Genomic DNA, 138043 nt, shown 5'->3' with positions numbered 1-138043 from the left:
CTAATAATTCCATTCTTGAGCACATACTCAAATATTTGTACAGGAAATTGTATAAAAAGTGTGTGCTTGCTATCTATTATTATTTATAGCAACATTGTACATAATAGACAAAAGGTAGAAACAACCGGAAATGTCAGGTCCTGGTAAGTGGGTAAATAACATGATAGACTCATACAATGGACTACTATTGGGCAATAAAAGGAGATGAATTGCCCAGACACTGCATAGACCAGTCTGTAAAACATGGCGCAAACTGGAAGCATCCATACACACAGCCATACACATTCCAGAAATTGGTGGACACAGGGTCTCATGTAGCCAAGTCTGGCCTTGTTTTCGATATGTAGGTGAGGGTGACTTTGAATTAATTTCTGATCGTCCTGCATTTGCCTCCCAAGTGCCGAGATGACAGTCATGCATCGCCATACCCAACCACATGGTTTTGATTGGACATGCGCAGAATAGGCTAACCATCCAGAGACAGGGCAGACAGGTGGATGGAGGGCTGGAGAGCTTGCTGGGTGACTACTAGAGTGACGGAATGTCCTTTGTGAGAGCTGAAACATTGTAGCAGTAACTGACTCAAACTGGGCACAGGGTCACTCACCTGCAAATCCAGTTACTTGAGAGCCTGATACAAGGAGACCATGGCTTTAACCTAGGCTAACACAGTGAGAACCCCCATCTCAAAGAAAAGCATGGAGTCTTGGGACGTGGAGACTGGACGGTCAAGGAGTTCAAGGTCACCCTTGGCTACATAGCAAGTTTGAGTTCAGCCTGGGCTACATGAGAGTCTGTCTCAAAACAAAAAAAAAAAAAATCAAAAATCAAAACAAAACCCAACAAATACAGAACGATGTATACACAGGCATACAGATGTATCCATGCTATATGTCTGATTGTCTGTCACTGCCTCACAAGCCACTCAAATCCAGTGGCATAAACCAACGACCAACTGTCTACATTCGCAAGTGTCTGGAGGTCGGGGGTTTGGACAGAACACAGCAGAAACTATGTTAGCTTTCAGAACTGTGGGTTCTGCTATGTATAGTGCATTTGCACAACAAGGAATCGTTTGAATGGGTGAGGGCTGGAGTAATCTTGAGGCCTGTGCACTTCTGTTAATGTCTAGGTTCAGTGACTCAAAGACCAGGTTTAGCTGGGCTGTGTTTATTCACTTACACACCTTGAGCATCTGAGGTATCTTCATGGCATGGTGGCCTCAGGTAGCTGTGCTTACTGTATAGAGCAGTGGCCCTCAGCCTCCCTAGTGCTACCATCCTTTAATACAGCCTCATGTTGTGGTGACCCCTGTCTTAGTTAGGGTTTTATTGCTGTGAACAGACACCATGACCAAGGCAAGTCTTATAAAGGACATTTAATTGGGGCTGGCTTACAGGTTCAGAGGTTCAGTCATTATCAAGGCAGGAGCATGGCAGCGTCACAGCATCCAGGCAGACATGGTGCAGGAGGAGCTGAGTTCTACATCTTCACCCAAAGGCAGCCAGTAACAGACTCACATCCTCTGGCAGCTAGGAGGAAGCTCTCCAGACCCACCCCTGACAGTGACACACTTCCTCCAACAAGGCCACACCTTCTAATAGTGCCACTCCCTGGGCCAAGCATATGCAAGCCATCACACACACCTCCAACCAAAAAATTATTTCATTGCTACTTCGTAACTGTAAAATTTTGCTACTGTTATGAATCATAATGTAAATAATTATCTGTGTTTTCTGATGGTCTCAGGGGGCCCCTGTGAAAGGGTCATTTGACCCCCAGGTTGAAGAGATGGGAAGGGAAGGGAAGGGAAGGGAAGGGAAGGGAAGGGAAGGGAAGGGAAGGGAAGGGAAGGGAAGGGAAGCGAAGGGAAGGGAAGGGAAGGGAAGCGAAGGGAAGGGAAGGGAAGGGAAGGGAAGGGAAGGGAAGGGAAGGGAAGGGAAGGGAAGGGAAGGGAAGGGAAGGGAAGGGAAGGGAAGGGAAGGGAAGGGAAGGGAAGGGAAGCGAAGGGAAGCGAAGGGAAGGGAAGGGAAGGGAAGGGAAGGGAAGCGAAGGGAAGGGAAGGGAAGGGAAGGGAAGCGAAGGGAAGGGAAGGGAAGCGAAGGGAAGGGAAGGGAAGGGAAGGGAAGGGAAGGGAAGCGAAGGGAAGGGAAGGGAAGGGAAGGGAAGGGAAGGGAAGGGAAGCGAAGAAAAAAATTTTCCATTAATGCAGAGGCTATAGAGCTCCAAGAACAGAGTTTCAGAAAGATCATGGGCGTTTGCCTGGAACATTGGCCTGGCCTCTGAAGTCACCGAGCGTCTCTTCTGTCACACTTGGTTGGTAAGGTGGCCACACTATATTTCTTTGTTACCTATTTTTGTCATGGGGTGGGGGATATCTGATGGAAGCAACTTAAAGAAGAATTGACTTTAGCCCACAGTTTCCGGGGATTTCAGGTCACCCTGGCAGTTGCCATGGCAACAGAAGCAGCTTAGCCTTTGTTGGATGGCGCATGGGGATGCTGGTCTCTTCATGGCAGCCAACCCAGAAATACTGAGCTCAAACTGGAACCAGCAGCAAATACGACCTTCAAGAGCAGCCCCTCCCCCGCCCCCGTGACCCATTTCTAATAATGGCGCCCCCCATTTCCCAAAGGTTCTACAACCTCCACCCACCGGCTGGGAACCCAGTATTGAAACAATAACCTCTGGGGGACATTTTACATTCCAACCACGGTGCTCTCCCCTCGCAGCCCCCACCCACTCATATCTACCTCATAATGTGAAATGCATTCAGTTCAGATTCAAAAGTCCCCAGCATCCTAACCGTCCAATGATCTTCTCTGAGACTTGAGGCAGTCTCTTAGCTGTGGGGCCCTGCGAAATAAAATAAATAATAATAATATTAATAAAACTAACTAAAGTTCATACTTCTGGTATCCAATGGCATAAACCTCCTTACTGCAAGAGGACTTGGGATCTAGTTCGACAGTCAGCAGGGAGAATCTCAAGTTTTATAACTCCATGTCCGGGCCTGGAAGCATCATCTAGGCTCCCATGGGCTAAATTGAACCACCCCCTGCAGCCTATAGAACAATACGACCTCTCTGATGAGTGTCCACACCGTTCCTCAGTAGATGACTGACATACCGTTCTTCAACATATTGGGCCTTCTAATGAACTTCAGGCTTCACCTTCACGGATTGGTTTCACTTCAGAGACTTCCACCCTGTAACGTGTTGCCTGGCCTCACCGGCTCTCCTCTACAACCTTGCCACAAGCCTTCCCACCACTCTTGCATTCTGCATGTGTGTAAAAGTAGTACCACCTAAGTGGGGTCATGTTCTGTTATCAGTCCATCCCAACCGCTGTTTGTGGTGACTGGTCCCCAAGGCTGCTTAGTAGCCTGACCCTTTGGGGTTACTCTGGCTCTTTAATAGTCATAGGGAGGAAACAATGTCATTGAGGAGTGCCTCCTTCAGCTGGCTCCCAGGAGAAGAAGCAGTTGGAAGCTGGCTGCATGGGGGTTTGGGGGGGAGCAGTCACATCTCCAGTTTCTTCCAACTTTCAGAAAGCTTGAGGCTGTGAGATGGGAAGCATTTTGCTGAAAGGCAGGTTTCTCTGATGGAGCTGGCAGGGAGCAGAGCTCAAGAGGGCCTCGCTCTCAGGAAAGTGCCCGTCCTGAGCATCAATGGGCAGGAGAGCCATTTAGCATTGTGTCCATGACCTTCAGCCCACTGCACTCCTAGGGAAGTGGATGCAAACAAAGGCCCGGGAGCTCAGTGACTCAGGTCTCAGGGATGTTTTAGACACTAATGAGGGCTGGAGTGAGGTAATGGATGGAAAGAGATTGGGGGAAGGGGAAAGGGGGGGAGGAGAGGGGAAGGGGAGAGGGTGAGGGAGGGGAGCAGAGGGGGGAAGGGGAGAGGAGGGGGAAGGGGGAGGCCAAGAACAGGGGCACTTCCAGAAGGTCTCAGAGGATCTGAGACTCCCTTCTATAACCAGCCTTCCATGCCGCCCACCCAGGGCCCAACTGGGCCATCTGAAAGAATAAACTTTGGTCACCAAGACACATATGTCCTCCAAAGTCAGAAAAGGGACAAGGGCACACACACAGAGTCCCCCATTCCTGAGTATGCCTTGAGCATGCACCCACACGTTAGCCAGGAGCATCCGTATGCAGCACCTACCTGGGGAGAATATGACAGGACATGTGGGGGAGAAGGGGCCGTCCATGGGGGCCAAAGGGCCTCCTTCCAACTGATTCCATTAGGCCCCTTCGGGTGACAGTAAACCCTGTGGTGTCAGGCAAAGATGTTCATGCTGTGGATGTTGTTATCCCAAACAGGTGGAAAACAGCCACCAAAACCATCATCCCACACTTACCTTCCAAAAGAACATACCTAAGACTATCAGAAAATTTGAAAAGCATGTGTGTGTCTCTTGTGACTAATTCCCATCCAGGAACTGTTGGACATTCCTGTGTTTTTCTTGGTCTCTATCCTCCTGCATGCCGGAGGCTGAGTCAACGGTTGCCTAGCCTCTTTGCTACTTTTCCTTTTGCTGCAATAAAGTGTCTTGACAAAAGCAATGTAAGGGGCTGGCAAGACAGCTCAGCAAGTGAGGGCAATTGAAGCCTGAAGATCTGAGTTCAATCCCTAGGACCCACACGGCAGAAGGAGAAAACCCCAGTTTCCATATACATTCCTGCAGGCATGAGAAACACGTGTGCGCGTGCACACACACACACACGCACACACACACATACAAACACACATACACACACTCACACATACACACACACATACAAACACACATACACACACTCACACATACACACACACATACAAACACACATACACGCATGCACACACACTAAATAAATAAAAAATATATAATATATAAATACATGTAAAGAATTAAAGTCACTTAAGGAAAAGACATCTATTACAGCTCAGTGTTCAAAGGTACAGCCTGTGATGGGGAAGTAAAGGCGGCAGGAACTTGAACTAGCTGCCACTCTGCATCTACGGTCAGGAAGCAGTGCGTGCACACTGCTGCTCAGCTCCCTCTCTCCACTTGCATAGCCCTGGTTCCCACCCAGGGAGTGGTCCAACCTACAATGGGTAGGTCTTTCCACCTCAGTGAGTGACACCAAGACCATCCCCACAGGCATGCCGTAGTGGTTTGAATAAGGGTCCTCATAGGCTCATTTATTTGAACACTTGGTCCCCAGTTAGTGGAACTGTTTGGGAAGGATTGGGGGTGTGGCTTTTGTTAGAGGAGGTGTGCCACTAGGGGTGGTCTTTGAGATTTCAAAAGCCCACACTATTCCAACTGGATCTTCCCTGACTCATGTTTGTGGATGAAAGGTAAAGTCTCACCTACTGTTACAGCCTTCCTGCTGCTATGCCTTCCTGCTGTTATGCCTTCCTGCTGCTATGCCTTCCTGCTGCTATGCCTTCCTGCTGCTATGCCTTCCTGCTGCTATGCTCCCTACCATGACGGTGTGGGCACTATTATCCTCTGGAACCATGAACCAATTAAATGTTTTCCTATGTAAGTTCCCTTGATGGTAGTGTTTTGTCTTGGCACTAGAAACAGAACTAAGACACATATGTCCAGAGCCCTAACTCCCAAGTGATTCTAGATTCCTCAGGTTAATCAATACCAGCCAACACACCTAGCAAGCACTCATCCTTGGTCTTCATTCCCAGCACCATTTACACAGAGTATGGTGGTGCATACCTATAGTCTCAGAACTCGGGATGTGGCTATGTGGAGAGTTCAAAGCCAGCTCAGACTGCATCAGAGCATGTCTCCTAAAAAGAAAAGAACCTACTGGGTTGCTCAGAAGGTAAAGTGCTCCCCACACAAGCTTGATGATCTAAGTTTGATTCCTGGAGCCCACACAAGTTAAATATTGTAGGGCTCGGCAGTTAAGAACACTTTACTGCTCTTGCAGAAGCCCCAGGTTCACATCCCAGGACCCTCATAATGGCTACAAATCATCTCAGAGAGTAGAAACAGCAAGATTAGGGGTTCAAGGCCAATCTTAGCTACACAGTGGGGTCTCAAAACCCAAAATGGGGTGCTGAAACAATAGCTCAGTCAGTAAAGTGCTTGTCACCCAAGCATGAGTTCAGTTCCTAGCTCCCAGGTTAAAAAAAAAAAAGTTGGGGATTTAGCTCAGTGGTAGAGCACTTGCCTAGCAAGCACAAGGCCCTGGGTTCGGTCCCCAGCTCTGGAAAAAAAAAAAACTGAGCGCAGTGGCACATGCTTTTAATTCTAGCACTGGGGAGGCAGAGACAGGAGGATACCTGTATTAGTCAAGTACCAGAGGTTATAGAGTTATTAGAATTATTAGAATGACTTACAGGCTGTGGCCCTGCTAACCCACCAATGGCTGCCTATGAATGGAAGGTCCAAGAATCCAGTGCCTATGAATGGAAGGTCCAAGAATCCAGTAGTTGCTCAATCCACAAGGCTGGATGTCTCAGCTGGCCTTCGGAATAAGCCTGAATGCACAAGAAGGAGGCTCTAACGCCAGTGAAGGAATGGACTTACTAGCAAAGAGCAAAAGCTTCCTACTTCCTTGCCCTTATATAGCTTCCAGTAGAAGGTGTGGCACAGATCAGCAGCCAGTCTTCCCATCTCAGAAGATCTGCATTAAACTGTTTGAGAGGACTTTTAGATACTAAGGTCATATAAATGAAAAATGTCTGCCATCGCACCAGCTAGTGCTTAACAATTTCATTCAAGTCCTAAGTATGTGGTGCCCTGCTGTTACTTTCTTTGTCAGTTGACCATTGAATTCAGACTTTTTACTTGGTTTTAAGTATAAGCTAAACAAGCAATAAAAGGGGGGAATGGGGCGTGCTAGCATCTCGTTATGCTCTCCCGAGGCTCTCTGTGCCTCTGTGCATTATTACTATTTAGATGCACGCAGTGCTAGCATGGCACTCTGGTCTTCACAAATACTGCAGTTTTTCTAGAACATACTCACAAACCAATAAATGTCACAGACAACAACAACAGAAGATCTGGATTGAAGGGGTGTCTTCCCACCTCACAGATCCACATTAGAAGTGAATCTTCCCATTTCAAATTAAGCAACAACCCCCCCACAGGTGTGCCCCATTTGGGAGTTTTAGTTCATTCCAGATTAACTAAGTCAGGTTGACAACAATAAAAATAGCCATTGCACTCTCTGTGGGCACTAGCCAGTCTTATTCCTAGTTGTCAAGCCCCATGTCCCATGTGTCGGACAAGGAGCAGGTGTCAGACGCTGGGAATATTCTGGAAAGAACAGTCTTTGCTCTAGAAGCTTAAGTTCCAACGAGTGACTGAGACAGACAAGAAAATAAATAACCAAATAAATGCACAGTTTGCAAAGCGTGAGAAGTACCATGGGAGAAAAAAAAACTCGCAAGAATCTCTAACACGGTGTAATACTGGAAAATTATCAGGATTATGATAATAATAATAAGCATTTCGGGAACGAAACAGGCAATTAGACGCTCTCAGAAGAGCAAAAGCTGTGGAAAGAAATATAATCAGTGTGGGAATGTGTCTTCCCCTGAACAATATTTACATAGCCATAATGATTTAACTAAATGTAAAATGTCAGTTTGGAAGTAACAGATTACCTATTACCTAGTGGGAGAGTCCAGGAAAGTCAGTAGAGGGGTTAAAATGCATAAAATACATTTTAAAAAACTGAGCTCCAGGTGCTGGGATAGGCGCCTGTAGTCCCAGCACTGGGGAGGCAGAGGGGATGGGAGGTGGGGGCGGGTGAGCAGTGGGTGTAGAGTAATAAAATTGTTGCTTTTCACTCCTTGTTTCTGCTGGTTTAATGCCACTTTGTTGCCAGGCCCTATCCCTGACACTGGAAACTCAGAAGTAAATGTAACAGCCCCAAAGGTACAATACCAAAATCCACACAATGTTGTAGAGTGGTAATCAATATGTAAAAAGCAGATTGGGGGGGCAGCATGGAGATCAAAACTTGCTCAGAGGTTACAGCTGCTTGCCACTAGACCCAGTAACCTGAGTTCAGCCTCTGGGACCCACATGGTGGAAGGAGAGAGCCAAGGCCTGCAAGTTGTCCTCTGCTCACACGAGTGCCATGGCACATGCTTCCCCACAGCAGGCATGCATGCCCGTGTGTGTGTGTGTGTGTGTGTGTGTGTGTGTGTGTGTGTGTGTGTGTGATATTTGACAGAGAGGAAGAAGAAGAATTTTGGTTTTTATTCATTGGTTTTAAGATTTGTTTAGTGTATCTGGATGTCCGAGTACCACATGCATGCTGGTACCCTCAAAGGTCAGAAGAGGGTTTTGGATCCCCTAGAACTGGAGTTACAAACAGTTATGAGTCCCGGGGTCTGAACCTGTCCTCTCTCTGCGACAGCAGCAAACGTTTAACCACCTTGTCATCGCTCCAGCTCTTCATCTTTTTTGAGATAGCCTCATGCAGTCCAGGCTGACCTTGAACCCTTGAAGTAACTAAAGTTAGCCTTGAACCTCTGATCCTTCTGTCTTCATCTCCCAAATACTAGAATTACGTGCCTGCCCCTCCATGTTGGGTTTACACTGTGCTGGATATGAACCCAGGATTTGGTGCACGCTAGGCAAGCACCCTAGCAATGGAGGTACAGCCACAGTGCCTCCATTCTTTTTAGTATCTGAATAAAACTTCATCACATGGCTTATTTTATTCATATATCTGAGCTGTTCCTCATTTAGCTGTCATAAGTAGTGCTGTTCTGAGCATTCATGTTGAGTTTTCTGTGTAAATGTTAATTGCTTCTCTTGGGTTTAAGCCCAGAAGTGCCATCGCAGAAGTGCCATCGCTCATGTGCCGACTTTAAGCTTTACTTTTTTCCCTCTGAAGATTTTGAAACATTATAAATTTTATTCTTATTTATGTGTGTATTAGAGGTCAGAAGTCACCAGATGCCCAGGAGCAGGAATCATAGGCAGTTGTGAGTCACCTGACCCGGAGCTGAGAACTGAACTCAGGTCCTCTGCAAGCATGCTGCTTACTCTTAACTGCTGAGCCCTCTCTTCAGCTCCCTCACCTCCTTCCCTTTTGTGGAGATGCCATCTTATTATATAGCCCTGGCTAATCTAGAACTCACTGTGTAAACCAGGCTGGCCTCCGCCTCTGCCTCTGCCTCCTAAAAGTTAGGGCTAAGGGTGTATGCAGCCACCACAGACACTAGTTGTTCTTCTTGTCCTTATTCCTCTTCCTCCTCTTCCTCTTCTTCAAGGTTTTTCTATAGGTGGACAAGTAGTGGTGGCTCACACCTTCAATTCCAGAACTCAGGAAGCAAAGGCAGGCATATATCTCTGAGTTTGAGGCCAGTCTGGTCTACAGAGCAAGTTCCAGGACATCCAGGACTCCCTAGCCAGAGAAACCCTATATAGAAAAATAAAACGAATTGCCTTAAAACATAATTGCTCAGTGTTGGAGAGATGAGTCAGTGGTTAAGAGCTCTTAATGCTCTTGTACAAGACCTGGGTTCAGTTCCCAGCACCAATGTCAGGTGGCTAGAAACCATCTGTAACTCCAGTTCCAGGTAATCCAATACCCTCTGGCCTCCTCGGGTGGCCCATGCCTACCCATGGTGTATGTAAACTCCTACAGGCACACATATATACATATAAGTGAGCCTACTGTTTTGCACTGTGAGCCCTGCATATGAATCTGCACAAACCGGGCACTGCTGCGGGTATGCTGCATCCTACAGCAGGATGCACTGGACCACAGGACATGGACACTTAGGATATCAACGGACATCCCATCAGCATCACATGCAAGCATGGATCTCAGCCAGTGACAGAGCCAGAGTTGGGGCCAATCTAGGGCCAGTAGGGCTAATTCCCACCACAAACCTCTGAGCACAAGGACCCCTCCCTTCCAGAAAAAAAAAAGCTGGTTTGGTTCCTGGAACAGCTACAAGCCAAACTGTCACACAAAACTACTTGTGGCTTCCAACTGAGCCCCCCTCCCCCATGGGAAAGTCTTGAATGGTACACTGAGTCCGATCTGAGTCGATTTGTTTCGATTCACCAAATGTACATAGTACTCTGCATAGTTAACATTGTGCAAATTCTGCTCCAATTGTTTGAATTCTGCCCCAGTTGTTTGCAAGATATATAACTCTCTGTTAAAGTCTGCTCAGGGTCGTCTCCCCTTGAAGTGGGAGGACCCTGGCATGCCGGAATTAAACTCCTCTTGCTTTTGCATCGATCACCGTCTCCCTGAGTCTTATTCAAGAGGTCCTGGAAGAGGTTCAATTCGGACCTCACACCAGCATCTATTTCTGACCTGAGTGGTGAGTGAGAGGATCAAGGAGCCTGCCAAGTGCTGAGAAACCAGAGCTGCCTCAGAGGCCCATGGAAGCAAGGCAGGGTATGGAGTTGTAAGTGGGTGCGGTAGAGCTGGCGTGCTGACTGGCAAGGCACTAGCAGACCTCTGCTGCCACCCAGGGGATGCCATTGGGACTACGGAAACAGTTGTAAGAGGCTGGAGAGGAAGCACAGCAGCCATAGTCGGGCGCGCTAGTAGAGCAAGCCTTCATTTTAGAATCCATGGGGTTGCTGCCACATGGCCTCAGATGAGGCACATCACTGCGGATCTGGAATTCATCATCATCCTGTGGGCATTTCTGGCTTTGAACTCCATGGTTCCTGACAGACAACAGGGCTCTCTTGTGAATTCCAATGTCCCCAAATGCAGACGGCTTTTCCTGTGGAGGTTTTTGCTTCTAGTGGAGGGGTCTCCCTCGTGCTCTGGAAAGGGCTGGGAGGTTCTGATTTCTACTGGTTTGAACTAAAAACAGCTCAGTCCAATCCGGCAAGCACTTCTTGAGAGTCCTGGGTGCAAATCCACCGTCCTCGTCCACATGGATAGTTTCAGCAGCCTCCTGATCAGGCTCCTGACCTCTGTGATCAATCCTCCATACAGTAACTCACCGAGCAAAAGAACGGAGAGGCAGAGACCGCTGGAGTCCTGTATCCCTGCAGGTTCTTTATCGCCAGTCCACAGATACATACCCCACACGCGCACTCTGTCGCCACAGGCCTTTGCACATTCTGGCCTAACTTCTCCCCCACGTGTTGTCGCTGTTGTTTAAGGAGCTTTGAATTTTACTTTAGGGTTCCGGAGATCTAGCCTAGGCTACATGCTAGCCAAGCACTTTATTGTTGCGGCCATGATATTAACCTTCACTTTAGTCTTGCCTAGTTAATTTCCTAGAGGTGTCTATTGAGAGTTAATCTCATCAGAGGTTTCCCTGACCTTTGTATAAAATAGCACTTGCAGGGGCTGGGGAGACCGTTCAGAGAAGTGCTTGTAACCATACTTTTTGGCTACTTATATTTACCTCCCTTTTAACCTTCTCCACTAGTCCCTCCCAACCCCCCAACACTTGGTAGGCTAGAAAGGTTAAGGGGAAAGGAGGTGTAGATCTCTTTAGACTACTTCCTGCTGACTAGGGGCATTGAGTTCCCAGGGGCAAGTCCAATTGGTGTCATCAGGATACTTCCAACCAGCAAACCAGCAAAGTGCAAACTCAGCAAACGCAACGACAGGAAGCAGCAGCAAAGGGAGCAGCAGCCCACACCTCTCTCAGGGCTCTGGCATCCTATACCTTCTCAAAAGTGCCCAGAATTCCAAAAGTAAACTATCTTTACCTGGCAGAATCACGCCCCTGCCAGAGCATGACACAAATCACAGTCAGTCACTGTGGACAGTCTGAAGCAGCCCCCTACCCCACACCTGGGATGAAAGCAAAAACATAGTCACATAACTGTTTTTTTTTTTTTTTAATTTTCACTACAAGGGCTTACAAGTGTGCATCTAGACCCCCAGCATCTAATGAAAAGCTGTATGCGACAGGTAGTAGATGCCTTTATTCCCTCGATCTGGACAGAGGCAAGCTGATTCCTGGTCAGCCAGTCTAGCCAAATTGGTGGGTTCCAGTTTCAATCAATCCCAGTCCTTCTCTCTCAGTCCCCTCGCCTACTCTATTTTCTTCACAATATTTATCACAGCCCTCACAAGATCTGTTTATTTATCTTTCATTCATCCATAAACACCACACCACACCACACACGAACACACACACCATACCACACACACATACACACAGCATAACACACACACACACACACACACACACACACACACACACACACACACACCATGAGCTTCAGGGAAGGAAGGACTGTTGTTCAAGGTCTGTTCAGATTGGGCATTTGAGCCTCCTAGGCAAGACGAACTTGTCTGCAGCAGTCTGGAGGCTAGCGAGCCTTAAGTTTTTTTTCTGGAGAACAGGTGGGGCTTTCCTGCTGAAGGTCTCCTGAAACAAGGCTCTCAGAGAATGGTGAGTTCAGAGAAGGTAATTGACTGGCTGTGCTTATCACACAAAAGGCAGAAAGACAGCTTGGGGTGGCTCAGGGTCCCAGTCTAGGGGTTGTAATTGGAGTGAGGGGAAAAAGGCTGATTCTTATTTCTGTGAAGATCTCCAAGCAGATAGTTCCTCAGGCTTTCAAAACTCTGCCTGGAACTTAGGTGGTGACTATATTTCCACAGTAGAACAACCCTGCCCTCTGGTGGCCACCTCAGGGGCAGAGGCGCCTTGGGACCATTTAGCCAAAAGGGAGAAAAATTCTCTCTACTTAACCTAGCTTCCATACAGATGTGTTAGAAGGCATAACATATGGAGCTTTGAAAAAAATCCAGTAGATGTTGGAATGCACAACTTTAATCCCAACACTAGAGAGGCTGAAGCAGGACAGCCAGGAGTTCAAGATAACTTGCCGAGGATACATAGTGAGTTCAAGGACAGCCTGGGCTACCTGAGACCCTGTCCTGAAAGGAAGAAGAGAAAGGGAACAATAGTTATAGAAATCTCTTTATCTGGCCATGGTGTACACAATCCTCAGAACTCAGAGGCAGAGGCAGGTTTGCAGCAGGCCGGATGCTGGTCTGATCTGATTGTGAGTTCCAGATCATACAAGGCTACATAGCAAGACCCAGTCTCAAAACAAGAGTAGGCATTGTGGCTCCGGCCTTTAATCCCAGAACTTGGGAGGCAGAGGCAGGTGGATCTCTGTGAATCTGGGGACAGTCTGGTCTACAGAGTGAGTTCTAGAATAGCCAGAGCTACATGATAGACAGACCCTATCTCAAAAATACCAATGTACAAACAAAGAAACAAGCAAACGCCACAGGGGCTGGGGAAATGGTTCAGTGGTGAATAGTGCTTGCTGCTCTTCCGCTGGACCTGAGTTCTGTCCCGAGCACCCACATGGTCCAGTGCCTATAACTCCGTCTCCTGGGGTTTAACACCGTGACCTTCTTGTCACACACACACACACACACACACACACACACACACACACACACACACACATTAAAAACAACAAAAATCAAATCATCTTTTGAAGGTTTGTTTGAGGGCAAGCAGTCACGGGCATGAATGCTTTTCTGTGTTGTGTCGTCAGAGAACATGGACTTTCCGTTTCAGGTCTCCGCCTCCCATCTCACTGAGAAATCTGGGTAATACTAGACTTCAAGGGATAACACCACGTGGGGCTCAGGGGCAGGGAGCATCAGGCTCATGCAGATATGTAGACCCTCTGAGCCATCTCGCTGGTACTTTGATAGGTGGAGGGCAACTTCTTTCTTTCTTTCTCTCTTTCTTTCTTTCTCTCTTTCTTTCTTTCTTTCTTTCTTTCCCTCCCCCTCCTCCCTTTCTTTCCCTTTCCCTTTTTTCTTTTCTTTTTCTAAGACAGGATTTCTCCTTGTAACAGCCCTGGCTGTCCTGAAACTCACTCTGTAGACCACCAGGCTGGTCTTGAACACACAGAGATCCACCCGCCCCTGACTCCAGAGTGCTGTGATTAAAGACCACCCCATCTGACACCGCAGCCAGCCCTTACATCACCCCATCACAGTGGGCCCTGATCAGATCCTTTTTATACTCCTGGTGCTCCTGGAGTTTCCACTGTGCTTTGTTCCCAGTCAAGTATTTACAGGGCACCTACGACATTGCAGGCATTGGCCAGTGGTAGAATGAATAAGACTCTGTGTGCAGCTTCTTTCTGTTCTGGGTGTAATCATCTTGTGCTTTTCTGCCCTGAAATCTTCACTCTGTGTCACAACCTATATTGTCACACACTTGGCAGGAAATCATTGCTAATGGCCGCAGGCGGCCTCCGAGTGAATGCCCTCAGCCATTTGTCTGGTAAACAGCCTGGATAAGTGGCTGCTGCTTCAGATCAGAATGAGGCAGAGTGAGGGGTGTTTGGTCTCTGCAGGAGTGAGCTCAAGATGGTCATTACCAACAGCCTCCAGGTCCTCCGCCCCATGCCGCAGAGTTCCAGCAACAGTCCAGTCGTCAAAGCACCCAATATCCAGAATCCTTTCAGCAACAGCCACCTTCAGAGTCTGCACTAGAACGGATCAGTGACAGACATGGCTTAAACCAGGGGCCACTTCCCTGTTAGACGCTTGTAGTGAGAATTTTGGTTCCTTTAAAATACATAAATATAATAAGAATATGTTTTTGTTTTAATCCTAGGCCAGGACTATAGGGCTGCTTCAGACCATCCACAGCCGCTGACTATGATTTGCCTTGTGCTCTAGTGCCCCTGTAAATTTGCCAGCCGCAGATAGTTCCTGTAATTGTGTGACCTTTGGGATTCGAGGACTTTTCAGAGGATATATAAATGTTAGAGCCCGATGGTGGGGGCCGTTGGGTTGCTGTTAGTAGTCATGTGCAAAGAAAAAACAAGAAGAAATTGGATGCCCTGACATCTAAGATCAAGCTCACAGGAAGTATTCTACTGATGATAAGGTTGCTCTCTGTCCCCTCTGTCCTGTTTTACCTCCTATCAGGGAGTTCAGGGGTTAAAAGGAAGGGTTGAAAGGTGGGAGGAAAAGCTCACAAAAAGAGCCAAAGCCCGGCATTCATGTTCAAATGGCAATCCTACAAACTCAGGAAGCAGAGGCAGGAAGATCAGGAGTTCAAGGCTAGCCTCGGCATAGCAACCAACTTAGGCTACACGATACCCTGTTTAAAGCAAGCATTTTTTTTTTTTTAGATCCCTTGTAATAACCACTTAGAAAGGACGCTGGATGAAAAGAATGCATTCATACTGCCAACACAAGAAGAGCTGTTTAGAAATTCATTACTGAGAATCCTCTCTAAATGAAAGACGAGAACTTGAAAGATAGAAAAGGATTGCATAGGGGCTGGAGAGATGGCTCAGTGGTTAAAAGCACCTGACTGCTCTTCCAGAGGTCCTGAGTTCAATTCCCAGCAACCACATGATGGCTACAACCATCTGTAAAGAGATCCGATGCCCTCTTCTGGTGTATCTGAAGGCAGCTACAGTGTGCTTATATATAATAAATGAATAAATAAATTTAAAAAAGAAAAGGCTTGAATAAATACAAAGATACAAGTTGGGGGGTTGCTTTTTTCTTTTTTTTTTTTTTTTTTTTTTGTGCATGATGTTTTCAGATGCTGGTTTCTGTACGGAAGTCTGGTTGGGATCCAGATTTTTCTTTTTTCTTTTTTTTCTTTTTCTTTTTTTTCTTTCCGGAGCTGGGGACGAACCCAGGGCCTTGCGCTCGCTAGGCAAGTGCTCTACCACTGAGCTAAATCCCCAACCCCTGGGATCCAGATTTTGGTATTGTCATTGTGAAGCAGTTCCTGACTCAGCTTTTGTAAACCATTGTTCTCCATCATCTTCTGATTGGTCAATACTGGTCAGCCTATAGCTGGGCAGGAGAGGAAAAGGCAGGATTTCTAAGCCCAGAGAGCCAGGGAGAGGGTCTCTGCTGGACACTGGGAAGTTCCCACTGGGACACAGATGAAGAAGGCCAGGGCCAGACCAAGGTGGCAGGTAGTGGGCCACGTGACTGGGAAGTAGGCCACGCCAGCATAGGATGGTTAAAATGACTCAGTAGCTGCCCCGGTATCATGCCCTTTATATCACACTAAATATAAAGGGCTCTGTGTCGTTACTAGGGAACAAGGGAGGGCATAGAGAAAAACCATCCTTTTGTAAATACATTTTGTCTTGACTGAAAGAACCGTGTTGTGCCCAGGGCAAGTGTGTAATCCCAGTATTTTGGAGGTAGGTAAAGAATTGGGAGTTCATGGTCATCCTTGGCTACATAGAGAATTTGGAGGTTACACATGATCTATTTTAAATAATGGGTTTGGTATCTGGGCAGTGGTGGGGGTGCACAGCTTTAATCCCAGCACTGGGGAGTCATAGGGAGGTGGGTCTCTGTGAGTTCGAGGCCAGCCTGGTCTACAGAGCAAGTTCCAGGACAGCCAGGGTTACACAGAAAAACCCTGCCTCAAAAACAAAACAAAAAGGGTTGTGGATTTAGCTCAGTGGTAGAGCGCTTGCCTAGGGAGTGCAAGGCCCTGGGTTCAGTCCCCAGCTCCGAAAAAAGAAAAAGAAAAAGAAAAAGAAAACAAAACAAAACAAAAACAAAAACAAGCAAACAAAACCCACATACAAACACAAAAACAAAAAAATGAAAATTAAGGCCATGATGGTTTAGATAACGAAACCCTGTCTTGGAAACCCAAATAAATAAATAAATAAGCTTAATTAATTAAATTAAAGGTGGTCTGTGTATTTAATCCCAGAATCTGGAAGATGGAGTCCGGCAGATCACTTTGGGTTTGTTGGAGGCCAGTGTGGTCTACATAGTGAGATCCCAGTTAAAGGGGGGTGTGTGTGACGTGTGTGAGGAAATGGTTCCCTGAGTTAACCTATATATTTGACAGATATGTTTTATCATAGACAAAACCTTCTGTCCTGTCTTCCCCTTTCCCACGCAGGACTCCCCCTCTGCAGAACGGGGGCTGGTGCAATTATGTTGTATGTGATTTATGTTGCTCTCCCGTGAGGCCAAGAAAACAACGCTGGAAGTCATCTGGAAGATAAATAAGTGAAAAGTGGCAATAAACCTCTTACCAGGTGGCAAAAGTACAGTGCGAACCTGTGGCAAACTTGGCCAGAGCTCAAAAATAGGCAGAAAAATCAATAAGACACACCCGATCGGAAACAGATCCACTAAGTGCGGACATTTCACACTAAGTGGCTCAAAACCGTCAGGGAAACAGTCTATTCAGTAAACATCGCTGGAGACAGGTGATCATGCAGAGAGCAATTAAATGTGGACGCAAACCTCTTTTCCTTTACGTTAGAGTTGATAGAGGGCGGGTTCAAAATGGAACCTGCAAAAAACGGGAACGTAGAGCGTGTGGGGGAGAAAGCGGGGTACGCGTGTATTAATCTGAGTCTTTAAAATATGAAGGTCCTTGCGAAAACAACATGGCTAGGCAGTAGATGTATACTAATTTTCTTAACTACAAAGAAGGATTAGAAATCCATAAAGCAGACAGTGAACCTAGAAGACAGAGTGAAGAAATCGATGCAAGATAGCAGTGTGGAAAGCCCAGCTCAACTCCCTACTGGGATAGCTCAGTGGTTAAGAGCACTGACTGCTCTTCCAGAGGTCCTGAGTTCAATTCCCAGCAACCACATGGTGGCTCACAACCATCTGTAAAGAGACCCGATGCCCTCTTCTGGTGTGTCTGAAGACAGCTAATATATATATATATATATATATATATATATATATATATATATGTGTATATATATGTGTATATATATATATATACATATGTATATATATATGAGAACAAGGTTCTGAGACCTAGGTCGGTCTGCTGCATACAGATGCGTCCATGTAGCTATGCACAGACTTACAACAGTTCCAGAGAGAAGCATCCAGGTGCTTGAAAAATGTTGGATGGGGCTAGTATTGGATGGGGGTAGTAAAGTCAGTTGGCTCTAGGCAGTAGGCTACAGCCTGGGGGTGAGGGAGATGCCCTTCTGGGCTTTCATCTAATATGCCGTGGAGATGTCTTTTCCTTTTAAACATTCTCTAAACTCATTTTTACTTAGCTGAGTGGCGGTGGTGTACAATACTTAGGAGGTAGAGCCAGGCAGATCTCTGAGTTCAAGGCCTGCCTAGTTTACAGAGCGAGTTCCAGGACAGCCAGGGCTACACAGAGAAACCCTGTTTGAATTTTTTTTTTCTTTTTTAAATTTTAATCTGGGTGTGTGATCATGAGAAGAAGGCACTGGGTCCCCTAGAGCTGGAGTTACACGTGCTTGTAAGATGCCCAGCTCAGGTACTGGGATCTGAACTCAGGTCTCCTACAAGAACACAGATATTCTCCAGCTCCCCACACCTTTCCAAACTAAAAGATTTTTTATTTCATGCACCTGCACGTATGTGTTAGAAATGAGGTTAGGATCACAGAAAGACCACCACTTCAAACGAAGTAGACAGGGCAAAGTTTACTCTTGATCAAGAGGGTGTGCTGAAGCCGGGAGTAGCAGGGCTCACCTTTAATTCTAACACTGGGATGCAGAGGCATGTGGAGCTCTGGGTTCGAGGCCACTCTGGTTTACAGAGCGAGTTCCAGGACAGCCAGGACAAAGGTATGCTCAGAAAAGCAGACACACAGAGACAGGAAGTGGACTTTGTATTCTAACTCAGGGGGTAAATGAGTCTTTTCCCCTTTGGCTGGGGTCTAACCTCACAGTTTTACTGACTGAGACACCGGAAACAGGGGAGGGGAGGGGCAACTACCCGGGCCATTGGATTCTTGAAATGCAGCAGTGGCCCCTTATGCAAACAAGTATTTTGCTGCTGGTGGCAGTAAAACATTTGCATGAAAAGACACAAGGTGGGGGAGATAGCAGATCGGATTTCCAGTCCTAAACACAAGCTTTATAGTATTTAATAGAAGAGACTCATATTTAATATTCCTTAAATATGCAAGCTTACTGCATGCATGAAAATATAAACCGGGGCCCAAGTGGGACCACGTCGGGTGTTTTCTCCAGCTGGTCCTGGGTTGGTGTCATTGGGTCTTCTGTCTTCTCCCCCACCCCCATCCTCCTCCAGGCTTGCATAGCTCACCCTGGACTAGCCACAGAGGCTCCAGACACTCCGGCACGGGCCAACTAAACTTCACCAGCAGGAAGCCCGGCTTGTCCCCAGAACCTCTCATTCAAACCATCCTGTGCGCCTAAAACACGCTCCCCGTTCCCTGCGGTAGCACAGAGCACCGTCCCATTCTGCAGGTCCCTTCCTGTCCCTGCCACGTGGCTTTGCAGAGGAGAAGCCAGAGGCGCTAGTCTCACCCGGTGTGTCCCAGGAGACCCCGAAGGAGGGTGACAAGCGTGACAGCTCCTCCAAGTGCTCTGGGCTGCTTGTCATTCTGCCACTCACATTCCAGGCGTGACACTGTGTGGGTAGGAACAGGTGGGGGCTTCAAGATTCTTCCCCACAGAGGTGGATGCTAAGAGGCTGGCAGGGAATTTTTGGTGGCTGTGAGGAAAGCCAGTCCGTGTAGGAAAGGCAGGGTTACCCTGACATCAGCTGAAAATGCAAATCTAAAACCTGCAAAGGCCCAAAACTCTGCCTGGCAACTCGACATCCGGGCATTTACCATGAAACACGAGCTCCCAGGAACACATGTGGAGTGAGCGTGCGCCCCCAGAGGCCATGCTGGAAGCCTAGAGGCCGGAAAGCTGTTGTGCAGCTGCAGAAGGACCTTCCACTGCTGAAGTCTAACCTGATAAATGCTTTAAGTAATAGTACGAAGTTGACCAGTGTTCCTGCAGAAAACAGCAGTTTCACTCCCTCCCTCTTTTAAGGTGTGTGTGTGTGTGTGTGTGTGTGTGTGTGTGTGTGTGTGTGTGTGTGTGTGTACGCACTCGAGTGTGATCTCCCCAGCCTTACTTTTTTACTTTTACTTCGAAAGGGTATTTATGGTTTTTGTTGTTGTTATTGTTTTGTCTCCTGGGGGGATTTTCATGACAAGGTCTCAGGGAGCCCAGTGTGCCCCCCACCCCATCCTTGTTTCCCCAAACCCTAAATTATCAAATGACACCATGAAACAACAGGTTTTTGTTAATCAAATGGCAGGCAGCTCCTTGCCTTGAGTAAGCTCTCCCAACCCTGTCTTGGATGGCCCTTAAGTATTTAGGAATAGCTTTCAGAACCATGAGTGTCTTCCCGTCTTTCCTGAGCCTTGGCATCAGTCTTGGGAGATTGAGACTGGGTTGTCCCTATCTGTATGCTTCCAACAAAGAGGATTTGCAAAACCCTCCTGCTTCTACTTAGTGTCTACCTTCTTAAAAGAGTCTTGGGCTGGAGATGGTTCCTTGGAAAAACCTGCTTGCTGTGTAAGTATAAAGACCTGAGTTCAATCCCAAGAACCTATATAAAAAGCCAGGTTTCACACCTATAATCCCAGCACTGGGAGGGGGGGGTGGTGGTGGTGGTGGTGGTGGTGGTGGTGGTGGTGGTGGTAAGGGACTGAGGGCTAGTGGGTAGCGCAAGTCAAGTTGCTTTTATCACACCCAATTTTATGCTCTGACTTCTAGACATGAATGTAACATGTACACTTTCCCACTGGGATTAACACATGTGTGTTACAGGTTCAGTGTGGCTTGTCTTTCTCTGCATTTCTCGGTAGCAGCATTGGTGAGGCGGGCCTTTGAGGCTGGGGTTCTATATGAAGTTGGTATTAAAGTATCTCTTCTGCCTGTGTCTGTTGTGACAGACAGCATGAGGCCCTGGATCCTGGACCCAGCTTTCAGAACAGTGAGCCTGGCTTCCTTTCTAAATCAACTCAGCCCCAGGGAACTTGTGGTGCTGTGGAGAACAGGCAGAGGCACGGGTGGGGATGGCTCACTAAGGGCCCAGTTTGTTTCTTGCCAGACAGAATCTCTGAGCTGGAACTCAAAGCCTGCCTGCTGGTCTCGTTGAAGGAATCAGGCAGAAACCAAAATGTCCACTGTGACTTTCTCCAATTGGTCTCAGTTCTGGGAATCTATTTCAAGGGAAAAAAAATACAAAAAGGGGGAAGCCAAAACATAAAGATGTTTATTGAAGCTCTATTTATAGCGAAAATAAAATATATATAAACAAACATTCAACAAGAAAATACCATGCAGCCATTTGAAAGTAAGATTCCACATCAACATTGAAAAACATCGAGAAAAGAAGTAGAGTAAAAGCCAAATATACATTTACAACCTTGTCAAAGGGAAAAAAGCAAGAAAAAGTGCCCATGAGAAAACCTGTCTAGCCGAGCTTTCCCCATCTGCTCAAGGATCCCCACACAGTGTGTCTGCTATCCCAAACCCGCCCAAAAGCCTGGGGGAGGAGACAGCCTGAACAATCCTTAGGAGTGGAAACCCAGGCCAAGCCTACTGGCTACTCCCGGAGATATGGGGGACAGACAGACTCTGCATTCAGACTGACCTTCTAGAAAGGTGAGACAGAGACACCATGGGCAATAACACCTCAGGCCATAAGGCCCTGCCAGAGAGCCTACACTCAGACCAGCAGTAGCCTGTTGGCCACTGGCCCCAGCCCTTGGGTTACCTGTCACGTGTTGGCAAAGATTGCCTTTAAACCCGAGGTTCTTCTAGGGTTCCCCCAGGGCCCAGCTGTCTCCCTCCTTTCCTCACTTCTTCCTTCTGAGCCTGGCATCGGTAAGTCCCCACTGGTTCTCCTGCCACCTAACCAGGATGCTGATCTGCTTCCTGTTCTGGTCTCAAGACATCTGCTGTGTCTGGAAGTCAACCAGACAACTTCATCTTTGTCCGACTCTTTGATCTTGAGCCAAACTCCCTCTGCCCTTGGGTCCCAGCCCCTAGTTAACACCCACTCGAGAGCTGCGTTAGAAATCCATTCCCCAGACGCCCCCCAGATATTATGCACACCCACTTCAGCCCACTGGAGGACCGCGAGCTGTCACATCAGGGGAAAGGAGTCGCAGGACAAAAGGACATTATGACGGTGCTTTTCGTTTTCCATTTTTCTTTTTGCACAAAAACAGTCCATTTATTCAAGTGTTCTCCAGCACAAGTACATTAGAAAGGAGCTTTATTATATTCTTCTGGGCACAAAAAAAAAAAAAAAAAAAAGAAAAAGAAAAGTGATGAAAGCGGAACTGACGGACTGTCTACACCTGCTGTACGCATTGACCTTTTTAATTATTTCTTCAACAGCTATGTCACAAGCATCACGTACACAGAGATACAACGGGACACCGGATGGTGCGGCAAGCTGTGCGCAGCCCCCCACACCCCTCCTGGCTGCCCCAGAACCAGACTGTGAAATGTACAGTATTACTGTCAATAAATAGAGAAGCAACCCTAACAAAAAAATACAGTGGTAGAAGGAAGCTGGGACCAGGGAAAACAAACGACAATTTAAAAAGAAAAAATAGGAAAAGAGAGAGATAGGAAGAGGAACGGAAAGAGGACCGAGGGGGACTAGGGGAAGGTTCTGGAAGGTCCTGCACTTAGCTGCGTGGAATGTGGAGTAAAAGTGCTCTGCCACCGGGGTCAAAGCGAAATCGTCTGTAACAGTAAAAGTTATTACCAAACCAGCCACGGAGTTTATTTTGTAGTATGAATACATGATTTCCCACAAGTAAGCACCCGATACTTCGATGCCTCAGCTAAAACACGTGAAATCGTTCACTTAGTTTTCAAGTACAAAGTTAAAATGCCTTTTTAATAATAATATATCAGAGTAAAATAATAGTCTCTTTTAAACTCCACTACAAGAAAACAAAACAGAACATCATTGTCCAGACAGCAGACTTAATTTAACAATATATATTTTTAATAAAATGTGTTTAGCACCGTGTGAGTCATCCCCTCCCTCTGCATATTCTAAGGAATTTCAACTTTTCATTATTGTTGTTTCTATAGAATTCTAGGGCCGGACAATCAAATTAGTCTGTAAAATGGGACTAGGTGAGACTTTAGACCACTGCTCATGTCCTCAGGCTCGGGGACTGGGTGGAGTTAGGAGGCCGCTTTATGAGCCCACAAATGGGGTTCATCCCAATGGGAGAGCCAGTTACAGGAGTTCCTGGGGTCCCCTAGAGAAGCTGTGCCTTCCTACCAGCAACGGCCTTCCATACATCCCGATCTTGGCCTACCTCTTGGTCTCAATGCTGAAACTCCAGTGTCTGGCCTAGAGACTTGTCTCCAACCAAAGGCCAACCTTAGCTGTTGTCTTGGAAGCCTGAAAGGACAAGGCCTTTCCTCCCAAAGACCTCGGCTTTCTCCACACAAACATATGCGAGCTCACAATGACCCTGACCAACCCGAGTCCTTTCCTTGGGGGTTCTTCCGAACCAGCACTGCTCCTAGCATGGGTACCGACCGGATGGGACAGGACCAATCAGAAGGGCCACAAACTCCACACACCATCACAGGGTGACAGGCTTCGGCTGTTCTCTGCCAAGTGAACAAGTGAGCACGGCCACCTCATCACAAGTGCCAAGCTCAGATGCAAACAAACACAGGCCTGCTTGGAAACACAGCTGCAATGGTCACACCGTCCCAGCTCACAGCCAGGACCCCTACAGTGACCGGTTCTGAAGACCCTATAGTGTCACAGCAGCTTTGCACCAACCGGACAAGCCCGGGAATTTGCTTCTACTCTCTGGACAAACTGCGTAGTAAATAGAGAAACCAATAATCTGTATCTTCTTGTGAGCACATTTCTTCAAGGTGGCTCAGACTAATTCCTAAACCAGCATGTGATGACCACAGCATCTCCAGTACAGAGATGCTATTGGGGAAGGTATATGCTTTTGATGTTGGCCCGCAAGGGCCACCAACTCTACCTGTTGCTTCTGCATCCACACTTCTGGTCATTTGCCAAAAGCCACAGGGGTCTTTATGCCTGTGGTTCTACCTGTGGGACTTTGGCTTTCTAATGGGTGTTCACAGCAGGGATCAGCTTACTGCAGGCTCCCAGGCTTCTGGGTCCTGTGGAGAGGAATTAGCACCAGCTTGGGACCCCGCTAGCATGTGTGCCTCCTCAGGAGGCCTTGGTTCTGTGACCCTGGCACTAGCACCAGCTACATCCCCTGGCAAGGGCCACACACAGATCTTGGGTGTGAGACTTCACACAGCACCAGCAGAGGGGTGGCTGTCACTCAGTCCCCCAGCACCTTAGTTTCTAGGGGAAACAAGACTATTCTTTGGAAAGGAAAGCCCGCGGGGAACCTTTGGGGATCCTCCCATCCCATGACCTGACTCCAGCTTCAATTCCACCTACAGTGAACTAGCTCCTACATGCTCTGCCAACTCCCCACAGCCTCTGCTCAGCTACCACAGCATCCTAGGAGCTCTCCTTGGAGGTGACCCTAGAAGCCCCACTTGGGGTAGAGATGGATGAAGACCAAGCAGGCGCAGTCACAAAGACCTCCCCAAAAGATATTGGGGGCTAACTGGACTGGTGCCTACACACTATGGTAAGACTGGGCTGGAAGGAAAGCTAGTGAAGAGGCCCCATGGGAATCTATTAGGGAACTTGTCAAGTCAGTATCGGCCAGCCACCTGGGAGCCTCTACTCAGTCCCTTGAGAATGCCACATCCATTGACAGAGACCCCTCTTCCTGAGCCCTCACATTAACCCCAGGCATTGGGGAGCACCAGGCCCAGCTGGGGTGGCATGAGGCTCCTGGGGAAGGCTAGCTTCTTCACATAAGCAGTGGGCAGAGGTGGGAGGACCTTGAAGACAGTCCTGACAGGAGCTGGGAAGACCTTGCCATTGCTAGTTGGGGAGGGAGCACCTTAGACTGCCTAAAGCAGCCTTCCTCCCCTCCAGTCCTCCTGCATGGTGCTGGTGGACTCCAGGTCAGAATGGAGCCCTGCTGGAGCAGGGGAGCTATCACATTTAGTATAGGGACTCCAAGTGGGCAAGCATCCCCTCTCCTGGATGCCCCAGCCCCATAGTCACTACCTGCCACGGCAGGGAAAACTAGCTGTCATTTTAAAACTATCCAGAGAAAATGAGCAGAGGTGGGCAGGACCACACAGCCCAAGAGGTGTTACCAAGCCACCAGCTAAGCTTACTCCTGAGCAGTGAGCAAGGGGACAAAGCCTTTGTTTAGTTCTAACACTAATTAATGATTTGCTTTACTCCAAAAGTGAGGTACACTGTCCCATTTTAAATTTTTTTAATATTTTATGTTCCCAATGGAAGACCAATGGCCAAGACAGATTTCAGTTCGACTTTGGTTGGGGAGAATAGGTAGGGGGAGTCGAGGGCTGACTTGACTGGTGCCTAGAGTTGCAGGTCAGTAACCACAGGCTGCTAACAGAAGAATCTTTGACATCACCAGGGGCAAAGGGTATAGAACACAGACCTGCTAGAGGAAGCACCTGCTTGGATCAAACCTCCTCCTTTTCCTGACTTCAGCACCTAGCAACTTCTGGGATCGAGTCTACCTGTCATCAGGGCAACAGATGTGTGAGAGCTGCAGAGCGACTCCAGCATCCTGACCCTGGGGAGAAGTGTGCTGGGAGCTCCCTGGTGTGCATCCAGACAGAGAGAAGTCCCTGTGCATGTGTCAGACTGATATACTGTTTGTGGGGCTGTCTGCGGGAGGGACCCAGGCTCAACACAGAGCCTGCTCCCTCCAACCCCCACTGTGTAAATTTCTTATACACGACCCTATCTATGTATTTATACAGGGCCTATCACAGGCCCCATCTTTCTAGGGATGCGGTCTCGGGACCATGTGCTTGACAGCACACCTCCCAGCCTCTGCTGGTCTCAGGAGGTGCCGTCCCCCCTCCCATTATAAAATATATATCTCTATATGCCACATATCTACACTCCATCCATCCAGACAAGCCCTCACCCCGGGGCCAACAACACCTTCCCTTCCCACGGCCAATGCCAGGCTGCCCTGGGTAGGAAGCAGAACAAAGTGTGAGCGCACAGGCCCCAGGTGAAGCTGACTCAAGGTAAGAGCACAGCTATCGGACCAAACACTAGAAAAGAAACACACGCCACTCCAACCACGCACACAAGGAGAGAGGCTGCCCCGGCCTCCCTCCAGCCCTGACACACCGGACTCACGAGGAGGGAAGAAGAGAAGAATGACGGCCCGGAGGGCGGGCCTTGGAACTCCCTGGCTGCCTGGCTTGGTGCTGTACTGCCCAGTGGCCCACCTGGCCTGAGGGGTGGAAGCCAGGGCACCAGAGCCACTGGTCCTTAAAAAAAAAGAAAAGAAAAAAAAGCACCTGCCACCCCCCTGCACCTTGGTTTGAAACCTAAAGGGAAGGGTGTTGGGTTTTTGTTTTCTCAAAGAAAATCTTAAAATGAACAATTATAGCCAGAACCATAAGAATAATTATAATAAAGGTGTCATCAGCCTCCCAAGTATGAAACTGCAGTCTTTAGAGATGACCAAAAACATCACATTCCAGGACCGGAGCTGCCGTGTGCACAGGGGGTAGTGGGGGGCCTCATAAAAGAACACACAAAAGGCAACTTAGACAGAAAGCACCAGTACGTTTTGTATGTTTTTTTATTTGCTCCAGGTGGGGTTAATGGCGGATCACTTTCCCTCACTCTGGATTATTTCTTATCCCACAAGGGGGCCTTCAATGTGGCTGACAGATTCAAAATCAGGGACAACTTTTTTTTTTTTTAAGCCATTTTTCTGAGGCAGTCGTTTTAGATTCATATTCAAAGGTTATTGCACGCGAGTCTGGATAAATTCCACACTCCGCTTCCCCAGGTTCCGACCACCTCAGCTGAGCCCCACTTTTGGCAGGAGAAGCTAGGCATGGGGTGGGGTGGGGGTGGGGGCAATATGGTTCCTCCTTTGGTTTGTTAAAAACCAAGAGGGACAAAAAAAAAAAAAAAAAACGACACCCTCTAGCTGCTTCCCTCCCCCATCCTGGGCTGAAACCCTTTGCACAGAGGGCCAGGTGGAGGTTGATGTTTTTGCTCATCTCGCTGTTTTGAAAGCACCATTATGAAGTTGGGATGTACAGTAGTTAACAGTACCTTTTATATATATATCTCATATCTATCGTATATATATAAACTGTAAACAAGAGGTAACAGCGGCTTCTAGAAACTGGTTTTCTTCAAGGTTTCCTGTGTGGTAGGCACCTGAAATACTGTAGAAAAGTGTCTGGTGTGGTATTCTCAGCGCCCTGCTGCTAGTTGGGTTCTGTTCTGCATGACCAGGGATGGTGCTGTTGAGACCGCTCGGGGGCTGCGAGAGGAGACTCTGCCTCCGAGGGTCTCTATTCTGTTCCTGTTTGTGCTCCTATCTGATCAGGCTAGAGACAACCAAAGAGATATATAGAAAAGGAAAAAAAAAAAACAATATTTTAAGTTTTTATAGAATTTTCCCTCTCTCCCTTTCCTCTCCAAGGCATTACTTTTTGTTGTTACTGATTTTGCTGCAATTAACTCTCTTGTTTCAGTCACAGCAAGAAACAAAAACCCAAACAAACAGAAAACCCCTCTGAAAAAAAGAGTAGAAAACAAAAGGTTCGCCTCCTAGGACCGGAGGGGAGGAAGGGGAGGGGCCTATCCTGCGTTTTAGTTAGGACTGAAGATGAACATTGAAAACTCAAGAGATGATGTCCAACCCTTCTGCAAGGCCAAGCCCTCCGGCATTTCCTCCTCTGTGGTTTGCTTTAAATTCCTTTTTCTCTTCTGGGTGCTGAACTTCTCTCCGTCCTCTCGTTCTTGGTGTTTTATTGTGTTTTGTTTTTTTGTTTGTTTAACTTGGTTATCATCACTACTTCAGTTTGCCCCCATGTCCCTTACACACAAGCAAAATATTCCTTCAGCGGAGCGAAGAGGTGGCGGATGACTGGCACGCTCCACGATCGGCCCAGCAGTCTCTGCCTCGCCAAGCGGCTCATGTTGGAGACGTCTGTGTAGTGGACAGGGAAGCCAAACACCCTGTGGGAGGAAGGCAGAAAGGGCCCAGTGAGTGTGGGTGAGACGGTGGGTGTTAGTTTACTCTGAATTCCTATCATGGGCTGCCCTGTTCTTCATGGCAATTCAGTCATGGGCCAGGCTTCCTGTGGATTTGAAGATAGGTAGTATAATCCCAGCTTCAAGGGGTCACATTTACCAGAAACAAAGGCAGTACTTAAAACAAAACAAAACCAACAAAAAAAGCCCCAGATCTCTGAAATGCCTCCTCTGGATGTGTTCAACAGACTCCATGAGATCTGGAGGCGCAGGCAGCCAGAGTCTGAATACAGTCTGATTCATCCCTAAATAACCTCACTGTGAAGAGAGGGGTCTCAAAGAATGGGACGCTCCCCTGACTTGGTGAGTTCAGCGGTTCCCATTGCCCAGGTGTCTGTGAGAACAGCTTTTCCCCCGCCCCCCCCCCAGAACAGCCTTTGTCTAAATCCTACTCAAACCCAAGCAGAGCCCACCCAGCTGTGTGCCATCTGTGCAGTTCACAGCCATCTAGACTGGCTTTCAAAGCACACACGAAATACCTAGTATCCAAGCCCAGGAAGCCAGACTGTGTTGGGATGTTCTAGTGGGCTCTTTGGGTGACTCCAAGACCCTTTGGAATAGGAACCCAGCCACAGAATGTACAGGTCCTCTCCAGGAGCCTGGCATGCTGGGAAAGGTTTGTTAAAATTCACTCACAAGGAATTTGGGGGAAATGAGGATGTGGCAGCTGACGCAGAGTCTTCCTTCCAACCCAGCCCTGGCCAGACGCAAGCACCCAGCACGCTACCTTTCCATTTCAGTGCACCAGAGGATGTCTTCCTTCTCATTCATGAAGACAGGGAAATGCTGGTCTTTGCCCTGCTTTATGGAGTTTGACCTGGTGGTAATGGTCCTCACTTTGCTGAACTAGAAGATAAAGAGGCAGAGGACTAAGCGGCATCATAGTGAGCCAGCATCACTGGCTGGTCCCTGCTGCCCTTCCCACTCAGAGGGCACTTGGGCAATCTTGGTCTAATCAGGCTAACAGGACTAGAGGCAGCAGCTGTGGCTAGCCCCCCCACCCCAAGTCTTCCAAGCCTGTGGCTCTCTCAGGGGGAGCAACTTTCAGGCAGAAGGATGTCAATAACTCAGCTGCTCACAGGCCCATTGTAGAGACCTGCAGTCTAGAAAGCTAGACTGTATGGGCGGAGCCTAACATCTGAATGCTCGTGTGAGCATTCTCCAGAGAGAAACTACTTCAGAAGAGCCCTCCCTCCGTGCTGCAGGCTTGTAGGTCCTAGCCAAACACGAACAAAAGCATCTTTCTTTTTGAAGAACCATTTTATTAGTTGAAGAGAAAAACTCCAGAAAAGGCAAACTAAATCTCAGCAGCAGCCTGGAGGAAGATGAAGGAGAGGGGGAAATGCCATGCTGTGTAAGCAGGCATGGAGATCAGACACATGGTATAGACAAACAGCCAATGTCCAGGAGGCAGGATTTGGGGGGGGGGGGGGAGAGAAAGCCCAAAGTTTCAGAAAGGGCAGACTTAGGTTCTAGCCAGCAATCAAAAGCAAGAAGCACAGAAGACAGGGGAATCAGTACGTGGGGAGACCCAGACAACCCTCGTAGGGACTGCGCTGGCAAGTTGAGACCTGGGACACCCAACTTAAAAAGCTCTGAGGCTGGAGAGATGTCTCAGTGATTGAGAACACTGCTCCACTTCCCAGTACCCACATGGAGGCTTGCAACCATCTTTAACTCCAGTCTCAGGGGATTTCACAACCTTTTCTGGCCTCTCCAAGCAAGCATAGATACAGTGCAGAGAATATGCAGGCAGAACGCCCATACGCGTATACAAACAAAAGCCTCTGTACTTCCCAGAACCTTGTTAAAGACCCCACAGTGCCTACCCAGGGTGGGATGGACGAAACACATCAGGAGAGGCTAAGGGTCAGCATGCTTGGCTCAGTCCCTGGCCAACTGGCTCTATGCTCCCACACCATCCCAAGAGGTCAAATGGGTGGTGTGCAGCTCGGCCACGCCCTCCTTAGCCTGCTGTCCTAGCACCCACCACACTGCCCGGGTGCTGAGGCTCACCTTGGCTATTCTGCCGTGTTCCAGACACTCTTGCAACTCCAGCTTATCATTCACAGTGGATGCCAATGGCCTAGAAAGCAAGAGACACCATAGAAGCACAAAGCAGGAAAACCCTATCTAAGTACCACCCCCTGGCACAACACACACAGCATAACCGTCTGCATACCGTGCCTGCCCACAAGCAACCAAACAGGCCTTAATCCTTACAGGCAAATTTAAAGGGGGTTTCAAAAATACATACCAGGCAGCTAACACCTACCTGGGGACAAAAAGTACATAAGCCACCTGCATCTTGCTTTCTGGTGGTTTGTTTTAGGGGTGGGTATACTGGCTGAAACTGATTGGAACATAAACCTTAAAAAGGCACCCTTTATAAACAAACAAAACAAAACAAAAACTCCTGCAGGAAAGAGCAGCACCAGGGAGGTGTTTGAGGCTAGCCCAAGACAAAAGTTTTTCTCCATCCAAAAGCTAAGGGTCTGTGTTGCTGTGTAGTACCTCAGGGCAGAACGGGGGATGTGAGGCCCACTTTTGACATTGCCCTTTCCTAGGGTAAGAGATAGCTGGGTACCATCCCAACACTCAAGAAGGGAAAGAAGCGGGGTTGGGGATTTAGCTCAGTAGTGGAGCGCTTGCCTAGGAAGCACAAGGCCCTGGGTTCGGTCCCCAGCTCCGAAAAAAAAAAAAAAAAAAAAAAAGAAGGAAAAGAAGCATTGAGGAGCCCCACGTTTGAAGTCAGACTTAGACTATAGAGAACCTGTCCCAGACACCAGGCTGGGGTTGCAGCTCAGTGTCCACAGAAGACGCTAAATCTTCAGTATCCATTTTCCCAAGAAGGTATTTAAAAAACAAACAAACAAAAAAAGCACGTCAGAGCAGCAGCCTCAGCAAAGGCAATCCTGGCTGGACACTCAGTTTCCCTTGGGCCGTCTGTCCTGCCTGTAGCCCTGCAGCCCCTCCTCCCATATCCCCCATGCCAGGAACCATAACTAACCTGTTCATGCCAGGAAGGTTACCCCAGAAATAACGGGCCCTGTGTGCAGCAGACACTTCTTTGGCGTCGATCATCACGGGGTTAGACTGTAAAACAGGAGATTGTTTCAAGGCGACCAAAGAGGAAGTATTAATTAAATACTGCTGGGTAACCAGGCTGCCCAAGAGCCTCGACTCCCCAGAGGAACTTCTTTCTTAGGAAGTCATACGCTGTAATGACCTGAAGACCCAAGGTCAGAACATTCCCCATGCGATTGCTAGAACATTCGAGACAGACCAGCATGATCCAACGGAACTTTCTGTAATGCTAGGAACGGTTATTGTTCCAGTAGCACTATGGGTGACTCCTGTGTGCTTAAAATGAGGTTCACTCTTGGAAGAATGGCCACAAGGCTGGTGACTCTGTAAGACCTTAGCAGAGCAAGCCCGTTTGTGTACTATGCCCTCACATTCACCATCTGAGTTATCACTGAGCTTGGGCTGACAGGAGCGTAAGCTGAGAGCCCACCACAAGAATGCCTTGGGTAGCAGCAATCCCCTGTGTATGGCTTGTACTTGGCTCAGTGTCAAACTAGGGGCTCACATAACAGGAAATGAAAGCAAAGACAAGCAAGCCATGATTTTATCTCAGATATCACAAGACCCCCACGAGGGTGCCAGAGCGTGGCCATCGGCCATTCTGATCAGAGAAAACTGATTTTGCAGTTCTCTACAGAACCGAAGTCTCAGGACTGGCCCCAGCCCATGTGTTCTAGCACTGCTTCTTCTCTACACGGGAAGACTTCCTCAAGCTGCCCTTGCAAGGAGAAGCCACCAGTCCCCAGCTCCAATCCCCCAGCTCCGCAATGCAGACACGACAGGGATGAAGCAGCAGTCACAGGGAGAAGCCATTAGTGAGCTGGCCAAACCGAGGTTGCAGTCTATACCTCAAGAAATCTCGAGATGTCCCTCTTGTCACTAACGCCCATGGCCACCACATTCTCAAAAAGCCAGAAGAAGGGGCGATCATCTCCCTCCTTGGGCCGCGCGTCATGCAGGAGGCGGTAGAACTCAAAGAAGAGGCGGCCCGTGCCCTCTGAGAGGTTGGAAGAAAGAAACAGCCATTAGCTGGGGCTGTCTGCATCGCACAGTAGTGAGGCTGGGCACGGTCAGGGCGGAGGGAAAGGGGCCACCGGAGGAGCTGCCAGGGCAGAAATGTCCAAAGCAAACTCCTGAGACCTAAGTGCAGAAGGCACAGATCAGAAGGTAGAGGAGGAGGAGGAGGAAACCTACCGTAAAGTCCCTTGCGGGCAGGGTTGACGATGGAGAGGTCATTGCAGGGACTGCCCCCAATCACCAGATCGAATGGGCCCCACTCCTGGATCTGGGAGGACAAAGGTAATGTGATGGGCCTGCTGTGCACGGGCAGAGGTGGAGGGGGGACCACCTATGAGTCTAAGAGTCAGGAGAGCCTAGAGAACTTCTAGGCTTATCATCTCAGTGAGCAAACAGACCCAGCAAGGAGCCCAGGAGGTGCCAAGCCACCCCTCTAAATGGCAGCCTTCCCTGAGGTGGGGAGGAGTTAATTGTGATTAATCATGTGATTGTCCCCCTGGGATTGGATCAATGAAACTGCCAGCACTCCCTTAAGCCCCTGAAACTTCCCAGAAGCACTTAGATGACAGGAGGCCTTCTCCAATCCACAACATATTACCACAAACAGTCCTGACAGCACTGGGGGGGCAGCTGGAGCCCCGGAGAGCACTCCACCCCCGCCCACTACACAAGTTGGGCCTAAACAGAGTCTTCAGACCCTCTAGGCAAGAGTTCTATGTTCTACCTTTGGCTCTTAAATCCCCATTTCCAATCCGCTCATCGCCCAGAGAGGCCACAGAAGTAAAATGGAAAACGAGGAAGAAAGGCCGGAGGAGAAAAGGAATAAATGAGAGGAATGGAAGGAGTGGATGGCGGTGTCCCCAGAAGCCGAGGGCACTGGGGGGGAACAGACATCCCCGCGCACGGACATACATGCTTCTGTGTGACGCTGCGGACGTCCCCGACGTACATGATCTTTCCCTGGTGCCGCACCATGCCCACTGTGATGGAGTCCTCGCACACCTCGGAGGCGATGTAGCGGTCCACTTGGATGCCCAGGTCCTTCAGCACCAGGAGCCCTGTGCCAGCCAGCAGAGGGGAAGCACTGTCACCAGAGCCATCCACCTGATACCTGGTCTTAAGACTGATCTTGCCAGCGTACACGGGGTCACCTGTAGGCCCGAGTCTCACCTTGCCCACGTGACGATCCCAGTATCTTTTCTCAAACCAAAGCGGATCAGCACAGACAAGCACCGTGACTACACTTCAGCTTTGCCTCAGTGAAGGGTGGTCAAAGCCAGGAAAGACCAACCAAAACGGCAGGCGATTTCAGGTCCACAGAGGTGGCCTTTGCTTAGTGTCCATGTGTCACATGACACAGTAGCATGGTGCCTGCTGTAGCATGGTTCACTACTGGCCCAGCTCCCCCAGCAGTCCCCTAGAACCAGTTTTCTGTGGCCAGGCACCCGGCACTTCAACCTGTTTATTTATGGCTTTGGATTACCAAGGTCAAATCTGGGTCCCTTCACTTTTCTTTCTCTCAACTAGCTGTTTCAACTTCCTTACAAACCTCTGCTGCCTACTGATGCAGGGAAGCAGTACCATAGCCAGAGAGGGACAGTGACAGCATTCCGACTGCTCCCAACAGCTCCCCCAATAGCTCCCCAGGGAGCCTCTATAATCTTAGGTGTAACAGCATTGACTTTTAATATTTTGTGGACAGGGCCTCACTATGTAGCCTCAGCTGGCTAGATCTTACTATGTTGAGCAAGCTGGCTTTAAACTCAGAGATCTGCCTGCCTCTACCTTCTGAGTGCTGGGGTTAAAGGTATGCACACCATGTCTAGCTCTAACAAGCAATAATCAGTCATTTACTGTTTTATTTTTGAGACACAACCCTGGGAGGCCTTGAACTAGCTCTGTAGCCTAAGCGGAATGAACTTCTGACCTATTCTGTCCAAGTACTAGAACATGTATCATGCCTACTACTTTCTTTCCTTCTTTTTTTTTAGACAGTGTTTCATTGTATACCCCTAGTCATTCTAGAACTTGCTCTGTAGACCAGGCTAGCCTCAAACTTAGAGATCTACCTGCCTTTCCCTCACTCCCGAATGCTGGGATTAAAGGCGTGTGCCACCACTGCGGGGTTCATGCTTAGTTCTTAATCATTCAGTTTTATGGGCTACATAAACTTACTACTTCCACTATCGGAAGAGAAGCAGACCCTCAGGCCCCCTGCCACTCACCTGTAGCAATCCCATCAAAGAGAGATAGCACCCGGATGGGCTTCCTCTTCTCAGCTGGCACAGGTGGGTAAACCTTCGGGGGGTCCTAAGTGGTGAACACCATTGATCAGATCCATGCTGGGACTACCCCTATCTCCCCATTCTGTGTTAGCCCCTCCAGCTGAAGATGACAGGCCTTCCTTCGAGACAGAGCTCACACACACCTCAGTCCCTCTTGCAACCTGCCCAGGCCCCACTGCCTACTCAAGGGCTGTCACGGAGGACTAGTCTCAGAAAGGCATGAGTGAGACCACAGCCTAGCCCCAGCACTCACAAATTCCTGGTCGTGGTTATTGGCGAAGAACATCTGGAGTCGAGAAGGCCAGTCCTCCCGTCTCCGCAGCAGCCCATACGTGCCCTTGTGCCCACACATGTAGCAGTTCCAGGGGTCTTCCTTAATGGCTGCTTGGGCAGCCCCTGGCCCCACCAAGAGATCCACACACTCCACACAAAAGCACCTGGAAGAAAGCGCATCAAAGAGGGGACAGACTGTCAGGCCTGATCGGCCACGGTGCAGAAGGAAGCAGGAGTGCTGGTCCAGAGCACGCGGGTGGACAGGCAGTGAGGGCCCAGTGGGAAGCTCTGAGGAGACCTCACCTGCAGCAGTTGTTGTTCCCACACATGAGCACTTCGCGCCCCCCACAGCAGATGGTACAGTAGGACTGGTACCCATCGTCATCGTATTGGTAAGCACACTCCAAGAAGCAGTTCTAGGGAGGATGTGAAGGGTCAGTGTGGAGTGCAGCAGAGCCAAGTGAAGACAGGCTCCGAACCCAAGGACGGCTGAGAGGGGAACTACACAAGACCTCCATCCTGCAGCCGTCTACAGGTCTCCCACCTATCATCAGCTTGTCTGACCCGCCTCTACCACCCTCCCTTCACCCATTGCTCTAAGTCCCACTCCTGCCCACGTGAGGACAAGACTCAAGTATGAGGGGATCAGAACGAGCCCCAATCTTTGGAGCACGCGAGGGTCCACACCACATCCAGTCAGGTGCTGGTTTCCAATGCCACGAGGTGGGTGGGTTGTTTCCCTACCTTACAGTTCTGGCACATTCCACCAATGAAGAGTGGGTGCTCCAGGGTAACATTGAGGCTCCCACATGAGATACAAATGTCTGTAAAATAATGGGACGCCATGAGCATCCATTCCCTGGAGTTCCTGCCCACCTGGGGCCAGAGCCCAGCTAAAACAGGATCCACCAAAGTGGGTGTCAGAACAGCAGCCAACACTAAGAAGTCACTCCCATAATCTCAGCATCTGAGAGGCTGAGAAAAATCAAAGATCAGCGTGGACTACAGAGTGAGTCTAAGGCAGGCTCAGTCAGTGAGACTCTGCCCTAAGACAAAGCAAAAATCTGCAAAGAGCTGTGAAGAGCGATGGCTCGAGCCAGCATGAGAGTCCAAGTTCAGACCCCGCATCCACACCCAACAGCCAGGTATGCTGCACCAACTGGACTCAGCGGGTTATGGGGGTTGGCAGACAAAGGTAAGAAAGAAGCATGTTGCAGTAAGTCCAATGGAGAGGCTGAGGAAGGCACGATCAAGAGACGCTGAATACACATGAAAAATTTAAAGTTAAAAAGAAAAAAGGTGCTGGGTGGTGGTGTGGCCCATTAGTCTAATCCCAGGCAGGCGAATGTCCCTGTGAGTTTAAGGCCAGCCTGGTCTACAGAGTAAGTTCTAGGACAGCCAGGGTTACACAGGGACTATCTTACAAATCCGAGAAGGAGGAAGAGGAGGAAAAGAATGAGGAAGAGCAGGAAGAAGAGGAGGAGGAAGAGGAGGAGAGGGAGGGAGAGAAGGAGGAGGAGGAAGATGAAGAGGAGGGGGATGAAGAGGAAGAGGAGGAGGAGGAAGAGGAGGAGGAGAGGGAGGGGAAGGAAGAGGAGGAGGAGGAAGAGGAGGAAGAGGAGGAGAGGGAGGGGAAGGAAGAGGAGGAGGAGGAAGAGGAGGAAGAGGAGGAGAGGGAGGGGAAGGAAGAGGAGGGGGAAGAGGAGGAGAGGGAGGGGAAGGAAGAGGAGGAGGAGGAAGAAGAGGAGGAGAGGGAGGGGAAGGAAGAGGAGGAGGAGGAAGAGGAGGAGGAGAGGGAGGGGAAGGAAGAGGAGGAGGAGGAGGAGGAAGAAGAGGAGGAAAGGGAGGGGAAGGAAGTGGAGGAGGAGGAGGAAGAAGAGGAGGAGAGGGAGGGGAAGGAAGTGGAAGAGGAGGAGGAAGAAGAGGAGGAGAGGGAGGGGAAGGAAGAGGAGGAGGAGGAAGAAGAGGAGGAGAGGGAGGGGAAGGAAGAGGAGGAGGAGGAAGAGGAGGAAGAGGAGGAGAGGGAGGGGAAGGAAGAGGAGGAAGAGGAGAAAGAAGAGGAGGAGGAGGAAGAAGAGGAGGAGAGGGAGGGGAAGGAAGAGGAGGAGGAGGAAGAAGAGGAGGAGAGGGAGGGGAAGGAAGAGGAGGAGAGGGAGGGGAAGGAAGAGGAGGAGAGGGAGGGGAAGGAAGAGGAGGAGAGGGAGGGGAAGGAAGAGGAGGAGAGGGAGGGGAAGGAAGAGGAGGAGAGGGAGGGGAAGGAAGAGGAGGAGAGGGAGGGGAAGGAAGAGGAGGAGGAGACCATCAGGCATGACAGTATAAGCCTGCAATCCCAGTGCTGGGGAGGGAAGAGGATGGGTGAATTCTTAAGAGCTCATTGCCCATCCAGCTTAGTTAAAATTTCTGAACTTTAGATTCAGGTTTGTCTCACAAAATAAGGTGGAGAGCAATTGAGCAGGACCCCTGACATCAGTCTATGCCCTCCACAGACGCATGCACCCACACATCGTTCACAGGCCCCCCACATGTTTTTGAAGGCAGCAGTCGGTCCCCCATCCCCGAAGCTCTGCATCCTTCAGTTATTCTAGGCCTAGGGCACCATGAGGACAAAAGCCATTCACGAGAGCAGGGTTCTTTCTCGGTCCATCCAAGTTGCCCTGACGACCTCCAATGCTGTTCTTTCCTAATTCTTCTAGATCTCAAGACCCTGGAGTTAGCATTATCACTGGACCAGGGGAGACAGATCCTGCCTTTGAGAAGGTGAAGGCTGAAAGAGACAACTTCAGTCAAGGCCACAGGACCAACCTCCCCTGAAGGGTTTAAAACCCTGAAGGACTAGGACTAGAAGCATCGGACGGATGGAGGGGTGTGCAGACAGCCCGAGTCACAGCCTTCCCAAGAACCCATGCCAATGCCACTCTACACACTAAGCTGTGTGAGGAGCAGGCCCACCCAGTCCCACCAACACTTACCCTCGATGTTTCGGCACTTCTGGCGCACCTCATACACGAGCCGTTCTGCAGAGGATGCAAACCTACATTAGGGGGTTGCCCAGATGATGTCCACCCCTCAGAGCTCCCAATTCTCTCTCCAGAGCCAGGTTCTACCTCTTGTGCGTTCATCAATGATCTCCTTGACCTTGGGTTTCTCTGTTGTGCTCTTTCTGGGTTTCTTGGCTGGTGGGGGTGGGGCATAAGCAGCTGCCTCAGGCTCCACCCACATGTCGGTGTAAACTTCCTTGTAAGGATTCTTCTCCTCTGTACCAGGAAGGCAGCGGTCACATAGTTACAGGCTGATACTAGCAGAGTACTCACAGTGGGAACCATATTGCCTCAGTGGCTTCCCACACCCCAGTTCTGAGAGTCTGGTGAGCCAATGGATGACAGGGTACTTTGGACTCGCCCAGTAGCAGCAGCACACCCTTGGGGTGACGGAAGCCTCACATGCCATTTCTATTCTGCCCTACTGTGCGGGCTCTGTGACTCTCCAAGTGTGGCTTTCCCAGTGCCAGCTGCACCAGACCAGACCACATTTACCTTCTGGTGGCTCCAGGCCTTTGGGACCAGAGGGCTGGAAGCCGCCAAGGGCCCACTCAATCATCTGCTTGTTCTGCACCTCCACAGCCTTGCCAGTGTCACTTTCATCGCTGTCATGACATGCTGGGAACAGCTTCCCTGCACGGCTGCTGGCCACCTAGAAGGGAACAAATGTAGGGACAGGCTAGAAGTCAGGGGAAGTGTGACTCAGAGCAGCAGAGGTGGGCAGGCAGTGGGTAGGAGGACAGCAGGGAGCCAAGGGCCTCGGGCTTGGCTAACACAGCTCCGCTCCGACTTCCAGGGGTCCGGATAGTTAAGCTCCTTGGAGCCGCTCACCTGGAGGACTTCGTAGATGGCTTTGCGGTACATGGGCTGCTTGTTGTAGGTGGCCTGGTGGAACGCACTGCAGAAGGAGCTCAGGGGCATGAGCTTCTCGACACACACCTAGGGACCAAGCCACCCTTAGTTTGTTCCTTTCTTTTTTTTTTCTTTTTTCTTTTTTTCGGAGCTGGGGACCGAACTCAGGGCCTTGCGCTTGCTAGGCAAGCGCTCTACCACTGAGCTAAATCCCCAACCCCTAGTTTGTTCCTTTCATAGGACACAGTCTCCCCCACAGTCCTGCATGGCCTAGCATGCACTACGGAGCTCAGGTTAGTCTTGAACTTGTAACCCTCCAGCTTTAGCAGGGAATACTATACCCAGTTGTCCCCTATACAGTTAAGCCACGTGCCTTGTAATGGTTATGCATGAGGATCATTAAGAGTCACTGGACCCTTGGGGGACCAGAGACAAAAGTGACAAATGGTAACAGAAGAGCCGAGATCAAGAGTGGGAAAACGCCTATGTGAAGGGCTCCAGCAGCTGACAGACCAGCACGCTTTCTGCTCAGCTCAGTGATGGCTAGTTATGGCTTCTTCCACTAAAAGGAGGGCAAGCAGAGTGCATTTTTACTGCCTGTATTCCAGACGGCACCCAGCAGAAACCAGGCCACAAGACCAAGACCCCTAATTCTCTCCCCCGACCTCCTAACCACCAAGCCCGACTCACCACTGAGAATTTGCCATCTCCGAACCACATGACCCAGCGAGTGCCTTCGGCTGCTCGGCTCCGGCCTGTCATCCACCAAGACACAATTCGGCCTGGCCACCAGGAGAAGCCCCGGAGTTTCCCCCACACCAGCTCTCCAATGCCAAAGCCCCGGCCATCCTGGAGCCCCAAGGAGCAAAAGTCAATACACAGCAGTCCTAAGTGCCAGCCACCCTGAAACCTCCCAGAGCTCGACCCCAGTCCTGGGAATCTGAGGGAAGGCAGGGGCCCATGAAAACAGGTCACAAAGCCAATCCAGGAACTGATATTCTGGAAGCAGCCAGTAATAGCTGGCAGACCAGGAGAGAGCTGGTCAAGGCTGCTAGAGAACAAGCTGCTCACCTCATACTCGGGCTCGTCATCAGCTGCCTTGGTAGCATTCTTGTCCCCAGCATCAGCCCCTACTGGCTCAGGGGTGGTGGCCACAGTGGGAGATGCAGGGTCCGTGGGCTGCTGCACTGCAGGAGGGCTGGCCTCCTCCACCTTCTGGGACTCCCCAGAGGCCTGGCTTTCCTCCACAGCATTCATTACTGCAATCACCTTGGCTTTCTTCTCAGCCTGGGGAAATGGGGGCAGAAGTCATCTTGACCCCTCCCGGAATGAGCAAGGCTCCGTGAGACTCAGGGACCTTCAGCCCATCAGTGGTCTGGAGAGAGTGGCTTTACTCTAACAACCCAAGCAGCTCACCATGTGAATAAAAACAGCTGAAGCTGGAAGAAGGCCTACTCAGCTTTCCTTCCTGCCTCCGGGGAAACCTCCCTCTCGGCCCAGTGTCTATCCTCTGACCTTTGGAGGGCAAATCTCACATAGTCCAGGCTGGTCTCAAACTTGCTATGTCGCTGAAAATGATCCTGAACTCTCAGTCCTCCTGCCTCTATTTCTTTTCTTTTTTTAAGATTTACTTTATGTATATGAGTACACTGTAGTTGTACAGTGAAGACAGTACAGCTGTCTTCAGACACACCAGAAGAGGGCATCAGATCCCATTACAGATGGTTGTGAGTCACCATGTAGTTGCTGGGATTTGAACTCAGGACCTTGGAAGAACAGTCAGTGCTCTTAGCCGCTGAGCCATCTCTCCAGCCCCTGCCTCTACTTCTTAAATTCTAGGATTGCAGGTATATACCACAAGGGCTGACTTGTCATAGATTAATTGTACACCACTGTTCAGGCAAGGATCTAGGCTCCAACTCTTTCTGTCTTGCTTCCCAACTGAGAAAGTGCACCTTTCCGGTTTTCCCTTCAGTTTCTTTTTGACAATCAAATCCTTCCCACCCACCAGTTTCTAGGTGACTTAGAGTACATCTCTGACAGTGTGACATAAGGCTCTGTAAATGCCTGTTCCCATGCAGCCAGCAAACTGCTGTTTGTTACACGTGCTCGATCACTTGCTCAGGACACTGGATCAGGAACTGTCTCTGCCATGCTGCCAACAAGCCGAACCTCACCTATTCTCACGAAAAGATCCTGTCCCTCCCTCTATCTCAGACAAAGGACTGTGAGCTGAATTCCTTCTCAAAGCCAGGCACCCTGGTGCATGCCCTTAATCCCAGCACTTGGAAAGCAGGTGGATTTCTGTGAGTCTGAGGCCAGCCTGATCTATAGAGTGAGTTCCAAGATGGCTAGTTACAAAAGACAGACCTTGTCATTAAAAAACAAAAACAAACTTGGAGTTAGAGAAAGGATTAAAGGAGCTGAAGGGGTTTGCAACCCCATAAGAACAACAATACCAACCAACCAGAGCTGCCAGGGACTAAACCACCATCCAAAGAGTACACATGGACAGACCCATGGCTCCATCCACATATGTAGCAGAGGATGGCCTTGTTGGGCACCAATGGAAGCCCTTGGTCCTGTCAAGGCTGGACCCCCAGTGTAGGGGAATGTCAGGGTGGGAAGGGGTGGTTGGTTGGGTGGGGGAACACCCTCATAGGAGAAGGGGGAGGAGGGATGGGAGAGGGGGTTTGTGGATGGGAAACTGGGAAAGGAGATAACATTTGAAATGTAAATAAATGAAAAATATCCAATGAAAGAATAAATGTAAATAAAACATCCAATAAAACCAAACAGAAGTAAAACAAACCCCTGCTCAAGGATCCCTAGAAAGTGCAGGCTTGACACCAAGTTCTGGGGACCGTTACAGCTCACCTCCATTTAGGCACACTCTACCTAGGGCACGTGTCCTCCAAAACTCAAGGTTCTGCACTTATCTTCACTGTATCAGAAGGGACAGGGCAGGGAGAGGAACCATGACCCTTTGGGGTTTTGGCGACAGGATTTCTCTGTGTAGCCCTGGGTGTTCTGGGATTTAGTAGACCTGGTTGATCTCAAACCCAAGAGACCCGCCAGCGTCTGCCTCCCTCGGGATCGCAGGCGTGTATTTCAACTCGGCCCAACCTTTGAACCCGGAGCCTCGTGCATGCCGCCGCCATGTGCTCCACCAAAGCTCACTTTCTACCCTAGAACCCGGAGCAATGAAAGCTAACTCGCTCTTAAAGACTAAACATCCATGCCTCGGGATCGGGGAGCGCACTCAAGAGTCGTAAAGGCAACTTTTTAAAAATATTTTTTTTTTTTAGTGATCAGAAAACAACTCGCAGCCAAGTGTAGCATGCACACCTAGAATCCCCACACAGGCAGAACTGCTAATTGGGAGGCCAACCTGGGCTACCTTGAAATCCCTCTTGAAAAAAAAAAAAAAAAGAATGTAGTTGGGAGTTTTAGAACTGCCCTTACACGCATGGCAATTCAAAGGCAGCTGACTGGCCCAGCCTGTGAGTTGCTCCACCTCACGTCTCCACTGCAGGGTTTCTGGTCACTTTCCTGACCTGATTAAGAACCCGAGGACTCCAAGGCTGCTGGCCCCAGCTGTCAACGCACACCTGCCAGGCTGTGCGGAGCGGTTCACAGGGTCACCTTTTAGGTGAGTAATCTGGTACCATTTTGCTCCAGTCCTCATGTTCTTGCCTCGGGGCAACAACCCAACTTCCTGTGATCCCTAAAACGCAAGGGTGGTGATTTTAAGTGCTTACTATTGGTTCAACAAATCCGAATGGAATGATACAGCTGGGAAGTTAGCTCGGGCTAGGAAGGAATGCAGGGCAGTTACTCAACTTTCCCCAGCCCCACCCTCACCTGGCGGGCTTGCTTTCCCCTTCCTTGCAACAACTAGCTATCACCTCCCCCAAGGAGGTGCACCAAGGTTTGGCTTTGGAACCAGTCCTCCTTTTTCCTCTTCTGGATCCTCGGCAGATGTTACACACAGAGTTACACCCCTGCCCAGATGTTGCCTCTCTCCTCCCATCATGCCTTCTAGAACTTCTGACAACCACACCAGATCCAACTTAGGCAGCTGTCTCCAATGACCCAGAGACCCTGCATTGCAACGCCTCAGCCAGCCCGAGGCATGCGGCTTACAGAGGAAAGGGCCTGCCTGCAACCATTTCCACAGCAAGGAATAGCTTGTAGGCAAAGGCTCCTTCCCAGGCCACCAGGTCTCTAAGGGAGTCGTGCCTGCCACCACCCTCATTATTCCCCCACAGCTCCTTTGTCTTTCTCCTCACCCTTCACCACAGTTCGTAAAAATTCTTCTCCCACAACTTCCCCAGCTTGTCAGATGCCGCTGCTGATGGCTGTTACAGCATCCCCAACCCACCAGCACAGAACATGTGCCTAGCACAGCTTGGGCTAGCAAAGAGGAAAGGGGCCTCCACCAGGACCAGCGCGGTAGAGGGGGTTAGCAGCAGGAGGCCAGAGGAAAGGGGAAGAGGGGGCTGCGCGGCCGGTGGGGGAGGGGCTCATTAGAATAGTCAGCCTGGCAGTACAACCACCTTCCTTCCCACGTTCACTACCTCTACTCCCCAAGCAGACAATAGGAAAGGGAAGGGTTAACTAGGGGCTCTAGCATTTGGTCTCTAAGCCCTGGAACTGGGCAGCGTCCAAGAGGGGCACAACACCATCCCCCAATACCCATAGCTTAAGGAAGCCACTTGGCCTAGAGTTCCTCCGGCCCAAGAAGCCGCTGGTAACTCCAGCCTACAGCTTCTCTGTCCAGTTCCACCTCCTCAGGCAGTTGTACCCGCACTACCTCTCTCAGCGACTCCCATTCCAAAGGTCAGGAGGTCTGCCTCTGCCGCCAAACCCACGCGGCTTTGGGCTATCTTAGTGTCACAAAACACCAGGCTACCTCCAGAACCCTGAGGGTCGCACTAGTCCCTACCATAACTCACCACTCCTTTTCTGGTTGCTGGCCTAGTGATACAGGAATATTGGGGTGTACTATGGGAGGAAACTGTCTCTCTCCAGAGGCCTAGAGTTGGTAGGGCCTTGAGGCCAACATGGTCCCCCAAGAAAGCACACATCAGAAACTACCAGGAACCCATCAAGCCACCAGGACAGCCCAGGCTGCTTCCAACCTAACTCCAGTCCTTTACTGTCTTCAACCGGGACGTCTGCTCCCAGCCTGCAGTAACCGCTGTCCGGGCTGATCTTTCTGTGCCCTGAGCATGCCAGGTGACAATTGAGACCAGTGACGAGTGAGGCCTTGAAGCTCCTAAACTCGAGTGAGTGGGGCGACCCAAACCAGCAACCCCGGAACTCAGTTGGGCCGGAGGCTAACTTGACTCTTTGCAACACTAAGGGCTGCGGGGATCCTCCCACCGCCCCCACCACCTCCCCGCCCCCGGTATCCCCAGGACTCTGTCCAGGAACCTACCCATAAGGCCAGGTGCAGCCCCTCTGCAGTACAGCTCAGGTGTGAGCCCCGGCCCGAAGCTCTGTAAATAGCTGCCCGTCTGGGGGGAGGGGCAGGGGGCGTTGGGGCTGGGGGCGGAGGGGGCCAGAGGGAGGGGGAGGGGGCGCTGGGGGGGAGGGAGGGAACATTTTCTTTGTCTAGAACTCCAGGTCACGTGGGCCCCACTGGATTTCCTGGTTGGCTACGCGCGGGCCGGGGGAGGGGGCCGGCCTCCTACGCTGGCGCTGGGCCAGCCCCTCACCCCGGCCCGAGGGGCGCGGGGGGCCTGGGGGCGAGGCTGGCCAGTCCGTTCCCAGGGCTCCGCCCCTCCAGCCAGCGCTATCGGACGGGCCCGCTCTACCCCCTTCCCCCAACTCTAGGGTTGGGGGGGTCGGGTGGCATAGGGAAGGGGGACCCTGGGGGAGGCAGGGTGCGTGCCCGCCGCGAGGGACCCAGAGCAGCGGTGGTGGGATAGGAGCGCTGGCTTCAGGCAGCCTGAGAGTGCCGGGAGAAAGTTGCAGAAAGTGAGTTTCGCAGAAGCAAGAACAGAGGAAAAAAAAGAGCCGAGTGAGTGCGGGAGCGCGCAAGCGAGTTTACAGATTAGAGATGAGACTCGGAGTTCAGGGAAACGCGGAGTTTATGAAACGCAGTTTAGGGAAAGAACGTTGATGTTAAGTGGATAGAAGGTGTCCCACGCAGGTTGAGGGAGCCCCGGAACAATAACTGCTGGAGAGTTAAACCCCATCACTACATTACAGGTGAATGGGGGGGGGTGCTTTAAAAGCGTGGTTGACAAGTAGACTTTTGAAAACTTCTTCCCTCCCAGTCCCCCAGGTCACACTGTGTGCCTAGCTTGGTTGACTCATTTTTCTGTTCGTTAAGAGCAAGGCCTTCATTCACAGCCAAGGCATCAGCAGCTGTTAAAGCCCGTGGTGTGAAGTACACCTGTAATCTTAGGATGTGGGAGACCAGAAATCAGAAACTCAAGGTCATCCTCGACTAACACAAGTTCAAGGCCAGCCTGAACATCACAAAACTCTGTCTCAACAATTATGGAATAGACATACTCACACGCTCGTGCTGATGTCTCCTAGAACCACCAGGTGAAGCTGAGGCTATTTCATTCCTAAGCAAAGGTACACACACACACCATCCCCGCCCCTCCGTTAGAGGGCTGAAGCATCAGATACAGACATAGACACTTGTTCCTGCTCTCAGGAAGTTGATAGATTCCACTTGACTTGAGGAGATAGGAGAGAAAAATCACTGAAAAGCAAACTCTATGTGGGTAACTACCCAAACCACCAAGCACTTAACACAAGGCTGCATCAAATGGAGGACATGGGTGAGAGATAGGTAGGACAAGAGAGATCAGAAGATGAACAGGATTTGGAAGAAGCAAGCAGGTAGGAGGCAAGACCCACCCTCTCAGTTTTGACTACAGCTAAATGGCTGAGTAGTGAGAATGATGTTAATCACTGAGTGGAGATAGTCTGTAACAGGGCAGATGTTTTGGAAAAACAAGGTGAATGGGTATTTTACAAAGATTAGCCAGGAGTCAGTTTGCAATTAGAACAAAGAACTGAAGGAGAATGCCTCAGTGGGGGGCCGCTATCTGTCTGGAACGCTTGTGGAAGACCTGCTCCCACTGCCACGACCTTGACACAGACCACTTAACCCCAACATGTCTGTTTTCTCCTCTGCAAAACAGGGTGATGACATCAGCCTAAGAGCCTGGAAAACCAGCATCCTAAAGACAATGAGGTAACACCCCAGGTGCCTGGCTCCCAGCCAGTGAGCTAGAACATACCAGCTAGAACAGATGCAGGCGTAGGTAGAGGTGAAGGGATGAGCCAGGAAGGAGAACTCTCCAGCTCACCCTTCCGGAGACCATCAGAGCAGGTGGGCAACTGAAAAGGCTTTCCCCATGTCAAATTTAAGGGTCCAGGGCCAGGTCTCATGGTGCACTTTGTAATCCCATCCCCCCAACTCCTCCCCCATGGCTCCCACAGGAGACAGAGAGACTGGGAGATCACTTCTAGTAAGTCATTTCATGTTTGAGGCTAGCCTGGAACTCTGGCTCAAAAAAACAAAAACAAAAACAAAAACAAAAATCTTAGGAGTACAAAATTCCCCTAAAAAAGGAAGAGCCATTCCCTGCTCCCCCAGTGAGCCCCACTGCCCCAGTGCACCTTTCAACACTGTCATAGTGGTACCTGTTTAGGCCGCCCAAGCCGAGAGGAGAAGCCGAAAGGAGAAGCCGCGAGCTTGGGGCTGTGGTGTAGCTCCATGGCGGACCACATTCTCAAACCCTGGTTTGTTCCCTAGCACCTTCCCACCCCTGGAAGGGAAGGAAGTCCTGAATTGACTCCTCTTGCTGCCCTCTGACCTTTCAGAAATAAAGGACCATAAAAGACTTGCTCACTGCCATCTCCACAGGCCCAATCAACACCTCAGACCTCTCAAAAAAAAAAAAAAAAAAAAAGTTCCTGCTCCTTAGCTTGGCTGCAAGCCATGCTGACTTCTAACTCATTACGTAGCCAAGGCTAACCTTGAACTCATCTTCCTACCGGTGTGTACTGCTACATCTGGCCTTCAGGTATTCTTCAGACAAACTTCCTTTTATTAAGCGCCATGACCAGTATCGTGCTCCAAGTGGCAAAGAGTGTGTGTCCTTGACAAGTCAGGAAGCTTCCTTTCTCCTGTATGCTGCTTTCCTGGGACGTTAAAGCACTAAACAGGAGCTGGGAAAACTTGGTTTTCCAGCCGCACAGAGGTAAGGTGAGCCTCCGGGCCATATCATTAAGCAGAGAGCAGTACTGCCTGGACGTCAGTGGTGAAACGGGTCGCTTACACCAGCTTGACAAACCCTGGCTCTGAGCTCAGCATCTGTAGAATGCAGTGACCTAGGGAAGGAAGAGATTCTGTTGCTGCCTGGACTCTCAGGACAGGCACCACTGGGAAGTCCTACCTCTTCCCTTCCTTCTGCCCACGTGTACTCACTGTAGACACCAGACCTGGAGACATAGCAGAGGCTGTGAGGTCGGTGTGATGGGTATCTGCTCTGAACTTGCCCCTCGGTCCGCAGAAGCCTCGGTGTGAAGCAGCCAGCATGCCGAGTGATATTCAAGGCCCCCCACAACTTAGAGGTCTCCCTGATAACAGCTCCTGGCTCCACCCTGAACCCACCTGCTGCTGACTCCCACAGGGCCCTTCCCTTTCAGCCTCCGCCAGTGGAAACCCTGGCTAACTTTTAGGTGAGCTTACCCGCTTTCTCCACCAACAAAGTTCCTCTAACTCTGGGCTGTCCGTGTAAGTAGCAGCTAGCTGTGTGTAAGTTAAGTGAATTTTTTTTCTTTTTTCTTTTTTTTTTTTTTTTTCGGAGCTGGGGACCGAACCCAGGGCCTTCCGCTTGCTAGGCAAGCGCTCTACCACTGAGCTAAATCCCCAACCCCGTTAAGTGAATTAAAATTAAGAATTAAGCTGCAGTTCCTCAGTTGCATCAGCCTTGTTATACATGCTGAAGAACCACCATTCTGGATACATGCACAGAATACAGAACAAACCCATTATCACAGAAAGTTCTGGATAGGGCTTCTCAAACCCCCCTCCCCCCATAGCTCTCCCCACTGTGCCTTATCTCCCACTCCTATCTTGCTCCCTGCCATTGGCTTTGCCTCTTAGGAAGAGGGCTGGACTCATCATCTCCATAAGATTACAGCTCCCTAGAGGGCAGACACAGAACCTTCCTCTGCTTCTGTGGAAATTAGGGGCAGAGCGCCCTGCTAGCCACGGAGGAGGAGTAATGCAGCTGAATGCAACACTGCTTCAGGAGTGTCCTCTGTCTACATCCATCCCTGCGTTCCAGCTGCAGGCAGATCCTGTCCATAGCAGGCAGACATTCTAATGATTGCCAGGAGTCCTGGTTTAGGGCTCTCCAAAGCTGCCAGGAAATGTTCGTTTTCCTATTCCTGTGCAACCCATATGGAGGTGGCAAGCAAATGACCAGGACTGAGCTGCTGGCAGTGAAGCTAAAAATAGCCTCAGAGCCAACAGTGTGGAGTTAGCAGGACTTGTTGCTAAGGAGACAGCCACAGAGAGAGCAACCAAGCAGGAGAAAGTGTCAGACATTCACCAGGAGAGCAAAGGCTGGGCTGGGGGACACAAAGTTGACAGGGGGCCAAGACTCCCACCTGGAGATGGGCTGCCTTCTGGCAGCTTCTGACTACTGTTCAAGTGGGGTAAATATTCCCCTGTCCCTCAGTACCTCGTCTCCATGGCAACCACCAGGGCTGGGGTAAAGTACCAGCCCCTGGAAGGGAGGCCTCTGCCTGGAGCTAGTTGTTATGGCAACTTCTCCCCTTTCCAGTCATTCTCTCCCTCCCAGCTTCCCCTAAGGGATGAGGTGGGGGGTCAAGACTTGGCTTAAGCAATGGGACCAGGAAACACCTGCTAAGCAGCCAGGGGCTCCTGGGAGCCCAGGAAGGCCAGCAAGTCCACTGGGCTACATCTCTTGTCCCTTAGTCCTTCACAGGTGACCCTGCTAGAAAACGCCCACACTCGCTGGGGTTTAACCCCATCAAGATCACCAGCGAGGGAGTTAAAAATACAGATGGCCAGGCCCTGCCAACTGGGATCGGTAGGCTCGAATGGAGGCCAGGGCTCTTTTTAAAACCACTGTAGGTAATTCTAACATCAGCCAAGTGTGGGAGCTTCAGAAAGCTCAGGTTGTGGGCTGGTTATCAGGGAGTAACTGAGTCCTCGAGAGGACTGGGACCACCAGAAGGGTCAGAGTCACCAACTGAGGAGAAAGTGGTCTAGAAAAGAGGGACACTCATGCATCGAAATGCAGGGGTCGGGGCTGGGGATTTAGCTCAGTGGTAGAGCGCTTACCTAGGAAGCGCAAGGCCCTGGGTTCGGTCCCCAGCTCCGGAAAAAAAAAAAAAAAAAAAAAGAACCGAAATGCAGGGGTCCCAGGAGGGTCGCTGTACTCTGGCTACTGTCTGACTAGGCCCTGTGTTGAAATCAAAGCAATGAATAAGCTGTTCCCTGTGGTGGAGGGCAGAGGGTGGGGGCTGGGAAGCCTGCTTCCCATTGAGTGCAGAAAGGTAGCACAGATCACTCAAGCTAAAAGAGAAATCCATCTTCAAAGGTAGAGTGAAAGGGTCACCATGGCAACTATGGGGTGCCAGCCTGATTGATTCTACATAGCCAGCCTGGACCTGGGCCCTGCATTAGAACCTTGATCACAGCTCCTAAGAGTAGCATTTGGCCCCAACGTCACACACCCTGCCCCAGTAACCAGATCCATTTTCTGGAGCCAACTGTGAGTCTGTCTGAAACCCACCTACACCAAGACGGCTGAGTCTGGAGAGCCTGCAGTGGCCAGGCTGGGGAGGAGCCCTGGGGTGAGGGCTGGGAAAGAAGGTGGAAGGGATGAGCTGCGCTCCTGTCACTCACAGCCTAACTGTGTGTCCAGGACCCACCACACACAAACCACAGCCCTCATTCAAGACAGCATGCAATTAGGTGGTAAATTATGTGGTAGTGATGCTTCCTACATGTGCAGAGGGAAATCAGAGGCTGCCAGAGCCAGCAAAGGCAGGAGAATTCCAGGGATGTAAACCAGGAATAGACAGAACCTCCAAGCTTTTCGGGCAGGATGAGCAGATCTACAGCTCACCTGCAATGGCACTTTCTTCCTGGTAGTAAGCGGCTGGAGGAAGGGTGTGAGAAGCATGAGGTAAGCCAAATTCATTCGTCCTTAGAGACAGGCAGTGGCCTGGACCTGCTGGACTTGAGAGAATTCTCATGAGCAGCATCTAATGCAGAGCTAAAAGCCAGTCCTTCCTTCTTGCTGACTCCTTGACTCTGTCCATCCTGTGCATCTGACCCAAGCATTCCCCAGCCCTACCAAGCTCCCCGGATCCCGTCAGTCATTCCTATGCTTGGAAACCCCAATCCACCAGGTCTGCCTGTGGGCTCCTGCTACCTCTTCCTCCTGCCACCCTTACCAGCCATATTCTGCCCACCTCCCTGCAGCTCTGGAGCCAGGCCCCAGACCAGCCTCACTTTGACCTGCTGTGCCAGGGCTGCTAGGTCTGCACTGCTCCTCTGATGCCTACATCTGAGGGCCTGGGCAAGAGAGACCGAGGAGACTTCAGGGTGGGGGAGGCTATGCTGCACAGACCCAGGCCTCACCAGACAGTGATGACAGGATTCTAAGTGACTACCTAGCTTCTCTAACCAGTCTAATGGGTCTAGAGACAGCATCTACCCAATACAGACGGGATCTAAGGAAACAAGAAGGGCTAACACTTGGGCAGAGAGAACCGAAGGTAAGTTTGCTCAAGTGGACGTTGTGACCCTGGAGAAACCTGAGTCTACAGAGAGGTGCTAATCACCCCCCAGCAGGGAGAGTGTGCCAAGAGGAACGCAGTGTACTGCCCCTCCCCCACCCTTTCTCCAGAATCCAGGGGTCAGCGGAAGAGGCAGAGGGACCACCCTTCTGATTCAGGCATGCAGACTCTCCCAAGTTTCAGGGTCCAAAGACGATGGGAGGAGCCCAGAAGGCTAGCTTGGCTATTGCCGGAAAAACGACGGGGTGGCCTCCATCTCCATCCGGAAGAGGAAATTTAAATCAAAGCCGGGGTCCTTTCCGGCCTCTCCACCCCCCAGGCTTAGAAAGTGAGAGTTACAACCCCAGCAGCGGCGCCTTCCAATCACCTGAAGACCTGAGCTGCCACTCAGTCCCCAGTGTAATTAATCTGCCCCAGGCGGGTTAAACAAACAGCTCCTGGTGACCCTAGTGCTTAGCTAGGCCCTCTCCATGAAAGTGAGGCAGCCTTGGGGGCTCTGGGCTAGGTTCAGTGCTGTTCATTTCAGAGGCCTAGTGATTTCCCAAACATGAGTAAGCCCAGGCCCGTGGGCCAGGGCTGATACCCAGGCTGCTGAGGCACTGCCCAGAGACTGGTTTCCACCGCTCAGAACAGGTCTCTGGATGCCTGCCCAGGTGATGCAGAACAACACATACTCTTTCCATTGCTGCTGCTGCTACAGTTTTGTTAGAGTCCCGCTCCTGGCCTCAACTTCCAGGCTCAGGAGATCCTTCTACCTCAGGCTAGTGGGACAGACGGCACACCCAGCTGAGCACTGGCTTCTGTCCGCATCCTTGGGATGTAAAAAGTAAGTTCAACTAAATGTTTGCTGTTGAACTTTTGCTACCCCCCCACCCCCGACCCACCCAGTTCCCTTGCCAATGGCATCGGTTTTTAAACATACAGAGGAATGAATTGTTCTTTTTGTTCAGGCCGTCTGAGCTGGGATACGAACAGACACAGGCGCTGCCTCTCTGTTGATGGAGGCTGGGAAGAGTGGCAGTTATGTGGTAACATAGAGCATAGAGCGCTGTGGCGCTGCCAACAAGAATACTGCACTCCTTGCAGCTGCCGTGTGAAACCTGAAAGGCCGGAGCTGGGACAGCTGAGAAGGGTCCCCAGGCCCGGTGGGTGGTGGCTCACACCTGTAATGCCAGCACTTTAGAGACAGGGCAGGAAGATCAAGAGTTGGATGTTACCCTTGGCTTGTCAAGGCCAGCCTGAACTGACGACCTTAGACAGACCCTCCTCAAAAAGAGCAAAAACAAAAGGAGAATGTTCTGTGCTGGGGCTGGCCCAGCAGTTCCTCAGGAAGCCCACCTGTTGGTGAGCCAGAAACCTCTCCCTTCCTTGGTCTTGCTTTCCTTGCTTTGGGTCTGTTTTTCTGATTGTCCCCACAGTCACTCATGGTCTGTGACAGCTACTGGAAAAAGTAGCCTTCCCCAAACCAAGCAAAAACAAAAAACAACAAAACAAACAAACAAAAACAACAACAACAACAAAAACCCAACCATGTCCTTACTTTGATGTATCAGGGTATTAACCTGTGGCCCCAGCTGTAGTTCTGCCCCTCCTAACTCACCCTCAGTGAAGGTTAAATGTAACGCCATCTTCACTTCCTCTGCTCCTGCACACCCCTCTCTGAGTCCCCTTAGATCACATTAAACCATGTTAAAATGCAGCCGGGTCCTCTCTGCTCACAGCTGCAGACTGAGCCCAAATTTCTCACCATGGCAGGGAGGTCCCTGTGATGTAACCAGCAGTTTTCTCTCTCCTCACATACCCTCCTAACCCTGTACCATGTCTCTTGCTGTCTCAAACACGTCAGCATGTCCCTCTCTCCTCTCTGCCCAAGGTAGTTCCAGTTCCGAATTGTCTCCAAGGAAGCCTCTTCCAGGATGTTTTTCTCAAGCAACCCTGCCCCTCCCCCAAGCTGTGGTCCTCTGCTCCACACAGCTCAGATCAGCTCTGCCTGTAATACAGCCTTGCTCAGAGCCTGGCAGCCACCTCTACCATACGGCATGTGTCTCTGGGACAGTCTGTGTCATTTGTCTCTTGGGCCACTAGCACAATAAGCTGCGTCTTTAGTCAATCCTGAGCTAAGCTTGTTAACTCTCTCTACTAAAACACAGAATTCTTTGTGGAGCTAAAGAATCGGAGGGCTCGCTCTCCCCAAGAGTAAACATCACTGGGACCTCCCCTGGGCAGTGGACAAAAAAAAAAAAAAAAAAAAAAATCATGTGGGTTTTGTTTTGTTTTCCTGGTTGCTTATTTTGTTTTTGTTTTTTTGAGAAAGTCTTACTTGGTGTAAAACTCAAAGTAGACCAGGCTGGCCTAGAACTTGCAATGCTTCTTTTGCCTCTGTCTCCTGAGTGCTGAGATTGCAGGTAAATGTGCATCACCATGCCCAAGTGTTTAGGACAGTGTTGTGTAGCTCTGGCTGGCCTTGAACTTCTGGTCCTCCTGCCTCTTCCCTCCTAAGTGATGGAATTCAAAGTGAGCACCACCACATTCAGTCTTTGCGGTACCGGGAATAGAACCCAGGGCTTCCTGCATGATGGGTAATCATTCTACCATCTGAGCCACAACCCCAGCCCTCTGTCGCTTCTGGGTGTTTTGCCTGTGTGTATGTCTGTGCATCATGTGCATGCGGTGACCATGGAAGCCAGACAGGGAGCCCCAGCCAGATCCCTTGGGAGTAGAGTTACAGGCAGTTGTGAGCTGCACTTGGATGGGTGCTGGGACTAGAACCTGCAGAGGCTGAGGCCGGCAGATCCCTTGGAACTGGAATAAGCCTTACAAACCTACGCATGTGGGAGCCAGAGACGGAAAGGTCTTCTGCAAGAGCAGTCAGCACTCCTAATGTCCAAGCCTCTCTCCACCCCTTAAATTACACTTGCAGATGTGCCAGCGGATGTGCCAGCGGATGTGCCAGCATGCCAGGGTGGTTTTAGTTTACGCATCTTCTGTTCTTGAGACAGGGTCTCCCTGTGACTGTGTAGCTCTGATGGGCCTGGGACTCACTATATAGACCAGGTTGGGCTCTAACACAGAGATCCATCTGCCCCTGCCTCCTGAGTACTGGGACTGTAGTCATGAGCCTCCATATTCAGCTCTGGGTCTTTAGGATCTGTCTAAAACAACAGAGAAGGGAGGGGCACAGCCATGAAGAAGGGAGAGCAAATGTAACCATTTTTATAACCCTTCTCCTGAGGGTGCTCCATCTGCACATCTCTAGGAGGTGCTGGGCTCTGAGGCTCGCTCAGAGGGAGCCGTGGATCCTGATTCCAGCCCTTCCCACCCCAGATAATAAATGTCTAGAATTCCTGTAATTGGGCAATCTATTTCTATCACACTAGAAATCAGGGAACTGAACTGATCAACTAATCTGGAGCAGAAGCTAAGACCAGGCTTCCGGAATCCCATCCCAACATTATCCTAATCCAATTTTTCAGCTTCAGACGTACAGTCCTGAGAAACAGCCAGTCAAGGGTGGGGCGAGGGCACAGGGAAGCAGGGCTGGGAGAAGCACTCAGCCTTTTGGTAAAGCTACTTTGTGTCTCAGCTGCAAATGCTCCTACCCAAGAGTGAGGAAAATGGGGTCGAGAAGCACCCACACCACTGGCTGCTCCTTTGCTGAGGAGATCACACCTACTACCCACCTCATCTTCCACAGCCTCTCACAGAAGGCGTCCTTCCCCAGGGTGCTACAGGGTAATTGCTTATTAAATGGCGTATGGCCCAGCAATAGGTGACCCTCTGGACACTCACCGGCTGTTCTTCCTGGGCAGACAGGAAGCGGTCTGTCACAAGCCCAGGTTGTAAAGCAAATGGAGTTCACATTTGTTAAAACCCCCAGAAGCAGAAGCTGCAGCACAAATGGTCGATAAACATATGAAAAGATAACCAAGGGTCTCTTACCCTCTGGGGTGTGACAATTAGAGTCATAATGAGATGCCCTGTCCCACCCACTCCATCAGCAGAACGCAGCCGCTAACTAACTGGCACCAAAGTTGAATTTCAGGCAGCTCTTTCTTAGCAACTTGTCGGATTTTGTAAAATGCAAAATGCACATTCCTCCTGCTTGGATTTCTTTTCCTAGGGGTATGTCTTACCGACAAACAGAAGCAGGAAGAAGCTGGCTACCGCTAGCGTGCAAGCAGACCCTGCTTCAATCCCTAGCACCCAACTAATAATCCAGGCACCTAGGAAGTAAAGGCAGAAAGGGCTGGAACTTAACAGGATATCCAACCACATACCAGGCTTGGGCCAGCCTGGGCTACCTAAGGCCTTGCTCACACACACCAAGGAAGGGTACTGCCCCAGCATGCCTGGATAGCAAAGGACTGTGGCATAAGTAAGAGTCTGGTTAAATAAAAGCATGACAATTCATACAGTGGAAATATTCTAGTAATTATGTGGCTAAACTGGCCAGTCTCATTGTAAGTGAAAAACCAAACTGTAAAATGAGACTACAGAATGGCTCCAGTCACAGAAGCACAAACCTGTGAGGCAGGCTTTGACCCACAGCCAGAAAACTGTGACGTGTATACAGCAAACAGTGTGTGTGTGTGTGTGTGTGTGTGTGTGTGTGAGAGAGAGAGAGTGTGTGTGTGAGAGAGTGTGTGAGAGTGTGTGTGTATGTGTGTGTGAGAGTGTGTGAGTGTGAGAGTGTTGAGAGTGTGTGAGAGTGTGAGAGTGTGTGTGAGAGTGTGAGAGTGTGTGTGTGAGAGTGTGAGAGTATGTGTGTGTGAGAGAGTGTGTGAGAGTGTGTGTGTGTGAGAGAGAGTGTGAGTGTGTGTGTGTGAGAGAGAGTGTGTGAGAGTGTGTGTGAGAGAGAATGTGTGTATGTGTGTGTGAGAGAGTGTGTGTGTGTGAGAGTGTGTGAGAGAGAATGTGTGTATGTGTGTGTGAGTGTGTGTGTGAGAGAGTGTGTGAGAGTGTGTGTGTATGTGTGTGTGAGTGTGTGAGTGTGAGAGTGTTGAGAGTGTGTGTGAGAGTGTGAGAGTGTGTGTGTGAGAGTGTGAGTGTGTATGTGTGTGTGAGTGTGAGAGAGTGTGTGAGAGTGTGAGAGTGTGTGTGAGAGTGTGAGAGTATGTGTGTGTGAGAGAGTGTGTGAGAGTGTGTGTGTGTGAGAGTGTGAGAGTGTGTGTGTGTGAGAGAGAGTGTGTGAGAGTGTGTGTGAGAGAGAATGTGTGTATGTGTGTGTGAGAGAGTGTGTGTGTGAGAGTGTGTGAGAGAGAATGTGTGTATGTGTGTGTGAGTGTGTGTGTGAGAGAATGTGTGTATGTGTGTGTGAGTGTGTGTGTGAGAGTGTGTGAGAGAGAATGTGTGTATGTGTGTGAGTGTGTGTGTGAGAGTGTGTGAGAGAGTGTGTGTGTGAGAGTGTGTGTGAGAGTGTGAGAGTATGTGTGTGTGAGAGAGTGTGTGAGAGAGTGTGTGTGTGAGAGTGTGAGAGTGTGTGTGTGAGAGTGTGTGTGTGAGAGTGTGAGAGTATGTGTGTGTGAGAGAGTGTGTGAGAGAGTGTGTGTGTGAGAGTGTGTGAGAGTGTGTGTGTGTGAGAGAGAGTGTGAGAGTATGTGTGTGTGTGAGAGAGTGTGTGAGAGAGTGTGTGTGAGAGAGTGTGTGAGAGAGTGTGTGTGTGAGAGTGTGTGAGAGTGTGTGTGTGTGAGAGAGAGTGTGAGAGTATGTGTGTGTGTGAGAGAGTGTGTGTGAGAGTGTGAGAGTATGTGTGTGTGAGAGAGAGTGTGTGTGAGAGAGTGTGTGTGAGAGAGAATGTATGTGTGTGTGTGAGAGGTGTGTGTGTGAGAGAGTGTGTGTGTGAGTGTGTGAGAGTGTGTGTGAGAGTGTGAGAGTATGTGTGTGTGAGAGAGTGTGTGAGAGAGTGTGTGTGAGTGTGTGAGAGTGTGAGAGTACGTGTGTGAGAGAGTGTGTGAGAGAGTGTGTGAGAGAGAGTGTGAGAGTGTGAGAGTATGTGTGTGTGAGAGAGTGTGTGTGAGAGAGTGTGTGTGTGAGAGAGTGTGTGTGTGAGAGAGTGTGAGAGTGTGTGTGTGAGAGTGTGAGAGTATGTGTGTGTGAGAGAGTGTGTGAGAGTGTGTGTGTGAGAGAGTGTGTGAGAGTATGTGTGTGTGAGAGAGAGTGTGTGTGAGTGTGAGAGAGAATGTGTGTATGTGTGTGTGTGAGAGAGTGTGTGTATGTGAGAGAGTGTGTGTGTGAGAGAGAGAGAGAGAGAGTGTGTGTGTGTGAGAGAGAGAGAGAGAGAGAGAGAGAGAGAGAGAGAGAGAGAGAGAGAGAGAATGTGTGTGTGTTTTGAGACAGTATCTCATTCTGTAGCCCAAGCTAGCCAGGACATCACTAGGCAACCCATTCTGGCTTTGAACCTGTGATCTAATCAGCTGGACACGGTAGCTCACCCCTAAAATCCCAACCCTGGGGAAGTAGGTTAGAGGGCTGGCAAGTTCAAGACAGCGTAGCCTGTTTTACAAACTCCTGTCTCAGAAACTAGTAGACATGAGGCCAGCAAGACAGCTCTTCCAGCTAGACCCAATGTAGGCAAGTCCGGGACGTGTGGAAGAAAGAAACAGACTCCACGAAGTAGTTCCCTGACCGCTACATGCACTCCGTGGCATACACAGGTACATACACACTAATAATCTGCCTGTGAGGTGGCACACGAGCACTTGGGAGTCAGAAGCAGGAGGATATCTGTGAGTTTAAAGCTAGACTGATCTACATAGAGAAACCTTATCTCATAATAATGACAGCAGCCAAGCTTCTGTTCATGCCAACTTGTCAAGGAACTTTAAAGTTTGCACGTTCTTTAAGCCACACATTTCTGTGTTTAGGATTCTTGCTCTACCTAGCCCACTGCAGGCATGCATGTCTGTCTGTCCACATGGAAGGTCCTCAGTTTGGTGCTTTAGTCTCAGACCCCAGAGGGGGTAATCGATGAAGTATCACTTGCAAAGTGCCCCCTAAGGTCTAGGAACAAAGCTCCCTCCCTCCCCTTCAGGAATGTGATAGTTCTATTCCAGGCTGGACAGCCTTGGGTGGAGGCAGGGTCTTAAGGCCACAGATTGTTACTCTCACTATGCAATATTATCTGATAAGTATAGAGACACTTGAGCCAGGGCCCATCCCTCAAGCTGGAGTCAGGGAAGATAACAGATATCCAAGAGACTGTCTGGAATATGGGACTCCTGCCCTAAAGTGACTTAGAATCTGGTCAGGGTGAAAGGATTAATGAGTGAGTCCTACCATCTACCATGGAGTCCTAATGCTAGGCTAATTTGGGAGGTCACAAGGTTGAAACCTTGGGAAATAGCCAGAATCTGTACACATGACTGGAGGCAGATAGGGGTTAGGGCATGAGGGAGCTGTAGTGGGTTCTGGAACAGGGCATGGTGTTTTATTATAGCAGAGCTGACCCAAGACAATAGCTTCCCCTCTCCAGGAAGAATTTCCAGTCAGAGATGAAGGAAATGGCCAGCTTTCCTTATCACCTATGTTAGTTCATTTTGTGCAACTTAAACTGTCATTTATTTACTTTTACAGACAGGTCTCACTTGCTATGTAGACCAGGGTTGGCCTTGAACTCAAAGACCCACCGGCCTTGACATCTTGAATGCTGGAATTAAAGGCATGCATCACCTTAGCAATCATGGACAGGTGAAAAGTATAGCTCTTACCCAATAGCTAAAATGTGAATGACGAGCTTGGAGGAAGGGGAAACTAGGTTGGGAAAGCAGCGTCTATCTGCATGTGGTGCTGTGGTGCCGAGACTGAAGCCAAGGCCTTGCTTGCTAGGCAAGTGCTCTCCCTCTGAGCTAAATCCCTGGGAAATCAGCTTGTGGGGTGAAAAAGATCTCCTAGGTAAGGCAGATGCAGAGTAGGGACTAATGGAGGCTTCTAGAAGGGCATACAAGCCCTTCAGACTTGAGCTTCACCCTGCCATCCAGGAAAGGCCTGGGGACTTCCCAAATAAAGCAATCTCTTTCTGAAATGCTCCCTCTACTCCCTGAAATCCTAGCTCACCCGCTAAGAACCCAAAGCTGCCTCTAGCTGATGAGTTAGTCTGAAGCCTGTTCCGAGCACTGTGTTCTCTGTAGGTCACTGAGCTAGCAGGGCTTCCAGCACAGGGCTCGATGATGTGCCTGAAGGAAGTTTTAAAGCTTGTGTGGGTGCCTCATTCCAAGGCTAGGAGACGCTGGCTGGCCTGGAAGCAGGTGCTGTAGGTGCTGAAGAATGGGGGAGGGGTATCAGGATTGGAGAGGGCAGGGGGTGTAGCCAGAAGTGGGGAGGGCAGGTAGTTAGACTTATGAAAGCTTTTCTTTTCTTTTTCTTTTTTTTTTTTTTTCCGGAGCTGGGGACCGAACCCAGGGCCTTGCGCTTCCTAGGCAAGCGCTCTACCACTGAGCTAAATCCCCAACCCCGAAAGCTTTTCTTGTAAATCTGTATATTGGGGAAATGAAGGTGGGTGGCAAAAGCACACACGGTGAAACCAACTTTGGAGGTAGAGGCCAGGTCAGTTCAGGTGAGCCTTAGTTACATAGGAAAACGAAAACGACAAACACTCAAACAAACAAAACCCAAAGTCAAAAGCTGCAGGTATGCGTCATGAGGATCAAGAGGAGGCGACCCAAGGGTTATCCTAGTTAAGAGACAAAATACATTGCTGAGAAATGTAGGGGCTGTGAGCTTCAGGGGCACCAGGCCAGCCCAGGGAAGCAACATCAGAAGAAAAGCTCAATTGAGCCTTAGAGCTGAGAAGCAGGCCTGGGGGCTGGAAAGTTAGCTCAGCACTTAACAAGCATTTGCTCTGCAGAAGGCCCAGGCTTAGTTCCCGGCACTGTGGTAGCTTAACTAACTATCCATAACTCTAATGCCAAGGAACCCAACATTCTCTTCTGACCTCTGTGGGCCCAGCGCACATGTGATACACAGACATATGCAGACAAAATAGTCAGATGCATTAAATTAAAAAAAAAAAAAGAAAAGAAAAGAAAAAGGAAGTGGGCTGATACCATCACGTTCCGCTCTGTAGTCCGCAAAGCTGCCTGTTTCACCAGCAGGGAGTTAGTCCTGCACGGTCCCTAGCTGGGTGTGGCATTTAGAGCCCAACTCCTTGAGATTAGGAAACCTAAACTCTAATCCAGTACTGGCCCCACTCCCCACAAGCCCTGGGGGCTTGTGGCCAATCAAGAATCAAGGGATGTGTAGTCACCATTTAAGATCTGTAGATCTGGGCTGGAGAGATGGCTCAGTGGTTAAGAGCACTGACTGCTCTTCCAGAGGTCCTGAGTTCAAATCCCAGCAACCACATGGTGGCTCACAACCATCTGTAAAGAGATTTGATGCCCTCTTCTGGTGTGTCTGAAGACAGCTACAGTGTACTTATATATAATAAATAAATAAATCTTAAAAAAAGACAAAAAAAAAAGATCTGTAGATCTGAAGAGGGTGGGAGGGACTTAGAGGAAGAGAGGAGGGGGAGGGGAAAAGAGGGGCAGGATTAGGTATGGGAGGAGATGGGGGAGATGTACAAAGGGTCAGGAAATTGAACAGAGGTGTATAGCAATGGGGGATGGGGAACTGGGGGTAGCCACCAGAAAGTCCCAGATGCCAGGAGAGCAAGAGTCTCCCAGGACCCCACGGTGATGACATTAGTTGAAATACCCCACAAAGGAGAGGGAGAACCTGTAGAGACCATGCCCATCTGAAATTTTAACCCAGAACTGCCCCTGTCTAAAGGAAATACAGGGTCAAAGAGTAGAGCAGAGACTGAAGGAAAGGCCATCCAGACACTGCCCTACCTGAGGATCCATGCCACATGCAGCCACCAAACCCAGTCACTACTGCTGATGCCAAGAAGTACTTACTGACAGGGGCCTGATATGGGTGTCCCCTGAGAGGCTTTGCCAGATCCTGACCAATACAGATGCAGATGCTCAAAGCCAACCTTCAGACCAATCACAGGGACCCCAATGGAGGAGTTAGGGGAAGGACTGAAGGAGCTGAAGGAGCCTTATCTGGCATCGATGGGAGGATGGGAGGAGAGGCCCTTGATCCTATGAAGGCTTGATGCTCCAGTGTAGAGGAATGGTAAGGTGGTGAGATAGGAGTGGGTGGGTGGGAGGGGGAGCACCCTCATAGAAGCAGAGTAAGGGGGGATGGGATGGAGGTTTGCAGAGGGGAAACCGGGAAAGGGTTTGAAATGTAAATAAATAAAATAATTGCATTGGAGATCACAAAGTTCATTTCACTGATAGAAAGTACATTTTGTTTTGAGGTTGCCACACTACAGGTCATAGGTTCCTCTAATAGTTCAAACTGAATCCATTTTTTTCTACTTTTCTGTTAACACCTAGAGGTCTTTGTGATGGTTAGGATGGCAAAGCAAAGCCCAAACCTAGCAGACTCACTAGAAAAGCATTTAATAATTGCTGAAGCGCGCGCGCGCGCGCGCGCGTGTGTGTATGTGTGTTCCTAAATTTTTTTTCTTCTGAAACAGGGTCTCACTATGTAGCCCTGGCTGTCCTGAACTCCCTAGGTAGATAAAGTTGGCCTTGAACTCAAAGAAATCAACTGGCCTTTCCCTCTTAAGTGCTGAGATTAAAAATATGCAGCACCAAGGGCTGGAGAGATGGCACAGACGTTAAAAGTGCTGGCTGTTCTTCCAGAGGTCCTGAGTTCAATTCCCAGCAACTACATGGTGGCTCATAACCATCTATTGTGAGACCTGGTGCCCTCTTCTGGCCTGCTGGCATACATGCAGGCAAACACTATATATAATAAGTAAATCAATCTTTAAAAACATGCACCACCACATCTGGCCAATGTTGCTAACTTACTTTTTTTAATTATTATTTTTGTTTTTTGGGGGGGATGGGGTCTTGCTGTGTAGTGGGAGAGGAGCTTGAACCATGTGGTGTCCTATAGACCAACCTGGCTTCAAACTTGTATCTTCCTTCTCCAGTCTCCCAAGATCACCTATCTTATATATTCTTACTTTAAATTTTTAAAATGTTGTTTACACTTATTTATTTGTTTATATGTGTGCTGCCTGTGATATTCTCTCTCTCTCTCTCTCTCTCTCTCTCTCTCTGTGTGTGTGTGTGTGTGTGTGTGTGTGTGTGTGTGTGTGTGTGTGTATAGAATTCTTTCCTGTGTGAGGCTCAGTGACAAGTGCACTTACTGGCTAGAGTCAACTTGACCACTCAAATCTTTTAAAATTTTAGCAAGAACCTAAATTTGATTTAAAAAACAAAAACAAAAACTTCATTTTCTGGGAGTGGGAAAAATGTTTCTTACTTTGGCTCTGGGTGGCCTCCATGTAATACTTGAGGGATACCAGGCCCAGGTCACTACCTCAGCACCTTTGTCTCAGGGCTCAAGAGCAGAGGCTCAAGAGAGGTGAAGCAGGGGCTGGGGATTTAGCTCAGTGGTAGAGCGCTTACCTAGGAAGCACAAGGCCCTGGGTTCGGTCCCCAGCTCCGAAAAAAAGAACCAAAAAAAAAAAAAAAAAAAAGAGAGAGAGAGGTGAAGCAGAGCTTCTCTGAGCCCCAGGGTCCCGGGAGGGGAGAGAACAGCCTAGATCTGAAGCCGTACTACACAGTCTTAGTGCTTCGGTTACAGGCATCTGCCCCTCTCAGACCTCAGCCAGGCTGCCCTTTCTCCAGACTTTCAGAAGGATGATTTCAGCCTTCCTGGATCCCAAAGGAACTAGAAACAATAAGGCAGCCATGTCCCCTTCCCTTGTTTGGAACTTTCTCTAGGACCAGCAAGCACATACTGTCATATAACCTGAGGTCAAGACCCTGCTTCCTTTCCCTCCCTGTGGGAGTGGTGCCTACCACCCTCCCTTCCCGCAGCTGATCTCAGAGGACTAATGGCTGCCTAGGTCTTTCTGTGGCTTTCCACTCCCTTGCCCTTTCACAGCTCTGGGTGGCTGCCAGCTCCCTCAAGCTTGTCCATTGTGGGGCATGCTCCCAGGTCGAGGCTACTGATGGGGAAACCAGCTCTCCTGGACACACCTCTCCCAGTCTCCTGGGGCAACACCCAAGCCCACAGCTGTAGCCCTGCCTTTCTCATTGCCCCAAAACGCTCGCATCTCTGGGCACGAAATTCGGAGACTCTGTCTCTCTGTCCTCTACTGAGGAAATCTGAGGCTCTGCATCTCTGCCCTCTACTGAGTAGGCTCCACAGACCCCATCTTCTTGGTGTCTGCAGCCCTGGGCCCAGCCTCCAGCTCCTTGGCACCTCACACTGAACTCTCCATCCCACCAGCCAGTCCTCCTATCAGAACAAACAGTACAATGCTTGCCTGTGCCCACGCCAGACCTGACAGTGTCCACCACAGCTGTAGCAATTCACTGACCTGTTGTCAAAATGCCCTTGATCCCCCGTTGCTACGGCTGTCACCCGTACCTGAGTCATTTCACTGTCCATGCTTCTCTAGACACTCAAAGAGTGCAAATGCCACCTCTTCCAAGAGCCCTGCCTTGCCCTTGCGCTGCAGGTCTCACCCTCAGAACATCAAGTCCATCCCCAGGTACCAGAGCGCTGCATGCACACAGTTTACTTATGTGCACGTACTACCTCATATCCATAAACACGATGAAGGACAACCGAACTTCATACTGCCTAGTGGTAGTTTCCTGGAAACACTGGGAGTTAACCCTAGGGGGAAACAGTCTCAGCTGTGGCCTGACAGAAGTCCCCCTGACTTTTGGTTTGCCAGTTCCACACTAGGCACCAGGGATAGAAGGCGTCTCACCTCCCTTTTCCAACGTGCCAGCCACTCATCCCGCTTCCGTTTGCTGATGTAGTAGGGGTCCCCTGCCTGGAAGGTGAGTCTTGGCATGGGCCGCTGACGGAGGCTGGACTCCCACCCCAAGCCACCACGCAGTCGGCCCCGGGAGCCCTAGGACAGAGAGACAGACAGGTATTAAGGTGGGCACAGAGAGCCTATAGGGCTCTCTCCTCCTGGAGGGGAAACTGAGAGGGGTCACTCATCCCAAACAGAGTATAGAAATTCTGGTTCCTGGCCAGAGGGGTTGACCAGGAGGAGGGAGGGACGCATGAACAAGGCAGTGAGGGGAAGTGCTTGAACCCTGGAGGGGGGGTGGGGATGAGCTGGCTGCCTCACTAGGGGACTTCCAACCTCCACCCCCACTTCCTCTCCCTCTCACAGGGGACAACCAAAGATGGGGCAGGGACCCACCCTCGGGCCCCCTCACACACACTCGCCACAGTCCGTCAGAGAGGTGGCTTTCTTCTAGAATCAGGATCCACAGAGCCCCTGGGGGTGAGGAAAACACTTGCCTCCATTTTCATGGATTCGATGTTGGTCTGCTTCTGTTCTTTGCCTGTGGAAAGGGAAGAACAATACGACTGTGACTTGAGTCACAGGGGTGGCTCAGAGGAGCCTGGGGGCCTCCAAAGGGTCAGGGTCCTCCTAGCGTTTACTTGTGCCTGTGTCATCCACGCTGGCCATACCGTATGCCAGGCTGGCTCCAAGGACTCAGAGCAAGACCTGGAGCAGAGATCCCCGTCCAGGTTCCAAGCCCAAGAACACGGGAATCAGAAAAAAGTCAGGGCCATGGTTTCTGGCCCTGGACCCTGGTCACAAGTACACAAACCAGGCTTCAAAGTGGCCACCACCTTCTGCTCACCCCCAGCCCTCACTCAGAGTGAGGAGCAGGAGGGTGGAGGGGCAGCGCAGGGGTTGAACTGAAGAAGCCAGACTGTCTTCACTTCTTTGTGTGGTACACAGACAATGGGCCAGCAGGAATAGACCCCAGGAAACAGCTCCATCTTTTTGGAGTCTGTCTCTTCACTACACATAGTTCTAAAAGGTATGGCCCTGTTATCAACAAGGAAACTGTCTACTCCTGGCTCCTTTTCAGGTTAAGATAAGAATTTGGGGCGCGGTTTTCTATGTAGCCCTGGCTGTCCTGGAATTTGCTCTGTAGACAAGGCTGGCCTCGAACCCACAAAGATCTGTCTCTCTTAGGTGCTGGAATTAAAGGTGTGTGCCACCCAGCTCAGGCCGGATTCTAACCACCTCGAAATGACCCCCTAACCTCTGCTATTTCCTCACATGTTCTAAGGATTGGTGTGGGCAATGAGTGCATGAAACAGGGCTGGGCGTACGGTAGGTACACGTCAACATGTCTCCGTTCTCTAAGGGACTCCCTGAGGCATATGCTTCTCTCTCTGTTCTCTTGGCTTTTCTCAAAGTTCCCTGACTGGCCACTGCTTCCGGTTCCTGGGAGGGACATCTGGGCTGGGAACAGCAGTCTCCACAGCGCCATCTTTAGGAAGGACTCTGTGCTTGTCTCGGCCCGACATGAAGGCAGCTACATCTTCCTGCCATTTCTGCACGCTTGCCAAGGCTCCTCTCCCAGGCAGCCCCGCGGCAGCTAGCTGTATGGCCTTTCCTATTAAGTAGGGAAAATTCGGACCTTTCTTCACCTGGATGCCTGAATTCTTCTTTGAGACTGAGAAAATACAGGGCTAAGGCCTAGAGCAGGAAGGTCACTAAGTTTGGCTCACGTAGCTTGGTGTGCATGGGGGTGAGGGGTTGAGGGTGGGTGGGTGAAAAAACAAAGAGCCCCAAACGGAAAAAACAGCCCCTGTTACATCTCCCAGCTCAGGAGCGGAAACCACCCGCAGCATTTATGGCTCCAAATCTTTAGCCTGGACGTTTCCCCCACTGTCACCAGACAGGACCTGAGGTTCCTCTCTGCACCTGCCCAGAGTGCTTTAAACAGCCACGCGTGCTGGGCTCCATCTACAGGGGATGAAGGGGGGGGAGGGAGGGAGGGCAGAGCCCCTGCTGGTTACCCTGCGGGCTGTGGACCCCGTGGTAGGCAGGCATGTCGCTGGGCCTCGTGGAGGCAGTGCGTGGGAGGAACGTGGTGGCTGTCACCCATGTGTGGTTGGGGGAGTGTGCCCTCCCAGTACAGGGTACATGGTTGGCCTTTTAAGGCATGTCTCACCCACCACGTCTCTTTCTCCCTGCTTCCTCCATGTCCTCTCTCCCACAAGTCGGCTTCCTACTTCCCACAGGGTTCCCCCTCAAGCCTGCCCGGGGCCTCCCACCTCTAGGGCAAGCCCCTCCCTCAGACCTCAGTGCTCAGCCTGTAACCCAGGCTGCCAGGAAGGGGTGCCTGTCTGGATCACGGGTTCTACTCCTGCTGAGGCTGCAACAGCTGCAGCAGAAACCATGCAGCAGTCAGCTGAGGGTGGTGAGCAAGGATGCCAAGCTGGCCCAGGCTATTAGACTGCATATGGGACCTCCCAAATACAGCTCCCTCCTACCCCAGTGGCTTTTGACTACGTTTACCAGGAGTGATTTATTCATTAGACTGTAAGAAATTTTGTCCTGAAAAGAAGACATGGTTGAGTATGCTGAATATTTCACAAGAGGCATCTGAGGCCGGGTGAGCCGTGCTGTAATCAGATTTCAGGGCTTCTGACTCTTTAGAGGACTACCACCATTATAACTTGTTTCCTTTGCCAGGCCTCCAGCCCTGAAGTCTCCCAAATGGAGACTTCTTGAAAAAGTTTCCAACTGGCTTCTTTCTGGAATTTTTTCCCTGACAGACTGCTAGTGCCTACGTGAGCTTTCTCACTGTCAGCCACACACACGCACACATGCACACACACACGCACACAAACAGGCACGCACACTCTTTCCCTCTCCAGCCTGGCCAGTAGACCACAAACTGGCTGTCTCTGAGCACCAGGGCTCTCACTCCCATATGCTCTGGACTCAGAGTCAGGGTCCCTGGGCTAGGTGCCTGTGTGCCTTCCAGAGTGGCGCTGGAGGATAGGAGCATGACGCCAAGGTACCTCAGGTCCTGGGAACAGGGGAGGGCAGGGGCTTCAAGCAGTTAACCTGTTGGCCAGAGCCTATCCAGTAAAGACTACCCCGAGTTCTCCTTACATCGAGACATTGTCCAGGTGAAGGGCAGGGCTAGATTTAAGGCAAGCATGGTCCCTTGTGCATTTGTGCTCTGCTCAGTCTGAGCAGAGCGGCCTTTTGCTGAATGACTCCCCCCATTCCTGTTACCAGGTTTTATGTATTCTGGTCTGGACTCAAAAGCTATCAGAAGCCAAGAGTGACCTTGAACTTCTGATCCTTGTGCCTCCACCTACCAAGTTCTGAGACCACGAGTGTGAGCTACCACACCTAGCTTCCCTACTTTCTTCCAAAGCAGAGACAGTCATGTCTTCCTCATATGGCCCAAGGCTGAAGTGAGAGAAGAGGGTCCTCAGGAAGCATGAGGAGCTCTGAGGTAGAGCTACAGATTCTGCACCATGGCTTCCCAGGTACTCCGGACAACAGCTGGCTGGAGGACCCTGAGCTGAGAGGGGAGAGCACATTGTGCAGCAGAGGCAGGCACAGTGGGCTTCCAGGGAGGATGGATGAAACTCTGAAAATAGTCTTGAAATGAGGGGAACTATGTCTTCCTCATCTGAAGTCCTCAGCTGAGATGCAGTCATAGTCAGCTGACTGCTGGAGCTGTGGCCAGACCCCATACACCAACACACAGGCCAGAGCCTCCAAGAGGCCACTCTTCACCTCTCTTGGATGTTCAGGGTCACCCAGGAGTGAAACTCCCCCTTCCCCAGGGTCAACTGGAAGTTGAGACTCGGAGTGTGCCTATCATGCCTCCTCTGAGTCCCCAGACCAGGTCATCACCTTTTCTTGAACATTTCTTTACCTCTCAGATCCCTGACATTTGGGTGCTTCCCTCCATCTGTGCAGATCTGTTTTGCTTCCTCCCCACATCTGCAGTGGCTTCCCAACCTCTCATCCCACCTCCCAGACCTTCCGAGCCACTGGGGAATCTAGATGGAAAGTTATCTTTTCCAATCACAGCCTGTCAGGTCAGCCGTGAGATGGCAGCCAGAAAGCCTAGTTTGGCCATCTGCCACCCACTGCCTGCCACATCCTTCCCCCTGGCTCTCTCCACTCCAGTCTGGTGACTTCTGTCAGGTCCCTGATACCATTCTCACTTTGGAACCAGTCTGTTCTCATTGTCTTCTTCTCCCACAGCTCCTGTGGTGGGCTTCAGCACATCCCTTGATTATGGCAGGAGAGCCAGGGCCAGCTTAAGTTCTGAAGTCTAGCTGCTTGTGCCTCTGTGTCTCTCCCCTTGCCCCAGGAGCACTGTCCTTCAAGCACAGCAGCACATTTGGTTCTGTTGTCATTGTTTGTGTTGTTTGGGAGGGAGGAGGCTGACCTAAAAATTGATAGGCAGAGGATGATCTTGAACTCCTAACTTTCTGTCCTTCTCCCAAATCCTGAGATCTGGGCACCATAGCAGTTCCTCAGTGCTGGGGTCTAACCCAGGGCTACTTGTCTAGTCGTAAGGACACGTTTAAAAGCACACAGTCTCTAGCCAACTGTGAGGTCCTTGAGGACGAGAGCCAGGTTCTGTTCAGGATGGTTTCCACAGATCAGCACAGGACCTGGCACACTCCAAACGTGTTTAATGAACACTTACTTGTTGGCTGACTAAGTACCTAAGAACTAGGATGCAGACAGGGAAGCCCTGAAGTTAAACACATCCTCAAGGTCAAAGAACAGCCCTGTAGCTTTGGCTCCATCCTCCCCAGGTGAGGTGAAGGGCACAGTATCTGGCTAGGAAGGGCACTGAGCTCTCCGGCACAGGCGCCATTGTGAGCTGCAGGGGGGTATCTCTGCTTCCTGTTCCGTCTCTGCTCACGTTCTCTCACACTCCTAGAGGCCTGGGTAGCCACACAGTACTGAGCACAGAGCAGAGCAGAGAGGCTCAAGAGCAAAGGCTAGCCCGTCCTGGGTTGGTACAGTGCTTTGCCCAGCATAAATAAAGTCCTGGCTTCAATACCCTGAGCCTAAGCCTGAGAACCGCATAAAAACAGAGATGGGCAGCCAAGATGACTCAGGAGGTAAAGGTGCTTGCTGTCAGAACTCACAGTCTGAGTTTGAACACCATCCCAGGGCTTTACGTGATGGAAGGAGAGAGAGAACAGACTCCAAGCTGCTCTCTGACCTCTTCATGTATGCTGTGGCATGCTCAAGTGACCAAGTGACAGACAGTCAGACAGACAGACAGACAGACAGACAGACAGACAGACACACACACACACACACACACACACACACACACACACACACACACACACAGAGTAAAATCTGCGTTGTGGAGCCTGATTGTGCAATCCCAGAACTCAGGAGGAGGAGGAAGAAGTATCAGAAGTTCGAGGTCCGGGCTAGGCATTGATAGTGCATGCCTGAGCCCCAGTACTCAGGAAGCAGAGACAGGCCAGTGTCTGAGTTGGAAACCTGGTCTACACAGTGAGTTCCTCCAGGCCAGCCAAGGCTACACAGTGAGAACCTTAAACAAAACAAAACAAAACAACAACAACAAAAATCCACAAACAAAAAGTTAAGTATTGGAAGCCAGAGGCCAGGCCTGGAGGCCATGAACAAGTCACTCCCTAAGTTGTACTTTCTTCCTGGACTTAAGATGGGGCTCACCAGACCTCGTGAACAAGATCATCCGGAAGAGGAAACAGAACAAATGCTCAGTGCCTCAGAGCGTGCTGAAATGTTTGCTGAATAATGAATGAAAGATATTTCAAAATAAGTTTGGAAACCTCTTTTCTGGAAATGTTCCCTCTTCTGCATTAATATTAGGCTTGGATTCATGCAAATACGTTATGCCACTTAATCAATTTACTCATCCCATCATACGCACTTGGAAGGAAGACTTTTTGAAATTAAAATGCACATATGCAAAACACCCTGGCAGGGCCCCTGGGATCAAATGTGATAATGGAGGAGGAGGTGCTGTGTAAACTGTGAAGCCGGTACAAATGCAGGCTGTCCTCAGTACTCACTTGTTTACAGCTTGCTTGGCCCTGAAAGCTCTGGCTTAACCTGAAAGAGAAAAGTGGGCGACTTTCCAAAATTCCAGGGCTAGGCCATAAAGTCCCCAGATGGGAAGGTCTGAGCAGGGCTGAGGGCTGAGGGCCTCCTCCAGCCCTCCCCTCGGCATCCACTGTCACAGCCACGCTTTCTATGGAGTCAACCAAACTACAGTGTCTGGCAAGATCTCTGCACTGGGATAGGTAAACTCAGCACCTGTGGTCCTCAGGAGCCAAGGCAGGTCAAGTGTAAAAGTAAGTGGGCCAGGGCTGGAGAGATAGCTCAGTGGTTAAAGCACTGTCTGCTCTTCCAGAGGTCCTGAGTTCAATTCCTAGCAACCACATGGTGGCTCACAACCATCTGTAATGGAATCTGACACTGTCTTCTGTCATATTGGCATGCATGTAAATTAAACACTCATATATGTAGATAATTTTTTTTAAAAAAAGTAAGTGGGCCAGCTGGCAGTGGAAGGAAACTGAGGCACGAGACCAGTACAGGAAGAAGGGGGGCACCTATTACCTCTATCTAGCATCCCTCTGCATTGTGCAAACAACCCCACTGTTGCCTGTTGCGAGAGCCAGCTCCCCCCACTCCACGAAGAGCCAAAACTCCAGATTTTCATTTGGAATTTCTTGATTTTTAAATACTGGCAACTAATTTCTAAATAACCGTTTAGCACATTAGGTGGGCCAAGTAAACATTATGGGCACATGCTGTATTGATCTAGTAGCTTCTAGACCACTGCCATGGCCCCGCCCACTTTGCTCATCATCCTGAAACCTGCCATAGACTCGTCTGTGACTCTTGGGAGCCCAGAGGACCTGGAAGAGGATCCCTCAGGCTGAGACTCACCCTCTCCCGCAGAGGCTCCACGGCCTTCCTTGGTTACGCAGCAGCCATTCTCCACTGCTCTGGAGGCTTCTGGTGGGGTCTCAGTTCCCTCTCCTTCAGCTGGGGCCCCACCCTTCTGCCCTGCAGCTGGGCTCCCCTCCTCAGGTTGGGGTTCACTCCGCTTCTCCAAGTCTCCATTGGGTAGCAGATCTGAGGGCCCAGAGTCCTGGGCTGTGGGCTGAGACTTGGTGGTCACCGCTGGGTCCTTGGGGGTGTCACTGCTTTCCACCTGGAAAGATGAAGAAGGGCAAACATAAGGACCAGACCTTTGAACGTTTAGGGGATCAAACAGGTGGGCCAGCCTGATCCCACCACCCCAGGATACCCCACTGCATTCCATCTCACTAGAACCAGGACTGGACTTCCCACTTCTAAACAGATGATCCTGCAGCTGTGTATGCAGCCCAGTTGGCAGAGTGCTTGTCTAGCAACACGAAGCCCTAGGTTCAGTAGTCAAGTACTGTGGACAGCAGGCCAAGCGTATACACCTGTGATCCTAGCACTCACCATGCAGAAGCAGGAGGATCAGAATTCAAGGTCATTCTCATCCCACATTGAGTGTGAGGGCGGCCAGGGCTACATGAGATCCTGGGGCTGGCAAGATGGTTCCATAGGAAAAGGTACCTGCTATGCTAGCTGGGTTGCCTGAGTTCAATTCCCACACCAAAGAGAACCTACTCTGCAATAACGGTCCTTTGACTGCCAACGCACTCATTGTGTACGTGCCTATACACAGATGAACATAACAAATAAAAACATAGCAAGAAACTAAGACTAAACAAAAATGTCCCTCATGCTCCGCCATTGAAACTGGACTCTTCCTCAGAAAATTCAAATGCCACTCAACCAATTCCAGCTACCTGAGGCTGGCCTGACTTCAGCTCTCATAGTCTTCCTTCTATGCTCTCATGGTGTGTGTGTGTGTGTGTGTGTGTGTGTGAACATGGTCCTCCATAAGAAGCATCCTCTGGGGGTTGGAGAGATGGCTCAGAGTTTAAGAGCAACATCTGCTCTTCCAGAGGTCCTGAGTTCAATTCCCAGCAACCACATGGTGCTCACATCTGATCTGATGCCCTCTTCTGGTGTGTCTGAAGACAGCTACAGTGTACTCATATACATAAAGCAAATAAATAAATCGAAGAAGTATTATATTATTATCATTATTATTATTATATATTATATCATCATCATCATCATCGTTATCTGGATCTGATCTAGCTTCATAGCTTTCTGTCCCCCAACTCAGGCCCCCAAGAGGTTCTCAGACCAAGGCTACCCAAGGCCCCAAGCATAGGCCTGCCTGGAAAAACAACAGGCAGCTTCCTCCCCTGGTGCCTGAGATCCAAAGCTGCTAAGGTTCCCACTGGTAGAAACCAAATCACTCTGGCTGTCTTCACATTGTCCTGGGACCCCAGTTCCCTTTCAGTATCTCTCAGCTTCTCAGGGAAACAAGACGAGATGCCACAGTGTGTGTGAACCCGTGCTCTGTGTCCCCTCATCCCTGTGTGTGTGTGTGTGTGTGTGTGTGTGTGTGTGTGTGTGTGTGTGTGTGTGTACGCGCTGTTCTTGCTCCTCTGGAAGCAAGTGGTCGGAACATCTTGGAAGACGGCAGGTGACTGACTGGTTCAGGGTCTGCCGGCTCGCAGGCTCTAGGGTGTGCTCAGTAATCCTACACTTACAAAATGCTCCCGGGTACAAAGGGCAGAACTGGCTCAGCAGGCTCCAGGGAGACCTGAGCCAGGTGTGGTGGCACATGCTAGGCATCCCAGATTTCAAAGGCAGAGACAAAAGGATCAGAAGCTCAAGGTCACTCTTACCTACATAGGGTCTGAGGCCGACCCAGCTACCTGAGACCCTGTCTCAAAAACCAGCTCAAACCAACAAAACAAGGCTCCCTTCTCTTTGATTCCTTTTTTTTTTTTTTTTTTTTCCGGAGCTGGGGACTGAACCCAGGGCCTTGTGCTTCCTAGGCAAGGGCTCTACCACGGAGCTAAATCCCCAACCCCCTCCCTTCTCTTTGAAAGGTGAGGTGACAGTGCTTAATCAACAGGTACTTGGCCTGACTCTTTTGTTGTTCTCTGTTTCACAGGGTCCTGGCCCTGGACTCATTATATAGATAAAGATGATCCTGACCCTCTGTCTTTGCTTCCTGAGCGGTGTCCTCAGACAAACAGCACGTTATCACCTTGCCCAGACTCCTTTCTCTATTGTAACAGTGATGGGCCAGGTGTGGTGGAACAGAGGCAGAGGCAGCAGATTTCTTTGAGTGCTAGGTCATCCAGGACAATATACTAAGAGTCTGTCTCAACAAAAATACACAAATTTTAATTAGTAATTAAAAAAAACAAAACAGACATACGGGGCTGGAGAGATGGCTCCTCAGTTAAGAGCACTGGCTGTTCCTCCAGAGGTCCTGAGTTCAGTTCCCAGAAACTACATGGCGGTTCACAAGCATCTATAGAGGGATCTATCTGATGGCCTCTTCTGTCTGATGCATACATGCAAACACAGTGCTCATATATATACATAAATAAGTCTTTTTAAAATAATCAGACATACATGATATATTTTTGTGTGACACAGGCCTCAAACTCACTATGTAGCTAAGGATCACCTTAAACTCCTGAACCTCCTGCCTCTGCCTCCTGAGTGCTGGGATTACTGGCACACAGCAACGCACCCAGTTTATGCGGGGTTTGGAATTATACCCATTTCTAGGCAAGTGCTCTACCCACTAAGCCAAATCCACCGCTCCATAAAAAATCTGAATTGCACAAACCACAACTAAGTTGACGAGATGGCTCAGCAGGGAGAGGCGCTTGCTGCCAAGCCTGAGGACCTGAGTCTGATGACCAGGACCCACAGCTGGAAGGAGAGAACCAGCTCCTGCAAGCTGTCCTCTGACCTCCTCCATGAAAGTATCTGTCTGTCTGTCTGTCTGTCTGTCTGTCTGTCTCTCTCTCTCTCTCTCTCTCACACACACACACACCAAATAAAGGTAAAAAAAAAAACCTTTTAAAGAAAATAATTGTTTTAAAGGTTAAGTCCCTATATTAACACCCCCCAAATTATTTTCTCCCTGAAAATCATTAGCAACTTGATAAACATCGTTTCCAGCCCTCATCTTTGCCCCCCAAACAGGGTCCCAGCATGTGGTCCTGGCTGATCTGGACCTCAAGGAGCTCTGTCTGTGCTCCAGAGCGCTAGAATGAAAGACGTGGAACCATACACCATCCTTTTAGACTATTGTTCCATCTCAGGCTAGAGAGATGGCTCATGGTTAATGGCTCTTGCAGAGGACCTAGGTTCAATTCCTAGCAACCACATGGTGGCTTACAACCAGAACTCCAGTCTGAGGAGGGTCCAATGCTCTCTTCTGACATCCACAAGTACCAGCATGGCAATCATAGTCACATGCTGGGAAAACATTCATATACACAATTAAAAAGCAAAGTAAAGGGGCTGGGGATTTAGCTCAGTGGCAGAGCGCTTGCCTAGGAAGCGCAAGGCCCTGGGTTCGGTCCCCAGCTCCGGAAAAAAAAAAAAAAAAAAAAAAAAAAGCAAAGTAAAACAAGGTTTCATGCAGTCTAGGCTGGCTTCAAACAAACTGTATATCTGCGCCTGGCCTTGACTCTTCATCCTTCTCCTTTGTGTGTCAAGCGTCGGGGCAGCAGGCGTGTGCTGAAGGGCTAGGTTTCCCTTTTAGACTTTTCACAGTCACACGGAAGTTACGAGTCACACACACAACGGGATCCAAGATCATGCTTTGTCATGATACCCAGAAGGTTCTAGAGCTCACCTCTCCCCTGACAAATACAATGGCACCTCTCCACACCCGCACATATGGCTCTCCCTCCTGCTCAGTGGATGCTCCGTGACTCGAGCCAACTGTGGGTACTGGGGCTGAGCCTCTTCCTGCTGTGTCGAGCCCTGTGACTTCCAGTTCCCTATAGCTAAGTATATCTGTAGGGCAGTCCCAGGGGACTATGTCTAGAGAGAAATGCTAAGCCCGCTGCTTCAGAAAGGCCCAGCACACAGCTTGAGAGGCACAAGCGACTGGCCCCTCACCTCACAGCCTCCATTCCGTGTCTGGGATGGGGACTGTGAGCTCACTGCTATGGGTGAGGAACTGGGAGAGGTGGAAAATCCAGAGTCTTCGGACTGCCGCCTCCTGAGGGCCAGCAGTTGGCCTGGTTGATCCAGCAGTCTATACTTTGAGCTCTCATCTGGGAAAGAGAAACTGCTGAAGAGCTGCATTACTGCATGCCTCAGCAGCTGGGGCTTCCCGGAGGCTGCAGCACAAAGAGGAAGTGCCAGTGGGAGGGAGAAAGCCTCCACAGGCCGTGCCAGGCTGCTGGGCAGCTGCATGCGGAGAAGAGGAGCAAACAGATGACCACCCACTTCCTTTAGTCCCCAGCTCCATGCCTTGTGTCTGAACCACCTCAGGGCAGAAACTGTACCTCCCTGTGTCCATCTGTTACTCTGCAAGGTTGAGGTGAGTCACACATGAGAGAAGGCCTTGCCTCACTGTCCTGGTGGACACTTCCCAGGGACCAGTGGTACCACAAAGCCAACATGTACTACAGGGAGGGAGGCATAGGTTGCCCTTGGACAGAAGCAATCTTTCATGGCTGCTCTCTCTTAGCCACTTGCTGCCCCTACAGAGCTGCTTAAGATCACCCTAGAGGCTTACTTCTTGTCTGAGGATCACATGGCCTCCTCACCTAAGGACTCACTTCCTGTGATACCAATCCCATAGCCCAGGGAGCCAGGAGTGCTAGCTCTCGGTCTGGCCACAGTCTTTCCATCACACTGCATAGGTGCTTCCCCACCAGCCCTGCCAGGAGGACCCCTCTGCAGTAGCATCTGATACACACGGAAGTGGGAGCTGGTACACAGGTGGATGAAGGGATGGGAATCCGCCACACAGCTGTAAACCTGGGATCAGCTCAACGGCTGAAAGGCCCGACCCTTCCCACTGGCCCACACCACCACTACCTCCATGCCCCATGTTGGTGCTGGGAATTAAACCCAGAGCCTTTCTTGCCTGTATTATGCAAATGTCATCAGTGAGCTTGATCCCAGCCCCACCATCACCAAGCTCTCTTCCCAACACCCCGACCCACTCCTGCTTAACTCTGGTTCCTATTTTGTTTTGTTTCTTTGAGAGTGGGTCTCACCTAATCCAGGCTAGCCTCCTGCAGCCCAGGTTAGCCTCCTGCAGCCCAGGCTAGCCTTAAATTCCTGATCCTTATCTCCCCACCACTTGTCCTCCTGAGTGCTAGAATTACAAGTGTGAGCTACCACACTAGGTTTATACAATGCTGGGGGTGGAACCCTGGCTTCACTTGTGCAAGGCAAGCACTCTACACATTGAATTACATCTCTAGTCCACCATTCCACTTCCTTCCACTGACCTGGGGTTCAAGTGAATTCATGACCCCTACACCATAGCTGTCGCCCGCTTCTCCTTACTCTCCAGAACCCTAGACTAAGCATGACCTCTCCCTAGGACTCTTGGGACCTGGGCAACAGGGCAGAGTAAATCTGCCTACAGAAACTACCCAGAGGAAGGAATCCAGACTGCAAAGTAGTCTTCCAGTTTCTGTTGGGGGAGCTAGGGGCTCACTAAAAGGGGCATTTCAGAAACTGGAGAGATGGCTCAGAGGTTAGGAGCACTGACTGCTCTTCCGGAGGTCCTGAGTTCAATGCCCAGCAACCACATGGTGGTTCACAACCATCTGTAATGGGATCTGATGCCCTATTCTGGTGTGTCTGAAGACATCTACTGTCTATATATAAAATAAAATATATATATATTTTTAAAAAAGGCTGGGGTTGCATTTTGAGCAGCCAGACCTTCGAGTCTACCTTGAGTGCCCTTCCCTCCCCTGTCCCTATCAGCTCCTAGACTCCTGGAGCACAGGGACTTGGTTTAAGTCAGTTGGATGTATCATAGAGCAGGCCCATAACAACACTCCATAAATATTCCCAATGGCTCCATTAGTGACAAAGACTGGGTTAAAAGTTCAAACACCCAGCTCATGAGCCCAGAGGGAGCTCTGGCCCTGCGGCCATGTCAGAGTGTCACACCAGCTGTTTCTGTTTGCTTTACTTTGACAGTGCCTCTGAAGGAGACAGCACAGCCCTGAGACAGACATTCCACTGGTCACTGCTGGCCATCTTAGGAGGCACCAAGCACAGCTGCAGGGGACAGCATCAGAGAGGCAAGAGCAGCAGTGAGTACCTTCTCCTCTGCAGAACAAGGGGCAGGAGGACGCTCTGGAGATTGTGACACTAACATCCCAGAATTCAGTCAAGCCTGGTCCCTTTGCCATTGTCTGCCTCCCCTGCCCATGCATCATTCTGGGTCTGTAAGCCCTGCTGACAGCCTATGCCCAGCTCTCAAAGCCCTCATCACATAGATGGCAGGTGTGGACAGCTGCTGGGTCCAACCTCAGCCCGAGGACCAGTAGAGTCCACTGTGGCACTTACTCCCAGAAGTTGTCACAGTTTGCTGACCTTTGTCCCTGCCAGTAACCATCCTACCTTGTCTCTACACAACTTTCCCCTACTTCCCTGCTGCCCAGCACCCTCCTCAGCCTCTGCTTCATGCCACACATTCTGAGCAGAGTTCATGGGTGGTTCCTTCTAGGGAAACACCACGACTCCCCCTCGGGACATTTGGCAATGCGGTTGGAGACTGGTTTGGTGTCACGTGTCACACGCTGGCAGCTAGTGGATACAGGTCAAGGACTCTGTTACACACCCTAACATCTACCATGTCGAACCTTAAGTAATACATAAAAAAACAAAAATCTAACAAAAATAATTCCGCGGTAGCTGGCTGTGGTGGCCCAGACCTGGTAATTCCAGCGCTTGAGAGACTAACTATAAGAAGATTGCTACAAGTTCAAGGTCAGGTCTGGGCTATGTAGGAAGACCCTATCTCAAAAAGTAAAGATAAACAAAATAATCCCCCAAATCCATGTTGAATTATATACAAAAATTTGTCATTTTAACCATTTGGAAATATACATAGACTACACTCATGTTCTGTGACCAACACCTCACACAGAAGTTCTGCACCCCTGAAGCAGTAACCCTCGGTCTATGCCTCGCTCCCACAGCCCTCGATAGATGACAGATGTGGACAGCTGCTGGACCCAGCCTCCTCCAGAGGACTGGTAGTGTCTACTGTGGCATTCCCTCCCCCTCTGCCACAGCAGGCCACACTGTTTACAGAGCTCCACTCTCTTCTCCCAGCATTCGCCAGGCTGAAGTAATGGCTTCTTTACAGTGTGCCTCCCTTCTAGGCTGTGTGCTCTGCCTTTCCTTTCTCTACCCCAGCCTCCTAGCACCCGGCAAAGAACCTGGCATCCATTCTTTAATAAAATCAATAAACTTAATTATCTCAAGGCTCCTGAGGCAATATGTGGAGTCCTAGCTCATCTGAGGAAGATGGCTCCCAGGCTGGCCTCGGCTCACACACATCTCTCATACTCTTCAGCAAAGTTCTCAGGGTGACCCAAGTACAGGACAGCCATCTGAAGGACAGTCCCCTCCCTGGTGGAGTCCTCCTCACAGGAAAGTAAGGTTTAACAGTTAAAAGGTCAGCCTCCAGTTCAAGGGGGAACTAGGGGTGAGTCAAGGAGCCCTCTGCAGGGCCTGGCTAGATGTGTACCAGTTTGAAGCTCCTGCCACCCACCCCACACTGCAGCCAACCTTGCTGCAGTGAAACTCTGACCCATCCTGCCCCAGGTGAGGCCATGCCTCTCAAAGCCAAGGCAAGGGTCACACTCCCCAGGGGGATTAAAAGTACTATGCTCATTCTACCCCACGGTCCAGTCCGTGTCACTCCAGAGCCTTTGCCACTCTTTGGAGAGCCACAGCCTATTTAACCTGTCCCTGCTTAGCATTGTGTCCCCACACTTGGTAATTCACGGCCATTCCCCGGCTTCCCAGATGATGTTTTCCTGAGATGGAAAGAACTGCTGTGTGTTGCATCTGTTAATTTTCTTAATGAAAACAAAACAAACAAATGAACCGCCACCACCACCACCACCACCACCACCACCACCACCACCACCACCACCACAACAACAACAACAAAAGAAACATCTGACGAAAGCAACCCACGGAAGGCAAGGTTCATCCCAGGATGCTGCCCATCACAGCCTCGGGAGCTGGAGGCAGCTGGTCACATCCATCACAGCCAGGAAGCAGAGAGGAGTGCTGGCTCTCTCTGGTTTTATCCACTTCAGGATCTCAGTACATGTAATGGTGCCTCCCGCATTCTGGTTGTGTCTTCCAAAGTCAGTGAACCCAAACTAGCATCTCTCACAGACACACCCAGAGGTTTGTCTCTTAGAGGATCCTCAGTCCTGTCATGCTGGCAGCCAGTGTAAAGCATCACACGTACACAATGTCCAGGTGAGCGTGAGGAGAGGGAGCCAGGGTCAGCTCTCCTAGGGTAACATGTACTGGCCAGTGCTGCATGCCTGAAGAGAGGCTGGTGTGACTGGACCCCGAGGAGGAGGTCACAGCAGCTGACACCAATGCATCTGAGATAGTTGTTAGCAGTGGCCCTAAATGGTGTGGCTCTGGCAAGAAGTCAAGATAGGGCAGATATCAAGGTGGGTTTTTGTTGCTCTTTTAATTCATTGGACTAGGTCCCCCAGTACTACCAGCTATCTGTTTCCCCCTCCAGTGTTGGTGGGGATCCCAGCATGCTTGACAAGTCTCTAATGATCCCCACCAACTCTATCTCAGAAGGCTTGGTCTCTGACAACAGCCCTGACATTGTCCCTGTGGAGTCATTGCTGGGGCCTGTGGCTTCTCCACACCCTACCAGGTCAGGATTTCCTTCTTTTGCCCCATACCCTCTATGTGCATTTCTTAAAGGACACAGAGCAAGAACACAGGAGGGATGGTGCATACCTACCGAGAGGCTGGGTACAGAGACACAGGCCTTTGATCTCTACACTCAGAAGGCAGAGGAGGTCATCTCTGAGTTTGAGGCTAGCCTGGTCTACATTGTGAGTTTCAGGACACCCTATCCCAAAAAATAAAATAAGATAAAATAAAATAAAATAAAAAGAGTAAAACTCCTCAGGTCTCTTGCACACTAGCTTTCTAGGTAAGACCCGTTTTTAATGGAACCTTGGTCCACATGTCAGGCTGGTATGCTCAGGGCCTGCCTCTCAACCCCTGTACCATGCCCGCCCTACCTTGCTCAGCAAGGCCTCAGCAGGATCTGTCACATTCCCCTTGGTTCCTGCCCTCCTTTAAGGGCCAGGCAAGCCCCACATTTCCCAGTAGATTTTTCCTGGCTTCCTTGACCCTCAAGGTCAACACCTGGTGGCACCCCACCCCCACCACTGGCCTCCTTCAGCCATCCCAGCTCTATCTTCCTCAGACTTTCTAGAAGGCCACTGCTGGGGTATGACTAGGAGCAGCCGCCCAGGACTAAGAGAGACTAAAATCAAGGGAATCAGCCATCAAGTCTCCATTTAAAGAGCTAGTCTGATCTGGAAACAAGGAGGGGGTTTAGTTCTGTTGGAGAAGAATCAAATGTCTCTTAGACTGGAAAAGTAACCCACACTACAAAGCCCTGGGAGCAGTAAAACTGCCCGGGCAGCTGGGGCTCAGCCCAGCACTGCCTGGCTTCCCCTGGCTTCTGCCCTTCTGCCCTGCAGCACTGCCCTCTGGAACCCACTCCCTCCTGGCTGTTCAAGACGCTGTGTGGAGTAAGAAGCCCAGCCTGGCTCAGCTGAGCTCGGCGCCAGCTCCCACCCACTCCTCCTCCCGCCCTTGACGGGTTATTCTTAGCAAGAGTGACCTCAGAATGCTCCCTCCAAGCAAAAATAACCCTGGAGGAAGTTGGTGGGTATAAATCCCCACTGATGTGCGTGCAGCTAGCAAACAGGGTAGACCTTGCAGGACCTGTCACCCCTACCACCTAACCTGGAGGTCTGGTGGGCCAAGGCAGAAACTGTCCCTCTGATGCCCCAGCTGGAACCACCCACAAAGAACAAAGACTTCTGCAGAGCTGTCTGGGCTTGTGACCATGCAGGAACCAGTCTTGCACAGCTCCACTTGTCACAGTGCAAGGTCTTCAGGAGCTGGTGAACAACGGGGAAACGGTCCTTTCTTTCTTTGCACTGAGACCCGCACACACAGGTCTGATTTCACATGCCGGCCTCCTCTCCAGCCTGGGCACGGGCCAGGCCACAGGCCCTGGCCCAGGTGCCAGCTCCCTTCCTAAGCCCCTCCTAGCCCAGCAGCTGGCTTCCTGTTTCCTGTTGCCGGCAATATCTTGGCTTTCACCAATGCATGCTGCCAGCACAGCAGGCCACTGCCTACTCTGAAGCAGGCTCTTGTCCCAGCCCTTGGACCACTCCAGCTTCCCCAATTACACCTGGGTTCCTGGGATTTGTGTCAAATTCCTCCCTCAGTTATATTTTCTTTTATTCTTTATTTTTGAGACAGGGTCTCACCGGGCCAAGGCTAGCCTTGAATTGGATGCTGGCTAAGGATGACCTTGAACTCCACATCTCAGGTCCTGGCATTATAGGCACGTTTATGTGGTGCTGAGAATCAAAACCAGGGCCTGGTACATGCATAGCAACCACGATACCAACTGAGCGACACACCCAGATCTCAGCTTTCTCTGTACACTTTTTTGGGAACATAGCGCATGTTTTCCTTTCTTTTTTTTTTTTTTGGTTCTTTTTTTTTTCCGGAGCTGGGGACCGAACCCAGGGCCTTGCACTTCCTAGGTAAGCGCTCTACCACTGAGCTAAATCCCCAGACCCGCATGTTTTCAAACAGCCCTGCATTCATATACTAACTTTAAAAAGGCTTTGGGGACCCAGGCTCCGAGGGAGAAAAAAAGCACACGTCTTCACAGTAGGGGGAGGGTGATCCAAGAAGTGAATCTTTTCATGAATCATTATTATTGGGGTGTGTATGTGTGTGAGCATGCGCACTTGTGTGCGTGTGTACATATGTGTATGTGTAACACACAAACGTGTTCATGCCATTGGCACTCTTTTGAAGGTCGGAGGGCAATTCTTGAGAGCTGGTTTTCTCCATCCCCCACAGATTCTTCAGGTTTTTACCTACTAAGTCATCTCACTAGCCTGAGGTAAGTCTTTGAACCAGTCTTTGTGGGTGACAAAGTGCTGTGCTATCTGCCTTTTTATTCTTGGTCTAGGCCCTTGACTATAGCTTAGGAAATAAGTTCAATGGATTGTGGCAAGTTCAAGGATAGCCTGGGCTACAAAGTGTCTGTCTCAAAAACTAACCAACCAGTGGAGGAACAAACTTTACTTATCCAGGGTTAAACGCAAATGAGGTTGTGGGTTTGGGGGTGGGGGCTAAGAGCCCAGGGAGCTGTGGTGGGGCTGGATTCTAACTTCTCTATTTTCGAAGAAAGCATATCATTGTGAGAAAAATGAAAATAGGCACATGAACACGGAGAGTAATATAACTCTGTTAAAGAAGGGCTGGGAGGAGGAGGGAGGGGGAGGGGAGGTTTCCAGGGCTGGAGGTGGGGCTCAGGGACCCAGCGCTTGGCTGAAGATGTGTAAACTAGGTTTGAGTACCACTCTGGGAGCTAGTATGTAAATAAGTTAAAAAAAAAAAAAAACGAGACTGCAGTTTAGAAACCTCGAGCTCCCAGACACTGACTGAGAGCTCTGCAGACAAGCAACAACCATGCCTCCGGTAGTGAGGTGTGCAGACCACTGCCATGCAAACCTGTAGCTCACAGCTCCTCTGGTTTCTTAGTACTTCACTGGGATTGATTTCACAAGCAGGTCGAGGGGGACTTACCATCGAGAGAGGCCAGACTGGGCTTTATTATATTCCTCAGTGTGTGTGTGTGTGTGTGTGTCTGTCTGTCTGTCTGTCTGTCTGTCTGTGTGTCTGTGTGTGTATCCATGTATGTGTGTGTATCCGTGTGTGTGTGTATCTGTGTATTTGTGTGTGTATGTGTGTATCTGTGTGTGTGTGTCTATATCTGTGTGTGTGTGTGTGTGTGTGTGTGTGTGTGTGTGTGTTATATGGAGGTAGTGCCTATACCATAGCAGCGGCGTGGAAATTCCAGGACAACTTTGTGAAGCCAGTCCTCTTCCCCCCGCTTCTCATGGGTTCTAGGGTCGGAATTCAGGTGCCAGCTATGTGCAGACGTGCAAACCTTTGCTTGCTGAACCCCCACCCTGGCCCTGGGCTTCATTTTCAACCAAGGTTTGATGTGGTGTGGCTCCAAGGAAAGAGGCAAGCAGGGCTATCAAACTGCACAAGTAGTGAGACTGAACCTGGCGTATCCTGTGGGACAGCAAGAATACAAGATTCTTCTGTCCATGACAGGTTAAGTGTTGGGCACTGGTGTGGAGAGGGCAGGGAAAGGGGAGGAGCCGGAAGTCAGGGGCAGTGTTCTGGACTTGTTTTTTTTTTTTTTTTAAGGTTTGTGCATTTATGTGTAAGTAATCTGTCTTTGTGCACACCAGAAGGCATCCGATCCCATTACAGATGGTTGTGAGTCATTGTGTGGTTGCTAGGAATTGAACTCAGGACCTTTGGGAAAGCAGCCAGTGCTCTTAACCTAGGAGCCATCTTAACCTCTCCAGTGCTGGATCTTGTCTTAAAAGAAATGGAGTCCATGAGCCAGCTGAGGTGGCACATGCCCCTGGGAGGCAGAGGCAGATAGATGGATCTCTGTGAGTTTGAGGCCAGTCTGGTCTACAAAGCAAGTTTCAGGACTGCCAGGGCTATTACAGAGAGAAACCCTGTCTTGGAAAACCAAAAATGAAAAGAAGGGAGGGAAGGAGGGAGGGAGGGAGGGAGGGAGGGAGGAAGAGAAGGAGGGAGGGAGGAAGAGAGGGAAGGAGGGAGGGAGTCCTAGGGCTGGAGAGATGGCTCAACCATTAACGTTGCTACTCTTCCAGAGGACCCAGGTCTCAGATTCCCAAAACCCACATGACAGCTCACAACCATTTGTAACTACAGTTCCAAGGGATCCAACACCCTCCTCTGCTCCTCTCGCCTCTGTGGGCACTGGGTATACACATGACACTTGCATGACGTACTTGCAGGAAAACACCCATGCCGATAAAAATAAATAAAATAGAAAGAAATGGACACACCACACACCTTGAATCCCAGTACTCCAGAAGGTCAGCCTGGTTAATATAGAGTGAGTTCCAGGCTAGCCAGGGCTACATAGTCTCTCTCTCTCTCTCTCTCTCTCTCTCTCTCTCTCTCTCTCTGTGTGTGTGTCAACACACACACACACACACACACACACACACACACACACACAGGGGGGGAGGGGAAGGGGGAGGGAGAGAAAGAGTCTAGACTCTCAAGAACAGCAGTATATTACTGGGACTGTGCCTTTCTTTTCTAGTACACTAGATTGGAAGGCAAGTCGGCAAGAAACAGTAGGGGCTTCTGGGAGGTGAGCTAGCCTGGGCAATCCTAGCTAGGAACTAACAAAGCAGCACCCAAGGACAGACGTCTGAGGATGTTGAAGTTGCACAGGCTTGGGGACAAATAGAGGAGGAGCCAAGAGTGCTTAATCTGGGGACTGGGGAGAACTTGAACCTCTGCCCAGGGCTGCAGGTAAAGCTGGCATGAAAGAATCTGTCCTCCTGGCCACACCTTCCCTCCATTACCTCTCTGCCCTCTACACTTGCCTGGGAGACACACAGGGCTGCTCTAGTGCTCCTAGGGAGTCTAGTCCCAGGGCTGCAGCAGATCCCAGAGGAGCCTCCTGAGCTCCCGCTGCAAAGGAGAGAATAATACCAGGAAAGAAGAGCAAACCTGGGCTGTGCAGAAGAGCTAGGAACCCAGATTGAGGCCATCTAGCCTTCAGGGACAGGAGCCATCCCCAGGTGGCCTGCAACAGTTTCTAAGCTGACTTTCTGCTCCCTCCAACATATGAGGTGTCTTTTAAAAGATATATATATATATATATATCTTTATATATCTATATCTATATATATTTAATATGTGAGAGTTTTGCCTGCTTGTAGGTCTGTGTTCCATTCCTGCCTGGTACTCTTGGAAGTCAGAAAGAGCATCCAATCCCCTGAACCTGGAGTTCCTTATGATTGTGAGCCACTGTGTAGGTGCTGGAAGTCAAACCCGAGGTCCTCTGCAGGAGCAGTAAGTGAACCTGTCAAGTCCACTCTCCAGTCCCTTACAAAAAATTTTTTTTAATTTAATTTAACCTTTTAGACAGGGTCTCACAGCCAAGGCTGGCCTCAAACTAACTATTTAGCTGAGGATTACCTTGAACTTTTATCATTATTATTTTGTTTTGTCTTTTCGAGGCAGGGTTTCTCTGTGTAGCCCTGGCTATCCTGCAACTCACTCTGTGGTTGGCCTCAAATTCACAGAGATCTGCCTGCCTCTGCCTCCCAAGTGCTGGGACTAAAGGCGTGCACCACTACTGCCTGGCTGACTTTGAACTTCTAATCCTCTGCCCCACACCCAAGTGCCGTCATGCTTTGCTCAATATTATACAGACCTGGGATCCAGCAGAGTGATTCGTGCATGCGAGGCAAGCACTCTACCAACCAAGCCACGTTCCCAGACCACAAAGTCTCCTTTATCTCATGTCCCAGACTCCTCAGTCTTTCCTAGGGGCTCTCTCCAAAGGCCTCTCCTCCAGTACAGGTGGCTGCAGTATCACCCAGGGCACCGGCTGGACCACACCCACATCCGCTTGATGCTTTGTGTGATGTTCATTGAGAGGTCAGTGCTGGTCTCCACCCCAAAGGCCCACAAGGTTACACGGCTTGGAAGCAGCAAACATGGCATTCTTTCTCCTGTCAGACTGTGATTGCCACGGTGCCAGGCAGGGACGAGCTTAGCCCTTGCTCTGGACCACACTGAGGTCATCTCAGGCACTCTAGAAGGAATACATCCTGCCTGCGGGTCTGGCTGTGACAACTCTTTCAAGCTCATAAAGGCGGTGGATTGTGAAGCTGGTGTTTGAACCCAGGTCCACTGGTCTCCAAAGGCAGTGTTTTTCTTTCTGCACTGAAGCCCGATCCAGGCAAGGGCTGAATGACTCCCGCCCAGTCCTTGCTCTGCCGTTATTTCCTCGTACCCCCTGACCCCAGACTTTCACCCCCTCCCTGTGCTGCGCCTGCCTTTTGACTCCAGACCGACAAATTGGAGTCAAAGGGTCACTGGCTCTTTATTTGTTACAGGTGGTGGCTCTGGGTCCTCAGCGACCAGAGTGCAGAAATGTGCTCTGCAGATTACAGGCTGAGGTGCCACAGGGGGGTAAGGACAGGCCCACAGTCGGATGGAGCCAGCTGCTCCCTCACACACCTTCACCCCCCAAGGTGCTCTTGGGTGAAAGAGTGGGGCAGAAGCATGGGGGAATCTGCCTGCGCAGCCGCCTCAGACTGGAAGTTCTTCCAACTCTCATTTCATTCTTCCATTGTCAGGTGAATTTTTCATTACAGGCTATAAAATATCCATGTGTGCTTTATTATTAAGATGTCCTAAATTACTCACCAGCTAGTTACCTAACTTCCGCCTTTCCCTCTACATCGCGCAGAATTGGCTGTGGTTCCCATCAGCTCCCAACAGTTTCCCAGAGCCTCTGGCCTCTCTGGAGCCATCTCCCTAACTGGATGTGTGAAAACCGCTACTCCCTGTTGTCCCGCTGCCCCAAGGACTGTTACCAATCTGGAGCTGCTGCTCCCCTTCATTCTCCTGCTCCAAGTTTACCGTTCTCTGCTAGTGGAGCTAAGGGAAAAGAACCAGCTGGCCTCGTGCTGGGGAATAATTATCCACCCTTAGGCAGGAGGGAGGCAGCTCTTCCAGCCCAGAGCTTCGCCACCCCCACCCCCCAGCTCTCTCCATCTTGAGCAGCCCCAGAGCTCCCCTGGACCTCAGCAGCATGGCTCCCTGGAGCAGGAGCTTGTGGGCCAGCTGCACCACCGCCAGCCGCCCTGCAGGCCTTCAGCAGTGCCTGGGGCCTCTCTTGCAGAAGCTCAGCCTCATGTCTTCCTTTCTCCGGCCTCAGGTCCTCCTGGGTGCAGAGGACCATGGCTAGTGTACGTCTCTGTGGCAGGGGTCTACGTGGCCAGATTCAGAGGCTCTTAGTCCCGCTGGAGAATGTGGCAGGCTTTCTTGGTACCCTTCCATGGGAAGCCAGGGGTCAGAGCCTGGTTAAAATCTCAGCTCCTACACCCACAGACAAGGTCCCTGGCCTCTAGTTCAAAACTGGAGAAAATAGGGGAAGGACAGACAGGTTCAAAGAACGGAAGGAGTAACAAAACCCCACAGCTGGCCTTAATGTCCCCAAGGCCTTGCATTGTCGATGCTGCTGTCCATAGCACAGGCATGGTCACATGAGAGAGGACACTCACCGGTGGGTGCTTGCGCTTCCGGCCAGGCCTCCCCACTTTCCGGGCCGTGGCGCTGGGCTCCTGACGCTCTTCCTTACCACGGTTCTCCTCCTGTTCCTCTCCTTCCTGTGGACACAGACACACCCTGTAAGGCAGAGCTGACCCAAGACTCACTGTGTTCAGGCTATCCGGACTGGCACTGGCCTCCTGAGCTGTCTCCACAACATTCCCATCTCCAGCACTGTGCCATGCTGTCTCCAACCCTCCTGTATGGTAAGGTTGACCCCATCCCAGGACCTCCAGAGGGAGGCTGGGGTGCAGCTTCCGTGGCAGAATGTTTGCCTACCGTGCACAACTCCTTAGGTTCCGTCCCAGGCACTGGCCAAATAAAATAGTTGGGTAGTCAAACCATAGAGGGACCCCAGGGACCTCCAGTGGGTGTTACTCCTTCTGATGACTGCTCTGTGTGTTTTGACTTTTTTTTTTTTTTAAAGATAGGGTCTCACTATATAACTCTAGCTGGCCTTGAACTCACTATGTAGACTAGGCCTCAAAAGAGACCATCTGCTTCTGCCTCCTGAGTTCCAGGATTAAAAGTATATGTCCTGGGGCTGACGAGATGGCTTAGTGATTAAGAGCACTGACTGCTCTTCCAAAGGTCCTGAGTTCAAATCCCAGCACCCACATGGTGGCTCACAACCATCTGTAAAGAGATCTGATACCCTCTTCTGGTGTCTGAAGACAGCTACAGTGTACTCACATACATGAAATAAATAAATCTTTTTTAAAAAAGTATATGTCCAGTGTACAACTTCTTTTTTAAAAAAACTATACGATGATGATGATGATGATGATGATGATGATGATTATTATTGCGGGTTTTTTGTTTGTTTCTTTTCTTTTTCTCTTTTTTTCTGAGACAGGTTTCTCTGTGTAGCCCTGGCTGTCCTGGAACTCACTCTGTAGACCAGGCTGACCTCAAACTTGGAGATCCACTGCCTCTGCCTCCACTGCCCGTCTTCTAAGACAGGATCGCATCTGGCTCCGACTAGGCTCAAACTCCCGAGGTAGCCAACCTTGAGCTACTGTCTCCATCTCTGAGTGTGCATGTGCCACCACAGCTGGCTGTAACCACACAAAGAGTGCGTGTATGTGGACATGTGGGGGTGGAGCCAGTCTCGGGTGTCTTCCTCAGCTGCTCTCCACCTTTAAAAAAATATAATTTCTATAAGCCACGCCTTTAGTCCCAGTACTCGAGAGGCAGAAACAAGTGGATCTCTGAATTTGAGGCCATCTTGGCCACAATCAAGTTTCAGGATAGCCAGGGCTACTTTTTTTCAGAGAAACTTTGTCTCAGAAAAACAAAAACAAACAAATAAAAAATAATGTCCTCGAGAATTATTACATACATTATGTGTAAGTGTGTGTACACACATGCAGCACAAGTAGACACGTGACAGACAGAGAACTCTCAGGAGTTCATTCTCTCTACCGTGGGGTATTGGGAGTTGAACTCAGGTGGTCAGGCTTTGTGCTAAGTGACTTCACCCACTGAACTACATCACCAACCCTAACCCTTGCAGGGTCTTCCCACTGGTCTGACTGCTAAGCATCATGGGTCTTCCTGTCTATCTCCCCAGCACTGAGGTTATAGGTGAGTGCCACATCCCAGGGTTTATGTGGGTGCTGGGGATCTGGCTTAAGCAGCAAACACTTTACCCACCGAGCCATCTCTCCAACTCCCATAGTTTCCTAGTTATAAGATCATAACATGGCCAGGCAGTGGTGGCACATGCCTGTTAGCCCAGGACTCAGGAGGCAGAGGCAGGCAGATCTCTGAGTTCCAGGCTAGCCTGGTCTACAGAGAGAGTTCCAGAACAGCCAGGACCATGCAAAGAAACCCTGCCTTGAGAGAAACCTTGTCTTGAAAAACAAAAAGCAAACAAATGAATGAAGGAACAAAAGATCATAACACGAGGCTCTGGGTGTGTTTGGTTTGGATGCTAGGGACTGAACCCAGGGATTCATATTTGCTACATAAGGGCTCTACCACTGAGCCATATGCCCAGACCACAGTTGATTTATTTCTATGAAAGGGGAAAAAAAGCTCGCATGGTTATAGACACTCGACCAGCAAGCTATTTAATGATTTTTTTAAAATTCATTTATTTATTTTATGTATATGAGCACACTGTAGCTGTCTTCAGACACATCAGAAGAGGACATCAGATTCCATTGCAGATGGTTGTGAGCCACCATGTGGTTGCTGGGATTTGAACTCAGGACCTCTGGAAGAGCAGTCAGTGCTCTTAACCACTGAGCCATCTCTCCAGCCCTATTTAATGATTTTTATTGAAAACAAAATATCATAAAATGATCAATTTAGTGACATTGTTTAAAATGCATGCAATACTTGTCTCTGTGCAGAAAGTAGGAATTTCATTCAGGCTGTAAACACCCCTGTCCCAGAGTCTGGTCCATGTGGCCCTGGCACTGATGTCACCACGCCACAGATGTGTCTTGGAGACCATGACACCTCTTGATCCTTCTCACTAAATTCTGTTTGCTTTGCTCCTACTCATCAAAACCTTCTCAGGGCTGAGACCTCTGGGCTTATCTTCTGGGGCAGAGTTGCGTACCTAGAAAGTCCTGCCTCACTGCTCCAGCTTGGCCACAAACCACCCACAAGCCCCTTTTGACTCAGCAGGCTCCAACATGACTAACCACTGGTAGAAACAATGTTGGGGAAGGGGAGAGAGCCCTTGACCAAGGGCAGCAGGCTGCTCCCCAAGCCCTACCTGAAATTAGCTGCTGAAAATGGCATTGCAGATCTCACTGCAGAAGCCAAGCCACAGAGACACTGGTACCATGGACAGAGAAGGCAAGGGCGCCCATGCTTCCTGGAGATTCGCAATGGTCCTCCACATCCCACTCAACTTTCATTTTCTGTGATTTCAAAATAGTGTGTGGTTCACCACATCCATTTTCAGGTATTGGGAGGGCATGTAATCAAGACCTACAGTGACCAATCACGGGCATCTCACACACGGTGATAGCAATGCTGACCCATCTGTCTGTCTGCCCATCCGTCCATCTACTCATGGAATGTCTAGGAAGCAGACAATCACAGCTCAAGTCCTAACAGGCCTCTGGAGAGAGGAGTGGAGGTGACAGACAGGCATACCTCAGCACCTACTGGCGGGGACTGTCCAGCGGGGACTGTCCAGCTTACAAAGGAGACAGAATAGACAGACAGAAGAGGTCTCCAGTGCACTGTAGAAGGAAGGAAAAGCTAGCAGGCAGGAGACCCGATAAGATGATGTCAAGGAGGTCTGGCTTTGGAGGGCACTGCCACTGGGCAAGGCACAAGGACATGAGGCATGGCAAGGGGTTGGAGAGGCACTGGAAGGGACCATGTAAGGGTCCAGCCATAAATGGTCTCCAGAGGGAGCCAGCAAGCAGAGGCTCCAGTGTGGAGCGAGAGGTTGCCTCCAGGACCACTGACCTCTGGCTGTTCCTTTTAGGAGAGGCTGACAAAGAGGTGAGGCTAGAAGGCTCCAGGAAGACAGGCAGCAGAAGGGGCCCTGCCACAGGTAGCCCAAGGACACACGTGAACGAGAAGCCAGGCTGTTGGTTCTGTCCAGTTGTTGTTCTGTTGAGTTGTGTCCCAAGGTCCTAAGGACACCTCTTCAAGAAACTAGTGGGGACACGCAGATCAAATCTGACACACAGCTCAGAGTGTGTGGGTTACTTTGGTATGACAACTTCGGGAGCAGGACATCGCTTTTGGTTTGGTACTACCACAGTTTGTGACTGTTTTTCTAGGAAATATCAGGGGAAGGGTGAGGTCATAGAGGCGACTAAAGCAGGTCTGCAGCTCCTGGGTCTGCATCATGGATCCTCCCACCCTGAGCTCAGCTTCCTCAGTCACAGGATAGGGTAAGAACACAGCTGCCTGCCTTTGGTTTCTAAAGTGAACAAATACCAGGTCTGTTGTCTGCTCTGTTCACTGTTTCTCCCTCAGAGCCTAGGTGGATCCTAGAGCTACCACTGCCCAGAAATTCTGGGGTTTGAACTAGTATTTCTTTAGCAAACTACATTTATTACAGTGTTTGGGATTTGTTTGACTTTCTAGATTTTGTCTGAAAAAAAACAAAAACAAAAAAACAAAGAGTGAAGGCCAGTCTAGGTCATTAATCAGGAAAAAAGAAAAAAAAAAAGGCCACCATACAGCAATGACCAAAAACCAAAGCCATTTGGGCTAGATTGGTAGATTGCTTGGCTAGTGTGCTTGAAACCGAGGCCTGGATTCTGAGCGCTGCCTACACCAGGTGTGGCGATCTATGCCTGCAACGCCAGCACTTGGGAGGTAGATGTGGACGATCATGTGTTACGGTTAGCCTTGGCTATATGGAGTGTTCAAAAACCATCTTCAGCTGTTACAAAAACAAAACAAAACAAAACAAAAAACAGAAATCAAGCCAAACTGAAGACACTTGACCTTCTGGTAACAGACAAACCTCTGTTCTCATGACTTCGTGGGAAAGGCCTCTAGGGTCTTTAACAGTAAACCCTATGCCATGTGGTCCCTCCATGTGCTGCTCATATGTTTTACCCCATACAAACTGTCCAGGCACGCTACATACAGTCAGCACATGTTTGCTCCTGCTGGGTTCGATTCAGGCTAACCCAGCCTAGGAAGAAGGAGCCACCTTTGCAGAAAGCAAGTTAGCAACACGGCATTCTAAAATGGAGGGTGTGCTTTCCGCCGAGCCCGCCTGTGGTTCCTACCACCGGGCAGGGGGGGCTGACACACTGAGTGGGTGGGCAGATGGCCTGCTGCCCTCGGTGACCCCAGGAAGGTCTATCAGAGCATCTGTCAGAGGCCTGTTTTATGCAGTGTCAGTGCTGACAGGTTAAGCAAAGGAATGTGGGCTACGCTTCTCAAATCTGCAAGCAGCACCAAAGGAAGGGGTGTCTCTCATATTGAAATGCAAGAACCCGAGCTCTAGTAACCTGAGCAGTTGGAAAGAGCAGCACATTTAGTGGGAACAGATTTGAGCCCAGGCTGGTCTGCTCATCTGTCAGGGTGGGAGTCTCAATTAGCCCCTTCAAGAACTGTAGCGGGGGTGGGGGTGGGTGAAATTATAGACAAGGGGTTTGCAAAGAGCAGGGCTGGGCTGAACGGGGACGTACACTGTGCCCTTTACCAGCCACCTCAACCTTAGGTCTCTGCAGCCTCTTTCCTTATCACAGAATGGAAATCATGCTTGCTTCACAGCTGTAGCATGAGAAATAAGTAAGGCGATAGAGGGACACGGGCACGTGACAGTCACTGGGGACCGGCTTACTTCCTCCTGCCTCCATACAGCCTGACTAGAATGTTTCACACAGGCCAGCATTCCCAGCCCGCCAGCAGAGGCCCCCTCCTGGCCTCCAGCAAATCCCAGCTCTTTCCCCTCCATGTGCAGCCATCACTCACAAGCAGACAGATCCCAACATCTGGCTGCTGCCCGTTGCTATGGTGAGCTATGCGGATGCTGGGGCAGCCGACTTTTCCAAATTGCAAGGTGGATTATGTCATTCTACAGAGCTTTAACCCTCTCTGAGGGGGACTCCAGGGGCCTGCAGGATCAAGCCCAGCTCCTAGTCCTTGCAAAGGTCCCTGGGCTCTTGCTGAACTGCCTGTGTCTCTTTTCCATCCCAGGGCCCCAACATAGGCAGCAGGTGCAAAAGCAGCTGCTTCCTCAGGCATCTAAGCATAGCTATTCCTTCTGCCTAGACCATCTTCCCTGAAGGCTTCCTGGGCTTGCTTCCCCTACCCAGACGGAATGAATAGGTCCTGAGAGCCGCCTGCCCCTGTAATGCTATGAGCTCCTTGAATCGAGTAACCAGAGCTGTTGTGTTTGGTTTTGGAGGCAGAGCCTCCCCAGGAATTTCAGGCTGACCTCAGACTTGTAATCCTCCTGCCTCCAGTGCTAGGATTATGGCTTGCACTAACGTGCTTAGCCAGTAGGGACTTCTTGAGAGGTGGAGGCAGGAGGATCAGAAGTTCTAGGCCAGCCTAGAGTACTTGAGTTTCTGTTCTAAAAACCAACAACATCAGAGAGAGAGAAAAAGCCTAACCTGACAGACAGCACAAGACACACTGGACAACCCTTAGAGGAGTGACTGTCACATAGCAGATACTCAGTGAAGAAGAGGGTCCACATGCACAAAGGAGACACACATGCAAACCTGTGCAATATACAGTGCACAGGGCACAGAATCACATAGATGTCTCCACAGTTACAAACAGGGTTTAAACATGGGCTTAGCCCAGTCGGGTCTAAAACTCATTGTGCAGCGTAAGCGGCCCTCAAACGTACAGCAGTCCTCCTGACTTCCCCTCAGGGGCTGCTAATAGGCAGGAGCCATCAGACCTGTTTGGTTTCCCGTTTGTGTGTTGAGGGAGGCCCTCACTGTGTAACTCAGAATGTCCATGAGTTCAGGATCCTCAACACCCAACCTAAATAGATCATTCATCCCTTAAACGTTAATTGTCACTGTCCTTTTCTGGAAGTCTTTACAGCTTTGGGGACCCTTCAGCTAGGGTGGCCTGTTAGATTAGGTGGTTCCCACCAGCCTCTCTCTAAAATTCTGAGGCTATGACTTGACCTACATTTCAGCACAGCTCACTGGATGGAATATTTTAAGCTGCACACATCTTTGCCTTCTGACAAGCTGGGCTATGCCAACAATAATCGCTCGCATTTGTACAACACAGCGAAATCAACCAAGCATTTCCATATAGTCTTTCTTGTCGTTGGGTTTTGAAACAGGCTCCCATGTGCTGGAGCCGGCCTGGAACTGGATAGGTAGCTGAGACTGCCTTGATCCTCTTGATACCTCCCGAGCACCGGGATTACGGGCCTGCGCTGCCATGCCCGGCTCTACTGCATTTTATTTTTACGATTGGCAGAAGTCACAGTGGGTGTCATGTTCTCCCATCCACCGGTGGCAAACCAAAGCTCAGAGAGATTATGAGATTTGTAGAAGGCAGAGGCAGGAGAGGAAGCCTTCAGAACCAACAGCTCCCATCTTCAGTTTCCAGCCTGTGGGTCTTTCGAATGTAGCCTGCCTCTCTATCCGCCTATCCGCCTATGCCATGCTCTATGCGCACACGGTGAAAACACACACAGTGCACACTGACAGCACACCTCCCGTTCACTGGCATGCAAACACTCGCGCTTGCCTCTCTAGCTCCAGACATCATTCCTTGTCCCCCAAAAGAGATATTTCGCCTGAAGCCCTTTTCCAGAGAGACATCCAAGCTCCCGTTAGTGCTTAGAGCAGAAGCCACTGACCCAGAATCTGCTGAGCAGATGCCTCAAGTTGGTTTTTCAGTCAAGGGGATGAACTTGCCAGATCTAGCCAGCTACTTGCCTAGGCCTCCCAGGACAATAAGCATGCACAGCCTTTGCCAGCTGGCTGACCTCCCAGGAACTGTCTGTGGCCGTGGAATTTGATGAAAGAATTGTCTTCTGCAGGAGGCAAAGCCCTGTCCTGGGCTGCCTGAGCACCCTGCTACAGGAGCCCCAGCAGGGCATCACAGACCTGCACAAAACACGCACAGCTCTTACATGCACACGCTCACATGCGACATGCCTCATCCCCCTATGCAGGTGGTTCTTGTTCCACAGCACGGGACAGAGGTGGCACACATCATTAATCCCAGGACTGGGGAGGCAGAGGCAGGTAGATCTCTGAGTTCAAGGCCAGCATGGTCTACAAAGCCAGTTCCAGGACAGCCAGGGCTACACAGAGAAAAACCTGTCTAGAAAAACAAAACTAAAAACTAAACAAAAAAAGAAGTAGTTTGCCCGCCAGGACCTCCTCCATCCTGCCCCTACAAACTACTCACTTCAGCTGTTTCTGGAACAAACACACAGAAGGCTGGATCTCATCCTCCACCCTTAGGCCAGGCAACACTGAAATTAGCCACTGAATACCTACTGTGCACTGAATACAAATGAAACTCGGTCTTGAGCTCCCAAGTAAAATACCCACTGTTCTGCTTGCAGCCAGCCCCATGGACACCAAGCACATTCATGCCTGCTCCTTCCGTAGCCTACCATGTCTGGATGCACCCCCCTGCCCCCGATGTACAGAAGCAGCTAGTCTAGATGAAAGAACTTTGCAGCCACCTGGCCTTTGCCAGGTTCCCTGGCTTCTCCTGGCTCCCCACCTGTGGGATGGGGACAAAAGCAGCAGGTGCTTCCCAGGTGACTATGAACAGTAGCAGTGACTGCTGGGTAAAGGAGAGGCCTGGCTAACTTGCCATACCCTACCTACAGCGAAGTAAAATGCTGGTGGCTGACACCTTAACTGTCCTGTGGCTCTACAAAGGAAGCAACAGGCACAGCCAGGCCTTCTGGGCCCAGGCCAGAGGGGATACCTGTGAAGGCCAGTTCTCCATGTCCTTCTACATGGCTGACTCCAGTCTTCCCCACACTTACCCTAGGGGACCTGCTTCCCTAACAGGGTTGGGTTCCAGACCTCCCCTTATCATTTAAGACTTGAAGGACCAATGCGACTGTAAGCCTGTGGTCCCTGCTCAGACTCCTGGAGCTAACCACAGCAGGCAGCAGCTCTCCCGGTCTTCACTTGCCATGGCTTCCCTTCTGTTCCATGAATGAAGAGGCCTCAGGCATTTTGTGCCTGCAGACAGGGAGAAAGGAACTTCCTTTCTATGCTGGGCTCATAGAGGCCATACTCCACACACCCCCATCATGGCTCCCTTCCCTCACAGCCCAGAGAGAGGCAGGCAGGCAGGCAGGCAGGCAGGCAGGCAGGCAGGCAGGCAGGCAGGCAGGCAGGGTGCTGGCTCTGCGGCTGAGTCATGCAGGAAGCCCCGATGCAAATCCAGGTCTGTATCTAGGGCCTGGCTGACCACACCTGAGGCCTTGCTGAGAGCACACTTGCCGGGTCATAGCACCTAACTTTAGAGAAGTTTAGACAATATAAGACAATCCTGGGCTCTGGTCAGCTCTAGTGGGCCATGTACATCACAAGCCTACCCCAGTGCCAAGCATTCAGTTACTCCATTAGGTAGAGATGTACATGTCATCATGATGTGGAAAGAAAAAAAATCAGTTTTTCTCTATTTGAGAGGTGGCTAGGTGGTTAAAAGTGTGTATCCGGGGGTTGGGGATTTAACTCAGTGGTAGAGCACTTGCCTAGCAAGCGCAAGGCCCTGGGTTCGGTCCCCAGCTCCGAAAAAAAAGAAAAAAGAAAAAAAAAGTGTGTATCGGCTCTTTCAGAGGGCCTGAGTTCTATTCCCAGCACCCACAGCAGGCAACTCACAATGGGCTACAACTCCAGTTCCAGGGGGTCCAAACCTCTAGTCTCCGCAGGCACCCAGAAACACGTAGCACACATGCTCACACACACACACACACACACACACACACACACACACACACACACACACACAGCAGAGCCCCTACATACAACACTGCACTCCTGCAGACCTGTGGAGCTGGCAAGGACCTCACCAAGGATGCCCTTGAGCTGTATGTCACACAGAGGAAGAGTCAGTGCCAAGGGAAACCTGCACTTGCCAGGTCTCTGGGCTGCACTTGGAGGAGGGAAGAAAGAGCCTGAGCCTTTGCCCCACGAGCACATGTACACACATGCACATGCACGCACACACACACACATACTTTGAGCTCTCCAGCACAAATCTGCACCCCTGCAGCCTCCTCTACCCCACACCAGGAAAGGCAGAAGGGGCCACCTGCCTGAGTGACTGTGGCATGGCCTCACCATCTCGTAGTTCCCACCCCTGTTGTTCAGGAGTCCTCCAGGACCATCCATTTCATCCTGCAGACTTATGGAACTGAGCTGTGTGTGAGGCCCTCAGAGAGGTAAGGGAGTCTGACAAAATACAGGGATGGAGTGAGGGAGGAAAGGAACAGTATCTCCAAAGAGTGGGGGAGGGGGAGCAGTTGGATGCTCACAGCAATGTCTCCAATGAAGGAAAGTGCGCGCTCTCTCTCTCTCTCTCTCTCTCTGGATGGGCCTTCACATCCACACATGAAGAGCTACGCAGGTTGGGGATTTGGCTCAGTGGTAGAGCGCTTGCCTAGGAAGCACAAGGCCCTGGGTTCGGTCCCCAGCTCCGAAAAACAGAACCAAAAAAAAAAAAAAAAAAAAAAGAGCTATGCAGACTCTAAATAAACACCCTTGACCTCAGAGAGGAGGAGCCCACGCAACACTGCAGAGCAGCACATCTGGAAGCCGCTGCTCACTCCACTCCACCTCGCAGGACCCTGAACAGCAAACCGGGAGACCTGTGACTTAGCATCTCCAAGCTTCAATTCAGTCCCTACCAAGAGAGACTCGTGAAAATATCAGTGCCTTCTGGGGCAATGGTAAGAATTAACATAACTCATCTAGTGTGTCTCAAGCAATGCTCAGCGCATCTCGGCCACAAGGTTTCTGAAGCCAGAGAAAAGGGAAGCATGGAGGTCTCGGTTGGACATAGCCCAGTCACAGAGATAGCCCGGTCACAGGGATAGCCCTCCTCGTCTCCCCACACCAGCCCTCTGCTCTCGGCTTCCACAAGCAACAGCTGCTCCCCAGCTCATTGATGGCAGGGTGCAGGGAGGGAGTTCACTTCCACAAATCCCTGTGTATTCTCAGAGACAAGCACAGCCCTTTTGTCTGTCACCCCACTCTGCACCCCATCTGCCTGGCCCTGGGCTCCCTGGTGGGGGTGATGCGTTTGGCTCCCATCCATGGCATTCCTCCTACTTCAAGCCACTGCAGACCCTGGGAATCACTAAGAGAGGGATGTCACTCCTGGGCCATGAGTGACAAGACTCCCAGGGTCCTAACTCCAGAGCTCTCAACTCTGTAGGACCAGCAGGGGCTTGCACCTTGCAACTCCCTTATGTTTGCAGTGATGCTGAAATGGATGTATTGGGAGTCACGGCTGAGAATGATTGGTCTGCAAACTGTAATCTAAGAGACTACAGCCAGGGCTTTCCCAGAGAGGGAACTGAGCAAGGGAGTAGCTAGCAGGAGAAGTAAGGCAAAAGCAAAGGCCTGAAAATCCAGGAAGGGCATAGATGGTATCTGGAGGCTGCAGGTAGAAGGCTAGATAGGCAGGTGGGGCTGCTAAATGGAAAGGGCCAGCGGGAGCCTCACCCCTCCCCTCAGGCGCAGCAGATGGTTCTATTGTGCCAGGTGTCTGTGTTGGCTCTGTAGACTCTTGGGCTGTAGAGCAAGTCCATGTCGCCCTTATACAACTACACAATGTCCCTGTCCCAGGCTGGCTTTTAAGGACCCTTATGACAACTGTCAGTGTCTCTACCTGCCTTTACCAGGTGGCTCTGCTGGAGCCAGCCCATGGGTGCCAGGTGAACCAGGATGTGTGCTGTGGGTGTAGGTGGTTTGAAAGGAGGCCCAGCTCTAGCCTTTGTCTCTCCAGATTGCTGTCATCTTTTGGCATAATGGCCCCTGCCAGAATGTGAATATGCTCACTCTATCAGCCCCAGGATCTAGGGCTGGGCGTGTGTTTGTTGCCACCAGAGCCAGAGCAGTTACTATGGGTAGATAATAATAGCATTCGTAATCCCTCATAATTGGACCAGACTTTGCTGTCTGCAGGGCACTTCCCTGCCCGTGACCTCATCTGACTTCCACAGGCACCCTGTAAGACGGGCAAAGCTAGAGTTACTATCCCCACTTTTCCAGCTGAGCAAACACAGCCCAGATGGCCTGCAGTCGCATCTCCCGAAGGTGGCATCCCCAGCGTTGGGGCCTGGGACTTCTGACTTCTTGTTCAGCGTTTCTTCCTCTGCTTTGGAGTGAGCTATCATGGCACAGGGAGCTCGTGACTCGCTGCTGTGCAAGCTGGGGTTCACAGTCTGATGACAGGAGTCTGTCCCAGCTGTGGGGCTGTCTGGAGTATGTGAAGGTCTATCAGCATCCATAGAACATGGAGCAGAAGAGGTTACCCAGCCGAGCAGAGAGAGAAAGCCAGGCCCAAGGAAAGGAGGGAATTAGCTTCACCACCACTGCCACTGCAGTGCTCAGGAGACTGTAGGTATCGCCACCATTATGGCCAGGGACTGTGCACTCCTTGAGTAGAGAGCAAGAGGAGTTCAGAAGGCCCACAGGGAACTTAGATTGTCTAGTCGTTTCCCGTGAGATCACAAAGGAGAGGCTAGAGGCTAGGGATGTAGCCCCAGGAGTAGAGTCTTTGTCTTGCACACACTAGGCTGGGTTTGAACACTGTATAAACCAGCCAGGGTGGCACAAGCCAGGAAGTGGAGAGCAGGAACAGAACTTCAAGGTCATCCTTTATTACACCGAGCATCTAAGACCAGTTTGGACTGCATGAGACCATGTCTAAAGGGGAGGAGCTGCGGAACTAAGAACTTCCAAGGGTCCCTGTCACAGTGATTCCCATCTTGTCAGTACATATGTCAGTACATATGACCACACATGCACACACACGGCACTGTGCAGGGTTGTAGGCTGGGCCCCCGGACCTTTTGTGTGCACACCTATGTATATGTGTGTATACTGGGGGTAGGGTCCTTGTCTACATCAGGGCTATGGGTGGTTATGGTAAGGTAAGATCCAGGAGGCAAGAGAGCGGATCCCATCTGGGCTCACCGATGACTGAGCTCAGCATCCCCTTCTGTAAACCTGGCCATTTGTTGCACCTCAGTTGTTTCAAGGGTTGCCATCAAGACAACAGGAGCAATGGGTGGATAATAGAGAGAACACAGAAATACACTCTAAGGATGAACAAGGCAGAAAAGGGCTGAGTGTGAATGTGACAGCCCCCAGCCGCTGGCCCTGGCCTGTGTGGACAACCCTGTCAGAACAAACCTCACACACCTCTCCCAGAGCCCCAGAGAAGCAGGACAGTAAGGCTGACAGACTGACAGAGGGGCCGCAGAGTCCAGTTAGTGGCCACAGCTCCAAGGCAACTTTTTGTGGCCCCTTCAGAGGGATTCCCACCCATCTGATGAAATCCCTTTTGACTGACTTGATCCCAACCTAGAGTTCAGCAGTAGGGTGATGAGGTCACCTCTCACGGGACTCTGAAAACACAGAAGTCACTAGTTCCATGCCGGAGCCACATCAAAGGTTACCCAGTGACTCCCACTTGCAGCCTTGGTGGGTGGGACATCATTATCTCCAAAGGTCGATGACGTCACTTGCTCCTGAGCATCTGAGCAAAGCCACAGGCTAGAATATCTGTGTGGGCTGATCACCTCATGTCTACAGTGCCCCCAGAAAGCGACTAAATACGGGGCGGGGGGGGGGGGCTCTAACAGGGGCACAGTGATGCCGGAGGTCTTACAGCTAGTATAGTGCAGATCCAGAAAGAAATGCAGGTGTTTGGACACCCCCTTCCCTGCAAGGATGACCCCTCAAAGCTGCACAGACCTATAGTTTGGGCCTGTGGATCCTTAAAGTTAAGCCTCAGAGACCACAGTGGTTATAGGTATGGTGGTGCAACCAGAATGCCTGGGTTCAGATTGGTGCCTCAGCTTAGAATTTACCCTCTCTAAGCTTCAGTGTCCCAGCACCTATTTGGCAGAAATAATCAGTATATGTGACCCCATGACCCATCACCACAGCAGGTCAGCATCCCTAAGCTGTCACTATGTGGGGACAGGACCCTTTCCTTTCCTGGGCACCAGCCACAGGGTGCCCTAAAGAACCAAGAGGGTTGCTCACCTTTCGATCATCCTCCCGCTCCAGAGAGGAGATGCTGGTGTCCCCGGGGCCGCTGGAGGGCATTGCGGGCAGCTGGGCAGTAGGAGGCAGGCTGGGGCTTCGAGGGCGCTGTGGGACTGCGAGGGCTTCAGAGAAGGTATTATCGTGGTCTTTGTGAGCAAGAGCTAAAACTTAAACATAGGTCCTGATGTCAAGCCCTCGGAAAGTGATGCCTCAGCGCTGGGTGGCTCTGCCTGCGGGGAAGAGAATTTGGTCAGCAGGGCACAGACACTCCCAGGATTAGCCTCCAGCCCAGGGCCAGCCTGGCCTCTGACCTCTCTTCTCCCAGTCTCACCAACACCTCAAAGTGTGAGAAACTGAGGCAGCCTCTACCTCCTCTAAGAGCCCGGAGGCTGTGACAGTCCCTTTCAGAAACTCGAAGGTGTAGCGTGTCCCACTGTTGGGACTTTCAGAGGCCTACTGCTCCTCCCCTCTCAGCTTTTCTTCCCTCTGAACACTTCCGAAACCCTCCCTCCCACCCCAGCCAGTCCCTGGGAAACCCCAGCCACCACCAGAGGCCCCCAGCCCAGCTACATTTTCCTTCTAATCTGTCCTCACCCGACCCCCCCACCCCCACACTGCTGCTCCTCGAGTGGAGGAGGAAGTGAGCAGCAGCCACAGGATGTAGTGAAATGAATGTCATTTTGCTCAGCCTGCCCAGGACCGGCACCTCACTGACAAAGCGGAGGCCTGAACCCAGGCTGTTCTGGGATGCTGGGTTTGCTGCACTCTTTGGGTGCCTAGGGGTGAGCGGAACAGGCACGCAAGCCGCCCTCTCCAAGCTCCTCTCGCGGCCCCATTTGCTGTCAGAACCGGTGGGCTTGAGCTCTACACAGCTGTATTTTAGGGGTTTTTCTTCCTCCCTCCTCCAGGTGTGGGCCGCAAGCCAGTGAAATAACAAAGCTTGAGCCTCAGGCCACAGCTCAGGGTGGGTGTGTTACTGCCACAAATCAACCCCCTTCACTCCCGGAGACACACAACGGTTCCTGCTCCCCCACCCCGACCCCCTCCCAGAGACAGCGCCAAGTCCCTGCCTTGAGTGTGTGCCTGCCGGGGAGGGGATTGGCAGGAGTGGGAGAGTAGGAGGTAGGCTGGATCCAAGCCCACCCACACCCTTCCCCTTCCAGTTCCCTGTTCTGCTTCCCAGCTCCCCTCCCTGTTGAGCCTTTCTTCCCAGCCCCCTCTGCCAGGGCTCCCTGGAAAACCAGGAACGGGAGACTGCCCGAGCTTGGGTTTCCCACGGGCCGGGTCCCTTCCCCAGAGATGTGATAGCCTGGGAGGTGGGTGCCCCAGTTCGGTCTCTGCACTGGCAGCGATGGGAAGAAGCTGGAGCTGGGAGGGGACATTGCAGAGCCAGGAGAAAGGGACTTAGAAGTTAAAAACCAAGCACTGCTGGAGAGGCTATGCCCAAGGGCTGTACTCTGTCTAGGGCAGCTCCAGGAAGGAGACACCTTACTCCCTACAACATTTAGCTTGTCTGGGCACTGGGTTCAAGGTTGGCTGTCCAAATCCTGGAGAGAGTGGCTGTCAACAAAGAGAGTGGCTCTGCGTAGTGACACCATATCTCATTTGGCAAGCTCCAAGTGCTTCCCTAGTTTATTGCTAAGGCTAAGGTTCAAACATTTGGGACATGTGTAAGGAGTGAGCCAGGTCTCATGACTGAACTCTGAGGGCCTGAGTGCTCTTGGAAGCTCCACCCCCATCCCCAACTCCACAGCCTCGAAAGAAAACCCAGTCCTCAAGAGGCCTCCCTCCTGCCATTGGCCAGTGACCTCACACAAATCCCAGCATCCCCTTTGTGGCTATAGATGTTACCAATCACTGCGCATCACAACCTTGACAAGTGGGTGACAGCCCAGAGACTCAGTCAGTGAAACAGAATGCTGGACTCACAGCTAGTGGATGAGGTCCCCCTGGGTTAGCAGACCCCCAAGGTGTCATCCAGCTCCCACCTGCCAGGCTGTTGGAACCTCATGGGCAACAGGAGCCCTGCCCACAGGCTGGGCATCAAGTACCCACAGTGGGGACAGAACAGGCACAAAGCAAGCTGGGAACAGTCTGCTTCACAATCCAGAGAGATACAGGGGTACCTGTACTGGAGTACGGAGAGGAGCCTCTGACTACAGAGGGGGAAAGAAGGGAGTTGTCAGGGAAGGCAGAACAGTAGAGGGCACCGACCACCAGGGCAGACACCCAGGAAAGAGTGGAAAGGAAGGAAATATCTCAGGCCACCCACATCCCTGATACCTGAGCTTCGTGAGAGGTCAGTACAGAAAACAGTGGTCCTGGGGCCAACCTAGGTCCCTTTGTGTTTCTCCAGAGACCTCAAAAAGCCCTCAGCATCATCAGTGTGCAGCCAGGGAGTGCACATTTAGTGGCCAAGCACTGTTCACCTAAACTTTTTTTTTTTTTTTTTGGTTCTTTTTTTCGGAGCTGGGGACCGAACCCAGGGCCTTGCGCTTCCTAGGTAAGCGCTCTACCACTGAGCTAAATCCCCAACCCCTCACCTAAACTTAATAGCCACATTTTCAAGCTAACCTGGCTACAGGGAGCAGTGGGCTCTGGGACTCACTGTCCCAAACTAGCAGCAAACTCCTGCAGCTGACAGCACCTACAGCATCCTTCTCTCTGAGTCCAAGGCTGCACCACAGAAATCCTCACCATGAGCCCAGCCATCACCACCAGCAGTTTTTTTTTTTAATCTTCTCCTCAATAATTCATGTCCATCGTGACCCTGAATAATGTTTATAACAACAACAGCATAAAAGTGCTTATCCTTGGGGCTGGAGAGATGGCTCAGTGGTTAAGAGTGCTTGCTGCTCTTCCAGAGGACCCTGGTTTCTAGCCCAGCACCCACACCAGCTGCCTCAAAACAGCCTTAACTCTAGCTCCAGGAGATGACATCTTCAGACCTCCACAGATGCTGGTACACACATTGCAGGTGTACACACACACACACACACACACACACACACACACACACACACACCGATCTTCAGGGGGCAAATGCTCATTCCTGAACTCCTGATCCTCCTGCCTCCACCTCCCACAAGCTAGGGCAGACCAGTAAGTCCTACTAACTGAGCCACCCTCACAGCCCATTTGGTTGTACTTTTGTTTTCTGAGAGGGTCTAACAGCCCAGATTGCCCTCAAACTTACTATGCAGCTGAGAACTTGAATTCCTGATCCTCCTGCCTCCCCCCACCCGAGTGCTGGGATTACAGGCATGTGTCACCATGTCTGGAGAGGACTGCAGTACCAGCTAGACTCCGTATCTTACAACCTTCTTCAACCTAGCAGACTTTTTTTTTTTTTTTTTTTTTTTTTTTTAAGATGTGAAATGACAAGAACAAGGGAAAGGCTTAACAAGGGAAAAGACATTACCAACAAAATTCAAGATTGGGAAAGCAACTTAAGAGCCAAATCTGAGACAGGCATGTAAAAGCGGATTTTCAATGTGCAGTTCTTAACAGATCCTTGTCGCCATAGCACCAGGCACCTGTGGGACTAAACTGAAGAGGATGCATGTGTGAAAACAGAGGGGCTGGAGCAAGAACCATCCTGACACCTGCATCCCCTGAAGCTGCAACTTCCGATTCTCTGGAGGGCAAAATGGTGGGGGTAGAGGTGACATCCCAGCTAGCTGAAGTAAGTTCATTTAAATACTGAGTTCTTAGCCCCTTAGGGACTAAGGGACAGGACAACAGTGGCAGCAGACCCTGCCAGGGCAGAAGAATCCCATCAATACCACAGGAATACCACAGGACTGCCTGTTCATTCACCACTGAGGATCTGAAAGTTGACAAGTCTTCGGGCCCAGAGCTTCCAATAAACTTCTCTGGGTTCGCTGGTCTCAGTTTTTTGGTTTTTTAATTAATTTTTATGTATATGAGTACACCGTAGCTATCTTCAGACACACCAGAAGAGGGCACCAAATCTCACTATAGATGGTTGTGAGCCACCATGTGGTTGCTGGGAATTGAACTCAGGACCTCTGGAAGAGCAGTCAGTGCTCTTAACCACTGAGCCATCTCTCCAGCCCCCATTCATTTTAGCTTTGAGACAGGATTTCTCTATAGAGCTCGGACTGGCCTGAAACTCTCTGTATAACCCTGGATGGCCTTAAACTAGAGATTTTCCTGCCTCTATCACCTGAGTGGTGATTTCAGGTCTGAATCATCACATCCAGCTACTTCCCTGCCCTTCTGTCCGTCCATCCGTCCTTCCGTCCGTCCTTCCTTCCTTCCTTCCTTCTTTCTTCCCTCCCTCCCTCCCTCCCTTCCTTCCTTCCTTCCTTCCTTCCTTCCTTCCTTCCTTCCTTCAGAGAAAGGGTCTCACTATGTAGCCCTAGTTAGCCTTGAACTTGCTACACAGACTAGGTTGGCCTAGAATTCAGAGAGCTCTGCCTGCCTCTTCCTCCTGCAATTCTTTTTTTTTTTTTTTTATAACCTTGAATATTTCTTATATACATTTCGAGTGTTATTCCCTTTCCCAGTTTCCGGGCAAACATCCCCCTCCCCCCTCCCCTTCTTTCTGGGCGTTCCCCTCCCCATCCTCCCTCCCTTGCCGCCCTCCCCCCAACAATCTAGTTCACTGGGGGTTCAGTCTTAGCAGGACCCAGGGCTTCCCCTTCCACTGGTGCTCTTACTAGGATATTCATTGCTACCTATGAGGACAGAGTCCAGGGTCAGTCTATGTTTAGTCTTTAGGTAGTGGCTTAGTCCCTGGAAGCTCTGGTTGGTTGGCATTGTTGTACCTATGGGGTCTCGAGCCCCTTCAAGCTCTTCCAGTTCTTTCTCTGATTCCTTCAATGGGGGTCCTATTCTCAATTCAGTGGTTTGCTGCTGGCATACGCCTCTGTGTTTGCTGTATTCTGGCTGTGTCTCTCAGGAGAGATCTACATCCGGTTCCTGCACTTCTTTGCTTCATCCATCTTGTCTAATTGGATGGCTGTATATGCATGGGCCACATGTGGGGCAGACTCTGAATGGGTGTTCCTTCTGTGTCTGTTTTAATCTTTGCCTCTCTATTCCCTGCCAAGGGTATTCTTGTTCCCCTTTTAAAGAAGGAGTGAAGCATTCACATTTTGATCATCCGTCTTGAGTTTCATTTGTTCTAGGCATCTAGGGTAATTCAAGCATTTGGGCTAATAGCCACTTATCAATGAGTGCATACCATGTGTGTTTTTCTGTGATTGGGTTACCTCACTCAGGATGATATTTTCCAGTTCCGACCATTTGCCTACGAATTTCATAAAGTCATTGTTTTTGATAGCTGAGTAATATTCCATTGTGTAGATGTACCACATTTTCTGTATCCATTCCTCTGTTGAAGGGCATCTGGGTTCTTTCCAGCTTCTGGCTATTATAAATAAGGCTGCGATGAACATAGTGGAGCACGTGTCTTTTTTATATGTTGGGGCATCTTTTGGGTATATGCCCAAGAGAGGTATAGCTGGATCCTCAGGCAGTTCAATGTTCAATTTTCTGAGGAACCTCCAGACTGATTTCCAGAATGGTTGTACCAGTCTGCAATCCCACCAACAATGGAGGAGTGTTCCTCTTTCTCCACATCCTCACCAGCATCTGCTGTCACCTGAGTTTTTGATCTTAGCCATTCTCACTGGTGTGAGGTGAAATCTCAGGGTTGTTTTGATTTGCATTTCCCTTATGACTAAAGATGTTGAACATTTCTTTAGGTGTTTCTCAGCCATTCGGCATTCCTCAGCTGTGAATTCTTTGTTTAGCTCTGAACCCCATTTTTTAATAGGGTTATTTGTCTCCCTGCGGTCTAACTTCTTGAGTTCTTTGTATATTTTGGATATAAGGCCTCTATCTGTTGTAGGATTGGTAAAGATCTTTTCCCAATCTGTTGGTTGCCGTTTTGTCCTAACCACAGTGTCCTTTGCCTTACAGAAGCTTTGCAGTTTTATGAGATCCCATTTGTCGATTCTTGATCTTAGAGCATAAGCCATTGGTGTTTTGTTCAGGAAATTTTTTTCCAGTGCCCATGTGTTCCAGATGCTTCCCTAGTTTTTCTTCTATTAGTTTGAGTGTATCTGGTTTGATGAGGAGGTCCTGGAAAGAATAGGAATTCAAGGCCCATACCTAAACATAGTAAAAGCCATATACAGCAAACCAGTTGCTAACATTAAACTAAATGGAGAGAAACTTGAAGCAATCCCACTAAAATCAGGGACTAGACAAGGCTGCCCACTCTCTCCCTACTTATTCAATATAGTTCTTGAAGTTCTAGCCAGAGCAATCAGACAACAAAAGGTCAAGGGGATACAGATCGGAAAAGAAGAAGTCAAAATATCAGTATTTGCAGATGATATGATATTATATTTAAGTGATCCCAAAAGTTCCACCAGAGAACTACTAAAGCTGATAAACAACTTCAGCAGAGTGGCTGGGTATAAAATTAACTCAAATAAATCAGTAGCCTTCCTCTACACAAAAGAGAAACAAGTCGAGAAAGAAATTAGGGAAACGACACCCTTCATAATAGACCCAAATAATATAAAGTACCTCGGTGTGACTTTAACCAAGCAAGTAAAAGATTTGTACAATAAGAACTTCAAGACTCTGAAGAAAGAAATTGAAAAAGTCCTCAGAAGATGGAAAGATCTCCCATGCTCATGGATTGGCAGGATTAATATAGTAAAAATGGCCATTTTACCAAAAGCGATCTACAGATTCAATGCAATCCCCATCAAAATACCAATCCAATTCTTCAAAGAGTTAGACAGAACAATTTGCAAATTCATCTGGAATAACAAAAAATCCAGGATAGCGAAAACTATCCTCAACAATAAAAGGACTTCAGGGGGAATCACTATCCCTGAACTCAAGCAGTATTACAGAGCAATAGTGATAAAAACTGCATGGTATTGGTACAGAGACAGACAGATAGACCAATGGAACAGAATTGAAGACCCAGAAATGAACTCACACACCTATGGGCACTTGATTTTTGACAAAGGAGCCAAAACCATCCAATGGAAAAAAGATAGCATTTTCAGCAAATGGTGCTGGTTCAACTGGAGGTCAACATGTAGAAGAATGCAGATCGATCCATGCTTATCACCCTGTACAAAGCTTAAGTCCAAGGTCAACCAAGGGCCAATAGATATTTTAGGAGAGCCTCTGACTTGGAAGATAGGAATCAGAATAAAACCAAACCAACTGCAGCAAAACACATCACATTTCTATAGCCACAAAACAAGAATTCGATGTTACTGAAAAAGAAGAGATCAGGAAAGCACTTCCAGGGGCTGGAGAGATGGCACAGCTCTTAAAGAGGGCAGAGTTCAGATCCCAGAACGCTTATCAACTGGATGGCGACCGCCCACAGCACCTGGGCATGTGACATCCCTGGCTTCTTTGGGTATCCACACTCACACACACAGACGCGGCCACATACACAAACACACTGTTAAAAATAAATGCATCTTTTAAGAAAAGGAACCTCTACAAATAGAAGCATTGTGGTAGTAGAAATAAAACTGTGGCCAACTGGAAATAAAATGATTTAGCCTGTGATCCAGGACCCTACCAGCCCACCACCATAACTACAGGAATCCAAAAGGGTGAACGATGTCAGAGAGTCACCTGCACTTCTGTTTGCAAGAGGGATCAACTAGGCATCCGCCAATGGATGACCAAATAAAGGGAATGTGGGAGGTATGCCCAGCTGAGTATCGTTCAGTTACAAAACAATAACACTGTCACCTGCAGGCAGCCCTGTGCGGGCACATTAGATCAATAACACTAGTCAGGCATGGAAGGCCAAACACCCCATAGTATCGTTTGCATGTAAAAGTCTGGCCAGGCCGGGTGCTGCGTGCCTTTAGTCCCAGTGCTTGGGAGGCAGAGACAAGTGGGTCTCTATGAGTTTAAAGACCATCTGGTCTACACAGCAAGTTCCAAACCTGCCAGAGCTACACAGCGAGACCCTGCCTCAGGGAGGAAGAGGAGGAGGAGAAAGCTTTGTACGCTGTGTCTCAAAGAAATAAGGTACAGACATGCAGGTAAGGGAGGAGGGGGAGAAAGGGCTGAAAGAAAGAATGGAGAAGACATGGTTAATGGTACAGGGGTATATCTGGATACAAGTAAAGAAACCTTTTTTTTTGTTTGTTTTTGTTTTTGTTCCCAAGAAAGGGTTTCTCTGTATAGCTCTGGCCGTCCTTGCATTCACTCTGTAGACCAGGCTGTCTGCCTCTGCCTGCCACCAGAGCACTGGGATTAAAGGCATGCGCCACCACCACTGGCTAAAGTACTAACTTTTTTAAAAAGTTAGTTTTTAATTTATGTGAACGTGACTATGTATGGCACATGTATATGGGTGCCCTCAGAGGCCAGAACGGGGTGTTGTTTCTCTAAGAAATAGATTCCATTGTATAGGGGGCGGGGGGGGGGCAGAATCCAGGCCCTCTTCAAAAGCAGCAAGCACTCCTAACTGCCAAGCCATCTCTCCAGCTCCACAAAGGAATAACTTTCAATGCTCTGTGGCACAGGAGAGCAACTGAGGCCAATACCAATTAATTGTAAATTTCAAAACAGCTGATAAGAAGAGTTTGACTGACACACACAAAAAAATGCTTGGTGTTTGATCAGTGTTGGAGGTGATGGCTATGCCAAAGCCCTGATCTGATTGGACCATTATACACACATACCACAGTGTAGGCAGGAGAGGTGGCTTTGTGGGTGAGGTGATTGCTACACAGTCATGACAAGGACTTCAGATCCCAAGAATCTATGCAAAAGCTAAGCAGAGGCAGAGCACACACGTCTGTAATCCCAGCACACTTCTGTGATTCTGTCTTCCCAGAAGACAGAAGTAGAGACAGGAGAACCACTAGAAGTTTGCTGGTCAAATGGGTCAAACACTGTTACATACGAACACATGCATGCATGCATGCATACATACATGCATACACACACACACACACACACACACACACACACACACACACACACACACCACGCCAAAATATCTGACAATGTGCCCCAAGACTATTTGCCTCATGTTTTGCTTTGTTTTGTTTTTCAAGACAGAGTTTCTCTTTGGGTAGCCTTGGCTGTCCTGAGACCTGTAGACCAGGTTGGCCTCAACTCAAGAGATCTCTGCCTGCCCCTGCCTCCTGAGTGCTGAGATTAAAGGTGTGTACCACCACTGTTCATCATTTAATAGAAGTGGTTTGTTAAAAAGAAAAAAATGATGGACATAATTGTGCATAACTGTCATCCCAGATACTTGGGAGGCTGTAACAGGAGGTTTGCTATGAGTTTAAGGCCAACTTGGTCTATATAGCAAGTTTCAAGCCGGCCAAGGCTACCTAGTAAGATACTTACTGGGGTAAAGGGGAAGAAAAGAAATAAATCTGACCTTTTCTGGTAGAGTTCTTTACCCTGCAGTTTCATCATTTAAGTATGAGAACAGAATAGACACTTTCAGCCGTACAAGGCCTCATACTCTAGTCAGAAGAGGCTGGGAAAAGAGCCTACAATACAGGAGAACCAGCACATGAGGTGAGGGAAAGGATTCTTTGCTGTGAAGCTGAAGAGAGAGTACGCAGCAACCACCTGACGCGTGACTCGAAATATAGGCCTGCCAGGCATCGCCATCTCCATGCATCCCTATTCAACCAGACAAGTGGCAGGGGCATCTTCTAGGCCTACTCTACAACCAGAACCCAGGCACTGACTGTATTTGGATACTCAGTCACCCGTCCTAGAGGACAATCACAGGAATGAACCGAACAAGAGGAAGGCAGAAAAACAGTCACAACCAATGGGTAGAATGACTTCCAAGGATGACCACAGAGGAACATCATGAACGTTAGCAATCACAGCCTTGTGCCTAGAGAAGAGTGGACCAGGACAAGAGAGTAAAGACCTCAAAATGTGGACAGAAGAATTTTAAACCCACTGTTACAGAAGGAATTAGCAACAGGCACAAAGAAGTTTAAAAACAAAACAAAACAAAACAAAACCAAAAAATCCAAGGCAACTACTAACTACAGGAAAAAAAAAAAAACAAAAAGGAAAGAAACTTGTTAGGCTTGACTGAGAATAACAGTTACATTAACACAATAATGTAATTATGTTGATTTAACAAAGGCACTTACACACACACATACACACACACACACACACACACACACACACACACACACAGTACAAATGTTTTCTGTAACACAAAATTCACGGCTTAAAAGAACGGATTTCTTGGGTTGGGGATTTAGCTCAGTGGTAGAGCGCTTGCCTAGCAAGCACAAGGCCCTGGGTTCGGTCCTTAGCTCCGAAAAAAAAAAAAAAAAAAAAAAAAAAAGAACGGATTTCTTACCTGACTTCTCTGCACATTAGAAATCACAGCAGTTTTCCTAAGGCTAAGGCCAGAGTGCTGGCAGGGCTGCATTCTTCCCTATGGATGCTGGAGATGCTAGGGAGAATCCACTTTTCCATCTGTCCTGCCTTCTAGAGGTTGACTCCCTTCCTTGGCTCACAGCCCCTTCCATCGCCAAAGCTAGCAATGGTCATCAGTTTCCTTCACTCTCATCCCTTCCCTGCCACCCTGCCTGCCTTCTTCTCTCATTTCTAAGGACCCTGTGGTTACAATGATGCATTCAGAAAACCCAGGATAATCTCTCTCTCTCTCTCTCTCTCTCTCTCTCTCTCTCTCTCTCTCTCTCTCTTTCTCTCTCTCTCTCTCTTTCTCTCTCATACACACACACACACACACAAATAAGATGTAAAGATTTTTCAAAAGGTCTATTAAAAAGGAAATCAATTAAAATGTCTATATAAAGGGATCAAGAAAGTGTTGTATGCAGAAGGGGCCGTAGGAATATAAGATAAGATCACTGGAGGAAACATCTGGGAGGATTAGACGTGGCAGCCTCTGAGACTGCAAGGGATCGGCAAGCTCCGTACTGTCTCTAGAGGCTACTGCTTCCTAGACCTTTGATTGTGAGGAGAGGTGAAGTTTCCCAGGAGGGACCAGCACTGAGAAAAGGCCTTCACTCCACTGTGAGCACTGGGGAAGGCCTTCACTCCGCTGTGAGCACTGGGGAAGGCCTTCACTCCGCTGTGAGCACTGGGGAAGGCCTTCACTCCACTGTGAGCACTGGGGAAGGCCTTCACTCCGCTGTGAGCACTGGGGAAGGCCTTCACTCCGCTGTGAGCACTGGGGAAGGCCTTCACTCTGCTGTGAGCACTGGGGAAGGCCTTCACTCCACTGTGAGCACTGGGGAAGGCCTTCACTCCGCTGTGAGCACTGGGGAAGGCCTTCACTCCGCTGTGAGCACTGAGAAAAGGCCTTCACTCCACTGTGAGCACTGGGGAAGGCCTTCACTCCGCTGTGAGCACTGGGGAAGGCCTTCACTCCGCTGTGAGCACTGGGGAAGGCCTTCACTCCGCTGTGAGCACTGAGAAAAGGCCTTCACTCTGCTGTGAGCACTGGGGAGGGCCTTCACTCCGCTGTGAGCACTGGGGAAGGCCTTCACTCCACTGTGAGCACTGCTGGAGTGTGGTCTCCCTCTCTCCTCCAGAAACAGGAGGAGCTGCAGCTATTCTTCCTCCTCTGCTCTTCTGTGAAATCAAGTCCCTCAGAACAAACAACGCCAGCTCTTTGCACCCACACAGTTCCATCACCAGCTACCTCCCTCCCTGTCCCTCATGGAGTACCCAGTCCTCCCAACGCATTACCTCCCAGTCCAGCCCATGACAGCACCTCATTCTCACCACTCCCAAACTGGGGGTGTCAATGCTAAACACATCCAGTCACAGCCTCCCTCATCCGGCCTCCTGCTGGGGCCTCCTGCTGGGACCATACACCATCCCCAACACCATCTCCTCCTTCTTCTCCAGGCTCAACCTCCTCAACACCTCAGAACTGATGCCTCAGGTCTCTGCTCTCCCTTGCGCCCACTTCAGCTAGGGTGTATCACTCTGAATCAAAATAAACCCGTCAGCGCCCACAGGCCTCAATCCTTGTTCCATCCAAACGGGGCCAAAGTCAGAGCCCAGCGGCCCCTCCCTCCCCACCTCCAGTCTTCTGGGGATTTCTGAAGGTTTTGCTTGTTCTTACATTCTTGCCCCAATATCCACCCTGGTGCACAGTGGACATGTGATCTGACAGAGCCTATCAGAGGCCTTACCTGGGACTTTACTTTTTTTTTTAACTGAGACTACAGAAGGATGAAAGGAACCAGGAGTAGTCAGGGGCTGCCAGCCACTGTTTTGGGGCCACGTGGGACAGTAGGGCCAGGACAAAGAGCCAAGAGATGAAGAGAAGGAATCAAAGATGGCAGTTGTCTGTGAAGGGCACCGGCCCACCTGACCTGAGGGAACTTCCTGTGTGCACTGTGTGAGCGAGTCTGAGGAGGCTGACAGGAGCCTGATTCAGGAGCTAGTATCAAGCTCTCGGAAGTCCTCCAGGGAGCCAGGCTGGTTCAAACCTCAACCTTTTTTTCTTTGAATCATGTTGGCTTGATACGGAACCGAGCCTCAGGTTCCTCAGCTGTAAAACAGAGGGGGAAACAGGACTTGCCTCACAGAACCATGGAGAGACTGAAAAAGTAATGAATTAAAAATGCTTCCTAGAGTGCCTGGCACTGAGAAAACATCGATAAATCTTCACGATTATTAGAGTCTGACTCATCCACCCACAGATTTCTCTCCTCTCTCAAAATCCCTGGAGTGCCACAAGTGGACGTCGCTCAACCAGAAGCTGTGTGTTCCTATGCCACACCACACCACACCACGCTTGTGAATAGAGCTTTATGATGTCAACATTTCATTCATTCTCACCCCCCACCATCTAAAGCGAGTACTATTTTTATCCCCATTTTCCAGATGAGGAAAGTGAGGTTCCCAAACTGCTCAAGGTTGTAATTAGCAAGAGGAACAAGATCCAAAGGCTGTCCTGCTCATCACAATCTCTTTAATTAGCTCAGGACTTTTATAGCTATGTTCATTTTGGGCATAGACAGGTCAGAAAACAATTTCCTGTCTTACCTGCCTGTCTCAGATTGGGTGGTTTTTCTCTCTGTAGCCCTGGCTGTCCTGGAACTTGCTCTATAAACTGGGCTGGCCTCGAACTCGTGGAGATCGGACTGCCTCTGCCTCCCCAGTGCTGGGGTTAAAGGCATGTGTTACTATGACTACCATGGAGGGTTTAACCACAGCCTCCTAATGTAGTGATTTACCCAATGAAGGAGTTCATTTATTCATTCAACTCTTTGCCTGCAACGTGACAAGCACTGTGCTTTGAGGGTGTGTTGGTCGTTGCATTCAGTACTTAAAACAAATCCAAGAAGCAGGTTCTTCTTAAACATGTCATCCATGTCTTTAAAGAAAGAAGGGAGGGTCCTAAGGAGCACAGCTGTGCCATCCCAGCACAGGATCATGGATCCAGGTACACTCCACAGCCCTCAAGTAGGGCGGCATCCAGCAGAGCAGAGTCAGCATAGGTCCCCATGCCCAGGCCAGCAGCCCTGAGAGAGCTCCTGCATAACGGCCACATGGCCGAGTTTCCTACTTGAGCTGGGAATGAGGTAGGAGTGACTCCTGCGGGTAATGGGCTTATCCCCCACATCACCCCACCATCCTCAAAGGTGGTCGAAGCAGAAAGCTGAGTGGCACATCAGGGTTTTCCCCACCTCCTACCAGAGTGTCTCTGGGTCACAAGGCTGCGGCTGGGTAGAGGGGCCAGGGGGAGGTCTTGCTTTCACTTTTGGGTGAGATGACATCATCAACCCATTTGCTCCCACTTTCAGAAGTGTCGCTTGCACCCAACCCACCAGCTGCCCACAGAATCCCAAAAGCCTCTGGTGACAGGCCAGCAGCCCTGTCATCCTGTCCCCACTTCAGAGCCTGACTCAGGAGTCATCACGAAAGGATCTCATGCTCCCTCCTGGAAAGCACACCATCAGACGCAATGAGCAAGCCACACCTCCCGCCACTATGGCAGCCGCGGGGGAGGGGGTGAGTCTGCATCACGGACTCCTTTGCTTGCGCTAATGGTTACCATGGCACAGCCCCTAACGCAGAGAGAATAAAAGGTTTATGCCCAAAATAGACGCTGTGAGAGAGCTGCAGTTGTTCTTAGGAGTCAACAGGAGCCACCACAGACTTCATAAAGGAGCGCCTGTTGCTGGGTGTGGGCCACCGAGGCTCCTGCCTCAGGCTATGTGTTATGGCAAACCAAACCGGCTTCCCGTGGTCTGCGTGCGAGTGAGGACTACGAGGTTTCCAAGCATGAATGCACACGTGAGAGTCAGCATGTTGTCCCTGGGGAGTTCTGTGGCAGTGTCTACCCTCCTAAGGAGGTGGCTCCTGGACCACACAGCAAAGTGTTTCTCCCAAGAATGGGCCACACTTGCCAACTGTAGGGTCTCTTCACTCACTCTCCCCAGACCCCTTCACCTGGCTCCTGCTCCCCTCCCCCTCCTTTCAGCTCACTGGAGACTCAATCCTGAAAAAAGGGAGGGGTGCTCATTGGGAGGCCTCAAAACTGGTCCGTGAGAAGGTGAGACACATTTGCCTGGCTTTTTGGGGCCCCTGGGGCCATTGACTCAACTGTGTGAAAAACATCGGCTTACTTCAGTGTCTGGAGTGACTGGTCCTTCATTAGTAAGCATTGCTGGTACACAACAGAGTCATCTTCTAGAAAGAACAGCAATTGCTCTCAACTGCTGGGCCACCTCTCCAGCCTGATCTTGAATTCTCTTGCCTCTCCCTCTCAAATGCGGAGGTTTCAGGTCCGTGCCACCGTGACCGGCTAGGATTAGAACTCTGAACAGGAAGATGCCCTGCTGTTGTGTGGGAGGTCAGAAGGATAGGAAAGATGCACCTGAGAGCCACGTAGCCAAAGTACTAACTAGATTGTGCCAATGCTAGTACCCTTCGCTGCCTTCCCTGTAAAAGTATGTATGGGCCCTTTAAATCTCTCTCCACTGCTGGCTCGCACAATGTAAAACTTAGCAGACAGGGGTTGGGGATTTAGCTCAGTGGTAGAGCGCTTGCCTAGCAAGCGCAAGGCCCTGGGTTCGGTCCCCAGCTCCGGAAAAAAAGAAAAGGAAAAAAAAAAAAAAACTTAGCAGATACTGGAGAGCTGGGCAGTGGTAGTGCACACTTTTGATCCCAACACCTGGGGATGGGGGTGGAGACAGAGACCAGTGGATCTCTGTGAGTTCAAGGCCAGCCTGATCTACGGAGTGAATAGGGCAGCCAGGGATACACAGAAAAACCCTGTCTCAAAAAACACAAAAAATGGAGGATGGTGGAGGGAGGAGGAAGAGGATGAAGAGAAGGAGGAGGTGGCAGTACTAGAGAGATATTCAAGGAGCAGGCTGCCCTTCCTGGATCCAGTGTGCTGTCATAAAGGTTCCTCTGTCTCACCCAAATCTCACAGCCTGGATACTCTCTAGCACCAAGCTCTCCTAGGAGACCAAACTTCCCGGCACTCAGCTCTTACATTGTGGCTGCTTCTCTAGCATCTGGCTGCAGCAGGGCAGGAAAGCAGCAGCCAGAATCTCCCCCAGCACTCCCTTAGGGAGATAATCAGTGTACCTCAAGGAGCATGCCCCCTTTAGACTCAAAGGTCCAGAATGCAGATGTTCACTAAGATTCATCCACATGACACCAGTGACTCCTCTGCCGTCTAGGGCGCCACAGCCACACCCTCTCCCACAAGGGATGGCTCTCAGCCCCAGGGCAGCCTCCTCCCTGGGCACTCTAGCAATCCCAGGAGTAGTAGCTGTTCTCATGCCTGCTACTTGTGTATCCACTGGAGTGCATTCGCTCTGGCTGACCAAGCCTTACTACCCCAGTCCTGTTGCAGTTAATAGTTCTTTGCATTCAACTTGAACACCCTGTGGTTTGTCTGCTGATGGACCCAGGTTGACACAGCCACTCATGTCCCCAAGGGTTTGTCCTTCCTGTCATCTTTGGCTTGTTGGCAACCTGCCAGCTAACCACCCCCCCACTTCAAGCACTCATCAATACTCATGTAGGGAACACCACAGTTGAGCAGGGCTGCAGAGTACAAGAACCCCTGCTTCTGGAAGCTCACAGCCCAAGGATTGTCTGCCACCCTGGTCTCTGCTGCCCTGGCCTCTGTATTATGGCAGAGCCTAGTGAGGAGGCAGCCCTGACATCTGCAATGCCCTCCACCTGCAAGGCTCTGTCCGTCTTTATTTTCTGCCTGCCCATCTAGATGCACAGGTCAAATTCTGCTTTAGAGAACCAGGTCCCTAGAGCTAGCTGGCTCTATTTCCCAGCTTCTTCTCTCTGTGTAGAAATGGCAGTTTTCTCTTAGTCCCATGACCCAATCCTCCAGAGTCTCTTACCCTTCACTTCACTCTGGGAACCTTGTGTCACTGGACAATAACCTTGGTGACTACAAAGCACTGGGTAGGCCTGCTTGGTCCCTTCCTCCAGCCCACCCTGTCAGCAGAATATCCACACACGATTCCCTCAACCAAAACAACTGACTCTGGTGATGGACACAGTCCTGGAGGGTATTAGAGACAGTCACATGTACACTTACAAGGGTGAATCATACAGAATGCAAATATATCTTGATAAAGCTGACTTCCCCCAACTGTGAGGTACCAACGATTTTCACACACTGGTCAGATCTTTCACTGACAGCTGGCTCTGACCTCACCTCTCCCAGCTGACCCCTTGTTTCCACAATCTGTTCACACCATTTCCCTCCGAAGCCCCCTGAGAGCCTTTGCCCCATCCCTCAGGTTCACATATCTCCTTCCTTCATCCCTCTCTGACTACCTACCTACCAAGGGGCTCTAATAGTGTCTGTGGGTGGTCATGCAACACCACAAACGTATACAGATGTGTCTAATTTCCCAATCACATGAGGTCAAGGTTCATGTCTTGTTCTTTCCCATCCAGGCAGCACAGCCCACAGTAGGGGCTGGCCTCTGTCCTGTTCTAATTGACCCTTGAGGCAGAGAGGACCGTGCAAAGTCACTCCCTTGCAGCTGCAACATTCCCAGCACAGTGCTGCAGTGACTAGAGTGACCCCCCCATACTCCTCATTCTGGGGGTTGCTTGGCAAAGCTCCAAGGCATGGAAAGGCCACGTGGAGCTGAGGCTCTGGACCACCATCTGCAGGACAAATCTGACACCTGCCCTGGATTTTCCAGGTATTCCTGCCCCCAGACACCCATCATAAGGCTCCCAGGAAGGGCCTGGCCTCCCACCCCTTGGGAAGCTGGCTTGCCTGCAACTACAGTGTCCACTGTCACCCTCTTTCTCTACAGAGCATGCCAATAACGATGGAACTGACCACTCCTAGGTCAAAACTGGGAAGTCCCTCGGGTCTTCAGGACCAGGATATATGGGTGGATCTCTTCCTCAGATAGCAGGGCAGAAGCAATCAGTCCTTAGAATTCTCCATGGGTCCTGGTCTGTCTCTCTACTCTCCGCAATGACCCAAACCAAGCTGTTGGTGGGAAGAGTTGATATTTAGAGGTGTGGGGTTCAGTGTCCTAATCTGTGAAGTGAGGTGAACGAGAATCATCATCTTACAAGTCCACCTCAAGATATGAGAATGGGACTTGAATGTTTAGCTCAGTGCCTGGTTACATGGTAGATGTTCATCAGATGTCCATTTTAAAAATTATTCTGTGATTCAGGATAAAAGGCTAGGTCATCTAGACTGCGTCCTAAGCTAGCTCACACTCCTGGGTCTGCTGCAGCCTGACTCAGGGTAGCAGCTTTTCCTCTAGGGATAGGCTTAGAAATCTCTGTAAGTCACACAGACCCAGATGTGTGTACACCAACAAGCACAGATACACACACACACACACACACACACACACACACACACACAGCGAGAGAGAGAGAGAGAGAGAGAGAGAGAGAGAGAGAGAGAGAGAGAGAGAGAGAGAGAGAGGAGGCATGCACTGGACCACATAGAGACATGATGTATATACATAGATTCACACACAGTCATACAAATACATACCAATCAACACAGATCCACATACAGAGGCATAAAGACATAGAGACAGTAACACAAACACAAAAGACAAACACAGACACATGCACACACAGCACAGATGGATGCACAGAGTCATACAAACACAGTCACAGATGAAAAACAGACACAGGAAAACACGCACACACACACACACACACAGAAGAAGGCTCACATGGTAGCCCAGGAGCACTTGCAGACTCTGGGGGACACCTGTAACAGGGAACCCGCAGTCACCTCCACACAGACGGGAGTCTGCACATTTCACCTACTGTGTGGGCCAACGAGGCATTTGGAAACCAGCTTGGGAAGCTCATAACCATTCATAACATTGTTCTGCAAGAAAATACAAAACCGCCCTAGAAGCAAACATTTGCAATAGAGCCCTCCGAAAGCTGGGAATTGTCCCCACCAGAAAAGTAACAGTGCAAGAAGGGGGGAAAAAAAAAACCGCATAAACTTGGTTCGCCTCTGCAAAATTAATACAAATTACAAAAACATTTATGTGAACTGCTTACCATTTACACCTAATTACCATGCAGAACAATTATGCATATCGTTAAGAGCATACAGGATTAATTATGCTCTATGCTTCATGTGATTACACCTCCACACCCTGAGTTCACAGAGACCCAGCTTCCCCAGGGCCAGTCCAGGGTTAAGGCCCTTGCAAGGTTCTGCAGCAGATTCACAGCAAGCCACACCCAGCTTACACTGCTGCCCAGGGACAGCCTAAGCAACACCATCTGCATACACACCCCTAACGAGAAGCCATCTTTGGTCAAAGCCTCACAGAGGATCTTCATATGTCTACCAACGGGCATATCGAGGGTCACAGGGTCACCACAGGGCACAGCTAAATGGCCCCATGGGAACCTGGGCTCACCAGCTCCAGAGGTCTGGCTCTGTAAAGACAGCCCATCCAGGTCCAGACCTCATCACCTTCAAGCTCACATATGGCCGTGACCATCACATCTACACTCCCTCTCTGATCCCCCTCAGTGCTCACTCACCCTCAATAACCTCTCAAGTGTGCCGGGGTGACCCAGGCTGGTGGCAAAGACCTGAGCACAAGGACCTGTTAGAGACCATCATAGACAGCTGCAAAGACCAGGAGCTGCCATTCAGCCGTTCTGCTCACAAGACAGGGAAGGGGAAGCAGGCATCTTCGGGCACGCCTGCTCTGTGCCAAACCAAGAACACACATGGTTGGATTTAAATCCTCAAACACCTGTGAAGCCGACCGCCTAAGGATTCTTTCAAAAGACGGTGAGAAAAAACAGCCAGGCTTCGTGCACGGAGCCCATATCCAGCAAACAAACAAACAACAGTCCTAAGAGCCTCTGAGAGGATATCCACTCTGCAGATGGCAACGGCAAGGTGGACAGAGGCTGGGTGACCCCCTGAAGGACGGACACCAGTCAAGGAAGCAGCAGAGCCAAGGTCAAACCCCACCTACCCAGTGCCAGGTCTGGTGGCTTTGGCACACTGCCACACTGCCTCTGCCTGAAGTAAGCAATACCAACGTGGTTCATGTCCTTATCCCAAAAAGACTTTGGGAGCAGTCTTTTGATTCTACTTCATGAAACACTAAAGTCTCCTTTCTCTCCAAAAGTTTGTGTATCTTTTCTATTCACTTACCAAAAAGGCTGGTCCTAGATTGTTCCCTCCTCTTTTGGCAGACTTGGCCCTGACGGAGAGGGGCGGCTTTGCTCAAGTCCAAGGACACTCTGAGAAGGTGACAGTGATGCTTACCCAAATGGAGCAGCCTGGGAGTGGAGGGCTAGGCCTGAAAGTTCATTTTGGGAAGAATCACCAAGCAGCAGACATCCCGGTTCAAATCCCCAAACACCAAGAACAATGACTGCCTGATGCCTGTGACACAAGCCCAGTGAAGTCACCACCGCCTCCCTCACACATCTGCAGGGCTGCCTAGCCAGCACCGAGGAAAGCAACGGCCCTTCCTCACCCATCCCACAGACGCCCCCCTCAGGCCTTCTGACGCAGGCTCTCGCCGCCTTCTGCAAGCCTGGCCCAGGCCCAGCTCCAGTGTCTCCCAGGAAGCAACACCCCAGAGCCCTCAGGACTCCGCAGAAAGCGGAGTCACCATCACCTCCCCTCCCTCCCTTTGGAGCATAGCCCTTCGTGCAGACCCTCCTCAACCACCCACCTGACCTCTACATTTCTACGCTGGCTTCTGACTTCCTCCTTCTGGGTGCCCCAGAATGACCTTCCTTGGATGTCACTGGGGGCTGAGGACTCTCACCCTCATCTGTGGACATTGCAGCTTCCCCAGCCTGGCCGGACCCAGCCCTCCAGCCTTCTGGAGCTGAATCTGCCCTTGACCATCTAACTCCATGCCCTTCACCTCAGCTTAGGCGTCACATCCATCAAAAATCCCTTCACGGCATTCCCTGCCTGTGACCAGGCTTCCCTATCCAGCCCCAGTAAGCCCCCTTCCTGTTTTTTTCAAGCTGACCACAGCTGGCAATTCGTTGCCCATCCTCCACCTGAAGTGCAGGGAGAGTCCTTGGGTTTCATCTGTATGGTCAGCAGCGAGTGGCCTCCAGGAGGCCTTTCAGCGATGAACAGAGACACTATGCATCTGGAGCAAGGGACCTCCAGACTGGGTTTAAGATGCCAAGCGGTTGGGAGGGTGTTGACCGGAGGAAATGCAGAGGCCCTGCCCAGCCTCACTGGGCTTTTAAGATGAGCCTCCAGTACCAAGCAGGGCCCTCAGACTACCACCAGCCAGGCTGAGAACCACAGGCCTCTGAGTGGATAGCAACAAGTACACTGTTTATGGCAATAAAACCATTAGAGGACATTGCAATGCCAGTTGCCAAACTGGTCTAGACCCTCCCATGCTCTAGACTATGGGCAAAGTCAGTAGGGCCAGCAGGACCACAACCCATAAGACATTGGGAGTTGGGGGTGGGGGTGGGCTGTACAGCCAATTCCTGGTTTTTCACAGTAGTAACAGAGAGACCATCAAGGTAGTTCAGGAATTGATGATTTCTGTTGCGAAACCTGACAACTTGAGTTTGATGTCAAGGACACATATGGTGGACAGAGAGAACAGATATCCCACAGGTTGTCCTGGTGTGCGCCCCCCTATATAAACTGATATATAGTTATCAAAATGATCTGCTCCCCTTCATCTTAAGGGTGTCAAGAATAGTTGTTTTATAGGCTCTCACAGCACAAGGCCTTCCTGAGAGTTCCCCTTATTCACAGACCATTGTATAATGAACCCCACTTTATGAAAAGGGGCAATTCCTTCCTGGGCACCTCCTATGAGTGGCTGTAAAATGAGAATCATTTGGTTTACAGAAAAAGCATGCAACTCAAAACTGCTTAGGGCTAGGCACTAGCGAATGTCAGCAGCTGAAGGTGCTAACCCCGGGGGGCTGCCTGACTCCCTACTTCCCCTTTTGTCCTGCGCAAGCCTGGAACTGTGGGTCCGGTCAGCAGAGGGACAAGCCCCAGGCTTCCTTCCATGCTGGGTTCTTTTCTTTGCCGGGTCTTAGCCCTTCTAGTTTTATCTCCAAGTGACCAGGAAAAGGAATCTTTGTTTCTTTCCTTATATTTTTGGTTGTGAGCCTAGCCTTTAATGGCTGAGCCATCTCTCCAACCTCTTTGTTTCTTTCCTTAACGCCCCCTCTCCGTTGTCACCCAGCTCGCTGCTACCCACTTCCTCAGGAGCTCCTGGATCAGAGCTGGAGCCCACAGACAGGGCAAGTTCCACAGATCCTTCTATGTCTGTGGCAGGACCTTCTGATGGCAAACTCATCCTTGAGTGTGGCTTCTCCAGGTGATCTCAGAGATTTGGGCTAAGAGACCTGCCCTCCACCCCTGGCTGGATCTTTAGTTATGCCTTTAACACCCAGGGGACAATCTGGGTGACTAACCATTGCAGTGATGCCTTTCAGCAGGATTTTCCGAGTGATTTTCCCCATCCTGGTTCGAGATTTGTCTACCGTCCCTGGGAACTAAGTACAAGCAAGACCCCTCTGCTCTCAACCCTTCCCCGCATCCAGGCTTCTTCCTGCATAGACTGAGTCATCTAGCCCTCAGTCTTTAAGTCAGTTCTATTTTTTAATGCCTTACCATTTATTTGTTTGGAATTTTGTTTTATTTGAAACAGTCTATGCAGAGTTGGTTGGCCTTAAACTTACAGAGATCCTCCTACCTATTTCCTAAGTACTAGGATGCACATGCGCGCGCGCGCGCGCGCGCACACACACACACACACACACACACACACACACACACACACACACACAGGCACAGGCACGTGCACATGCATACAACACCTGTGGGTTCCTGGGGATTGAACTCCGATCTCCAGGTTTGTGTGCATCCACTAAGCTCTCTCTCTCTCTCTGGCTGTCTTGTGTTTCCATATTTTTTATCCACAAGCTTTCCAAAGGTATGATTTTTTCTGTGTTAGCAGATCTCTCCCAAAATCTCATCCAATATCTGTTCTCAGTGCCTGCCCCAATCACCCTGCCCTGCCTACGTTAGGACTTCTCTTAAACCTGCACGCAACTGCCCCATGTCTGAGGTTTCCTTTCAGGGACCTTCCTTCAACAGAAGTAGCCCTGGCTGCCCTCAAACTCACTAGGTACACAGAGGATGCCATTGAACTCATGATCCTCGTGCTTCTACCGCCCAAATGTGTGTGCTACAAAGTCCAGCTTTTTGTTTTGAGGTAGTGTCTCACTCTGTAGCCCAGGCTGGCCTTAGACTCTCGGCAGTTTTCCTGCTTCAGCCTCAAGAATGCTGTGGTCACACAGTCTTGAGCTCCACACTTGGTTTCTGCTGGTTATTTTTCCTCATAAGCAGCCAGGCTCCTAGGCCTGGATTCCCATTGGTCCCAGCTATTGAGGATGAAGCCCTCCACACTGTGACTCTCTCTCTACTGCGAGAGTTCCTGGATAAAATATGGTTCTACCTCATCCCCCTTTACGCCACGTCTTTATGTTTTGTTGTTGCCACTACAAACAAAGTCACATTTTTCAGAGAATACAGGTCGGTGTGTATCCTTAGAGGGAAATCTTTTATATGCATTCATTAACCTATAAATGGAATTCTTTTTTTTTTTCTTCTTTGAGACATGCTGTCACTATGTAGTCCTGGCTGTCCTGGAACTCACTGTGTGGACTAGACTGGCCCTGAACTCAAAAGAGACTTGCCTGCCTCTGTCAGTCAGTCAGTCTGTCTCCCTCCCTCTCTCCCTTCTTTCCTTCTTTTCTTTCTTTTTTTATTTCCCAAAACAAGGTTTCTCTCTGTTGCTCTTGCTGTTCTGGAATTCTGTAAACCAGGCTGGCCTCAAAATTCAGAGGTGCAACTGCCTCTGCTTCCTGAGTCCTGGGATAAAAGGTATGCACCACCACCTAACTTTTTTTAATTAAATTTAACCCACATAGTGGAAGTCTCCCACAGGTGTCCTTCTGACTCCTACATGCTTGTCATGCATGTGTGTAACATACACACACACCAAACATAATAAAATTTAAACAGTTTTTTAAATGAGTTCTACCTCCAGCACTTGAAAAGCAGAGAATTCAAGGCTAGCCTAGTCTATAAAAGGTAAGAGATTACAGAAAGTACATTGCAATTTTGGGTGACTCAACACCTCAAGGACACTCAAGCAATCAGAATAGACCCCTCACCGCCTTATTTATTTGTAAGCTCACCTTTTCAGACTCTGTATTAATCACACGGGGCCCATCCCATCAGGAGGCTGCCTCTCCATAGCTTCTGCCACCTGAGGTGTCAGATGCCTCTGGCTGGCATGGGCAGGTTACACTGTCTGGCACCTCCCAGAGTCTTTGGGGAAACAGAAAAGGCATGCTTCAGGGTCATGGCCACTTAGACAATCTCAATGAAGCAGCCCATACTCAGCCAACAGTTAAAACCACAAGTGTGACCTCTCAACACCGCAGTCACCAGCCTAAGTTTCTAGTATCATTTCTCAGAACGGAAGTGTCTTCTGCACTAGTGTCCACTTCCAGGGTAAGACCAGCATAGGGGCCATGTATAGAAGTTCACATTTGTAATCTCAGAAGGTTAAAGGAAAGGTGCCATGAAAATGGAGCTAGCCTCCGCTAAAGTGAGACACTCTCAAAACTCCAAACCACCAAACCAAAACCAAACCAAAACCAAAAAACCCGCTGGGCTAGAAGCAGGAGACCCGGATCTTACTCCCATCACTGGCCGTAAGACAGCCACCTGTCCATTCCATCTGCATTACCCAGACAGGACGGCTAAAAGGCTCAGAACGGAAAATGACCTTGACATTTGAAACAGAGCGGAAGGATCAATAGGAATGACCATAGGAAAAAGAAAATGGGAAGCTGGCCCTGTATCTGAATAAGGTCGGGAAGCCTGAGGAGTCAGAGGGGTCCACAGAAAGACAGCGGGCAGTGCAGAGTAACAGTCACTATTGAAAAATAATCCCACCATAGTAGGATTCAGCAGGAAAGCCCTAGGTTAGGCTTGGGAGGGCCCTGTGTCTCCTTCCTGTGGTGCAGCACCCACATCTGTCACCTGTCAGTGTGGGGTAGCCCTCTAGGCATCTCCCTGGTACTGGGGAGGACGAGGAAGGCAAGACAGAGCTGTCAAGGCAAGGACCTATCATTCCACCACAGCCTTCCCTTCAATCCCCTGTGAGGTTGTTCTGGATGCTGGAGGGTCTCTGCCCGGGAGCTTGGACAACAGGGGATGTGGGGACCTCCCAGAGACCAGGACAACAGAGACTCCGCTTGCAATCCACATTGGCGTTGCTATCGGCAGCAGCACTGGAGGACCTTGGCTCTGCCTTCCCCTGGTTGCCAAGACCCCCTGGGGCTCCACAGCCAAACCCATGCTTTCCTGTCCCAAGTCTGAGCTCTTAAGCCCTAGACTACAGACTGAAGAATCAAGATCCTGCACCACCTGGGCTCAGCTGGCCAAGCCTGCTTTCCCTCCACTGCCCTGCAGGGAGACTCAGGCATTTCTCCGTGAGCACACACGGGAGTCACTAAGTACAAGGACCCAGTCCTCAAACTACTGGGGAGCCTTAGCCAAGACTCCAGCACCTCCCAGGCCCCCTCCACCTTCCCAGGTGTCCGGCATGGGTGAGCATTCTCACATGGCAGCTGGCCCAGACGATGCTCTTCCCCAACTCCACTCCCAGGCTCTGAGGCCCTCGATACTGCCCCTTCCTCCTAGAAGCCTGCCCTGACCTCTCGGTTGGCAGTGACCTCCCTCTCCAGCACCCTGAATTATTAATTAGTTGGGTACTTCTCAACATGGGCACTGGGCCCTGCTCACAGGAAATGCCCAACAAATAAAATCTCAGACAAGCGGAAGCAAAGGTGGGGGAAAATTCTACGGAGGAGTTCAAGGCAGAGTAAGAGTAAAAAGCTGGAACAAACTCGAGGGACTGAAGGTGCTCGCACAACCTGTTGACAAAGCCATTTGTGAGAATGGAAGCTCACTGCCAAGATTTCCAAGCACTGTCAGCAACGTCCTTACAAAAACCAAGGCTTTATAAGAGAGACCGAAACATGGGTGGGGCTTTTCCAAACTTCAAAATGCCCCATGTGCCCCAAATAGGGACAGCAGGGACAGCAATCCACACATTCACTGACCCTTGGCTAAGATGGTGACCAGCTGCTCCATACATCCCAGGAGCCAGCAGTTAAGTCCTACAGCTAGGCCTTATCGACAGACACTTCCTCCTAACTCCAGGACCCTTGCTTACAACGCGCTGACCCTGGCTCATGCAAAGCAAGCTGGGTGTCCATGTCTGCACAAATACGCAGACACACAGCGTGGACCCCATCTTGCCCACATCACTAGCCAAATGGAGGTAATTCGGACACAACACACAGATCTCAGGGAGAGACTTGTCTTAATGGAACTCACTTGGCTCATTTTTTAGGGAAAAAAACCACTATAATCAACAAGACAAACGGAGCCAGATGCATGTCCCCCTAGATACAAGAGAGGCTAAAGAAAGCTGAGGAAGGGCTGGAGAGATGGCTCAGCGGTTAAGAGCACCCGACTGCTCTTCCAGAGGTCATGAGTTCAATTCCCAGCAACCACATGGTTGCTCACAACCATCTGTAATGAGATCTGATGCCCTCTTCTGGTGTATCTGAAGACAGCTACAGTGTACTTATATATAATAAATGAATAAAAAAAAAAAAGAAATAAAAAAAAAAAAAAAGTAAGAAAGCTGAGGAAGGGTTGAGACCAGTCTGGGCAGCCGTGATTTCAAAAGAAAGAGACAAATGGCCCCAAATAAACCCTTAGAGTTTACACAAACTTCCTTATAATGCAGCACTTGGGAGGCGACGGCTGAAAACTCAGTTGAAGGCCAGACTGACTACAGAGCAGGACCCTACCTCAAGGGTGGGAGGGGACAGGAGGGGAGGGGAAAGGGACGCCTCTGATTTACTACTAAAGCCCTGGTGGGGAGCAGCAGAGTCCCAGCCTTGCTGAGAAAGCAGATGGCTTCTAACATGGAGCTGGAGCCAACTGCCCCTAGGACCCCACTCCAGCTCTGACTTCTACCAGCCAGACCTGCTCAATCATCAGCAGGGAGGAGGTGGTAAGGAGACCTCAGGCCAGCGGCTGGAGGTGGCAGTAAGTGTTCATGAGGCAAAGCGCCCCAGCAACCCTCCTGCCTCAGGCCCTGGGAGGCAGAGCCAACCACAGAAGGAACTGGCTTGGCCTCTCCCACAGAGCCAGCTCTTAAAGCTCCCGGAGCTCCCAGCTCCCTTCCTAAGGGCTGCAGCAGTCATGGTGACATCTCAGAAGAGGATCTACACATCTGAAAGGCAAGGCTGTGCCAAGACTCCCTTTCTATCTTGTTCCCCGAAACAGAAATCTTGAGGGAATCTGGGAAAGAATTTGGGCCTGGGGGCACAGGGGTGGGAAGCAGAACTCTCCAGGTGCACAGGTAGTGGCCACTGGAGCAATGCGGGCAATAATATAACCACTGGAGTAACCACCAACAGAACCGGTAAGAGAGCCACATCCTGGGAGAGAGCAGGGAGCCTCATCAAGCAACCTTCCTCATGGGAGCCCACTAAATGTTGTCGAACAGAACATCCAGGACTCCCCAGAAGGCAGATCACCTTCACTTCCTCCCACCCAGAGAGGCTGGACAAGGCTGGACAAGGATCCTTTGGTCCATCTTGTCCCTTGCTGGCTTGTGGGAAAGAAGGGTGGATGGGGTATGGAAGTGACGGTCAACTACCCTCAGGGACTGAGGGACTTAATACAGATTGGACTGAGGGTGACCCTTGCAAATTACACACACACACACACACACACACACACACACACACACACACACACACACCCCTCTTCAGGAAAGCACCAAGCAGAGAGGCTGCATGGAAGCTGTGTTTTATGTCCTCTGCAGTCAGACCTGACAGACAAACACATCATCCCTCCCCTCTCTGCCAAAGCCCACCTCCTGGCAGCCCCCACCTTCTCCATTACCACTACCCTGGAGCGAAAACAGACCACTCTAGCCCTGTTCTGGGTCTGACATTCCACCAGGAAAGTCAGAGCCATAGAATCTCAAAGTTGGAATGGGACTGCAAGCTTCATCCAACCCCCACCCCACAGAGGAATCCTGCCTGCAGACACCCTGACAGATGGCCATTGGCGGCTCCTGTAGGCTTCTCCACTGTGGAAGGCAGGCCTTGCACTGGGGATGTTCATTCCCTGAGTCTAAAGGGATACACCTTTCCTCAGGTTAGGCTCCTGGCGAACACTAGACAGCCTGGGCCAAGTAACACGGAAAAGTTTGGGCCATCGTGAGCCCAGAAATGGGGAGCTGCAGATTTGATGGGGAGGGTTGCAAAGATAGAGTCCAGGAGGAGGGCTCTGAGAGGCAACAGGGCCCAGAGAAAGGGGACACAAGGAGGGAGGAGGTGGATGTCAAACCTATGACACAAGTTGGCCTGGGGACTCTACCTAGCATCCTAGCATCTTTGTCTCTCTGTCTCTGTCTGTCTGCCTCCCTCTCTCTCTCTCTCTCTCTCTCTCTCTCTCTCTCTCTCTCTCTCTCTCACACACACACACACACACACACACACACACACGTAGACAGAATAACCTGTCAACAGCTCCACCAGGGTCTTAATGGGTCCCAGAAGCAGAGAGGACAAGTAAGCTTGCCCACCAAAGCCCACAGGAACTTCTACAACCCAACTATCCAAAGGCAAGGACTGCTCTAACTACCTGCAAACGGCCCCTGCCAGCACAGAAGATAGCCCAAAGACGGTCTGCCAGGCAGCTGGGCTTCCCAAATCCCACAGGCCGGCCCCAACACCCCAGCAAAGCAAGAATAGCTCCCCAGGCTGCAGCTGTCACATCTGCCTGGGAGGGAGGGAGGAGGCACGGTGGAGCAGCACCTGATCCCAGAATCCCAGCGCAGCCTGCCCAGGAGGAGGTTCAGCCGCTGGCAGCTCAGGGTGAAACATGAAGACTGAACTGTCCCCGGGGATGCTGATGGCAGTCTCTGGGCACGGCAGTGAGGGGCAAGCTGGGTCACTCGGCCGAAGATACTCCTCCCTGAAGGCTACTGTCCCCTCTAGTTTGAGAGGGGGGCAGTTGTGCAGTCCCTAGTCCGCCCTTCCTCCCCAGCCCTACGCAGGCCAGAACTGCCCAGCTGGGTGCAAGACGCCATCTTAGGTCAAGGTGCAGTCACAGAAAGCTCCCCTTGGGAGCCCAGGAAGGGAGCAGTGAGACCCAGTGGGAACCTACTCCCACCCAGGGTGCCCACACCTAGTCAGCTGGCCTTGCAGGGAAAAAGGAGAGGAGGGGATGCAGAGACAGGGGGAGAGCAACTGAGTGGGGAGCGAAGGGAGAGGGTGCCCCCAAGAAGGCAAGCTCCAGGAAAGCAAAATGAAGTTTGGCAGCCATAGGGCTGCGGGCCTCGAGAAGAGGGGTTGGGGGAGGCCGGGGGCGGGCCCTGGACGCAAGCCAGCTCGGTCCGCGCCAACGAGGGAGGGCATGACGGCGTGGAGTGGGGAGCCCGGGTGAGGGCGGGACACGGACCGCGGCTTGCGGAGGCTCGGGGGTCTCCTGAGGTGCGGGCAACATGGGGACTGAGACCCCCGGATCCGCAGCCTCCGCGAGGCCTCGTCCTTCACTGTGCAGATGCGAAGCTTTCAAGGACACGTCTACACCGACCCGGCGGGGGTGCGTGTGAGTGTGTGCAGGGGGAGTCTGCTGCAGGGGGCGACCCCGGCATCCCCACCAGAGTCGTTTCCAGCCTTGCCGCTCCCGCCCCCGCACCTTCTAGTCCTCGGCGGCCGGGCCCGGGGATCCTCGCCCACTCCCGCCCCGCCCCCACACTGCGGCGGCGCCGCCACCGCCGCCCCGCTCCCACGGCCCGCAGCGGGGGCAGGGAGGAGCCGGGCGCGACGCCCCCCCACGCCGTTCCGCCTGGCCTCCGCGGGAGCGTGCGCCCCCCGAGCGGGCACGCTCCCCACGCGCGCGCCCCTCCCAGGCCCGCCGGCGCCCCGCACCCCCAAGCCACAGGTGGCCGCGGGAAGATCGCGACGCCGCGCTCCCCGGCGCGGGCCCCGGCCGCCCCTGGGCCCTGCCGGGGGCCTCCAGGGTCCCCCCGCCGCGCGGAGCCTCCAGGCCCGGGGGAGGGGCGGGGCGGGGAGCGGGGCCCGGGTCGTGCCAGGCTGCCATTTTCTGCCGTGGCCACGGCGCTCCCCGGCCGCCCGCCCCCCTCCCCCGCCCCTCCCCCTCCCGCCGCCCGATTCCGGGTCGGGTCCGCACCCCGCAGCGCACGGCCGCAGGCCCCGGCCGGGCCCCCGGGCGGGGGCAGAGCCCGGAAGGCGGAGGCGGCGGGGCCCTGCGGCAGCGCGCGTCGGGCGGCGCGCAGGCCGGCGGAGGCCCCCCGCGGCATTGTACGGACTTGAACTTGAGCCCGGGCCGGGCGGGGGCGCCGAGGGGCGTCCGCGGCTGAGGAGGCGCGCAGGAGAGGATCGGCGGGCGAGCTGCGGGGACATAAACAAACCCTCGGCCCGGGCCGTCCGCTCCCGCAGCCCCGTGCGCCACGCACCGAGTTGCGGGGTCCGAGCCGCGCTCCCCACCGCCTTGCTGCGCCCTCCCGCCCGCCCGCCCTCCCAGCTCCGGAGCCGTAGGCCGTGCTGGTTACCGTGTGGCCCGGCGGGTCGGGCGGCCCCGCTCGCCCTGCTGCCGCGGCGCCGCGTCCCGGCTCGTCCTCTGCTCGCGCCGCCGCCCGCGCCGCCTCCCGGCCCGCCCGCTGCCTGCCGCGCTCCCTCCCTCCGTCGCTGTCGCGCTCCCTCTCTCCGCCTCCTCCGCCGGGTCCCCCCCGCCCGCCCCTTCTCTCCGCCTTCCTCCTTCCCTCCCTCCGGCCGCCCGCCGCCCAGGCCTCCGCCCGCCGCTCGCCCCCCGTGGCCGCGCTGGCTCCGGCCCCGGCGCTGCGGAGCCGCCCGGGAGGCAACACCGGGGGCCCCGGGGCGCCGCGGCGGGAGCGACCGGAGCTGCGGGCGGTCCTAGCGCCCCCGGCGGGAGGAGCGGGTTCGGGACCCCGCCGCGCCCCGGCTGCAGCGCTCGGGGCCGGGCACTCCGCCGGACCCGCGCTCCCGGGCGCCCCGTATCCCTCGGGTGGTCCCCGGGCCGCAACCTCCCCACCTTGCGGCGCCCCTCTACCTGGCGCGGATTCTGTGCGGGGTCCCCGCATCCAGCACTGGCCGTAGGGACAGCTGCCCCTCCTCTCCCGGGCCGGTGTCAAGTGCCTCCCCCCGCCGCCCGCGGAGCCCCCGGCGGCCTTCGCCCTGCAGTTCTCCCGACCTCCACCAGAGCCCACTGCGCTCTGCGCGCCTCAGCACTGGGGCTGGGGACAGCAGCGCCTGCCCAGCCGCGTCGCCACCCTCAGCCAGGTGCCGCGGTGGCCAAACGGCTGCACACGGCCAAGGTCGCAGCGCCTGGTGCCTCGAGGCCATCCTAGGGGCTCGAGCACGGTCGTGGAGTGAGCTCCCTAAACGGCAGTAAGCGTCCTGTACCTTGGGGTGTCCAAAAAGAGTTGGATGCCCTCAGGTGGGCTCTGGAAAGATCTGAAGAGGTGGGAGGTTGAACTAAATGACATTGAAGGCCTGCCTCTTCTTCCAGCTGCAAGATCCTCCGCAGACCTGCACTAGACCTGGCTCCCTCAGGGTGGGGGTGCTCTCAGGGCTCCGGGTCTGTAGTGCTCACCTCTCCAGCTACCATCGGTGGAGCTTGGCACTGGATCCCCGACTCCCAGCCTCCTTGTCAGGCTCCTCCCTCCCGCCACTGGACAGCACCAGCCAGCCAGCCCTTCAGTGCCCGTGTCCTGAGGTGCATCTCTCACAGCCACGTCACACTTATTTGCAGACCCTCAATTTTGAAGCAGCACCCCACCTGGTATGCTACACCCCATTGAGAGCCCCAGGGACAGTTGCCTAATTCGCAGAACTGTAGAACCATTTCATATTGCAGGGCACTTTTACCCTTCAGTTTTCCCCACCCCGAAGCAACTCTCTTGACCCTTCCTGTCACCCACCTCAAAGCTCTCCCGGCCCCCATCGCTACTGGTGTTCATTTCTGCCATAGTCTTTCACCTGGCCAGTTCTTAAGACTAGTCATGACCTGTGAGGACGAGGACACCGTTTGCCTTCCGTACAGCTCAGCACCTGTACATGCTACGTCCTCATAAATGTTGGTTGCATGACCGTATGAACTGCAGGCTTCCTGTATCCAAATCCACAGCCCCTCCAAATGATGTTCCCACCTTGACTAAGGACAAGATCGTATTAGAGAAAGACCTCAACTTCAAGAGCTAGATGGCACTACATCCGAAGAGCAGCCACCCGCCGCCAAACACGACCCTTTCGTCTTGTTGAGGGACCTCTGCTGCCCCTACTTTCCAGTGAAGAAACCATGCTTGGACTGGGGGTGGAACTTGGTGGGAAAGCATTTGCCTAATAATCTCCATGTCTTTGGGTTCAGTCTTCAACACAACAAACAAAAAGCCCACTATGAGGCTGGGGAGACGGTTCAGCAGTCCAAAGACACTGGCTGCTATTCCAGAGGACCTGGGTTCAAGTCTCAGCACCCACATGCCAGTTCACCACTGTTTAATAACTTTAGTTCCAGGGGATCTGTCAGAGCATACCCTGGTACACAGACATAGGTGCAAGTAAAACACGCTTGTGTGCATGATTTTTTAAAGCTGTCAAGGCTTAACTCTCTGAGTTGGGAAGTGGCAGAGGAAGAGTTAAGTCCAGGTTCATCTGACTCGAATCAGCATATTACAGTGAGAAGAAGCCAAAACTGACCAAGAGGACCAAATGGAAGTCTGTATTCACTACTGATGGTGCTGTCATCGGGAGTCCTGAAGGCATGCGACTTTGGATGTCTGTGTTGCTAGTGTAATGAGTCCCACAGTAACCATGTTAGGGGAGTTTTGACCAGCATGCAACAGTTGCAGGGTTCCACCATTGGCTCTAGACACCACATTGAGTCTTTTGTCCAGAGAGGTAGCACATCAATGCTGGATGACCCTCTTCACATTGTGCTGGGTTCTGCTGAGAGAGGCTTAGCCTTTAGGCTCTGTCACAGTTTGAAGCATTCCTCTCTACAGGCTGGCACATTAAAAGGCTGGCCCTTTAAAGGGCTGGCCCTCTGCAGGTGGTGGGGCTTTGTTGTTGATTTGTGGGTTTTGGTTTTGTTGTTACTGTTTGGTTATTTTTGAGACAGAGTCTCTATTATGTAGCCTGGACTGTCTCTAGACTCATTATGTAGACCAGGCTGGTCTCAAACTCAGAAAGATCCACCTGTCTCTCCCTCTGAGTCCTGGGACCAAAGGTATAGTGCTGTTTTGGGAGGTTCTGGAAGCTGCAGGAAGTGGGGACTGGTTGGGGTACCTAGGTCACTAAGAACATTTCCTTGGGGGTTATCCCTTGCCCCTCTCTGTCTCTTGCCCTGCTTCCCAGCTGCTCTTCCAGCCACCACCTCCACCATCTGTATCTGCCACCATAGTGTTCTGCCCACTGTTGTCCCCAGGTGCATGGACTAACCCACAGAAACTATGAGTCAAAGGACATCTTTCCCTGTTTAGGCTGGTTTTGTGACATATTTTGCCACAAAAAGGAAATCAGTGACTATAGGCTCCAACACCCGAAGATGCAGGATTCATTCCAATAGAAAAGGTTATCCCGATGGTACCACACACCTCCACATCTCAGTGGCTGAAAATCACCAAGTTCTAGGGTGGCTTGGTGACTCTTTAAAAAGCTAAATGCAGTACCACCAGGTGACTCTGAAATACCCCCCTTAGGTGTACATCCAAAAGGACAGAGCGCAAACCAGGTGTGGAGGCACACATCTATAATCCCAGTTCTCAGGAGGCGGAGGCAGGAGGATGACTGACAAAGCCACCTTGGTCTGCATAATGAGATTCAAGGTAGCAGGAGCTACATAGGCAGACCCTGCCTCAAACAAACAGGATAAAAAGCAGGGGCTTGCAGTGTTTGTGCAACAATATTTCTAACTATTTGCAGTGGCCACAAAATGGGAGCAAACTGAATGCCCGCCCACCAACAGATGGATCACTATGATGTCACATACGCAATGGCATGGTATGGAGGCTTGAAAGGGAAGTTCTGACGCGGGCTGCAACATGGATGAGCCTTGAGGGCATCACCCCAAGTACATTAAGGCAGTCATAGACACAAAGGTCACATGGTTCTGTTTACACACAGTCCCTAGAGTAGTCAAATCTGTGAACACAAAATAGAATCCTGGCTACCTCGGTCTGGACGAAGGGCATAGCAAAGTGTTTCACCGCTAGAGTGTCATCCTGAAAATGAAATGCGGTATGTGCTAATGCAGCTAAAAACAGTATAAAGTCATTGTTAGTGTCATGGATCCTTTGTGGGTTTGCAGGGTGGGACTGAGGGCTGTGCCCATGGAGTATCTAGAGCTTCTCATCTACAGAAAGAGCTACCGTCTAAGGGGAAGCACCAGAGGTTGTCACCTTGTCGATGGGCATGTCCCTTGAAGGATAAAACCAGACATACAGCTCCATTCAACTACAAAATCTGGGGACCAAAAGCAACAGAGGGCCTCAAAGACCAGACACGTTAGGCTGAGGATGTAATGCTGCTCACCTATCGTGCACCAGAGCCTTAAAAACTGGCATGGTACACACCTGTCATTCTAACGTGTAATAGGTAGAAGCAGGAGGATCATTAAATTCAAAGTCATCACAAGTTTGAGACCAGCCTGAGCTAACTGAATCCCTGTTGTTCGTTTTAAGTTATTAGCTGCAGAAGTCACCACGGGAGCTTTTTGGATCCTCTCACTGGCAACATGATCCCCTGGCATTGTCTACACAGGGACCTTAGCTGAAAACAGCCCTCATCTGCTGCTTCTGAGAGGGCAGTAGGGCTACCCCAGCATACCCACACCACCAACCCTGTGTCTGTCCATACTGTCAGCTCCTCTAGTGTCCCATGCCTCCCTTCTCACATCCCTGACCTCCACACTGCACTCACGAGCCTCCCTGCTTAGTGAAGTCACCCTACCCCACCTCATCCCCAGCGACTCACCATTCCAGTTGTCCTCAAGTCACACCAGGCAAGAGAAAAGCATCTTCAGCCACTGTGGATGTTGGCTTCCACCTGCCTTCCAGGGAGAGTTGCTGTGCTGGTCGCAACTCTCCCGTTGCAAGAGATAACATTCCAGCCAAATTGAACATGGGGCACAGGAAGCTCAAGGATGGGGATTTGGGGACAGGTAAGTCCAGAGTTCACATGCAGCTCCAGGGTGGAAACTCACCCTTGACCTACCCGATCATGCACAGTTCCTTCCTTCCCACCACTTGTCCATCTTTCCCTCCTACAGTTGAAGAAGAAGAGATGGTTGGCAATGGAGAAAAGGTGCTCGGGAACAGAGGAGCGACTGTTGTAGTAGGCAATTAAAGCTACTCAGATGACCCTGGTTGTGTCTGCAGCGCGAATTCCTCACTACCCCCCAACACCCCCAATGTTCTGGGTTCCTGAATGAAAGACTCTCTCTCTCTCTCTCTCTCTCTCTCTCTCTCTCTCTCTCTCTCTCACACACACACACACACACACACACACACACACACACACACACACACAGCCTTATATTTAACATGCCTCAATCAGCTTAATGGTTGCTAATGCCTCCTTTCTGATACTCCCGAGTTATTTCTAAAATCTATATTCCATTTCTGCTACACCCAATTACTGGGGCTCCTCTTTTCCTGCTCTTACATGATCGAGGCTCTGTCTTCTGCACCTCTCAAGCCTGCATCTTATTCCTCCCCCAGCATGGTGATTCTGCCTTTTCTCCTGGTTCCCTTGCCTGTGAATTCTAAAGTCCCACTTCTGTCTCCCTGCCCAGCCATTGGCGACTGGCAACTTTATTTACCAATCAGAACCAACTGGGGGCAGGGTTCCACAGCATCTTACATATAGGATTCTCATGTAATTTTGGAGGCCCAAGTAACATAGTACAAGCATTAAACCAAACCTACAACATTTCCCCTTTTTTGTTCTTTAAAAACGCTTTTTCTCTGAGATATACATGAACATAGTTATAATCGTTATGTAAACTATAAGGAACGCTATGCACTAATTAATGTCCAATCCATGAATTTTGTCAATTTAGGTATATTACTCTAATATCTATTCTAACTTAAAGAGTTTACAGTTCAGGGGCTGGAGAGACGGCTCAGAGGTTAAGACCACTGACTGCTCTTCTAGAGGTCCTGAGTTCAAATCCCAGCAACCACATGGTGGCTCACAACCATCTGTAATGGGATCTGATGCCCTCTTTTGGTGTGTCTAAAGACAGCTACAGTGTACTTATATATAATAAGTAAATAAATCTTTTTAAAAAATTTTTTAAAAAGTTTACAGTTCTATACCTGAATTACATTTTGATTTTAATTTGCATTACCATCTGAAAAACCATCCTTTCAAATCTACATCATCTTCCTCAATACTAAACATCTTAAGTTTGATTATGAGACTATAACTAGTCTTCAATCTCATTCAGAGATCTGAAAATGAGTTAAATATTACACAAATATATAAGAAGCACAAAAACATAGCTTCCAAAACTTAAACAATTTGCAGAGACAGCTGACTACCTGGATAGCCCCTATTTCTCAAAATGTTGGAGCATCTGTCTTCAGTCTTCTGGCCCAGAACCATCTGACAGACATTAAGTGAAGCAGGAACTGCGAAAGACTAGCTTACCCTGTCTTGGCAGAGCTAAGCTGCCTATCCCACTTTGTGTGTCCTTTCCTGGACAGTATTTTTGTCTATAGATGAATTAGGACAACTTTTTCCCAGTGGCTACCTTGCTACAACTGGAGCAACCCTTTATGGAGGTTATGATGCTCCGTCTTCTTTGAACCATGAAGGGGGTACTGTCAGGAGCAGCCATATCTCTTAATCAAAAAATCTACTAATAGTGAAATGACTACAATTGCCATTTTCTGTGGGTTTCTGATGCTTTTGAAGACTATCTATGTAAAGTATATCTGGACTGTTAAATCTTAACTACTCTCAGTTATTTCTACTTGAATAATATTGAAAACACTTTATTATAATTAAATCAGAATGTAATATAGCCATGAGCTCTCTATTTGACCCTTAACCATCCTAAACAGTTTGTAATAGCAGTTATAGAGGGACGGGGTCTAAGCCTTATATTCTTTTTTTTTTCTTTTTTCTTTTTTTCAGAGCTGGGGACCGAACCCAGGGCCTTGCACTTGCTAGGCAAGTGCTCTACCACTGAGCTAAATCCCCAACCCCTAAGCCTTGTATTCTTAAATGAATTGTATAGGCAGAATGTCTACCTACAAGTAACAATATTTGATATATTTATAAAAAGATAAAATAGGATATGTCCTGGGTTTCAGCACGTTTTGTGTTTATAAAAGATAGAGAGGGGGGTATATGTTCTATGGAAGTCTAGGGAAAGGGGATGCCTCAGTGGTCCATGTTGAGGCATCCCTTCCCGCTGAGGGACCAGCCACATGACAGTATAGTATAGAATAGAGTTTATTCGGGGCATGGGAGGGGAGTTAAGAGGGTAGTAGGGCAGAGAGAGAGAGAGAGAGAGAGAGAGAGAGAGAGAGAGAGAGAGAGAAAGTAGAGGAATGGAAGAGTAGAGGAGTAGAGTAGAGGGTGGTCATGAGCACGTGGAGAGTAGGGGGGAGGGGAATGGGGAGAGAAGGGACAAAGGAGCAAGAGCAAGAGAGAGAGGAGGGGGTACACAGCCCCTTTTATAGTGAGTCAGGCATACCTGGCTGTTGCCAGGTAATTGTGGGTGGAGCCTAGAAGGAATGCTAACAATATTAACTTCAAATTTTATGTCAATATAAAAATGTATACCAATGAAAACCTTAAATTTGTGTCAATATATAAATTCTATCCGATGTAAGAAATTATAACTTCAATTTTGTATTAATTATAAAGATTTCTACCAATGTAAGTTATGGCTATACAATGCTTTGTTTAAGAATAAATTTAGTAATCCATCCCATATATCTAATTTCTTTTAAAGATTTATTTATTTGTTATATGTAACTACACTGTAACTGTCTTCAGACACCAGAAGACGGCATCAGATCTCATTACAGATGGTTGTGAGCTGGGTTGCTGGG

General features: G+C 50.5%; 1 protein-coding gene and 1 long non-coding RNA gene across 13 annotated transcripts; one reads left to right on the top strand and one right to left on the bottom strand.

Moving 5' to 3' along the window:
- Positions 1-20971: 20971 nt before the first annotated feature.
- Positions 20972-135334, bottom strand: Dnmt3a (DNA methyltransferase 3 alpha). 12 transcript variants are annotated; one of them, XM_039112664.1, is made up of 24 exons: positions 130511-130649; positions 124026-124158; positions 100272-100504; positions 86547-86651; positions 70108-70375; positions 63651-63694; positions 63103-63249; positions 39561-39776; positions 39180-39338; positions 38469-38576; positions 38133-38289; positions 37704-37853; positions 37569-37613; positions 35344-35423; positions 34903-35015; positions 34580-34763; positions 34267-34351; positions 32954-33099; positions 32219-32309; positions 31873-32021; positions 30948-31033; positions 29954-30023; positions 28665-28783; positions 20972-27862 (listed from the first exon to the last, which is right to left on the bottom strand). In XM_039112664.1, exons 3-24 carry the CDS (start codon positions 100332-100334, stop codon positions 27721-27723), a joined length of 2727 nt encoding a protein of 908 aa, XP_038968592.1. In that variant the 5' UTR covers positions 100335-100504; positions 124026-124158; positions 130511-130649; the 3' UTR covers positions 20972-27720. The 12 variants fall into 12 exon arrangements, with proteins under 12 accessions (XP_038968592.1, XP_038968590.1, XP_017449757.1 ...); XM_039112662.2 differs by lacking the exon at positions 130511-130649 and adding an exon at positions 119965-120112 and having other exon boundaries at positions 124026-129384; XM_017594268.3 differs by lacking the exons at positions 124026-124158; positions 130511-130649 and adding an exon at positions 131382-135334.
- On the top strand, positions 80344-86236 carry LOC120103494 (uncharacterized). Its single transcript, XR_005505737.2, has 4 exons — positions 80344-80927; positions 81253-81295; positions 84189-85616; positions 85730-86236. It is a non-coding gene; the product is annotated as an uncharacterized LOC120103494 (long non-coding RNA).
- Positions 135335-138043: the final 2709 nt, after the last annotated feature.

This window comes from Rattus norvegicus, chromosome 6 (genome assembly GCF_036323735.1).
Source record: "Rattus norvegicus strain BN/NHsdMcwi chromosome 6, GRCr8, whole genome shotgun sequence".
NCBI classification, from domain to species: Eukaryota; Metazoa; Chordata; class Mammalia; order Rodentia; family Muridae; genus Rattus; species Rattus norvegicus.
The sequence above is the reverse complement of the archived record's forward strand: the minus strand, read 5'-3'. Positions and strand labels throughout refer to the sequence as shown.

Coding starts and splice junctions, on each gene's coding strand:
- Dnmt3a (XM_017594268.3), bottom strand. CDS start 100,334: ATGCCCTCCAGCGGCCCCGGGGACACCAGCATCTCCTCTCTGGAGCGG. Junction 38,290..38,468: donor CCATCTACGAAGTCCTCCAG/GTGAGCGGCTCC, acceptor GTTCCCTTCTAG/GTGGCCAGCAGCCGTGCAGG. Junction 35,016..35,343: donor GAATGTGCCAGAACTGTAAG/GTAGGGAAACAA, acceptor CATCCTCCCTAG/AACTGCTTCTTGGAGTGTGC.